The 121,896-nt window shown below is 46.5% G+C and overlaps 1 protein-coding gene across 16 annotated transcripts; it reads left to right on the forward strand.

Annotated features, from left to right (window-relative positions):
- Positions 1-4,015: 4,015 nt before the first annotated feature.
- Positions 4,016-116,751, forward strand: MVB12B (multivesicular body subunit 12B). 16 transcript variants are annotated; one of them, XM_073314858.1, is made up of 10 exons: positions 4,016-4,167; positions 17,576-17,698; positions 27,680-27,787; positions 30,770-30,866; positions 34,533-34,662; positions 34,971-35,093; positions 52,786-52,883; positions 89,384-89,439; positions 91,805-91,864; positions 100,758-106,696. In XM_073314858.1, exons 2-10 carry the CDS (start codon positions 17,588-17,590, stop codon positions 100,842-100,844), a joined length of 870 nt encoding a protein of 289 aa, XP_073170959.1. In that variant the 5' UTR covers positions 4,016-4,167; positions 17,576-17,587; the 3' UTR covers positions 100,845-106,696. The 16 variants fall into 16 exon arrangements, with proteins under 16 accessions (XP_073170959.1, XP_073170968.1, XP_073170957.1 ...); XM_073314867.1 differs by lacking the exon at positions 4,016-4,167 and adding an exon at positions 4,317-4,396; XM_073314853.1 differs by lacking the exons at positions 4,016-4,167; positions 100,758-106,696 and adding exons at positions 4,444-4,578; positions 95,118-95,289.
- The last annotated feature ends 5,145 nt before the right edge of the window (positions 116,752-121,896 follow it).

Consider the following 121,896-nt stretch of genomic DNA (forward strand, 5'->3'; position numbering starts at 1 on the left):
AGACCAAAGGTCCATTTAGCCCAGTATCCTGTCTTCTGACAGTGGATTTACTTAATGGCTGTTCTCATTTAAGTCATGTTTCAGGAACTTGTACAAAAATACGTAGTGAGCCTATTGTAGTAACAAAGTTGTTTGAGTCCTAGACACTGGAAGAAAAGGTCCTACTAACATACTGAGTAAATATAAAGCCTCTGCCTTCACAACATCAAATAACAATAACAATTAGAAATTTATCTAGCCAGTAAGATTTAAGAGTCTTGTTGAGAGGGTAGTGTGCCGTGGCTGGAATGCATACAAGGAAGATTGTTGCTGTATCTGTTTGGAATAATGATATCAGAGAAGAGAAGATGCAGTACTTGAAGAGAGAGAGAACTAGAGAAAGAACACAAGAATGGCCACACTGGGTCAGACCAAAGGTCCATCTAGCCCAGTATCCTGTCTACCGACAGTGGCCAATGCCAGGTGCCCCAGAGGGAATAACCAGAACAGGTAATCATCAAGTGATCCATCCCGTTGCCCATTCCCAGCTTCTGGCAAACAGGCTAGGGACACCATCCCTCCCCATCCTGGTTAATAGCCATTGATGGACCTATCCTCCATGAATTTATCTAGTTCTTTTTGGAACCCTGTTATAATCTTGGCCTTCACAACATCCTCTGGCAAAGAGTTCCACAGGTCGACTGTGCTTTCTGTGGAAAAATACTTCCTTTTGTTTGTTTTAAACCTGCTGCCTATTAATTTCATTTGATGACCCCTAGTTCTTATGTTATGAGAAGGAGTAAACTACACTTCCTTATTTACTTTCTCCACACCAGTCATGATTGTATAGACCTCCATCATATATCCCCTTAGTCGTCTCTTTTCCAAGATGAAAAGTCCCAGTCTTATTTCTCTCTCATCATATGGCAGCTGTTCCATACCCCTAATAAATTTTTTGCAATTTTCTGTACCTTTTTCCAATTCCAATATATCTTTTTTGAGATGGGGCGACCAGATCTGCACGCAGTATTCAAGATGTGGGCTTATCATGGATTTATATAGAGGTAATATGATACTTTGTCTTATTTTCTATCCCTTTCTTAATGATTCCCAACATTCTGGTCACTTTTTTTGATGGCCGCTGCACATTGAGTGGATGTTTTCAGAGATCTATCCACAGTGACTCCAAGATCTCTTTCTTGAGTGGGAACAGCTTATTTAGACCCCATCGTTTTATATGTATAGTTGGTATTATGTTTTCCAGTGTGCATTACTTTGCATTTATCAACATTGAATTCATCTGTCATTTTGTTCTCCAGTTTTGTGAGATCCCTTTGTAGCTCTTTGCAGTCTGCCTGGGACTTAACTATCTTGAGTAGTTTTGTATCATCTGCCAATTTTGCAACCTCACTGTTTACCTATTTTTCCAGATAATTTATGAATATGCTGAGTAGAACTGATTGCAGTACAGCCCCTTGGGGCATACTATTTACCTCTCTTCATTCTGAAAACTGACCATTTATTCCTACCCTTTGTTTCCTTTTAACCAGTTACTGGTCCTTGAAAAGACCTTCCCCCTAATCTCATGACAGCTTACGTTGCTTAAGAGCCTTTGGTGAGGGACCTTATCAAAGGCTTTCTGAAAATCTAAGTACTCTGTATCCACTGGATTACTCTTGTCCACATGTTTGTTGACCCCCCTGAAAAATTCTAGGAGATTGGTGAGGCATGATCTCCCTTTACAAAAACCATGTTGACTCTTCCCCAACAAATCATGTTCATATATGTGTCTGATAATTCTGTTCTTTACTATAATTTCAACCAGTTTGCCTGGTACTGAAGTCAGGCTTACAGGCCTGTAATTGCAGGGATCACCTCTAGAGTCCTTTTTTAAAAATTGGCGTCACATTAGCTCTTCTCCAGTCATCTAGTACAGAAGCTGATTTAAATGATAGGTTGCATACCACAGTTAGTAATTCTGCAATTTCACATTTGAGTTCCTTCAGAACTCTTGGGTGAATACCATCTGGTCTTGGTGACTTATTACAGTTTAGTTTATCAATTTGTTCCAAAACCTCCTCTAGTGACACCTCAATCTGGGACAGTTCCTCAGATTTGTCACTTAAAAAGAATGGCTCAGCCGTGGGAATCTTCCTCACATCCTCAGCCGTGAAGAATGTTACAAAGAATTCATTTAGCTTCTCCGCAATGGCCTTCTCGTCCTTGAGTGCTCCGTTAGCATCTCAATCGTCCAGTAACCCCACAGGTTGTTTAGCGGGCTTCCTGCTTCTGATGTACTTAAAACAATTTTTGCTATTACTTTTTGAATCTTTTGCTAACTGTTCTTCAAATTCTTTTTTGGTCTTCCTAAGTATATTTTTTACACTTCATTTGCCAGAGTTTGTGCTCCTTTCTATTTTCCTCACTAGGATTTAACTTCCACTTTTTAAAGGATGCCTTTTTGCCTCTCCCTGCTTCTTTTACTTTGTTTTGCCATGGTGGCACTTTTTTGGTTCTCGTACTATGTTTTTTAATTTGGGGTATATATTTGAGTCTCTATTTTGGTATCTTTAAAAAGTTTCCATGCAGCTTGCAAGAATTTCACTTTTGGCACTGTACTTTTTAATTTCTGTTTAACTAACTTCCTCATTTTTGTGTAGTTCCCCTTTCTAAAATTAAATGCTACATGGTGGGCTGCTGTGGTGTTTCTGCCCCTTCCCCCCACAGGGCTATTAAATTTAATTATATTATGGTCACTATTACCAAGCGGTTCCACTATAATCACCTCTTGGACCAGATCCCGTGACCCATACAAACGTTTTCAAAAATACCTTGGCATTATCATTGTTCAGACACTGCCATCTGTTGAGCTTTGTCTCTGGTGAACAACCACAAAGGTAATAACACTGGTAGCACAAAGGACTGGTCCCAACGCAACAGAGCGGTGGCCCGTGGTAATAAGAAGACCATGAACATTAGTTGCTCTTGCAGTATATTGTGTTTATACTGTTCACAGGAACATAATCATAATTGTCATTTCTATAGCAGCTTTCATCCAAGGATCTCAAATACTTTACACAGACTAATGAATTAAACCTCACAGGACCTCTGCAAGGTGATCTTATCTTCGCTATGTTAAAGACAGAGAACTGACCTAGACATGATCAGACACAGAAGCGGGAACAGAACCCACGAACTCTCCTGACTCCCAGCACAGCTGGAGCAGGTCAGTTATCAACCTCAGCAACCCTAAACTACATTTTGGGCTATAAAGAGCTGTTGATTGGCTGAGCTGTATGCCTGTCTGTAACAGAAACCAATCCGTTGCAAAAGTGAGGGCAGAGAAACCTATCAGCGAAAAGGAGAGGGTTATTTAGCTATTCACAAGGCAGGTTAGATATACAGAGAGGTTACAGAACTGTAATGAAAAAGAGTAATTCAAAAAGGATTTTAGAAAAGGGAACTAGCTTTCTAGGTGAGAAAAGATCAGACTATAAAGGGCCACCTGGCAGGGTGAGTTAGAGCAGACACATTATGAGCAAAATAAATCAGACGGGGGAAATCAGGATTATTTGATCATTAGCCATGTAATTAAGACTAGACTGATCAGATACAGGGGCCCAGCCGGTCACAACAGGGAAGCAGCACAATGTAATGAGCTACCTGCTCAGCCAGCCAGCGTTTCTTGGCCTTGTAAGGGGAGAGAGTATGGACAGACCTGGATGGTGGCTTCCCACTGAGGGCATCTTGCTCTTAAAATTGAGGGGGGCCAAGCCTGCCTGGATGGGCCTGTAGCTTTCTGTAGCCCCCGTACCAAGTACGGTAGTGGAACAGAAGTATCTTGTGGGCAGATTTCCATTAAGGTGGGGTCAACCGGACTGCTCCCTTCCGCACAGTTAGGCAGGAGACCTTCGCAGCATGTTGGCCTTAGAAGATGCTGCGCTTTGGATTTGCTGCACAGCTTCCTTCCAGTCTACTCTCCTGCTTCTACCAGCAGTAAACAAGCCACGCTTCAGAGAAGGGCACTTTAGCTTTCTTGCACTGAGGCGCTGTTTGAAGGATATGGGTTGTTTAGGGTCATTCAGAAAATACGTCTCTGGTAATAGCTAGCGCTATTAAAGCAGGGCTGATTGCCAGACCGATTCCCTGCTCCCCATTCAGGGGGCCGCGCCAGCAGGCTAGCCTCGGGTAAGTCGCCGTGTGGCCCGGCCGGGGCCGGGGCCGGGCCGGGCCGGGCCGGGCACAGGCCGAGCGCCGCGCCTGGAGCGGGGGCCGGGGCGCCGAGACCCGGCGGGGCGGGCGCGGGGCGGGCTCCGGCGGGCGGGGGCTCTGCGCAGCGCGGCGGCTCCGAGCCGGTGTCCGCCGGCCGCAGCTCCCGCCGGGGGGGTCCGGGCGCCGGGGGCCGCGCTCCCGCCGGGTAAGGCACCGCCGCCGCGCTGCGCTCCGGCCCGCCGCTCTCCGCCGCCCCGCTGGGCCCCGCAGGCCGCCGCCTCCCGCCGGGCCGGGCCGCGCCGGGCCGGGCCGCGCCGGGCGATGAGCAGCTGCTTCTGCCTGCGACGGGGCAGACGCGACCGGCCGCCGCCCGCCGCCCGGGCTACAGTTAAGTGTCCCCGGCCCGGCCCGCGGCCCCCGCCCCGCTCTCCGCCGGCCTCGCCCGGCCGGGGTCGCGCCGAGCTGCCCGGGGAGGGTGCGGGCGTGTCGGGGCGTCTGCTGGGCAGGGCGCGGGGCCGCTTTGTCTCGGGGGCGGCGCCCCAGGGCGGGTTTCCTGGGGGCTGGCCGCCCCCGGCCTTCCCCGGCCCGGGCAGCCTCCGCCCGGGGGCGCCGGGGCCGGGAGCCGCTCGTGTCCTCTTCCCGGCGGCGAGCTGCTGGGCTAGGGTGGGTCTGAGTCCCGGGGAGGCTGGCGGCAGCAGCCGGGCTTTGTCCTCTCCCTTCAGCCAGAACACACCCCCTGCCCCCGAAAGCGGCAACACACATTCGTCTGCTCTGGCAAACAATGGAGTGAGGAAAAGCTCCCAGGCAAGGCACGGAAGCCTCACAGGGGGCTAATCAACAACAAATGCTTCCCAGGGCGCCTTCCAGCTTTGATGTGCACCCCTGCCTTTGTGTGCACTCAGTTACAGCCACAATTGGCTGCCTAGCCTGCCTGTGCCTCTCTGACCATGATTTCCCAGTTTGCCCCTGTCCTGGCCACCATTTTTCTGGCTGCGGATTGAGAAGAAGCCCATCCACCCCCTCATTGCTCCCCTGCGAGCTGTTGGTGACCGAAGTCAGGAACTTGCAGTCCCTGGAGCCTCGCGGCACAATCCTGGATTCTGCCAACGCTTATGCATGTGCTTAATTAGATATGTGAGTTGTCCCAGGGTCTTATTTCTGGCCTTCCGAGGGACCACGCGCGCCAAGGGAGACCAACAGTGAGTTCACTGGGCTCGCCAAAGTCATGGTGAATTTCTCAGTTTGGACTGGGTGCTCTTCGGTGCTGGCGACCGGGTTCGTCGTCGCTGGGTGTGTGTTAGCATTGTGTTCTGGAGGAGACCCTCTCCGTGCAGCACCCACCGCCTGTGTAGATAAACTAAGTGATTTGATCTGCTGGGTCAGTTGCAATAGTAGCTCCAATAATCTGCGAGATGATCTAGAGCCCTGGCGACCTTGGCCTGCTGATTTGTCCGTGGGAAGTTAGTGGACTTTGTGGTGAAAGAGCAGCATGTGAGGTGAAGTGTTTTGCTACAGGTGCTCACACCTTAGTATTTCTTGATTTCCCCCTCCCCAGTTCTCAGGGGTCTCTCCCCAGCCGAGCTGATAACGTGCATTTCCTTGTCCTGGAACATGGGCTGGGCATTGGTGACCGGCAGCTTTCTTTATTCACCTCCAACTTACACAAGTCCCAGTGATGTATTTCTGCTCTGGTGTTTGGGAAGGTTCACCCAGCTTCACTCAACCTTATCATGTGTTAGGCTCTGTCTAGACTGGGATTTAAAGATGTGGGATTAGGTCAGGCCAGCGAACATGATCTAATTTACACTTTCTGAAAGGCTAAGTCTGTCCTTCCGTTGAACCTGTAAAGCTCTGTCGATCAGGGGTGCGATTTCTTTTTATTAATACAGCTATGCTTGTATAAGCCTTAGCATGGATGTAGTTACGCCAGTATAACTGTTCTTACACTCCTATAGCTAATGCCAATTCCCTGACCCCCTATAAGCACCGTTATACCAGTATAACCATGTCCACACTTGGGGCAGCTTTGCGTGTTCAGCTATACTGGCCTAACAATACCCGCAAAACCCTCTAAATGTAGACAAGGCAAATTGTACTTCAGCAGGTACCAAGGTAGTCAAGGTAAAGCTTAGATTCCCCAGTAGGTTTCAACTCAACCAAGTTAGCATGTGCTAAGCAGTGGCTCTCAACCAGAGGCATGCATACCTGGTGCAGGGGTCTTCCAGGGGGTACATCCACTCATCTAGATATTTGCCTAGTTTTACAAAAGACTACATAAAAAGCACTAGCGAAGTCAGTACAAGCTAAAATTCCATACAATGATTTGTTTCAGAGTAACAGCCGTGTTAGTCTGTATTCGCAAAAAGAAAAGGAGGACTTGTGGCACCTTAGAGACTAACCAATTTATTAGAGCATAAGCTTTCGTGAGCTACAGCTGAAGTGAGCTGTAGCTCACGAAAGCTTATGCTCTAATAAATTGGTTAGTCTCTAAGGTGCCACAAGTCCTCCTTTTCTTTATACAATGATTTGTTCATATTGCTCTATATACTGTACACTGACATATAAGTACAATATTTATATTCAAATTGATTTATAATGATATGGTAAAAACGTGTAACAGTGCGGCAGTGACACTTTTGTATTTTAATGTCTGATTTTGTAAGCAAGTAGTTTTTAAGTGAGGTGAAACTTGCGGGGTACACAGGACAAATCAGAGCCCTGAAAAGGGTACGGTAGTCTGGAGAGGTTGAGAGCCACTGTGCTAAAGTTTGGCCTTGTCTTGACTGGAGTGATAGTGTGTGTTAGATTGAGAGAGCTAACATCATCTAACAATGCATCTTTAAATCCTAGCCAAGACTGGGCCTTACCCGTCAACTTTCCTCTGGGTACAGTAGGATGTTTAAAGCTTAAAATCTGATGTAGTTCATGGGGTCATGGCACTGAACATAATGTGTCAGTTCTGGTCTCATTATGCATAGCTGTCTCCAACACCAAATCTAAGGCTTTAGCCCAGTTCCCGTGACGCAAAGGCGCTTGTCTACACACACCCTGGAACCAAAATGACTCAGAAGGAACTAGCTCGGATGGAATCCAAACCTTAGGTTACTTCAGTGCAAGTCGTCCCTGTGTGGACACTTTATTTGGATTGAGTGTCCTATTTCAATTTCCTTTGGCAATTTTTTTTTTAATGATTTAAGAGAAATTGAAATAGGGCACTGGTAATCCACAAGTGTCCACAAATGGACTTGCACTGACATAACTGCAGTGTAAGTTACAACCAATTTAATTATTTCAGTTCCTGTTCCTGGTTAGACCAGCCCAGGTTCCCATCTGTGCTGCAGACGGTAACTGCTCTGTGCAGGTAGCAGCTGTACTGAAAGCGGGGCCCTCCCTTAGCTTCAGTGTAGAGCGGACCTAACGCAAAACGATAGCTCGCTTCATGGATGACGTTTGAAACTGAAGTTGTGACTACCTGTGACCATCAAAGCTTCCACGGCATTGGAACCCAGTATCCTGGCCAAAATCTGACTGTCTGCCTAAAATCCTCCCCTGTCGTAAAACTGGCTGTGAGCTATTGAGCAGCTGCTACATCACGCCCCAAGTGTGGCTGCGTTCTGGAGGTGGGTGAAGGGATCGTGACTGTGTGTCAGTTTGTAGTGCTTTGCAATCCGCTTTGTGCTGAGAGTTGCTGTGTAAATGTAAGAGTGCTATTAATAGCTACAGCTTTTTAGAATGAACTTGCAAACAATCTTCCAATGGTATTTGAGTTGAGGCTACAGTAATGTCTCTCTCCATAGACTTTGTAGCTTTATTTCTCCTTTGGTACAGGAAGTCAGTAAGAGGTTTTAATTTTTCAGTTTAATCTTTGCTGAATGTCATTCTGCCTTTGTGGTAACAAGTTAGCATCAGAAGTGCAGCGCATGTGGTTGAAGGAGGAAACGATAAAATTGTCCTCCCTGCCATTCAGCTTTAGAGCTGTGCTGGTTTCTCATGACGTGTTGTGTATCTACCAAGTAGATGATCAGATCTGCTCCATTCTCACACAATTTGTTCTTTAAGTTGTTTGTTTTTGAATTTGTAAAACTTGGTTTTCTAGTTTACCTTAGTGTTCCATATTTTAAACTAACAGAAATTCACCATTAGAGTATGCAAGTCTGTTTGTCCTGTGCTCTAGTGTCCCTGTGCCTGTGGTCAGGGCGTATTAATGAAATAGCTTTATTGTCCATTTCAAGTATTATACGTTTAGCGTAAACCAATACAAATGAAGATGACGTACGATGAAAATAAGGTGGGAGAGAAAGGTAGGGAAGGAGAAAGGGAAAGAGTGTGTTTATAAAGATATAAACACAAGGGATTAAGATACCAGTCAGAAGGGGAGCTCTGTATATCTGTTGATCTGTGACCTAAGGGAAGTTAGCAAAGGCTGTGAAATGAAGTCTTACCGGAGAAGCTAGGATAAAAAGAACTAGACTCGGCTTTGACCTGGTTGGACAATGTAACTTGTTTCAATAATGAGCACTGTTAGCAACCCCCTCAAGGATCTTGGTTTTTTCAAGAAACTCAGAAAACTCTTTTGAAGGAATCTAAGGTACTGGAACATGTTACCTGAGAGCACGCTGCTTCTTCCAGTTGAGAGGAATATTTTTGTAGGCAGATAAAGGCTCTCAGTTAAAGTCCACAGGTCCCATGAATAGTTAGTGTCTCCTGGATTGTGTGCTCCTCAGCCCAGGTGATCAGCAGTGTTCTCTCCAAAGATGGACCCAGAGCTAAAAACCCCTAAATATTGTGTGTGCGTTTGTAGAAAGGGGTCAAAAGATCCTCGGACTCGGGATCCTATTTCAGTTTGGGTGACCTTTGCCACTGAATGCTTGTTTGATATTCATCCTTTTGAAATATTCTGTCCTGATACATCTTCTGCTATTGGCCCCCAGCCTCCCTCTCTTCACTGTTATGTTGACCACTTTTAAGGCTGAAGATATCTCTAGAATGGGACATACCAGGATCAAGCTGTGGGCTACTTTGTCCATTTTCTTTTAAAAGGCCAGCAGTCTATTGGCTCAGAGCCCAGTGCCGCAGGAAGTCCGGCCCAGCTGATTAATGTCGTGTCCACAGGTAAAACCTCTGACATCTTGACCCTTTCCTGGTTTGCAGTTGGGAAGTCCCAAGGTTGATCTCTGCTGCGTGGCCCATAGAGCACTGCCAGGTCAGCTATCTGCAGCAGGATGGAGTTGAAATGCTGGTTAGAGTCCTCTAGCCGTGACAAAGGGTAGCATGGGGGGAATGATGAGGTTTTCAGAGGTTATTGCGAGTCTCTCCTAAAGGATCAGGCTCTTCCTCTTCCACCCCCCTGCAGCTTTGGGGAGCTCTCAGAATGTGGGGCACTGTTTGGGTCACTGCTGCCCCTTAGGGTTACTGGAGAACTCACCACAAGGCAGTGGTAGGAGCATGTTTCCAGTGAAGGGATGGTCAGGCTGACTCTGAGTTGAACCCTGTGGGGAGAGAGCTCCCACTAACCAACCAGCAAGAAGCAGTTGGGCTCCTTATTATAGTGATGGATCAGGATGGCAGTGCTTGCATTTCCTGGGTGAATGTAGGTGTTTGCCCGTGCTGCATCTGCTCCGCAGTGTGGGAGCCTGACTCCTCTGTGCCATGATGACCACAAGGAAAATTAAGAGTTGGCTTATTTATAACAATGCGTGACCCTGCTCAGGGTGAGCTGCTGATGCAAATAGAGAAACCCTCCCTCCCTAGCGTGTGATGTGGAGATCTCAGGGAAGAACTTGTCTACTTCTCCCCAACCATCTGTGTGCCTCCCTCCACGCTCTCCTTTGTATGTGGAATATCTTCTCCTCCTCCAAATCCTTCCTCAAGACCTATCTCTGCTGTGATGCCGACAAGAGACTGGCCAGCAAATAATAGCCAGCTTGAAGGCCAGTCGGGGATGGTCATTCTGGACTTATTTAATCATAAAATCAGCACTATGAACAATGTCTGTCGAAAGCATATTCTCCCAGCCTTGGCCCGTTGCTTGTCGACCTAGATTTTGAGCTTTCCAAGCAGGGACGAGTCCTCCTGTGCAGTGGGTCGTGCCTAGAGTGCTGGTGCTACCGGACTGCGAGGGATGGCAAGTGAGCTCTTTGGCCGGCAAATTCCCTCTCCCCTCCTTCCCTAGTGAGCAGTGCCCACAGCAGCGATTTGAATCTGCCCTCCTAGAGCTCGGCATCTTCGGTCTCCCAGCCAACGTGGACTGGGTGTGCACAGGGCGTTTGGACTGACCTAAAGGAAGAATGTTTTCCCATTAGCTGGAAGCAATCTCTGAATTGATTTGATCTCTTCCCAAAGCGACCCTGCTCAGGATGGAGTTGGGGGGGTGGGGGCTATCCATATGGAATTATACAAACACTGAGGGTATCAAATGGGATTATAAAATGCAGCCTCCCGATCAGCTGGTTTGAGTTCTCAGCTGCAGTGTGTCTAGCCAGGACTACAGGTCAGCCTTGCACTGTTTAAAGAGAAACTCGCTGTAATAACAAGCTGTCTAATAGAAATGTTTGCGTAATCCTCCATCTTTATTCAATCCACTCTTTTATTGTTAAGGAAAAAATCACGAGTTCAGACACATGAAGGTAAAGCAAGCAAACTTCATTAATGCCCCCCAGGGAGGAATGAAGTGTAACCAATCGTGTTTGCCCAGCCAGGGTCTCCTCTGTGACCTGTTTAAAGTTCACAAAAATATTTATCTGCATTCCCAGTGGACATCCTCCCCATCCATACCCATTCCAGGCACATCCCAGGACCATCCCCAAGATGAGAAATTGCCCTAAATAGGCAACCCGCAGCCCAACAGAGCTGTCTGAATAATCCTAGTTCTTCTGTGACATGGCGCTGTAGCTATGCGCCCCTGGTAGCAGAGTACAGGACTGCAGCTAAGTCTGACCGCAGCACACGTGCTGGGAAGGGAAAGGCTCCTGCTCCATGCTCGTAGGATGTGAGCCGTGGTTTGGCAGCAGAGCTGTAGGAGCTGAGCTAGGCGCAGTGTGTGACAGCTGAACCCCGCCCCGGGGCACTAGCCGTCTGAGGGCGCAGCCCAAGGCCTCGGTGGGGTGAGGTCTGCAGAGCTGGAATGCTTCCCAGAGCAGCTGGATCTTCAGGAGGCTTGGGATGGAGGGAAGGCTGGAAGTGTAGTGCATACTGATTGGCAGCCCGTGGTGGGTCTGTGGGTGCTGTGAAAGACAGCACAAAGGCAAGGGAGCTTCTAAGATCACTCCCTTCCCTGAGGTGATCCCCTCAGCCTCATGTGAAGCCAACACATCCCTCTGGTTGTACAGCACCTTGCACGATGGAGCCCTGTTTGCGGCCAAATGCACATCTAGTCCCAGTTGGCTCAAGGAGCCAGGGCCCGAGTCTATGCAGTCCTGCTCCCAGGGGAGCAGGATTGGGCCCTTATCGTTATGCACAGGTCTAGCCCAGTCTGGCTATGCTTCCCCTGGATAATTGTTGGAGCCTGTTTGCCAGGTTACAGTGCCGTGTCCGCATTGGCTGCGTCACGGGGGAACCTGGCTAGAAGGGAATGTGTCGAGCTGGCCACACTGTGCTGCTCCACCAGGAATAGGAGTCAAGCTCTGGCCTTCCTTTGACTGTGTGCGTACATCTCCCACGCCCCCTAAGACAGTGTCACATCTGTGACTCAGCCCTGCAGCCTCCATCTCCTGCCATCTCAAAGGAGAAAGGCTTGTTTCTTTAGCTCTTAACCTCTGCTGTTACCCGTACAAAAAGGCTTTGTGTGAGCAGTGACAAAGTAAGGATTGATGCTGTTTCCTGCCCCCTGCCCACCATGCTGTGAGTCAGACACCCACAAAACAGCTTTGTGCTTTTGCTACACGGCACCTCGTTGACAAAGGCACCTTTCCCCCTTAAATTGAGGGCAGATTCGTGTCAGCCTTAATGGAATGAGAAGTGCATTTGTATTGAGCTACACCCCAGGGTACATACAGAAGCTCTTGCCTGTGTCTGTAGCTCCCTCCAGACACTGAGCACGGATCTGTGACTTGTTCTAAGGGTTGCAGACACCCACTGGGCTGGCACTTACAAGTCAGACAACGGGCTGCTAAATTCTAGGGTGACCGGTCTTGAAGGAAAACCCAGTTCACGGATGCTCTGGCAAGTGTCTGTTCAGTGCAGCATGGTCCGTACCAGTGTGGCCGCAGCACTTCCCAGTGGAGAGAAGGCCAGAGAAATACTGGTATTTAGAATCCCTGGGCATCTTTCCCACTGTGCAAAGTTCCCCAGGCATCTGGATGATTCCCCAGAATTATTTCCCCTGCAGAGTCCTCTGAGCTGCGCACCGTTCCACAGTGGTAGAGGAGGGGCAGGGACCTTTGCTGCTGCTGTTGTTTCTCTTGGGAGACACTTGGATTCTCTGACAGGGCCAGTCCGAGCAGTCAGGCAGCAGCCTCGCCGTTGAGCCAGCGTGCTCCCAGGCAGAGGGTGCTGGACGGGACTTTCATGAAGCCCGTTCCTGGGGCTATCAAGGGGGCTCCTAACTGATGGTGAGCACCCAGCCTGTGCTGTCCAAGAGTGGGTGAGTTCAAAGCCCTGTTCTCTGCTCCTCAGTCGCTGCAATGCTTTCCCCTCTGCCGGGGACCCGGCTCCTGTGGCCAGCCAGCAGAGGCAGATGCCTAGAACTGCCCCTTCCCAGCGAGGGGTGGAGCTGCAGGCCAGGTTCTTAGCAGAATGACATTGGGAGAGTTGGTGCCCGGATCCCATGACGTCCAATCCCATTTGGGTGAGTTGAGCTTTCATTGGATTCCGAGACCAGCTACACAGCGCAGGGGCTTACTAGCTTTGACTAGTCAGGTTTGGGCTGTGGGACTGCAGCCATTTGCCTTTATGCTGAGCTCTCTGTACCCTCCTTTACCCTGCTCCCACTGCTGAGCTTTGTGCCTGGCAAGCATCCTGCAATACCAAAACCACACAGCAGCATTACCTGTGCCTTTGAGGAAATGGTCCCTCCTTTACATGTGTCGGAAGCTGGAACTTCATGTTTTCTCTTAAACCGTGATCTCCTCAGGGTCCGGCAGCTGCTGGCAGTGTCCATAGCAAAATAACTCTATGTGGGGAGACTTGAGGGCTACTAATAAGCAGAAAGAAAAGGAGTACTTGTGGCACCTTAGAGACTAACCAATTTATTTGAGCATGAGCTCAAATAAATTGGTTAGTCTCTAAGGTGCCACAAGTACTCCTTTTCTTTTTGCGAATACAGACTAACACGGCTGTTCCTCTGAAACCTGTTAATAAGCAGAAGTGTATTTTTGATCCTGGGTGCAATAAAGCAACAAGTATTTTCAGCCAGTGACTGAGAGTGAAAACTAGGGAGACTACACAAATTGTTCATGAGGCACACCAGAAAAAGTTCAGCTCCACCAGAAACCATGGTTACAAGGAGCCCTGGTAATTCTGGAATTGCATGGGAAATTTGCTTCTCCTTAGATGCTCGCAGCTCACGAGGGGCTTATTTTCGATTAAAAAAAAAAATTCTGTTCATGGTTTTCACTAACTCTCATAGACTACAGCAGTCTTCCGTCTGCGCAGCTGCTTCTCACTAAACCTTTAGTTCCATGGGAACCCAAAACTGCGGTTCAGGGATAAACAGTGTCCGGGGCCAGCATCACCCTGTAATTCTTGAGATTAAAGAGCTACAGGCAGCTTGAGCTACATTTCTGTGTGAGCCAGTTAGTCAATGCTGAGGAACTTTGCTAGACACAGAAAGAAAGAAAGAAAGAAAGCCGTCTGGGATGGGGGGAAGTGGTGACCCTTCCGTGCTCTGCTCTAAAAGGGGCACTGAGACGGGCTGAGTGAAACGAGCCAGCGTAACTCAGAAGTGTGGAGAGTTCTGATGACAAACTGCATTCTGCATCTCCTGACTTCTGTGCATTTAAAATCTCAAGCTAAACGTTGTGCAAGCTTGGGGGCAGGCGAGGGGATGCAGTGGTGATGTGGCTGAACTCTTTAGTTCAGGGGTAGAGCTGGCTGGAGACTGGCGAACGTTTTCAGAAAGGTTCACAGAAATTTTCTGGGTTTTTAACACCCCTCCCCCCACCCAATTTGTCAGGTTTTGGTTTTTCGTTGAAAAGCGAGAAAGTTTCAAAAGAAATGACGTTTTTATGCAAAACTGTCCATTTTGGGAAAGGTTTCAGAGTAACAGCCGTGTTAGTCTGTATTCGCAAAAAGAAAAGGAGGACTTGTGGCACCTTAGAGACTAACCAATTTATTTGAGCATGAGCTTTCGTGAGCTACAGCTCACTTCATCGGATGCATGCCGTGGAAACTGCAGAAGACATGATATACACAGAGACCATGAAACAATACCTCCTCCCACCCCACTCTCCTGCTGGTAATAGCTTATCTAAAGTGATCATCAACCAGCAGGAGAGTGAGTTTGTGGGGGAGGGGGGGCGGAGGGTGAGAAAACCTGGATTTGTGCTGGAAATGGCCCAACTTGATGATCACTTTAGATAAGCTATTACCAGCAGGAGAGTGGGGTGGGAGGAGGTATTGTTTCATGGTCTCTGTGTATATAAAGTCTTCTGCAGTTTCCACTGAATGCATCCGATGAAGTGAGCTGTAGCTCACGAAAGCTCATGCTCAAATCAATGGGTTAGTCTCTAAGGTGCCACAAGTCCTCCTGTTCTTTTTGGGAACGTCCATCTGTGGTTAAATCGCGCATGCTGCCCCTGTGCAGTGTGACCGGGCAGGCTTTCCCCAGCTCTGTAGTGCAGTGTTCCATAACACACCAGCTCCCCTCCTTGGGGCCAGCTGTCCCTCGGAGGCGGGATGGGACTGTGGCATGGTTTGCAGCCCCGTGACTCCTGGGTTGGTGTGTGAGAGAGGCTGGGAGGTTCTGAGGAGGAGAAGCTGCTTCAGGCAACTCACATGCTCGGACAGGTAGCTGGTTTGTTAGCTGCCTAGAGGAAATGGCTTGGGCCAAGATTTTCAAAAGCTGTGATTTTTTGGACACCCATTGTGAGTCGCCACAAAGGGATGGGCGTCCATTTTCAAAGGGCGATTGCTCAGCGCTTTCTGGAAATGAGGCCTCCCCAAATCACCAGTCACTTATGAAAATCGTGGCCTTGCTGGTTTGTGGGTTTCAGAGAAAAGGTATTGTACGCTCCGTTCTTGTGAGTCTTCCAGCGGAGGACCGCCTGTCGTGATGTCCAATCCCTTATGGGGCAGCTGCTTAGGGGGCAGATGGGATAGTGTTTTCCACAAATGGAAGGAAGGAAAGACTTTTTCATCCCAGCATTCTAGCATGTCGAGTCCTGGCACTAGTCCTGAAGGCTAAGCCTGGGTTCGCCTACTGCCAGTCAGTGCTGCCACTGTGGTACCTGCCTCTGTTGTCGCATTTGGATGCAGCAATAGCTGGTGAAACGGAAACACTTAAGCAGAATAGACACCCTTCCCCTTTGCTTAGATCGTAGTCGCCATTCCGAAATCTGCTGAGGCTCTCTTTTCCTGTCGTGAACTAGGGAATATCATTATTTCTTTGAAGGACAGTGTGGATTCACCTAAGGGACGTTAACATCAATATTTGTTACATAGCAAAAGAAATTGATGGGCATCAGTAGGTCACAAAGCTATTGCGAGCAACCTGGAAGTGTGTTTATCAGTAAACGTATCTACACATCTCTATGAAGATTTACGTATTCTGTATTTTAATTCACATTATGCTGCGTCAGCACTGCACAGCATAATGCCTTCAGTTATGAATTGTCAATTGCAAAGCATTTTGGGAGGTTGCAGTGTTTTGAACCCCAAGCAACAGCATTGGGTTTGGGTTGGTTGTTGTATATAACTAAACATGAGAACATCTTTGCTGGAAGGTGCCGGCTGTGGGTGGGCTGCAGTCTCTCCATTCTCAGGGCTGCCTTCATTCTCCTGCGCTGACTGTGTGAAGCTGAGGAGTCTGTATGCGAAATAGAAGGGGAAAACGCCAGGGTTCAAAATGCAAATTCCTGTCTCCAGATTGCTAGAAGCTTGAGTTGTCTAGAGAATGAAGGGAGCTGCATCTCCGTTTCTTTGCATTTTCAAGAAACTAGAAGCAGAACTCTTCCTGACACCAATTTGGAGGCAGTTGCTTCATTGACATCGTAGACAGATGCTGACCATTGGGGTTTTGGCGGCTGGGGGTGCTACAGATATGCTGACTCGCCATGTAGCACGGTTCTGTCAGACACCAGAGTCACCTTTTATTGCCTGCACCATGACCCGGCAGTAGGAAGCGTGCACACCAGCACTCACCTCTGCCTGTTTGAGAAGCAATATGTAACCAGCCCTGAAGAGGCTGGGGTTTAATTGCTGCGAAAAAGCAACTGAATGAGGTAGCTTTTTGCACGGCTTGTCTGGCCAGCTTCCCAGCAGCAACGCTCGTTTACACAGTGCTGCCTTTTCATCGCTTGGCGTCGGGGTGGCTTCCTGGCGCATTCCTACCTGGAAGCAAGAGAGGACTTGCCTCAACCGGCTTTCTTGGCAGGATGCCACAGGCAATGGCACCGTTCCCCCAGCCTTGCCTGGACTCCGCCCCGGCTAGAATTCTGTCCCAGCCCTCTCACCTACTCCTGGGACCCGCGCGCTCCGGGTGACCTGTCCGCTGACTGCTCCCTCGGCCCCGCTCCCCTGCTACGCTTGGCACACCCCGCCCCTCGAAGTCACTCCAAACCCAGCTACGCTGTGTGCGTGCGAAAGTCTCCAGGCCATGGGCCTGTTTGCGCCTCCCTGGTGTCTCAGCTGTGTGGGACAGGCATGTCGTTCTGTGTCCCAGCTGCTGTACAGTGCCAGGTACGTAGTGAACCAGGTGCCATGTAAACCAGGTCTCTAACCTGCTCTCGCTAAGCCCTGAAGGGAGGCAGGCTCACAGTGCAATCCTCTGCTTGTCTGCTACTGAGCTGCAAGGGGGAACCTTGGAACAGAGTCATTCAAAGTAGCTTCCTTCCCTCCAGGAATGGCAGAGCCACCTGAGCCCGGTTGAATCACAGGGGTCAGTTTGCCTTTCATTGGGTGATGGGCTAAGGTTTACTTACGGGCACTCGATGGGGACCAGCCCAGGCTAAACGTCCTGGAAACAATCAAGTTAATCTCAGAAGAGGCTGTTGGCCTGAATTCCTGACTTATCAGAGAGGGCACAAATGTAAGTTCTTATCAAAAGCAAATGCCTCTTTAAAAATCCTTGAAAGCTTGAGCACTTTAAAATGCTGAAGGTGCGTGTGGCCATAGCAGGAGCTGCTCCAGCACGCAGAGAGCCCCTGCGGGCGGGCTATGCATGTGCTAGGTTTTCTGTCTAAGGGGCTGTGCTGCTGCGTAGCCCTCTGACTCTGCCTCCCTGTTTCAGGCACAGTCCATAATGCCTGAAGTCCGAGACCTTTCCGATGCCTTGCCAGACGTGCCAATGGATCCTATCACAGGAGTTGGAGTGGTTGCATCTCGGAACCGGGCACCGACAGGTTACGACGTAGTAAGTAGAGCTGATGATGCCTTGGGAATATTGTTAGTTTGTCCTTTGCTTTGCAGAGAGCAGTATCTCCTCCAGAGAATGGGCCGGCTGTTTGTGTGCTCACCTTGAAGAACGTGTTCGGGGGTTCTTTTTTTTTTTACCAGCCGCCCTCCTCCAGGTCTTGGCTTTGGAAGTATTTTAGCAATACTTTCCATGTGCAGTCATGTTAGTGCATCTCCTCCCCGCCACTGGCATGTCATGCGAAGCGCAAGACTTCTGTAATTATCTGGAGGAAGGCTTTCCAGAAACAGCTGGCCAATGTGGCATGCAAATTTAATAATCCTAGTAACACCCATCTTGAAGGGTTCCAAAGCACGGTACAGATTAAATCTATGTATAAATGAATCCCGTATCAGCTGTTTAACGTCACACCTCAACACAGTGCAACACTTCAGGCTGGAAAGCAAAGAATTCTACATCCAGCTGAAATTGCAGGGAGAACTTAGCCAGCAGAATGGAACCCTGCAAAGTGGACTTTGGTAGGAAGCTGGGCAGCTGGGAGAGGTACTTGGGTACTGCAGTGTTGAGGCCATAGAAGTATCTGCATGGCTAGACAGATGTGGGTACTTAGCAGCTGCTTAGCCCTTAGGTCGATTGGTCAAATTGCTCTGGAACCAGAACAAGAATTTTTCCTAAGGCTAGTGACCCAAACCAGTGAAAGATTCAAATGTATTAAACTTCTGTATAGCTATAAATTGCAAACATAGCTACCCCATCAGGGCAGACCAATCCATCTGTTCCCCTCCTCCTGCTCTTTCCACAGTACAGCACAATGACCAATTAGCAGGGGCCAGTTACCTGCCTGGCACCACTTGCTCCTTTTAAAGCACTGGGTTGGGGGTGAATAAAATGTAAAAGGGAAGGGAAAGGCTCAGGCAAAGTTGTTTTCCCAGAGCCAAGTGAATCCTCCTCTGAGGCAGCCCTGTGAGCGTTCTCCTCCTGTTCCAGTGTTATTTACACCAGAGTACAATAACTGGGTACCAACGAGCATCACAGCACACTGGCTGCATCTGACAGGTTACCTGGCTTGGAACAGTGGATGTAACTGATGAGCCAAAGAAATGGTAAAACGCAAGGAGACAGAGTGCGTCTGCAGTAGAGGCGTCCAGGAGGTCGTGGGGAATATTTGGTCTGTATTTGTTTGCGTGCAGCCCCTCACCATGGCCTTGACTGGCATCTCCCTCAGTGTCTGGCTGAGCTGATGGATGGTCTAGGCAGGGCCTCGCAACTTCTGCTGCTTGGTGCATAATGTATCTTGCTCCCGCTCTGTGGCAGCATCCCCTCTCTGAACCAGAGGCAAATACCCTTTCAGCCCACCCAGCAGGAGCCCTTGTGTGCCCATCCCGATAGGAGGTGAGTGAGTTATCTGCACCACCTCCCTGAGCTCCCAGGATATCCGAATTAAATATCACCTGGAGCAAGGCTAGCTGTGGGGAGGTGGAGGGGCTGGAGTGGGGCAGTTGTGGGCTCTTGGAGGTATTTGAGCCTGAGGGATTGTCACCTGCATGAGGAGTGTAATGTGCTGTGTGATTAGCCATGTGCTGCATGATTAGCCGTGTGCTGCATTCCCTGTGACTTACTGCTCAGGTTGGGCACTTATCCAGATAGTGTCTCAGTGGCTTAACGGGCCTGTCGGACACTAATGCAGAGTAGAGTAAAGGAGCTAAAAACTCCTTCCTGTGGGTTCTCCAGGTGCTGTGGGGTTGTGATTGTGTTTATGGCTGTGGGTTGCTCTCCTTTGGGGCATAGGCATGAAGCTGTCGCTCCTCGAGTTTTGTCCCTTCTCTTATGTTTAGCTGTTCTCTGACCCCAGCCCCAGACAGTGGGGAAGCAGGGCGGGCCTCCTGTCTCTGTCCCTCCTGTGTTCCCTTCCAGCCTGAGGTGTGGCAGATGAGCAATCAGACTCTGTCCACAGCTCCCAGTGAGCCCAGAGACCATGGGAAAGGGGATCCTAGGAGCTGCTGTGTCTGCATCCTCCCAGGTGGGGATCAGGCCGCCCTGCCTCTCCCTGTCTGCGCACCGTCACTTTCACAGCCGTGCTGCTCATGGCCAACGTGGAGCAGCAGAAAGTCCGGAGAAACCCCCTCAAGCCAAAGCCACGGGGCAGCGCTCCAACAAGTTTGGTGGGATGCCATCTGTGGCAAGAAGCCCCCTTGTCTGGCAAAGTGCCATTAACCCCGAAAGATGCTTGGCCCCTACAGCGATGGGGAATGATGGCGTTAAGTCTACAGGCCAAAATCTACCCCTGGCTGCCTGCACTCGCCTCCCCCAGGCATCTGTGTGTGATGCTCCTGCCCGCTGTGTCTCACGCACGTTTTTGAAGCATTGACCAATGCCGAGACACGTCTTTGCATGCCTGGAATGAGAATCCCTGGTGGATTTTCAGTGGTGCTGAGCGCTGCAGCTCCTGAGGGCAGCTTTGGGTCCACTCTAGGGTTGCCAACCCTCCTGGTTTCGCCAGGAGTCTCCCGGAATTGGGCTCTATCTCCTGGAGGCTACTGATGCCAAACCAGGAGATTTTAGGCCGCTAAAAGTCGGGCGGCAGAGCAGGGCTCAGGCAGCTCCCTACCTGCCCTGGCCCTGCATTGCTCCCAGAAGCAGCCAGCATGTCCCTGCAGCCCCTGGGGGGTAGAAGGGGCAGGAGGTCTCCATGCGCTGCCCCCGCCCCGACTCCGCAGCTCCCATTGGGCAGGAACTGCAGCCAATGGGAGTTGCCAGGGCGGTGCTTGCGGGCATGGGCAGCACATGGAGCCCACTGCCCTCCCACAGGGGTCGCAGGGACGTGCCTGCTGCTTCCAGGAGTGGCGTGGGGGCAGAGAGCCTGCCTTAGCCCTGCTGCACCGTCGCTTGGGAGCTGCCCAAGGTAAGCGCCTCCCAGCCGGAGCCTCCAACCTGCACCCAACCCTCTGCCCCAGCCCTGAGCCCCCTCCAAGAGCCTGCACCCCCTCCAGCACCCAAACTCCCTCCGAGCCCATGCCGCTCACCCCGTCTGCATCCTAACCCCCTGCGCCAGGCTTAGCCCAGAGCCCACTCCCACACTCCGAACCCCTCGGCCCCAGCCTAGAGCCCGCACCCCAACCTCCTGCCCCAGCCCGGTGAGAGTGAGTGAGTGTGGGGGAGAGCTAGTGACGGAGGGAGGGGGGATGGAGTGAGCGGGGCGGGGCCTCGGAGAAGGGGTGGGGCGGGGGGGGTTGTGTGATTAGACAGCCTAGTCCACACTGTTCTTTTGATGTGTGTGATCTGCTAGGCAACCCTGAGAGCCTGGCTGGATCAGGCCTGCCGAAGTCAAGCAGAGGTCAGGCAAGTTGTGACTGGCACCCAGATGTCAAAATGCAGACCTGGGAGCACAGTCCCCACTCCCCATCTCTGGGCCGATCTAGTGGTAGAAGTTTGGTACAGTGCCAGTCACCACTGTGTTTGGTGCCAAATAGTCTCTTCCATTGTACGCTTTTCCTTGTGACGTGTTTGAGTTTGTGCTTGGAGACTACGGCTCTGTGTCCTGCCTGCAGGGAGCCAGCTCCTCCCTCTGCCCTGTGTTGGGGCGAACACCCTTTGGTGCTCCCCTGGCGAGAGGCAGTTCCCATGGCAAAGCAGCATTGGCTCGGGCTCTCTCTGATCTCACTGCAGTGCTGGAAGGTCCATGAGGAGGGAGCCCTGCACATGATGTATGAAGTTTCCTGTTTACATTAGTCTATTTCTTCCTGCCACGGGTTTCCTGACAAGCGAATGCATGCTCACGTTCTTTCGGGCTTGAAAGAGGCTGTGAAAGGCTAATCTGGTGCTCCAGCATTAGAGATTAATTGCTGGCAGCAGTGCCTGGGCGTTTCCGTTCAGCATTTCAGTCAGTGGCATGTTAACCCCAGCTGCCTCACTCTGCACAGCACCTTATCTGGGGATCTGCATATCGCATTAACTAAGGGCTTGTCCACACGCACGTTGATGTAGACGCTGCCTACGCCAACGGGAAGGGCTCTCTGCTGGAAATCCACCTCCCCGAGCGGCGGTACTAGGTGGATGGAAGAGTTCTCCTGTCGCCGGCCCTAGCACTGTCTACATGGGGACTTAGGTCAGCTTAACTACCTGCTCAGGGGGGTGGATTTCTCACTGACCTAATTGTCTAGGATAGCCCAGCCCTAATTAAGCTTCCCACATGCCCTGTGACTGTGTGAGCATGAGACCGATCGTGGCCCAGACCGGTGAAGTCTCTGTTCCAGGCCACACAACGCTCCAGAAAACCCAGGAGAGCTTTTTCGTTGACTTCAGTGGGCCTTGGATCGGACTCCTGGTAAGTGGCTGAGCCAGGAATAGATCCCACAGGAGTCCTGCCCCCTCCGCTCGCCAGGAGACGACACGGCCACCCACTAGCGAACACGTGCACTGGGGGAGGCGGTTGCTAGGAAGGGGCCTGCCCCTGCTCTGCTTTGGAATGAGCTTCCCAGTGTTGGTGAGTGGGTTTGTGGGTGCGAAGGGCTGCGCTGGGAGAGTGGAGAGAGGGGGGAAGGCGAGGGTGGCAGGGTGACCAGGCCTGGCTTGTGCAAGGGAGCTGAGGCGATGATCTGAGAGCTCAGGCGCTCCCCTGGGACAGGAATGAACGAGACTCTCCTGGCACATACCCTGGGTCTTGGCCTGCAGCTGGTTTCAAGCACTAACACCCTGTCAGAGGTGAGCTGCTCCCAAATGCACAAAATCTCCATCTGTCGCCTACAGCCAATCACTCTCCTTGCCCTGCTGCGGGCATCATGCTGGGCGCTAGGAGGCCCTGCGTTTCTCACATGCGTGCTGGGCATTGCCATACACGGTAGCGAAGTGTTCAGGTAGGTCTACAGTGCCATTAAACACCCCGACTGGCCCAGCCCAGCTAACTCGGCTTGAGAGGATCGGGCCGTGGGGCTAGAAACGAGCATATGCATCAGGGCTTGGGCAGAAGCCCCGGCTCTGGGAGCCCCCAAGAGGGAGCATCTGTCATGTGAGTGTGACTCAAGGCAGGATGTGGGGCACATTGACCAGAAAAAACAGCGCTGGGGTCCTCTCCTTTTAGTGCTTCCCCCCGCCCCTTTTTCACCAGACATGTGGGATGCTCCTTCATGGCTCAGCTTGGGCTGGGACACGCAGAGAGGGGTGCTCTCTGCGTGGCCAGTGAGTGACTGCAGGGGGGAAGAGCTTTTGCTTGATTTTGGCAAGAAAATGAAAGAAATGGGATTTCCTGGGAAGCTGCTGGGAGGTTTAATGTGTGTGTTTTGAGAACTGCTCCTGCTCAGCTGATGGGGGTGGAGGGGTGGTCTCAGAGAGGTATGGGCAGACCAGGCAACTTCTTAAACTTCATCCCCCAAGTTTGTTCCTGAATGCAGAACCGCAACAGGCCGTTTTCCATCTCCGCTATCGCATGTCTCTCAAGCTGAGTATTGCACAGTCAGCGACTGCAGTACATTCCTCTGTACCATTGACTCTGACAGATTATTTTCCTTGGAATTTAGTTTCCTGACCCCTTTTGATTACACTCTTTATCTGCATAAGACATAAACGTGTTACAGACATTCCTTCATGGGATAGACTTACAGCAGTGTTAACCCTCTAAACTCCTTTAGACATCTGAGAGGAAGAAACAAACTAATTTTCCCTCTTCAGATCTACTCTCGAGGGATACTTAAAAGCTGTTAAAATCGGCCTACACCGAAGCTCCTTGGTGTATTTGTTGCCCCCAGGGACCCAGGTGTTTACAGATTTTAGCATTATCTATGCAGCTCATAGATATTTTTAAAGGCCTGGGAATGAACGCCCCAAAGCAAGCTAAATGTTATGCCTAAAAATTCAATTAAAATCAACCACAACAAATTCCTCTTCCTCCTCCAAAATGAGAACTAGTGAAAAATAGAGGTGTTGTCTAGGCTTGTGCTAGCAGCAAATGTTTCCTGTGTCTGTCCTTCGCACTGAAATCGCTCCATGGTGGTTGCACCTGCGATGGCCCCTGCCCAGCTGTCCTCACTGGGGACTTCTCCTGCCTGGACAGAGAAATGTGCAGCTGTTGATTCTGGCTCTGTCGTTCGGATTTCCCTCAGGCACGCTCTCTGTTTCAATCTCATGCATTTTAAAAGAACATGATTCCCCCAGAGGTTCCCTTTTCCCTGTGGGTCTGTGGAAGGAAACTCTAGCCACCTGCTTGTCTTGAATCCTCCTACAATTGCAGAGCCTGAGAGCCCAGGAAAATGACTTGGCTTTAATTCTAGTGAATTCAAAATAGCAAAAGAGACTAAAAATTCTTTCTCAAAGTGCAGAGTTTAACCTCAGGGATGGTTGTTGGATGAAGCAAATCTAAAGAGAAGGCTTTGGGGTTTGATCCTGGAGGGCATTTTCCATGGGGGAATGGGAGGACGTCTTACATTTTCTTTGTCTTTGCATTCATTCCTTTGTCTTTTCTTTTTGTTCTGTCCTGCTCATTGCGTCCCAAGAGCGCAGGAGGGAAATCCTGCCTTCTCTCCTGCTCCCTTTCAAACCTTCCACACCTCCTGTCTCTACAGCTTCTGCAGAATAAGGCCCCCTAATGTCGTCTGCCTCTCCCTTTCTGCTCCACTTCTTTTCTGGTCTCCTCTCTCCCTTTTCCTGTCCCAAGTGGTGGGCAGTTTGGGAGCTGCCTAGCTGTGAGACCCAGCATGACCGCTGGCCAAGATCTCCTGAAATCTATGGCATGACGGGCTCTGGCAGCTGCAGCCGAGTTCAGTTAGGGGATGTCTGCACCTTGGAGACTATACCGGCGTAGCAACGTCAGCATAGCCCCATAGTGTAGATGCAGTCTACACTGCCAAAGCTTGTCGGCTGGTGAAGCGATACCCGCTCACTGAACAGAGCTGTGTCAGTGGAAGCCTTCTTCCATGGACGTAGCTGTGTCTGCGCTGGTGGTTATGTGAGCTTGCGACAGCGGTCAGGAGTGCGGATTTAACTTTCCAGGGTAGATCAGGCCTTAGCGCCGCTGTGATCCTGGGGTGCTGCTGCTCGCACAGAGAGAGCCACCGTGAACGGGCACTGGTGCCTCCAGGAAAGCGCTTGTGCACAGGAGCTAAGCAAGTTCTGCAGCTGATAGCCTGGTCTTAAAGAAAGACACAAGATACGCCGGTTGTCTGGAGAGAGGCATGAGGCAGTAGGTCAGAAGGCACAAACTTAGTTTGTCAGGAGCCCACTCGACCATGATGCTAGGAATTGACCCCTTCTCCGTGTGAGCTTGTGCTACCAAACCATTGGGCTGCTCGGAGCGCACGCCTCCCGTGGCCTCTCAGGGCTGCTGCGTAGGCCCTGCAGCGTTCTTCACAGAGACCTGTTCCTTACGCAGGGAGCAGACCGGGAGTGCAACAGGCCACACCCGGCAGCCTCAGAGTCACGGCCAGGTGACCCTTGGGAGGTACTCTCTTTCTGTGGGATACTCCAGGAGGCAACCACATACCTGTCATCTGGAATAAATAACAATATGCCAGTGATTTTATTCCTTCACATAGAGAGGAGGCAGGAGAAAGTTGGCCCTGAATTCTTAGCACAGTTCACGCTGAGCCAGTAAGCAGTGCTTAGGTTTCAATGTCATATCAGTTGTGTGGTTAACCTTCACTAACGGTTCTATGAAATACAACTTCCAGAATTATTCTGCAATAGCTGCTTATTTGGCTGCTGTCCTGACACTGCTGCTTTATCCAGGCGCGAGTGAATCTTAACTCTGACCAGCCACATCACAGCGAAATGACCTGCAGATGGCAGGGTTGGTGTGCTGCACTGTGTGGATTTTTTAAGAACAAGAAAAAAACGATGCGATGCTCAGTGGCTTAGAAAGTGTTGATCTGAAGCATGGAATGAATGGGAAAGCGTCAGTCAGACGCTGCCTGCAGCAGAGCCTCACGGGAATCCTGCCTTCTGGGAAGTGGCAACTTTTTCACGTGTCCTGAAGCCCCTGGGTGCATTCAACCTGTGTGGTGCTCACCTGCGCCGATATCCCCAAGCTCTGTCGTTATGCTTCGCAAACGCCTTGCACATCAGAGTGAGCTATTTATGTGGACTGATCACGGTTCTGCTTGCAGGACGCAACTGGCCGTATCCATCTGACGATCCTAAGGACATGAGAGTGGCCAGACTGGGTCAGACCAATGGTCCATCGAGCCCAGTGTCCTGTCTGCCAACAGGGGCCAGGGCCAGGTGCCCCAGAGGGAATGAACAGAACAGGGCAGTTTGTCAAATGATCCATCCCCTGTTGTCCAGTCCCAGCTTGTGGCAATCAGGTGATTAGGGACACCCAAGTTCAAGAGAGTGCCTTTGACACAGTGCTCCCCAGTAAATACCTGGGCTGCTCCCATAGCGCTTCGTTCTGTTACCAGGCCTGTTGCTGATCGTCCTATCAGGATCTGATTATTGCTTCTGTCTTTTCTCCTGAACCACTCCTCAGGGTGGTCCATACACGTGTTCTCTGAAGAGCAGGGGTGAAAGTAACATTTAACATTTACTGGTACGGGGGCCGGACTGGGGGTCAGCGTCCCCCAGCCAGCCCATCCGCACTGCCTGGCCTGTGCCGCCCAGGGCTTGGCTGTAATTTAAAGGGACTGGGGTTCTGGCCACTGCTGCGGTAGCCGGAGCCCTGGGCCCTTTTAAATCACAGCCCTGGGGCAGCTGCTCCTTTTGCCCCCAACCTCCCCCACCATCATTGGCCCAGGGGGGGCAAAGGACAAGGACGTGAAAGTGCTGCCATGGCTGCGCTTTTAGCAGGGTCCTTTGCTACGGCAGTGTTTTAACGTCAGCTGAGTAAGGGCTGGGACCGGACCAGCCCAGCCCACTTTCACCCCCGCTGAAATGGTGGCTCTCCGTGCCTGGTTGCAGAGAGAGCCTGGACTCTTCTCTTATGTAGTAAGAGGTTGGGCTTCTGCTGTGAACAGAAATTAAATTGTGAAGATGTTTGTGTCTTTCACTATTGGAAACTTTAATTCTTTCAGAGATTCTGTGTTCAGATGCATTGAGATGGGATAGGATAGGATGAGTCGAATCCTGTGCTGATTTACACCCTGCGTTCTGTATTGTGTTGGGGGGGAGTGAGCCAGTGAAGTCTGGCCTGCTGCGTTACAACAGTTCTTGCCCTAACAGGCCTGGGACCATGGAGTAGACGCTGGATTAGAGGGGGTTGAGAGCAACTCTGAGCTGCTGGTCACCGTGGAGACAGGAGACCTATTCCATGCATGAGCTTCAGAGACACTGGTGCCACCTCTGCGTACACAGCCTTCCCTGCAGCTAAAGTGAAGGCCCTTTGAAGGGAAAGGGGGAATTTCACTCTCAGACAGGCCCAGCTAAGTCTGTGGTTAACTCTTCTGAGCGTGTGAACCAAGTGCAGCGATTCTGGTACAATTGCAGTGAGTCTTTCTGTTGGAGAAAGGTGACTGTGACCCTTGTGAACTATCACAGCTTGCAGTGCTCCTTGGAACTGATGTTCAGGGCACAAGGTGCTTTCTGAACTTGATAAAAAACATTCCACAACGGTTCACTGCTTCCACCCAGCCCCACTTGCTGGGCGTGTGAGCGTACCATTCAGGCAGGCTCCGGCCCAACTACTGGAGCTGGGGCACCTTTTGGAGGGCAATTTCCTGCATCCCTGAAATGTAGCCTTCTTTCCATGTTTGCAGATGCTGTGCCCCTTGTGATGGAATGGTACTGAGTGCTGTAATGTGCTGACTTTCCAAAGCTGCCGTTTCCTTATTAGAATAGTTTTTGTCAGGGATTCTTTAATCAGCTGACTTGCTCGAGACACTATTCTTAGAAGTTGGGGCTTTTTTATCCCTCCACTTTACTTTGTGAAATGAACTAATGAGATGCTGAGAGAATTCGGGCCAGCATTAATGAGAATAGGTACGAGGAAGATGTACTGCACATACATTAACTGTATCTTGGCTCACATGTCCTGTCTCTCCCTCTGTCTCATCTTTCCAGGTTGCACAAACAGCAGATGGCTTGGATGCTGACCTCTGGAAAGATGGCTTATTTAAATCCAAGGTCACAAGATACCTGTGCTTCACAAGATCGTTTTCGAAAGAAAATGTAAGTCCATTTGCCGAGTGACTGAACAATTTGCGACTCTGCTTGGTGCGTTCTTGTTCCTAAACTGATTCAGTTTGGGGAGCCAGGATAATTCAAGCAGGTTTTTCAGCAAGTCCAGGTGCGTCTGTAGCCAAGCTACACTGATGGGATCTTTGCTGTGCGCTCGTTCTCTTAATCAGCTGTTTGTTCATGGGGAAAGCAGCTCTCTGAAAGATTAGCACTCACCCAGGGTTTTCAGTAGCTGTGTGTGTCTGCTCTAGAATCACATTTTCCAACGTGGATAGTCAGACTTTGTTCACTGTGTGCAGGCAGCAGCTGTCTGGTGTGCCTCTCCACCGGGCAACTAAATCCAGCCAGTCTTTGTGGTTTGTGGTCTAGACTGTCACTTGGGTAAGGAGTGGTTAGTCTGGGAAAGCCCAGGATCTGATGCCTTTACTGGCTGTTTATATTTGTCAGTTGAATATAATCCTAAAAACTTTATATTTTCTGGAGGAAAAATATTAGATTTTGCTTTCCAAGTGCAGTGAGAGCACTCTATATAGGGGGTACTTCTGCTGCTCTCTGTGTTTTGAATGTCAATATTGATTCAGTTTTCAGTGTTTTTGCTGATAACAGAGAGAGAGAAAGGCAGCCCCCAGTAGCACAGTGGGATCCTGGTCCGTAACTTAGACTCTGAGGTGCTATCAAATAAATAAATATAATAATAATTAATAATAGGAGGCTGATCATGGATCTTGACTTGAAAGTCAAAGGATCCACCAATCTCCAGCCCCCGGCCTCGCTGTCAGCTCTCCAGTGTAACCGTAACCACACTGTTTTGACATGAATGACACTGGTTTCGTTGGGTGCAGTGTTGTAGCCATGTCGGTCCCAGGATATTAGAGGCACAAGGTGAGGGAGGTAGTATCTTTTGTTGGACCAACTTCTGTTGGGGAGAGGAAACAAACTTTCAAGCTCAAAATCTTGCCTCTTTCACCAACCTAAGTTGGTCTAATAGAAGATATAACCTCACCCACCTTGTCCCTGGTTTAGTTAACAGAACTAACCTAGTTAAGTCTCTGAGTTTCACTGTAGGGCTAATTTGTGATGATGTTTATTGGGAGCATCATTCTCAACTGTGTAACGAAATCTTTGAGAGAATTTCTCATTTCCCAACATGGTGACGTTTTCCATGTCTTGGTGTTTAAATGTTGGGGACAGTCGGTTCTTTAACTCTTCTACCTGAGTAAATTGTTTGCTGCACTCTTATATACACTCCATTGGATCAGCACTGACTCCAGCCATTTCAATAGCTGATAAACTTAGGCAGAAGGAAAAAACCACACTATCTGGTGTTGATGTGGCAGAAGAATCATCAGTTTTACAGACGTTGAATGTTAGTGTAAAACAGACAGACAGTAGGAATAATACAACATGAAAGATGCATTAACAAAGACCGTTTTATCCACCAGTCACTGTGCCTAGACAAAATATTAACTGACACATTCGGATTATAGAAAATCAGCACTGCTCACTTTCAGCATCACCACTGTGTAGTATTTAGATTGCAGGGTATTGCTATGGACCTGTTAAGTTTAAAACAACCTGTTCAGAAGGTATGAAGCCCCTAAACAACCTGCTCTTATTTCAAAGCCTCCCAGTTCATACACACACAGTGATCAGAAAGCAGTGGTTTGTCTGAAATATTTTGCTTGCCCAGATAAAAACTGTGTGTGGCAGTTTTCAGGAAGTAATGGTAAAATACACTGATGGGGTCTCATAGCTTAGAATGACATTTTAATTGCTTTTTGCATTTCTGTTCATAAAAGCCATGTGGCAACGAAAGAGTGTTTGTTTTCCTTCCACGTGTGAATCCAGAATATTGGCAGAACATTGGCTTTAATGGGAACTGCAAAGGAAATGAAGTCTCTAAACAATTGTGGAGGCTGTCATGCTAAATTGTTTTTTAGCTCTTCAGTCCTTGATTAATAGGACAAGGCACTGGTTCAGAATTCATATGGATTCCAAATGAAATTTATCATTCCAAATGGCGCGATCTTTTGGAGCTAGCACCATATGTGTTCAATATTAATTAGCAGAAGCATGTAATAACTTTGGCTGTGTCTACATTAGATGTCTTTCCTTAGCATTTCCCACCGTTGCAACCATATAAACATCCTGTGACTTTTGCAGCTGGACCGTGCATAGGGTTTGTAGGCTTACAGTTCACTGGGCGATGGTGATTCTCCTTTAGCTCACTGGGTAGGGACCAGGGATTTTCCAGGAGAATAGTGTGGTCTCTGTTTCCAGGGTACTAAGGGATTACAGTGATGGGTGTGACAGAAGATCCTGAATAAACAAAGGTGCCTGTAACCTCCTAGCTGATGACCCTGCTGTGTTCATACTGTGGGCTGTGTTCATACTGTGCTGTAGGCCATCAGGAGGAAAGCTACAATTTTGGCACAGGCTTTTTTCGTAAATTTAATGACCGAGAGGTTCGGGAAAACGTTGATAAGTCCCAGAAATGGAGGGCGGGGTTGGAGAGCAAGCCCACGCTGCACTCACCGCGCAGTGGGTGGCTCCTGTCCTGCAGGGCTGAGCCCGGCTCCCCACTCTAGGCCCTGTGACGTGGTGCCTGGAGTTACAGCACCACTCAGCTTTGGCCCAGCCTCACCTCCGCCAATCGAGACAGGTGAACGGGCCAAACCTGAGTGGTGCTGTGACCCCGTGTGTTAGGTGGCAACACGACCCAGTTTGGGGACTTAATCGCATGTGTTTGGCAGCCATTTTTCCAAGATTCAAATTCACGGTTTCTATCACCTCTCTGACAAAACCACAGCCTTAGGTCTGAGTTGTTAGCCTGGTACCTGCTACTCGTTCGTCAGTCGCCCTGTCTGCTAAAACACTCTCTGCTTAACAGGGAGCTTCCAGTCAAATCGGTAAGACAAGAAGAACCTGAATTATTAAGAGTGACAGTCACCTGTTTTTCTCCTCTCTCTAAAGAGCCATTTAGGCAATGTCCTGGTCGATATGAAACTGATTGATATCAAGGACACGCTTCCTGTGGGCTTCATCCCCATCCAGGAGACAGTCGATACACGTAAGTGTGTGTGCTCATAATGCCAGGATTTGTGAGCAGTGGGCTCCATGTTCACGCGTGCCCCATGCACCGCCCCAGCAAGGGCAGGCAGCATTGCTGTGTCCGCATTTTTCTGGATGGTGCCAGATGAGGAATAAATGGCGTTTTGTTGCCGTGTGAGATTGAGCTTGGGCCCGAGCTGTGCTGTGCAGAAATGTGCTGGGGGCTTTTCAGTGCAGCTGCCTTGACTGCCCACAGGAGCGTTGCACCTTCCAGCGGGGGTGGATCTTGCACGGGCAGGTGAGGCCCAAAAGGCATCTTGTGTCTGGCCAAAGGCGGTGTGGTAATGTTGATCATGAGCTGGGTGCTCAGCAGGCTCCCAGCCTTTCTGCCCCACATCTTCATCTGTTGACCACAGCGAAGCTGGGATAGAGGATTTCACCTGGGGCAGAGCACCAGGACCCTGCTGCAAACTGTCCTGGTGGCAGGTCAATGCGATGGGGTCAGGTGACCTATCTGGCAAGATAGAGCTGCTTTTAAAGACCTGGCAGAACCTCTCTTTTGGTTACCTGTTAAACAAGCTCAGCTGCTGGGAAAAGGTGAGTCTCTTCTCACACCTTCTTGTTGACTGTCTGTAATGGGCCACACTCTTACCACTTCAAAAGTTATTTCTCCTCCCTTGGTATCCTGCTGTTAATGGATTTATCTCATTAGACTGACATAACACTTGGTAAAGCAACCCACATCCCTTCATGTATTTATACCTGCTCCTGTATCTTTTACTTCATGCATCTGATGAAGTGGGTTCTAGCCCACGAAAGCTTATGCCCCTGTACATTTGTTAGTCTCTAAGGTGCCACAAAGACTCCTCCCCCCCCCCACTTCTGAGTAGTGCTGTAAAGGAACCTTTTGTGATGAGTCAAACTTAAACAGCAAAAGCTGGATTAGTCACTTAAAAAGAGCTCCTTGAATTATTCCCTGGCATGTGTCCTGGTGCATGCAGCTGTGTAATAGTCCTTATCTTGCTCGCTTTCATTAACTATTCCTAATGTGTTAGATCTCCTAGATACACAAGGGATGACACCAGGTATCTAAATGGCTGAAGGGCCACTGCCCCACCTCTCTTATCAGCCCCTCATTCCCCCTGGGGTTTTGAAGGGGAGGGTTCTCTGGGAGCAGTTGCTAAGTGTGGTATTGAGCTTTGTGTGTGGTGCTTATACTGTACACATATGACTTGATAGCACTCAGATATGAGCAAATTAGTGCCCATGCACTGGGTAGCTGGGATCCACATAAGCCTCTCTCATCAGTGCCAAGATGAATTGGAAGGAGAATGCCCAGAAAATCCTCCCTTCATTCCTGCAAGGGAAAAACAGCTTTCCAGATAAACTACGTAATCTGGGGGAGAAAAATCCACTCAGCCCCAAGCCCTCTGCACCAATTAAGCCCGACTCTTGCACCCCCTGCGTGCTACAAAAGGGGTCTGAGCCCCAGCTCTGCAAACCACTCTCAGGCCAGTGGCTGGAGCTTGTGGGAAGGGGCTGCAGTCACTCTGCCAGTGCACATACTTGCAGGTCCTTTTTGCAGAGCCCGTAATGAAATCCAGACCAGTTTGTAAATTGAAAGGGAGGGGCTCAATGTGAGGGGCTTCACAGTGAATAATTAACCTGGATCTCCAGCACATGGGGATGGTTGTTCAGTCACTGCCAGCCTGTGGTTGACTTATAGGTGTGACCAAGAAAGAAAAGATTCTGTAACCCATTACTGACTTCCCAGTGCCACTGCCCCCGAGAGCTCCGGAGCACATGTGGAGCAAGAGTAGAGCCAATCGCTTACCAAGGAAACACCATGGGGTTGTGGCTGGAGAATAACTTTAAACCAAATCACACTCATGTAATGGGTGGCTGAGGAGAGCGGGAGAGGCCTGCGTGATTCATTTACCATGTCCTGTGCAGCAGTCCATGCACTGTTTGTATAAACAAAGTGGGGCATTTCCCCGGCCTCCATGAGCACGTGTAATTAGCGGTTCTAGCTCTGACGCTGAGTTTGCTACAGATGGAGGAATTTAGCAAAGTGTGAAGAGCCTGGCAGACAAGCCAATAAAACCAGCTTTGTGATATTCTGAAGGGAAAATAACAAGTGCCTCTCATTTTGTTCAAAGTAAAATTTGTGGCTACGTGTTTCCATTTGTCGTCTCCTGGGCTAATGATACAACACACTAAATGTATTGCTCCCTGGCCATCTCAGCAAAGTTTAGAAATGTGGGAGTCAAAAGCCAGGCTTCTAAAATCCATGTTTAGACACCAAAATGAAAGTGGTCTGATTTTCAGAGTAGCGGAGCACCCACAAATACATCTGACTTGACTGGGAGCTGTGGCTAAGCTCCTTTAAAGATGTTAGCTGTGGTGTTTTGAATGGTGTGCCTTATACCCTATAGGGTCACAATCTGCACTGTCTGTACAGCGCTGGGATGCAGATTAGTATGGTGCTTCCAATGGCCAGACACTAGGAAGGAAGTGGCTTGAGATGGGTTTGGCTAGGAGTGCAGGAGGCTTGTGAAAATCCTATTTTATTAAATATTTTGCTAGGCTAGAATAGAGCTAAAGCAACTAATGAGATTCAGAGGTTATACTAAAGCGGAAGGAGTTATAAACAACAGCAAGGGCAAAGAAATGTACACTGACTTCCAGAGATTAGAAGGGCCAGCATATGGTAGCAAAATGAACCACAGCTGGGAGAGTGAGCATGCATTTCCATTAACTCAGTTCTTTAAGACTGAAGCTTCTGGTACAATTAGAGATTAGAGCTTGGCTAAACTAGGGAAATATACCCTAGTGTAGCCATACTAGGCAAATTTCCATTGCAGATACACTGCATGAACACAGAACGGGGTTATGCCAGGTCAGTTTACCCTGGTAACTTCCTGGGGTAAATTGCACCATTGCAGCGTATCTGCAGTGGGGGGTTGCACCATTACAAGAGCTACACCGGTGCAAAGAGCCCAGTGTAGATAGGGTCTTGGATGCATTTGGTTGAGGTGTTCCTGAGGAGGTCTGAGTCTGAGTGCATGAACCTCTCCTGTGCCATCCTCTGGGGTCCAGTCTCTCCTCCATCTCCACCGCTCTAGTCTCACCAGGTGACCGCGCTTTGCTGAATGCTCCCAATTTGAGCCTGGCTGTAGGGGGCACTTACAAGAATTTAATATGCACGAATGGCCATGTGAAGAAAATCTTGATCCTGGATTGACCAATGATGCGGGTGACTTTCATATGTGCTACCAAACCGTGTTCGTCACAGCAATCCCAAGAGATTGCTCTGCCGGCTGGTGTGGTGAATGCTACCATGAGACAAGTGAAGTAAATCATATGAGAGATATAGGACGTGGAAACAACAGCCTGACAAATTCTATTACAGAGGCTATAATTCTTTGTGGTATGTAGTATCTAATCTTCTCTGTAGATGATAGTGTGGAGAGAAGTACTGCTGAATAACAAATCTTGCATGCCACGCGAAAGGACTAGGGTTAGAAAATTTCCTCTCAGTCAGTGCATGGCTTTGTACACTTATTTGCTGTCCACCTCCTATTCCTGCCATAACTATCTGCATAAGATCTGAAGATGCAATAAATAACTTTTATACCCTGGTCATGCATAAAAACTAGCCTCTAATCCTGGTTTCCTTTCACAGAAGAAATAGCTTTCAGAAAGAAGAGGCTCTGCATCAAATTCATCCCTCGAGATTCTACGGAGGCTGCTATTTGTGATATCCGAATCCTGGGCAGATCTAAGCAGGCCCCTCCACAGTACACATTCATTGGGTAAGTAGCACTTCATCAAGAGTACGTTCCCATACCGCAGCATGTACCAAACCCATGCACTGTAATTTCCTACAGGAATTAAGCGGGGGTTTGCAAGTGTTAATGTTTGTGAAAAAGCTCTGAGATCATTGACGGGAATGTGCTATATAAGTTTAAGGTATTATTCTGCTTGGTGTGAGAATTAATTGATCCTATGTGGCAATTAGCCTGGTTCTTATTACACAAGATATTTCTTGGTGAAACTTTGATATCATGTGTGCATGCTGCATTTGCTAATAACATTAATGACTTCTCTGTTACTTACAAAGGGAACTTAACAATATGGGTATTTGGTACCGAATGGGCAGGGTTCCACGAAACCATGACTCCTCGCAACCCGTGACACCTTCTTCCCAAGTACCAGCTTCAACACCAGCTCCTAACCTTCCTAGGTAGGTTCTGCCACTTGTCAGTGTTTTCTATGGTTCTCTCCTGCTTGGGCATGCCATGTTGTGTATTTTAGCAGAACACTCAAACCAGTGGGACTGTGACCAGTGGGTACTGTCACTGTATAAATTATTACATGGTCCACCCTCATATGATGGGGGAATAGATGCTAGTCCCCAGAAAGCTATGCGGATATCATGCATCGATGGCATCTGGATGGAATGGGGGTGAGAAGGTAGCAAAGTTGACAGAACAACAACAAAAATGCATTCACTGTGGGCTGCCCGGTGGTCCTGTGTAGCCTGCCGGCCTGGGTCAGAGGGTAAACAGTTCCAAGCATGAAACTGCCTGTCTTTTGTGTCCTGTATACCAAAGAGCACACTGTCAATACCCAGCAAACAATAACAGTGTTGTGGAGCTTTACACAGGTGCCCTGTATCTTTGTTTTTAACTGAATATAAAGCATCTTTGGTCTCACCTGAGTGCCTAGGAGTCTCCTTTCTGGGGCAGGCCAGTGGTGTAGCTAGACTGCTACTCTCACCATCTCCCCTCCTCCCCCTCCCCCGGAAAGTGGGGCAAGGGTAGTCAGGAGCATTCATGCCCTTGGTGGATACTGCAGGCTTATTATATAAGAGTGGGGAACAATTTTTTTTCCAGTCCCCAGAATTGAAGCCTGTGGTTTGCTTTTCTTTGTCATGGCCGAACCTGTGATTTTAGGCCCCGCTGCTGCCATTCGTTGTGCACAGACCCAGCCACCCACCCTCACACAAGGAACTGCAGCAGCAGGGCCGTAGAGCCGCTGCGAAGGTCATGGGTTTGCTCTTGCAGTATATGTGAGTGTGTATTTTATATGTCATAGTAACAGGAGTATAATTATAGCTTACAATTATTTACCACATTTTCCTGCACAAAGCCCGGTGGTGTTAAACAACCCCACATGCAGAGAATGAATTGAATTATTTATATTATTGGCATTTGGTATGAAAATGCAGCATTGCACGCAATGGTGCAAGAGTTGCTCTGAACTCATAGTCCGGGCAAGCCCGATTGGGAAACGTGTTCTCTGTGGGTTTTTACATATTTGGAGTGTCAGTGTTTTGTTAGCACATTCAGTGTATTGCAAATACATAGAATCATAGAATATCAGGGTTGGAAGGGACCCCAGAAGGTCATCTAGTCCAACCCCCTGCTCAAAGCAGGACCAATTCCCAGTTAAATCATCCCAGCCAGGGCTTTGTCAAGCCTGACCTTAAAAACCTCTAAGGAAGGAGATTCTACCACCTCCCTAGGTAACGCATTCCAGTGTTTCACCACCCTCTTAGTGAAAAAGTTTTTCCTAATATCCAATCTAAACCTCCCCCACTGCAACTTGAGACCATTACTCCTCGTTCTGTCATCTGCTACCATTGAGAACAGTCTAGAGCCATCCTCTTTGGAACCCCCTTTCAGGTAGTTGAAAGCAGCTATCAAATCCCCCCTCATTCTTCTCTTCTGCAGGCTAAACAATCCCAGCTCCCTCAGCCTCTCCTCATAACTCATGTGTTCCAGTCCCCTAATCATTTTTGTTGCCCTTCGCTGGACTCTCTCCAATTTATCCACATCCTTCTTGAAGTGTGGGGCCCAAAACTGGACACAGTACTCCAGATGAGGCCTCACCAATGTCGAATAGAGGGGAACGATCACATCCCTCGATCTGCTCGCTATGCCCCTACTTATACATCCCAAAATGCCATTGGCCTTCTTGGCAACAAGGGCACACTGCTGACTCATATCCAGCTTCTCGTCCACTGTCACCCCTAGGTCCTTTTCTGCAGAACTGCTGCCTAGCCATTCGGTCCCTAGTCTGTAGCTGTGCATTGGGTTCTTCCGTCCTAAGTGCAGGACCCTGCACTTATCCTTATTGAACCTCATCAGATTCCTTTTGGCCCAATCTTCCAATTGGTCTAGGTCCTTCTGTATCCTATCCCTCCCCTCCAGCGTATCTACCACTCCTCCCAGTTTAGTATCATCTGCAAATTTGCTGAGAGTGCAATCCACACCATCCTCCAGATCATTTATGAAGATATTGAATAAAACCGGCCCCAGGACCGACCCCTGGGGCACTCCACTTGATACCGGCTGCCAACTAGACATGGAGCCATTGATCACTACCCGTTGAGCCCGACAATTTAGCCAGCTTTCTACCCACCTTATGGTGCATTCATCCAGCCCATACTTCCTTAACTTGCTGACAAGAATACTATGGGAGACCGTGTCAAAAGCTTTGCTAAAGTCAAGAAACAATACATCCACTGCTTTCCCTTCATCCACAGAACCAGTAATCTCATCATAAAAGGCGATTAGATTAGTCAGGCATGACCTTCCCTTGGTGAATCCATGCTGGCTGTTCCTGATCACTTTCCTCTCATGCAAGTGCTTCAGGATTGATTCTTTGAGGACCTGCTCCATGATTTTTCCAGGGACTGAGGTGAGGCTGACTGGCCTGTAGTTCCCAGGATCTTCCTTCTTCCCTTTTTTAAAGATTGGCACTACATTAGCCTTTTTCCAGTCATCCGGGACTTCCCCGGTTCGCCACGAGTTTTCAAAGATAATGGCCAGTGGCTCTGCAATCACAGCCGCCAATTCCTTCAGCACTCTTGGATGCAACTCGTCCGGCCCCATGGACTTGTGCACGTCCAGCTTTTCTAAATAGTCCCTAACCGCCTCTATCTCCACAGAGGGCTGGCCATCTCTTCCGCATTTTGTGATGCCCAGCGCAGCAGTCTGGGAGCTGACCTTGTTAGTGAAAACAGAGGCAAAAAAAGCATTGAGCACATTAGCTTTTTCCACATCCTCTGTCACTAGGTTGCCTCCCTCATTCAGTAAGGGGCCCACACATTCCTTGGCTTTCTTCTTGTTGCCAACATACCTGAAGAAACCCTTCTTGTTACTCTTGACATCTCTGGCTAGCTGCAGCTCCAGGTGCGATTTGGCCCTCCTGATAACATTCCTACATGCCCGAGCAATATTTTTATACTCTTCCCTGGTCATATGTCCAACCTTCCACTTCTTGTAAGCTTCTTTTTTATGTTTAAGATCCGCTAGGATTTCACCATTAAGCCAAGTTGGTCGCCTGCCATATTTACTATTCTTTCGACTCATCGGGATGGTTTGTCCCTGTAACCTCAACAGGGATTCCTTGAAATACAGCCAGCTCTCCTGGACTCCTTTCCCCTTCAAGTTAGTCCCCCAGGGGATCCTGGCCATCCGTTCCCTGAGGGAGTCGAAGTCTGCTTTCCTGAAGTCCAGGGTCCGTATCCTGCTGCTTACCTTTGTTCCCTGCGTCAGGATCCTGAACTCAACCAACTCATGGTCACTGCCTCCCAGATTCCCATCCACTTTTGCTTCCCCCACTAATTCTACCCGGTTTGTGAGCAGCAGGTCAAGAAAAGCACCCCCCCTAGTTGGCTCCTCTAGCACTTGCGCCATCTAGCAGATTAAAGGAAATTCTTGGGATTTATATTTCTGAGGAGATTGGTAGGTGGGAATTCCATGGAGACTGTAAATTGTCCAAAGTTCCGTGTATTGTTTGGCTAGAAGATGCTAGCCATATCCTTGGTTATTTTGCTTTTCTGTGCGTTTTAAAGAGTGGCAGTCTTAAAATTGCCTGAAAAAGGCTTCTAATGGGGCTACGTGGTAACTTTATCCTGGTTAAGGCCGGTATCTGGGTACAGGCATGCCCATGACCCTAAGTGTGCTTATAACCTAGTGTATTGTGGGGACTTCTCAACCATCTTCTGTGGCTTATTTTTGACAAGTCACTTCACTGAAAAGTTGTGCTAGATCTCTTCTCCTGTGCTGTCTGGGAGGAGTCCTTGCTGCAGATCCCAACTTGCACCCATGCACCATTCAGAGCCGTCAGGTCACGCCTCAGAGCAGGGATATCAGAAATAAGATAAGAAACAGGAGTCCTGCTGGAGTTCTCAGATTGTTTTATCTGGAACCATTGTATTGTTTCAAAATTGCACTAGGCACAAGCTGCATAAATAACAAAGACCCTGCGAGATCAAAGCAAGACATCTTGTCTTTACAGTAGATGTCTTCATTTTCTGTCTGTGAGAAACATGCAGACAAATTTCCATGGTTAAGAGAAAAATTATCTTAGCAAGAGAATGTCAGTGGCTGTCCTTAATCACGAAGTGTGGAAGGGTCACTTTATTGCTGAGCAGGGAGGGCTGCAGAATAGCTCCAGAGCTGTTGGGAACAGGGCCAGAATTGGAGCTCAGAGCATCAGCGACAGTCTGAAAAGAAGTGTTTACAAGGCTTATAGATTTTATAACCTCTTGTTGTGCAGTTTATGGGTTACAATGGCTGCAAGGAAATTGGATCAGTTTTGTTTTACTCACCAAATAAAACAAATGTCAAAATAGTCAATATAAAATGTATTCTAATTTGGCTGAGTTAAAACAGCCAGTATGCGGTGGAATAATTGAATGTTACATTAATGCCTCCTAGTAAAAACCACCTGTCTGTAGCTGGCCCTACTCTCATGCACCATGTATGATTTACAGGTAACTTTTACACCAGAATAAAAACAGCCCAATCATTCAAGGCATCTATTCATGTCTGAGTTTTTTTTACATTGATTATTTATTATCCAATATATTTTTTAGAAATAGAAATGTATATAAAGATGGTCCTTGCAAACATTTCTTATTAGAGGAAACATATGTTACTTGAATGGCTGTTTTAACACTTTATCAACAGGGTAGTAATTTATTCAAGCTTAATGTCCATGGAAGATTGTAGTCATGAGTAACTTTTTATTTTAACATGACCACAGAGATAAGAGAACACACTTGCAGCCAGTTTGCCATTTTATTCCATCTGGGCATATTCCAACTGTAGCTGCAAAAGTCTGTTCTGAATGACCGTGAACGCCGAGATAGAATCACTGAACAGCACAGTACACAACTAGTACTATTGAGCTGTTAGGTTGGTCAGATATTTGAAAGGATTCTCTTCAGTTTCTGGCTCGTTTTTATAAAATACCTTTTAAATCAGGGCAATATGCAGCGAGTCCTCAGTGCTTCGGAATGCTTGCTAACACTGTAGGTATGTACAGATAGACAACAGAACACTCCAGTAATTTACTGCAGAGCTGAGTCTTTCCATATGGGAGGGCTTCTTAATATGTCAGTTTTCATTTCTGTGCCGGGCAGGTTCAGCAGACTGGCTAATTATTGATTCTAGTGATGCTGGCGTGTCATAATTCCATCACACATGCTTTGTGGCTCTGGGAGAGGTTCCACTCGGCATCTTACTGTGGATCAGCATTGCTACTTCGTCCATCTGAGGTTCTGTTCAGGCCGTTCACACTCAGTCCCGCATCAGGACTTCCCTCTCCTCTCCTGTTAAAGTGGGAGGGGGTTAAGGACTCACTGGACTCTGTTGCACTAGGGTTTGCTAGTTCGTTGGGAACTTGGAACTCCATCTCCAGTTCTGTCCCGATATTGAATGAACAAAAGCTTTTTCTAAATCGTCTGCTCTTGAATGTCCTCAGATAGAGGTGGCCAGTGACTTGAGAATGTGGGCTTCACACTATGCTTGTGCGTGCCCTTTTGAGAGAGAGAGAGAGAAGAAATCTGTACCAAAATACATTAGTCTCTGTCTTCTCATGCGCTTGTATTTAGTGCCTGGCTGACAGCATCCTGGGTTTCTCAAAAAGTGACGCCTGCAGTGGAAGCAAACCTATGCGCTCTTCTTTAAGGACCTCCCTGTTCGCTAGCATGCTTGAAGCATCCAGGATACACCCCTCTTCCTACTATGGGGTAATACACCATTGATTCCAATGGAGCATCTATTCAGAACTGCAGAGCAGAAAGAGGCAAAGGGTTGAGCACAATTCCTCGTGCCAGCACGGAGGGGGAAGGATTGCATGTTTCCTCTTGCGGGGATGTTCGTGTCGCTTTGGCTCTCTCTTGTCCTTGGTATTCCCCATTACAAGTGTCTGGGCTTCTGGTCTCTTAGACCAAGGCCCACGTATGCCAGTGAGGCTGAGACGTTGCGCTGTGGAGTGCGACCTGATGAGCTGTCCTTGTGCATTGTAGGATGATGCGGTATTAAGTCACCCCAGGGTTTTTCTCCCTGTATTCTGTGCTGTGGGCAGTGTGGAGAAATCCACCTGCAGTTTCTCATCCAAGAGGCGAGTGTTAAAAATCCATTCCATTGACTTTGAGTCGCCTATAACAGGAATGTTGCACATGGAGCTTTAAACTGCTTTCCTAGGTGTGTTTGCTGTGCAGTTTCCTAGCACTCAGCAAATAAAAGCAGCTTTGTCGAGAGGGTTGTTGTGAGTAACTTCACTTGTATAAGTTAGTGCTAACACAGCACAGTGATCGCTGCACCTTAGGGCACTTGGAGTGGGGGTTCCTGAAAGCAGGTGCTAATGATAAATATTTCAGCCTTGCCTTCTGAGGACGTCCACTTAGTTGCTGTGTGTGAATGGCATGGGGATCACTGGGCACTGCCGTGTGTGCCAGAGACTGGCAGAGTCACAAGTTTGGTGTTTAGGGAATGAGCACTGGCAAAAGTTTTTAATTACAAGTTCGCCCCAGCCTGTAGTTCCGCATAGCAACTGTGTATGAGTTCAGCTTTCTGCCCTGCTCTCGTGCTCTCATTAAATCTAACCTCTGCTTTTCTGGGGGGAGCTCTGACTTCCTGCCAGCACAGGCAGAGCTCCCCTAAAGCCATCTCGCTTGCTGAGGCCTGTGTATCGGCGGCTGTCACAGCCATTATGTTCCCTCAGCGTGTGTGGCTTCTTGGTTAGCAAGTGCCTTCCAAGTTCCTTCCCAAGATGCTGCTGGAGCCTCCACCACAGTCATTCAAACAGTCTTCTAACAATTTGTCAGCTTCCAGCAAGATGTCACTCAGTGCTGCTGAAGTGTGTTTTACAATGACAGACATAATTGCACTTAACTTTTTGCATGGATGTTATCAATCTGTGGCAGATACTTTGGGAAATGGAACACTTTGATTGCAGAAGATGTGTCACACGCGTTTAATCTTACTCTCAGCGAGACCGCGATTCAGTCACAACTTTTGCATGTTGCTGTCAGGTTTTGAGAATGTAGATCTGCGCTGACCCTGAGAATTGTTCAGTCATTCCGATTGCAGGGCTGTCATCTGAAAGGTTAATGGCTTACTAGGGGAAAGGAGAATTGTGCTGCAATCATCTTGTATTCAGATCATGCTTCACCACTGCTGGGCTCACAGAGCATTCAGGCCAAAAGGGCTCTAAGCCCTCCATCCACCTTCAGAGCTTACCCTCTCCACCTCCTAGGCAGTTTGGCCTGGGGTATCTGGAACACTTGTTTCGTCTCCTCTTGAATTAAAAACGAGCGAGGGACTGGTGTGGAGAGATGGAGCCTTTCGCTTCTAGGTCCCTGGTGCAAATTTAGCCCAGTCACTCCTTGGCAGAAGCTTGTTAGCAGGGGGCCTGTCTGGTCCTGGTGGACAGATTACAGAAACCACCAGCAGAGGTCCCCTGCGTAGGCCGCTTCAGCCGAGAGGCCATGGATCAACTGGGTCGTGAAGGCTAAATTTTCTTCTTGGGGTGGGGTGTACAGCACAATGAAGGGTAATGGAGATGGGGCGGGGCGTGCACTGCTGCTAACCTGCAGTTTCTGTTCTGCCAATAAAGGACTTCAGTCCATGGGGCTGCTCTCACCAGTGAATGGTGAGTGTGCAAGTTCCCTGGGAAAATCCTGGAGGTTTTATACCTAGTGCTGTTGTAGGGGGCGAGTGGGCTGGAATGCCAGAACACAAGCTATTGTAACAGCTAATTAATCAGAGACCTGTAGTAATGCCGATGAAATGAACGTTATAACTTCCTAGCAATGGGTTTGCAGCCTCCTCCAGCCTGCATGCCTTTTCCTCTTTGCTTGGACTACAGACTCAGTCTGTGCCCTTGAGTGCTTCATGCTGTAATGACATACAGAGCTGGTGTGGATGTTCTACCCGGAGAGCTCTGTCTGGTTTTGGTAAGAGAGTGGCAAGTATTTGATGTCAATTCTTGGAACAGGAGCAGCATGTGTGAATTTTCTGCCCTTGCTACTTTTATATTTTGAATAGTTGAGTTTTGCTCATATTCCCCTGAACATACCTGAGTTTGTGACCAGGATTGCAAAGATTTCCGGCATTGGGGTCTGATTTTTAATTGTTTTGTTTTATTGATGGCATTTTAATTGTGTGGCATGTAGCTTGAAAGGTGATTAACATTTGGCTTTCTGTAGGGACATTATAGTATACAGGATGGGAGTCAATAACACGCTTCCAGTGGATGTGGTGCATCGGAGCACTAAACTCAGGGTAATACTGAGCCAGTCTCTCTGGCGCGAAGACGAATTGAGTGGAAGAGGAAAGCCTTTCACTGTTCCTAGTCTTTTTTTAAAAGTATCAACACAAATTATTTACAGGTAGCAATATCTGAATCTCTTTCATGCACTTCAAACCCATTCTCTGAGCTTATATAGCTTGTCAAACATGAGCTCGTATATCCTTTGAGCCAAAGGTTCAAATCACATTTATTGTGACAATACGGGGGAACATACTTAGTCTTTTATTAACTGACTTATTCTAAAAATATGTCAAGTTGAGAATGGGTCCAAAAGCCATCGAGCAGGTGAGCTCAGTTTGGATTTGTTGGAAGACAAAGACCTGCAGGGTTGGTGAGATGAGAACGCGAGAGACTGTACACTTCCAGGAGGAAGCATTTTCCACAGCCCCACTTGGTGGCACAGTAGGAAGTGCATTGTAAAGAAGCACATCCGTGATAGGTGTGCCCCCCATTGCGTAAGAAATGTGTTGAGAACAGTTTGCATGAGCAGAGGATGGGAAGGCAGGTTGGCATACGGTCATTTTAGGGATTGTTTCCTGTTAAAGGTTTGTTATGAAACTTGAATTAACCCTGCATGACTTGCCTCCGGCTCTGCCACATGAAGTGCAAAAATGGGTTAAAGTCCAGTATGTTTCAGTGGTAGATGGTGATTAGGAAGAAATGTTGAAACAGTCTGAGCAGTTCCTAGCCCCAAGAATCCCCCAAAGCAGCTGAGAAAGAAAGACATTAACTGCAGTTAAGAGAAGTTTGATTTAGTCAGCTCGTTTTGAGGGTGGCAGGAGAAATATTCGGGACTATGCAGACTGAAGAAGCTTCAGTCTTCTCAGTATTGTTTTTCTTTAGAGAACGCTCTTCCTAAAGGCACTCTCCCACTGTGGTGTCATTTGGGATCATTGAATACGACTTGTAGTATTCATGCAAAGGAGCTGTGTGCTTAGTTGTTAAATAAGCCCTTTTGGGGAATTGGGAGTTTGTTTCTAAAACTGCAGCGGTGTCCGCTGGTTAATGTAATCTCTGCCACTGTGGATCTAATTGTTCTTTCACCCTGAAGTACGTGAGGGTATGTTCAGGGAGGAGCTGTTTCCATCAATCACTTTCACCATTTTTACTTTTCTCCAAAACATTTCTAGAGTTTATTGGTTTTAGACTCTCATTAGTGACTGTTTAAAGGCCTGGCAGTGCTCTTCCTGGAGGTGCCTGTGTGTGATTTCTTGGGGAAATGGCCTTGTAAATGTTGGGTATTTGTTTAAAAGGCTTTGTGGGAATGAGGCTGCTGTTTCTAGTGATTTGGGGCCTGATCCTACAATGCCCATTGAAGTCAGTGGAAATCTTTGCATTGACATCAATGGCTTTGGATCAGGCCCATATTCTCCTCTTCAAACAGACTCATGGTGTATTTTGCAAACAGAAGCGTTTAGTTCTGAGAGAGGCTTGTGAATTTGGGCTTTGTTATTTTATGACTGATTTGATAGTATTTAAATCTTCACTATGGAAGCTTATGGTGCATAATTTGATCTTTTGAGTATTTCTGCGGTTTGCTCCTTTCTGCCCCCATCCCTGAACCCAATTTCATTTTCCATAGAGTTGAAAACTACTAATTCTAGAGACGAAGGCTGTGGAAAGCTGTGCACACTTCCCATTGCAGCCTCCAGAGACACCAGACTGTACATCTAACTAACACAACAACTTCCTGAGCCCTTCGTATTTACAGTCTGAGGTCTAAGCGCTTTCATGCAGTCCTCAACTTACAGTACTTGAATGGGCTCCAGCTCAGACTTTCAAGTTGGGTAAATTAAATGCAGAGGGTTGGTGGGATTTGTTTTTTCTTCTCCCTGTTTGGCAGCTGTTATATTCTGCTTTTTTAAATGTTTCTGATCATAAACAAATCCTCCAAATAGAGCAAGCTGTAAGAGCTACACTCTGCAGTGAGCCCAAATCTTTGGATTGTGGTTTTCGTACACTAAACCAGGCACTCCCTGTTATGACTGTCTATTTGTGTTCCATTTATTCCTGTTACAAGTGATTATTTTAGCTTGAGGAAAATAATCGTGACTCTAGTGTCCCATGTACGCAGCGTACGAGTGTGAGCAGAAGCGAAGTCATGCTGAATAAAGGTGCATTGTGCCGACACTCTGGGCATGTGCCTCTCCCCCTTGCCCAGCTCTGAGAGAGTGGTAGGTAAATCTACAATTCAGTGGGAAGAATCACTCACTCCCTTTTTTGCACACTCATGCAGAGGGGCGGCTCTAAATCTGAGTCTGGCATCCCCAACGCTCAGTGATTTTTTGAGAAATAGGATATTTTGGCAGTTTGGAATGAGATGAAATACTTACAGGGCCCATATGTTGCTTGTTTTAGGCAAAGGGTCAGTGAGGTTTTAGAAAGTATTTAAATATTTGGGTTTATGTGATTGTCTGGAATGAAAGCCGTTCCCTAGATAATTCTCCACCTTCCAGTCTTTGTTTCTCACTGCAGCTCTTTCACCTGTGAGGTAGGTGTTGTAGCATTGCAATGCTCATGTGCAAGAAGAGTGAAGGGCTGTGAATAAATATCATAGATGTGGGTTTTGGATACGGTGGAAATCTGCTTTCATGTTTTCTTCAAACTGTAACCTGAGATGCCTATCCTGAGAAGCGAGCACTTGCTTAAGGAATCCTTTGACTTCTAGCCACGTGGCATCGACACGTAACTCTTTCCCAGTCCATACGCTGGGCTTGAAACTATTATCTTGTGGGTGGGTTTTTAGCTTTGGTAGCCAAGTGCACAATGACAGTGTCCTGCATTGCGAATGAGGTGAGAACTTCTGGTAACAGTCATTGAATGTGGAAGATGATGCAGTTTTATTTGGCAGTATTTCTGTGTGGCTCTACAAATTTTGCATCACAGGTCCTTATGTGCATATAAAATAAATGATGGAAGTGCAAACGGCACCCCAAAGCACAGCACTGCTCCTCGTTAGTGTTACACAACATGGGTTTGGTTTACTAAACGGCATGAGTCAGAGCTCTGTGTCTTGACTGACTTCTATACCACGTTGCACCTGAGCTGATTGGAAGTTAAAGTCACCACTGTTTATACTGGTGTCCATTGTGATACTTTGGAGTGAATTCTGAAGCTTCCTTGGCTCTCTGGCATTTCCCCTCACAATCCTTTGTTACTTTTTATAAGTATTTGCTCCCTAACTTCAGGAGCAATTTATCACCTTTCTGCAGACAGTCATTAATAACTGTTGTTTGGAACTGTTGGGCATCCCTTGGCCTGTTTGTTGGAGTGCCTCCAAAATACGCATCCGAAAACTGGCCATAATATGTGCATTACACATACCTCTCTCTTGACGGGCTCTGGCGACTTCGCCTGTCACGTGCCATTTTTGTTGCTGCCGTTTGTTGAATTGTTCCATGAGTTTAATGAGTAAAAGAGCATCTGAAGTAGAGATTGGTTAAAGCAAACCAGCACTGAATTGTTGTTGTTGTTTGTTGTTTGATACCACCATGGATTGTTCTGGAATTGTCAATATTTAATTTTTTGAGAAAATGTTTTTCCAGAATATGTGTATTTTAGTGCCCATGTTAAATCAATCTGCTTTCATTTGCCAGTGTTCAAGAGAATTGTTTTGAAAGCCTGATTTCCAGTCTCAATGGAGTAGGCGTTCCTTACTCTCCAAAGTCCATTTTGTCACTTTATAATATGGAGGGGGACGACTTTTGGGAGTGTGTGGGGGGGTGTGGAGATGCTGAAGAAAAATAATTGGCATTCGTGTATGTTAATGTGAGTTGTTGTTCCTTAATAGGAGAGATTCCACTAACGTACTAATAATTACTGTTAATATCTTTCAGTGGAAACTTTCAGAGTAAACGAGCAATGGCTGAAACAGTATTTAATGGCATGCTGCTGGCACGATAAGAATGCAAATAAGCGTTATTAGCCTAATGATTTTGCTGTCGCCATGGCTGTGCAGCAACACTGTTGTGAATATGTCATGCAGCACTCGTGAATTGGGAAAGTGTGTCAAAACACAAGTTCAATTAGTTTGCTCTAATTGTGGCTCTAGAGAGTTAGTAACTATATCACTCCTCATTAAAAGAGATTTTCTTCTATGGATTAATGTAACATACAAAGGAAAGTTTCAGAATTCCAGAGAGGAGCTGGCTTCTGCAAAGAGGGAGGACGTAGGCTGTACAGGCTCTGTAGCCCTGACTGCGCCCTGCACTGTGACCTGAGCCTGGGTGGGAGTGAGGAGCCCTGAGACGCTGGTGCAAAGAGCAGGTTTGAAAGCCTCTGAGATCTCTCTCCCCACACAGGGGGGAGAGAGACAGAACAAGGGCAATGAAGGGTCAGGAATCCCAGGCCCTTCCCTCGGGACACTGGTTCTGCTGGCTAAGCATGATTTGCACCCTGCTGAGCCCCTGGGTGTGTCTGCTCCCGGCACAGACTCCCGCCAGCTCCGTTCGGGCCAGCGTGCTAACCATACCAGGCTATGGCCAGGCCAGTGGCGTGGGCTAGCCACCCAGGTCCAAGGCCACCTGACTCCCTAGCTCCAAGCTCAGGTGGCTAGCCCAAGCTGCTGCCACCCCGCGTGGGGAGTCATGCCTCCCAGCTGCAGTGTAGGTGTCTCTTACGGGCCCTGCCAGGAAGGGTGAGCCGAGAGCAGGCATAGTCCGACGCTTGCTACACAGCAGCCGCTGGTGCTGAGAGTGGCTGTCCCCGCACCTGTGTCCGAGAGCAGTGGTCCGAGCTCCTGTCGCGTTTGATAGGCCGGCCTGAGAGTGTCCAGCTGGCTCTGCGTCCTTGCCCTGAGCAAGAGTCGCAGCGCTGGCTCCATTGGCAAGCCTGTGGCTGTGTTCTCCAGACCGGGCACCGCTGCTGAGCACCAGCATTACCACAATCTGTCTCCCACCCACCGGTCCCCTGCCGGGACATCTCTGCTCCCGGCCTCAAGGGAGTGTGAAGCCAGGGTGGGGTCTCTCTGACTCATCCCTGGTGGCAACTGCTGCAAGAAACTCCTTCTCTTGCCCCCAGTGTTTATCCATTTATCTCCTGCTAGCACCTACTTGCCATGGCCTGGGCATCTGCCAAGAGTGGGCTCCCTACTCCCTTTGCCGAAGGGCATTTAACAATCATAGCAGCACAAACCCAATTGTGCATTACAAGGGAGCCCATGTCCTTAGTCAGGCTGTGCACAAAAGAAACTCTCAATATCTAAATAAAAGTCCAAGCCCTCTAGATTAACATGAATGGAGTTCAAGAAACCGCCTTCTGTCTGGCGTCTCCGAATAGGACCCACAGTATGTTAAGTGCCCACAGAGCTTTCCTTCTGTATTTCTGATAAAGGGATTATGCCCAATTCCTGTTCTGCTGTCTGAACGTGCTCTTCCTTCACAGGAGTGGGGTGCAAGTTCTTCAGCTCACAGGTGAGCAGATGCTAATGGGTTAAAGTCTAATTGTTTAAATCTTCTAGGCTTTCCTCCCAGTTCTGTGATAATTTGATGAAGAACTTCACCCTAATTAAATATTCAAATGAGGAATAAGTGTCAATATGGCTTCCCATTGCCTGGAATGATGATTAATTGTATTCAAAACTCTAGTGGCCACTGTAATCTAAACCAAACCGTTGTTCTTGATTATTTCTGCAACACATTTGCCATGTTTTTGTTTTAAAATTTAAACTAGTAATTGATTTGCCATATGCCACAGAGCTGCACATGCTTTCGCGATACGTGTTTAGGAACTTGGGGAGTTTGTAATTGGGATTTTCTTGCTTTTTTCGATGGCAGTCTATTTTTTTTCCTTCTACAATGCAAAACGATTTGGCTTTCACAACCCATAAGGAAAATTCATTATGCAATCAAGTTAGTAGGTATGAGTTATATTGATCCTGGCCAAATGTTTGCATTAATTTAAAATAAATTAGACTGTGTTTCCCTTCTCCCCCCCCGCCCCCTCCCGCCACCCCATGTCACATTTTTTTAAATTAGAATTTAAAGTTCTGATCTTGCACTAGAAATGGCACCAGCTCCTGTCCTGTGGTCTGGAAACTCAATTTCCTCCTTGGAGAGGCCCTTAAATCCAATCCCTGCACCATGTTTTATTCTAAATGACGAAATCCCATTTGGCTATCAGAAAGAATGGATGTTCACAAAAGAGCTGAGTGAAGAAGGGAGAGAGAATCCAAAAACATTTGTATTTATTTGAAAACCTCCTCCTATTTGACAGTGCCCATTATTCAGTATTATTAAATGAATACTCCACTAACATTTGAGGTGCCATCACTGCACATGGACATGTGAAAAGAAAGTTATGGGCTTGAATGCTCACCAAAAGCAAGTTTCAAATTGTAGGTTCAGTTTTAATATTCATAATTTATTCATCATAGGTGTGGCTGAGTGCTCTAGGTTCAGAGTTTAATTTTGATGTGTTTAAGATTAAGAATAAACTGGAGATGGTGCTGAGATACGAGCCAAGAGCTGGATATGTGCTTCTCTACTGCCATGCTCAAGTGTATGTGGGCTGAGTCTGTTTGAGTCAGAGCAATTCATTTTAATTACGCTGGTGGAATGTATACACCATCTTAGCATATGGCACTTATGAACCTGGTGCTTGGTGTGAATTGCCAGGAAATGGTGGTGATAGTCAGGTACTTTGTTCATTGGGTACGTCCCAACCCAAGGATTGAATTAAATTCTTATCTGAAGGTTCTTAGGTATGTAGAAGGTTACGGTCTCAACAACTTCATAATTTGCTTTCACAATGGGTACTATGAATTATTCTGATAAACCCATCATTTTTAGCCCGGTTGGTTGCTAAGATATGCATGTCCTGACTCTGGAGCGTGGGCTGGCTCTGTCTTCTTTTGAGGTCTTTTTGCTGAAGAGTAATCTCCCCATGGAAAAGATCCAGCATCTCTGTCGACAGACGTTGTTAATCTCTGGTGACGTCCATGCGCTCTGTACTCTGGATTTCATCAGGCTACAGTAAGCCTTTAAATTGTGTTGCTCAGAGATGTGCCCTTTGGAGTTCTGACTTATTTTCTCCCTGTGAATCTCCCATTGGGGTTACTGTGTATGCATGCGGAAGAAGAGAACAGACCCCCAACATAAGCAAGAGACATTCAGTTGTCCCTCACTGTTAATTGTCTGGGTGGCTCATCAGTAAATTCCTGGACAATTTCATTCAAAACTCAAGGGAAAGTGCATAACGCATAGAAGTGGTGTAACTGGGCTGGGGCTGCTACTGGCAAAAAGCCCCACATGGTCAGAGTTTTCAATAGAAAACTGTTGGCTAAATTTGAAAATGTTTTCACATGGCCTTTTTGGTTATTTGTTTTAATGTTTACTTGGAAATAGGTTTGGAAGTACACATTAATTCAAAGCAATGTTATCCCAGAGGGTCACAACCATTATCGTTGTTTTTAAAGCTGTTTCTCTGGTTTGTAGGAGTGTGTCCTGTTTTTAAAGGTAGCTTTTTTCCAACAAATATCTAATAAATAAAAATTCCTTGGCCTGAAAAACAGGCCAGACATTCTCTGCTGGAGAGTACATGATGCATTCCCTCCCCCCCCCCCCCCCCAAAATATGGTATTTGTGTGGGGAAAGCACTACCTTGTTTTCTGGCAAATGGGCACTGCAAAGTATCTTCCCTTGTTTATGTAGCTTTTAAATGTATGAAATGGACAGCTGCTGCCTCTTCCCTTCATGCTAGACTAAGTCTTTGCTGTGAAGAGAGAAGCATCTTCATTACATGTGGCAACTGGGTCCAGAAGATTAATGATAACATTTAATAAAAATTCACACAGACCTAGAATCAGCAGTAGAAAATATAGATTTAAATTAAAAAGGAAAAGCTTGAATCTCCCATCAAAGCGTATAAATCTATAGCTAGCAAATATCATCTCCTAATAAAATGTATTCTGTAACTGAAGGGCTTTGGATGAAGCTGTCTCTCTAGTTTAGTTTAGTGACCACATTAATTGAATCAAGTATGAAGACTGGTTTAGGGGACAAAATAAAATTTTCTTCTGCGTTCACTTAGACATATCAGGTGGCAGGAGAAATTGTGACCTTCTCTTCCTATCCACCTGAAGTATAGTAAATTGGAGAGTTGGTCAGTTCGCCATTAATAGAGGCGGCCTGGATGGTAAATAGGATCCAGCACAGGATTATGAAGCAGATGTCATGGGGCCATGATTCCCTGCCTGGTTTCTTGAACAGGGAGTGCAAGGAGCATGGAACCTAAAAACTTACCCTCACTGGTTAGTGGCTGTCAGGTTGGAGGTTTAGGTTTTTTTCTCTGTTGCCAAACAGCTTGTGTGAATAATCACACCCCCAGACTCCAAATTTTGAAAATCAACTGCTTGCAAATGACCACAAGACAGAACTTGCATTTCTGGCCCTGGTACCTACTAGTACTGGGATTCCCTGAGCATCACTTCCAGCTCCTAGCCTGTGGCTGACGGGGATTCTGGGAAGCTTGCCTGCATTCTCTAGCCCACTCTCTACACCATTCCCTACAGCATGTGCGATTTTCTTTTAATAGTTCATAAATGCTGAGCTATTGAAATGGCCCTGACTTCATTTCTGCAGGCTTGTTTTATTTACAGCATGTGCTGAAGTTAAGGCTTAATTAAAGTTTTTTAACTAAGTGGGCGGGAGGGAGCCTTGTGTTGCTGCCCCTACCAGCCGCGGACTGTGTTGCTGGCGACCACGTGCAGCTCTGTGGAGCGTTTTCCTGGGGCAGGGTTTAGTTGGTTTCTCAAGGGCAGTATGGAAAGGGTGAGATGGAAAATACTGGGCCTCTCCGAGTGTGGGGCAGGAGGAAACCACCTCGTACATTTGGGTTCTGTTTGGAGCAATCGAGCCTGAGTTGCTGAGGGGAGGATGCAGTGGGCTGTCAAGTTCAAAAAACATCTGCCCAGGGATTGTATTTGTGGATGTAGCAAGGTCACAGGGCTTTATCTTACAGAGAAATCCAGACCCACAGTTGTAATAGACATCCACTGACTGCTTGAAAGATACACATTTAGCTCCTTCAGTGCCTGCCTGCAGACTGTTAGTACTGCATCATGGGGACACTTCTATAAGTCAAGGGAATGCTCATGAAAAACTGACACCTGCCCCATACCGCTCCATGCTGCTCTCAGGGGCGGGTGGGTGGGTGGGTCACCAACTCTGTCACTTTCCTGTGATTTGGGCCCACTCTGCCTTTTGCTCGCAGTTTACCACTTGAGCTCACAGGAATTATCATCAGGTTAAGGAATGGGGTGATAACAGCATCTTCTCCTGCTCTGTAATAATGTCATCTCCATTCCCCCCTCTCTTCACCAGGCACATATCTCTGACGCTTCCCGCGAGCTTTCGAGGCAAAAGTAACAACTCCCGACTCGACTTTGAACACCAGCACTCAAATTTATACGCCATATCAGGTAAGCTAGTGTATGCAGTGATGACTCTCTCTTATACTATGCTCTGTCAGCTTAATCAGAAAGTATAACCAAATAGAGCAGTCCTGGCTGCATAAAAAGGAAAGAGGTGTGGGATCCATGCACTGGACTTCCAAGATTTCTGTCACTCAAGCATCAAAAACATGTGGGATGCGAATTAGTTCCAGAGGATGTTCAGGCACAACTGTTAGGAACAGTGAGTGCCATTGTTCACTGGAAACAGTGGAGCCCGGTGGGAGTATGGGTGCTAGGAGTGGGATTTCTAGGTAGTTTTTGTCAGTCTAACACCTCTACGTATCTTTCTTCCTCTCCCCTTTGCCCTGATCCTTAGCTTGCCTCCCCTTATTTACCTCATAAAACCCACAGCTTCTTTCCATGCTTACAGGACACTTCTTTCAGTGTGATAAGCCCGGTTTCCGCATAGACACTGCTCCGGTTTCTTCCCACCCCCACCCAAAAAACAAACAAACCCACCACATACATAGTGAAAATAAAATAACCGAACTCCTGCACACTCAGTGTGTCGTGTGCAGGCACAGCATAAATTACCTCACCTCCTCTGGGATAAATCAAAAACTAGACACTCTTTGGTTTTAAGGGGGTTGTTACTTTTAGAACCTCTCTAGCTTTTTTTCCGGGTGGGGGGCATACTCCTATTTCCCTCCATTATCTGCAAATTCCAGAGTGGCCTTAATCTCACTCTCTTCAGGAGCACTGGGGCCTTTCATGCTCTTTCCCCAGACGTCTTGGATACTGGAAGAGAGAGACACCAGAATCCCGTGCACGAACCACATATGTGATATGAGCACACGTTGACTCTTTATTCAGAAAATGGCACTATGTGCCATCTGGGGCAGGCCTACGCATACTAGAGCTGGTCAAAAGTCTCCAAATTTCAATGTGGAAAAAATGTCAATGAATATTTTTCCTGATTTTTTTTTTCCCCTCATACTAGCTCTAGTATGCATGTAAATGAAAGAACAACTAAATACATATGTAAATACCATGAGCAGGAACGAGACCATGCATGTGTATAAATGAAAATAACCAGCCAGCGCAGAATATTTCGGTCCCTGCACATGATCCCGTGTCGGTACTGGACCTAAAGCTCGGCCCATGCTGACACCTATGCAAACCCATTTCAGGAGGACTTTTGTCTACAGATTCTTTATTTCTGTGGTGATGGTTGGGCCAGAAAGAACACAAAAACAGCCATACTGGGTCAGACCATTGGTCCATCCAGCCCGGCATCCTGTCTTCTGACAGTGGCCAGTGCCAGATGGTTCAGAGGGAACAAACAGAGCAGGCAATCATTGAGTGATCCAGCCCCTGTCATCCAGTCCCAGCTTCTGGCAGTTGGAGGTTTAGGGACACCTAGAGCATGGGGTTGCATCTCTGACCATCTTGGCTAATAGCCATTGATGGACCTATCCTCCATGAACTTCTCTAATTCATTTTTGAGCCCCTTTATACCTTTGCCCTGGCAACCCATCTTGACACTCAGATACAAGGCTGGAATTGCCTGGCTGCAGCTAGGAGGTTGTGAGGGGAGTTTTTATAAATATAAAATCTCACAGAGCCAGTCACTGTGGAGCCAAGAGCAGTGTAGTCTGGAAGCCATTTGTAGTCCACAGCAATAATAAATGTAGTGGTCCTACAAACTTCTGAATAATGTTACGTATTATGTGCCAAGATGGCATTCTTTATGTTAACTACCTACATACAGGGTGTGTGTGTGTGTGGGGGGGGTGTGCACACGCGCGCGCACACACAAAAAAATCATATCCTGCACTAACCGCTACGGTTCAGAATAATATCAGACTTAAATGATTTTCTCAAGTGCTTTTCCCTAGACTAATTTCAGGCCTTTAAAACTGTTGTGGTAGCCTTGGTGAAAAGCGAATTAGCCTTAGTGTTCCCTTAGTTGTGTCACTTTCACAAAAGGAAGAAAATATCTGGCTTTAAAATTTATTGTGCCAAAATCTGGCCAGGAAATTGGTTGCCTCACTAGATTATGGTGGATTTACAGGTCTGATTGGGACCCCAGGAAAACCAGCCATGAATTCAGTGGGTGTAAGATAGAGTATATTGTGCTTGCGCATCGTAAGGGAGGAAAAGGTGGCAAACCTGTGCCATCCACAGGATCTTTCTGTTAATGGTGAGTGACACTTCTAACACAGGAACATGGCATTAATTCATGTACCATCATCAAACGGTTATTTAAAAGATAATCTCCTGCTAAAACTGCAGCTTCAGATTCCTGAATGTATGGAATATAACAATGGCATAATTCATGTCAGGACTGGTTTTTCTCATTACTCTTTTGCCCTAATAGATTTGGCTCTGTAAGGGAAAGCATGTTCTTGTGCTCACATCACACCGGTCTAGAGGGAGGAAGGGAAGGTCATGAGTTCTCACTTACTGACACCTCATGAGCCCAACAGGCGCCCGCAGGCGGAGAAGCAATATTTCTGCCTGAAAGCTGCTGGAGAGACCCCTTGGTCGTAGGAATTCCTGGGGACTGCTGCTTCCGGCAGCAGAACGAGCATGGAAAGATGACCTATTTTATACAGACCCTGAATATTTCACCAGATGTTTACAGGCAAAGTGCAAAACAAGCCTATAAAACCAGGCAAAGCAATAGGCTTCAGTGTTTGCACAAATTTCAATCAAAGTATGTAACTTTTTTTTCTGCCTGCCAGTCCTCCTCCAGGCCTATTGTAATACAAGCTGCGGTGCTTCTGTTTGTTGTAATGGCTATTGCAGCTGTGAACGTTTCCACAGAAAAGGTCTAGTGATGTGAAACCTCCTGTGCGTTGACAGGCGTCTTGGTGTGCCGTCTGACCGTCGCTGCCTGTTCGGCAGCCTTGATTAGGTGCTGTCTGTGACCATTCCCTCTGAGTGCTTCACATTACAAAGGCACATTTAGCATCCGGACACAGTGGTAGCCATTCAAAAATGTCCTGTTCTGTCTATGTAATTTGCAGTCAGTCAGTTTTATCTACAGTACAGCGTTAGTCTCTTGCTACAGGGCTATGGTAACAGGAAACTTACGAATGTACACACCTGATTACTCTGCTGGGGTCTAGATTTGCACAGGTAGGATACTGATTGTGACATGCTGCGGGTCTTGTACTTGCTTCTTGCAGTTTAAGAGCTTGTGTCTAAGGAGAGACCGCAGTAGATACTGGCAGTGAAGCAGAATCCTTCAAAGGAGAATGGCTAGAACTGTTGGGTGGGAATCAAAATAGACTGAAAGTCAAGGCTGGCTGCTACTCTAGAAAGTGTCGGGGAGGGTGTTACGGAGCCTGGATGTTTTATTGGGCCAGGTCAGCGTTGGATTAGAAGGAAATACTGTGTCCCCGGCTGCTTATTGGGGGTTCTGCAAATGTAGCCCCCCGCTTCGGTGCTGTTTCCACATGCTGGTAGCTGCTGTATGCCAGGCTCTCCCTGGATCTCAGTTCTATTGAGGAGCAGAGCATTATGCTGCGGTATTTGAGAAGATCATACACCTTTCACTGGGAGTCTGAGTCCTCACCAGTCGCTAACTTCGTAGCATTCCCGACCTGCACACATGTGAGCCTGACTCCCTGTTTCTTTTCAGTTGGTTAAAGGTAATTCTGTTTACAGGTAGCTGCATTGTTCTTTCAAGCCTCTTAGGACTAGCAGAAATGTAGCTATCTGAACAATTTAGTGGGTCTAAATATTGCTTTGCTAAGCAGTCAGTGGGACAGTGGCAGATAGGCATCTGTGAAATCTGCTCCCTCTCTAACTACCTATTAGCTCCAAAATGCCCTTTGAAAGGGACAATAACCAGGCTTTTCCCTGAACCACAGAGCCAAGGAAATTCTGAATTAGCCACATTCTGTATTCTCCCAGTGCAGGGTTCTGTCATTAGCTTGTGATATTCCCAGACCTAAAACTTCATTCAGGATGATTATCAGTAAATGAAGGATTTAAAAAAGAAAAAAAAACACTTGCAAGAAAGTTGTAATGAGCAAAGACACCACCACTAAAAGCCAGGAAAGTCTGATTGCTTTCTGTCATAGTGTCATGGTTTTCCTTTAGCATAATCCCAGACTGATTTTACCTTTCTGTCCCTTGCAGCCCTGAGCGACACATTTGTGTTGATGATTTGTCATTTCCAGGCAGTCAGTTATTTAAAAATGCCTAGTTTATAAAGGGTTAGGGATTTACTAAGAACCTCCCAAGTGTGGCTTTGCCTGCTGCATCATGATTGTTACCTAAAATATATAACGATGGCTAGCAGAGTGGTGGAAGGGAGATGCAATGTCCTTCTTTAACAGGTTAAGCCAGTCTCTAACCACTAAAGCTTCCTTTGCAGAGTCTAGTGCTGGCCGCTGTGGGAGACCATGTACTGGGCCAGATGGTCCTTGGGACTAATCCAGTCTGCAGTCTCTGTATTGCTATCCAATAATTGGACATTTGCACCTCTGAAAGCTTGCTTACTGCATCTTTCTTAATGAGCAGTTACTCAGGTGAAAGCCTGGAGCCGCAGTGTGGTACAGTGAGCCTTTGCTGCCTTGGCAGTTCCAGTTCGTGTGGCATTAGCAGTGACTCCGGAAAGTTGACTAGGAACTGCTGTGGGAAAGTCAGATTGCCTAGAGAGAAATCCTTCAGGAGGATGGAGCCAGGGTGGAGGCTCCCTGATTGGTTGGGCTGTACTTTTGTTTTCCAGCCCCCTGTAGAGGCCAGCTTACATGGGACACTGCTGATTTCTGTAAGCTCCCATTAGCAGTGGTACAGAAGTGATAGGTGGCTAATGCTGCGGATGGAGAGGCGCTGGCTCTGTCTGGCGCTCACTGAAATGGCTGTTGTTCTTATTGCACAATTCTGACATCCTAGGAAAGCAAAAGCAATTCCAAATAATTAATGATTTTTGAATATCTGCTTCCCTGCCATTGCAATTTTAATTTAGTCCTCATTTAAATAGCAGATGGGCAGTTAATCAATTTCATAATATGTATAATTATCTCCATCACCCATATTAAAAATTTCAGACAATTGGTATAGATTTTTTTTTAAAGGAGGGTGGAAGGGAATCTGTGTATGTTACACCAAGGAGGGTAAAAAAGAGCACACGTAGTGCGTATTCTGAACGTACAGAGCTAGGCCCTGCCCTCAGATGGTGTAAGTTGGCATGACAACATTGGACCTGGCCATTATCTCTGTAATAGTTAAATGACTCCAGATCTGTAATTAAGGTGAAAATAGAGCTGAAAGTTGGTTGGTTGGTTGGTTGATCTTTGGACATTTTCACTCTCAGCAATTAAATGCTGGGTGACAGAAAAAAAAAAAGATTCTTGATTGCAAGTTAGAGCAATAAATTAATCTTCAAGATTTGCTGTATATAGAAAAATACAACCCCAAATCTGTAATGCTGCTCGGGGTTTCCCTGCACAGAGCTCTGGTGCAGGATCAGGGCCTCTGTCTGGAATCACTTTATTCTTTTTCACACACAAGATGTTTTCTCCCCACCTTGTCACACCCCAGGACTGGAGCACCCATCTTTAGAGCCAGGATTATATATGACTGGATCTGCAAAGGGTCTCCTGTGCTGTTGGGAGCATGGCACCAAACAGTGGATTGAGTTTTATTATACGTTTTCAAATGACCATGCATTAGGACAGGGAATGCCTCATTCCAGACAGATCCATCGACAATGCTGCTCAGTATTTTACAACATAGTCCTTTTTCATAGCCTTCAATTTAATTAAGATGTTGTTGTGACTACATATTGCCTTCATTTCAGACCTCAGCATCCCTGAGCATATTGCTTTGGCTTATCAAAGCTACAAGGACAGAGAGAGAGAGCCCTCTCATGCAGCCACAGATAATAGCTTACAGGGAAAATTCCTGAATGAGGTGAAAAATTATTTATAATAATGGTGCTCAAATAAGTCACTTTAAGGGTATATAAATTTTTATGATAGTGTACAAACAGCCATAGCTCGCCTTGTCTCACCATCTATCCCTGCGAAGAATGAGAACAACATCTAGCATAAAGAAAAATATAATAAGAAAACTAAGAAATGAATGGGCAGGGCTGAAGGATTGATCGCCCTGCATATTTGTATATCCTGATGTAAAAGGTGCTGCTGACAGGTGGCCAGGTTTTCTCTGTATAAAACCATGTGTGTGCTGTCAGGGCCGTGCAAGCAGCCTTGTTTCGATTGATGAATTGCCTGCTTTCTTGATTAAACCTTCCGTCACTTAAGAAACAAAGAGCCTGTGTTTGGATGGCAGAGTGGGACATGTCACAAAAATCTGTCTGCTTTACCTTTGTGCAGATGTTGGGCACAGACTGTAACATGTATTATTAAAATGAATGTGGCATTTACTGTGCATTATTTCTTTCCTGGGAGAAAGGACCTGTAAATTATATGCTAATAATAAGCTTTAACCCTTTCAGAAAGTAAGAGATTTAAGAGTGCAAATATTCCTGCAGTCCTCGCTAATTGGATGTGCTTTAATACCACTGTAGCTATCTCACTGAAGTTAATAAACAGGGTGTTTCAGGCCAATATGCTGATGCCCCTTGGGGTTCTTGCCTCCAATAAGTTTTCTGCTGTGTAAGTGCCACTGAAACATAAACCTTTTGAATTACAAGATACTCCATCGAAAGCCCTCTTCAAGTTCTGCTTAGAGATGGAAGACATCTGCCTGCTCAAAGAGAGGCCTGCGGTGGGGCAGGTTAGAGTCAGCCATGCATAGGACACACAGCGCTATCTGTTTTAGGAGCTTGGCACCCCGCTGCACAAATTGCACCAGCTTTTTAAAAACTCCTACCATTTCAGCCCCTCAGGAGCAGAGGTGGGCATGGGAGTGTGGCAGTGTTTTGTGCCACTAGCCAATGGCTGACCTGGCAAAGCCATAGTCTGTCAGTTATTTGTGATTTCTGAAAAATAATTTGTGGTATATTTGGGCAGTTCAACAGGACACGTGTAATCATAGCTAGAGATCTCTCTGCTAATCCAGCCATGGCAAAGTCACCTCTGGTGAAAGTGACTGTGTAGGATTATCATTTATATTTTATGTGAAATTCCTCTGTAGGCAACTTCTGAATCACATTTCACACAAGCTCAGTTTGTACAAAATCCTGTGTCATGCACCCAGATGGAAATATATTTATATATGTTTATACATCATCCTGTGCCACACACCAGATGGATCTTTATTAAGCAGTGCTTGTAGCTTTTGGGGTTTGAACACCTGCTGTCATGGTGTCCATATAAAGACAGTATTATGCAAAATGTGGTGGACTCTCGTAGACTTTAAGGTCAGAAGGGACTATTATGATCTTCTAGTCTGACCTGCACAACGCAGGCCACGGAATCTCACCCACCAGCTCCTGTAACAAACCGCTAACTTATGTCTGAGCTATTGAAGTCCTCAAATCATGGTTTACAGACTTCAAGGTGCAGAGAATCCTCCAGCAAGTGACCCGTGCCCCACACTCCAGAGGAAGGTGAAAAATCCCCAGGGCCTCTGCCAATCTGCCCTGGGGGAAAATTCCTTCCTGACTCTAAATATGGCGATCAGCTAAACCCTGCACAGGAGCCATCAGAATGTGCATACCATGTAGCCAAAGTCCCTTTGAGTGAATTTGTGAAGGCCATAAACTTATAGATATCACTGCAACTGATTTTATCTCAGCCAAAACTCTAGTTTCAGTGAGTGAAATCCTGCTCTTGTGCATTTTTTTTATTTAGAAGAAATCTTCAGGTACCATGCTGCTGATGCATCCGATGAAGTGAGCTGTAGCTCACGAAAGCTTATGCTCAAATAAATGGGTTAGTCTCTAAGGTGCCACAAGTCCTCCATCTCTTTTTGCTGATACAGACTAACACGGCTGCTACTCTGAAGCATGCTGATGATGATTCGCCTTGGCCACAGCTGAGTTTGTTGCTCTTGAAGGATAAAATATGAGAACTGCTGGTTGTGGAAAGGCAGCAGAAGACAGGTAAAGAGCACTTTGATACATTGTTGGTCAGATAACTTCTAAAGAGCACTTGCCAGCTGTCCGCCCTAAAGAAATAAAATATTTTGGTGCGTGTCCTTTAAAACTGATTAGGTGGATGTCATTGTGGCAGCCATGCGGACGGAGTCTGTGGTGGTGTTAGTCCATCACACAGGATCCAGAAGTGCATTGCCTGCTGTCAGTAGCAGTAAGGGAAGAAATTACTAAATAAACCTTTTTAAGAAAAAATAGGGTTAAGAAATTGACATCATTGCTAAATTCTACATTTGCAGAAGGGTTTGATTTAGTTACAGATCGTCTAGAAATCCACATCCCTGGAGCCAGCATTAAAAGTATTTGGTAAGAGTGCTATTTTTAGTAATTTGATTTATCACTATATCCTTCCGAGTTCTGAAGTGCTGGGAGTTCATAACGAATCTTGATACCACTTCTTTGTTGCCTAGACCAAAACTTACACTTCAGAATGTTTTATGCAGTTAGAGCATAATACCTGCATGTGAAGTGGGTTGCAACTAAGTACCAGTCAAATATATTTCCTTATTTTATTCTGAACCCCACTTTTATTTCATTCCGGCTGTAATCCTGGATTTAGTTGCAGTATTCTGAAAATGCCCATTTCTGTTCTTGAATACTTACAGGTTTTTTGTTTTCTTTGTTTGGGGATTTTTTGGGGTGCCGGGAGGGTGTGGGGAGGGGAGTTAACTGAAGATGAAGGTCTCAACCAGCTTAATGTAAAGGACAGGTGGTTTGTAGGTCAGAGTTGAGATGGAATAGATCTGTCACATCCCTGAAAAGAGGCTAATTATTCTACAGATTTGTTTTACAGTTGTCTATAAGAAAACGAATGACACAAGCTCTAGCAGAGCTGAAATCCTTTGTTAGGCAGAGAACTGTTTTCTGCATGCCTGACTTGTTTTATAGCATCCAAGACCTAGTGAGCTCCCGGTAAAGTAACATTCACTATTGGAAGGAAGCAGCTGCACTTGCCATTTTTTGCCCTGTGCATCACCTGTAGGTGACCCATTTGGAAGGAGCCAAGAAATGGAGCAGTGCCGGGGGGGGGGGGGGGAGGGTTTTCCAGTCTATGCTACACCTGGTTTCTGTAGTGCTCACACACAATCACTTGTGGGATGTCTGGTTTCTCTGACTAAAATACAACATCTGAGAGGATAGTAAACACTCGCTAGCACCAGATTCAACTGGCAAGACCGAGTGATGGTCACTAAAAGCCTGACAAATCCAAAAGGGAGCTTGTCCCGGCAGCTCTGGGAGATGAGATATTGGCACTCCCCTCGTGGCTAGCTTTGGTGCTATGACGCCTTTGGTTACGGCATCATCTGGATTCTTGAGACATCATACATGGTTGAGAAGGAGAGCAGAGCAAATTCTGCAAAAAAATGTCCATAAATCTTAGTTCCGAAAAGGGCCTGGAGTTCCGTGACAGTCGTGAGTGACATTTTTGTTTGCAAAAATATCCTCATAATTCCACATGGGCCCTCTCTGGGATTGATTATGGACCAATAAGCCGTCCAATCACGTAGCAGAAACAACTCTGACTGTGTCACTTAGGTAACTGCTCACCTTGCACAATTAGCAACTTACTGATAGCAAATTGTCAAAACAACCATCTAAGCAGACCGCAGGCCAGCAGCCCATGGGGTGACACATGTTCACACAAAGCATTCGCCAAGTCACTTCACGTGCCAAATGCATTGAAATTTGTAGGGCTGGAGTCTCCAATCTACTAAGACCTGTTTGCACAGCACATGGTGGCCTTAAAGCAGCCAGAGATACCACAGGGGAAAGGTCCTCATTATAACGGAAATCTGTGCTGGAGGAGAACTGGTAGAGTTAGCATAGACCTTTGTCCCTGGGGTCAGGGCAGAAAGGGGCACGGCAGGGGCAGGGAGGAGCTGAGCTCTGCTATGCCTGATCATCTGCAGGAATAAGGGACTTTGCACCAGCACTGTGAGTTAGAGGAGGCACCTGCTGCCCTAGTGTACGCCAAGACTGAGCAGGCCTGAATCTGGGAGCTGCAGCTTGCTCCCTTCAGCTGCCCCTTGTTCTGCACTCAGATGTAGAGGAGAACCAGGTCCTTAGTCTGCTCATAGCTAATTTAGAAACAGACCAAGGGGCTAACTTTGCCCAGTTTGCTGTGAATTGCACCCCCAGCTCTGCTGAGGATAGAGGGGAGCCAGTGAAGAGCTAACCCAGGTCTTCCAGCCTCCATCTCTCTCTGACTGTCCTTAGCCAGGGCAGGCTGGTGGTCTCACTTTGGCATCATGAGGAAGCCCACACCCCACTCACTAACCAGAGTCAGATTCTGGAGCAAGAGCTACAGTTATCTGAGCGTTGTCTTCCGGGTGTTTGCAGTAGGAAAAGTTTGGAAGCTTCAATTCAGTGCTGTGGAGGGAAGAACATAAGATCAGACGTAGGTATAAGTGATAATCCCAACACAGCTCTATAACTGCGAGTGCCGGAGACAGCAAAGACATCGGAAACTCATCGTATTTATGATCTGGGGAACCATCAAAGCAAATGGATTCCTGAGATAAATGCCAACTTCCTTTCCTGGCTAGATAATGGAGATCCTGGCAATGGGTAACTATGAATTCCCTCTGCCAGGTGTGCTGCAGTTTATCGGGTTCTGGGAACACTTCAGGCATCAGTGGAACGTATGCTCCGAAGGAAAGAACAACCTTGGCATTGGCACAGGAATCAGTCGGGCTCTAAGTGTTCAAAACTTCTTTTAAATCCAGTGATCTTTGAGAGAAAGTGCTCAGATACTCCCGTGATGGGTAGCCTCTTAAAAACTTGGTGGATAGATGGATGAATAGCTGCCCCCCTTTCTCTTCAGGAGGCATTTGGAATGGAAATAAAGCATACAGGTCTAGAGGCATACAGGTCTGGAGTCCCTGCACAATAAAGTCACTGCCAGAGGCTGGGTTTTATTCTGCTCCTCACACTAGTCTGCTCCCACATGCCTTCATCTATTGCAAACAATTTGACTTCCCACAGCCCATCTCTGTACCACTGCTCTGGGTCTGGCATGTGCCTTTTCCTCCTGAAACACCTCTGAAAGGGTTTGCCATCCCATTGCCACAGACCCTGATCTGAATTTCATAGCCCGGTCCGTTTGTAGAATCAAATTCCCTATAAACAGTTCAGCGTGTGATGGCTTTGCTCTCTGTCAGTGCCTACTTTGGAATTGTGATTGGCTCAGAGGATTCAGAAGCTCGCTGTCTACGCCACATAAAAAAACCCTTCTTTTTAATTGGTTTTCCAGATTTAGAAAGAGAGGAAAATTAAATATTTCCTTACATTTCAGCACGCCATGCTTTTTTCCTTTTATAAAACGTCAGGTTATCCATGCCACAGTACGGCCATGTCTCCTCGATATACATTTGCTTAAGGTATAGTATCTTTTGTCTGCATGTAATGAGGACAGACGTTTTAATCAGAGGTTAGTCATTTATTTTTGCAAACTATTGTTTTGATTCATCATTTTTGCAGATAATTAAATGGTTCACTTGGCACAGTGTGTCCGCTGTATTAAAACAGGTAATTTTGAAAAAAGAAAGATGCTGGGGTTTTGGATCACTGCACAAGAATTGCTTTTATCTTCATCATTGAACATAGTTTCTGGTTGTTTTGCATTACCCTCTTATGTTCAAGTGTTTTAGTGGACTCCACTCTCTAGAGGCGAGGCCCTGTGCTGCATTTTGACATCCCAGCTTTTGAACTCAATGCATCTCTCCAAGAAGAGAAGCAGAACCAAATTTAAATTTGTGACACTGAATTTTAATCAGCGAGGTCCATAATAACAGACCAGTTGTGACATTAGCTGAATGGCTTGGGCTCTGCATTGAAACCCCACTGGGCCAAGATTCAAGTCAGCCTCTGCTTTTGCCCTATTGCAATTTCCACCCTTTTGGCTAGAGAGAGTCCTGGACAATCTTCAGGAGTGTAAAAGGTTCCATTTATTGCCAACAATTGGTGGAGGGAGGCTGAGGTCTTGTGTAAAAGGCAGCACATGCATATTTCAAAAAGTAAAATCTTATTTATTTAGACAAAGTATAGACATGTATTTACTAGAAAATATGAGAGAGAGAGTGTGTGTACTTCTAAAATCAGTTCTCCTATTGTGTATGGTTTTCTGTCTGCTTGCTGATGTGCAGTAATGTTTTGTGTCCTCCTTTCACAAAAAGTAAGCAACACTCTAATCAGGTCATTGACCAGCTGGTGAATGGTGGAGCTCCAAGGTCTGCTATTAACAATATTATTTTTCAAACATGTAGATTTTCTGGTTAATTCAGTGATAAAGCTGTTTTTTATGTCAAACAGGTAAACTTTGGAGGTTCATTTTTCCTAAGTTATGCAAAACTGTAAAAGCCTTCACTACAGCCCTGCTCCCTGTATGCCTCTCTCCAGAGCTAAGTCTCGGCTAATGCACCAAGTCACAGCTTTGGTGAGAGTGCACAGCTACACTCCCAATGTCTCTATCCATTTTTCCAGTGCTTATAATGTCTTCAAGGGATTGCCTGCTTCTCTCTCTCTGTCCAGGGATTTATCTTGATCCAGTCCTAGGCAGTGTCTGAGCCTGTGGGCTCATAAATACTGACACACAGAAATAATGATAAGCTCCCTGTTCCTCCCAAGGTTGCGGGTTTATAAGGTTTGGTTTGCAGGAAAGCTAACTTGGAAAGGTGGGATTTTCATTAAGTTCCGAAGGTGATGAGGTCCTTGGTCATTCTTGTATCTGGAGTCGAACGCCAGTTCCTGCACTCGCATAAGCCTACCTCCGTTGACCAACAGTGCAGTTTTTCCAGTGCATCATAGTTATAATGAGACAAGTAATGACCATGGAGGCAACTCGGACCCAGCCCATGGAGGGCTCTGGTTGTTAGGACAGAGACCTTGAACTGGACTCTGCAGTCAGTGGGGAGCCAGCGTACCAGCGTGATGTGCTCACTGCTACTCATATCGCTATGCAGACAGGCTGCTGCATCTTGTACTGGTTGCTGGAGGAGTGAAGCCTTCAAGAGGAGCTGCAGTGTATTTGTTTTGCTTGTATGAGTACCATAGTTTAATTTTTTTTAATCAAAAGCTGTTGTGTAGTTTGGATATTTAAACAGTTATTAACCGAATGACAATTAACAGATTGCATAGACAGATTTTCTTTTGAAAACCTCTGAAATTGAGTACGGTTTGCAAAACTATCACAGCATAGTAATGACAATGAATTTTGATTTCCCGGAACTGATATTAGACTCCTTATTAAACTATGTGCATCTGCTTTTAATTTACTCCAAATAATTGGAAAATGCAATGAAGCTTTCCAATTAAAGCACGGCTTTATGCTGTTTAATAATACCCCCATAATATTATAGCTTATGAAGTGACAGGTGAGTTGGTGTATGAATAAAACATAAAGGCAGCAATAAGGGACAGAAAACTGGAGACAGTTGTTGGGGATTTTAAATGCTGGATGTAATTTGCATATATTAATCTCTTCTTTTCAGCCTTATCAGGCGTTCTTCAGTATTTGAAGTTAAAATAGCGTTGACAGGCGGGAGTACGCTTAGTTTTTTCAAGGATTTATTACTTGTATAATTTCTGATCTTTAATAAGCAGATATGACTGATCCTCATAGTTCTATAGAAATCAGTTAATTGTTCCAGATGGCGTGTACTGATTATGCAAAATTACTTTTCACACCATTTTTTTTTTGGTGATAGTTTGGAGTAAAATTAAATTTTTTATAGCCTTCTTATCATGCTGTTTTACAGTGGTTTTTGCACAGAAGTTGAATTTAATCTACTATATTACATTGACCAGCACAGTTACTCTAATGGAGCATTTTGTGATTTGAAGAAGAATAATAGAACACATTGCTCATTGTTCGTTACTGTGCTGCTAATAAAAAGGAGTTCCAGTGTAGAGAACCAGGCTGTTGTTTATGAAGAATGCATAATTCACACAGTTAAAAATGCAAACTTATTACATGGAGATGTTTTCTCTCCTTTGGATAAAAGATCTGGGCAGAACAAATGAAAATAGCCTTGTTGCTACAGATTTCACCTAATAAATGAGGATTTTTTTTTTAATGACTGGTGCAGTTAAATTGGGGGGGGGGTTGTTAGGAGAAGCAGTCATCCGAGTGGCATGCACTGAGCCCTACTGAGAGGTGTCAATGGTGGCGTTTTCGCTGATTAACGTAATCTGGATCACTCAATGGCATAATTTCATAATTGAAAAGCATTTATAAAGGTTGTTGGGTTTCATTTATCTAATTGAAAGCTGTTTATACAGAATAAACCACACACACAAACCCCCCTTGCTAAGAAGGTTATTGTGATTCATTTTGAATGTTGACTAAACTGTCAGATTATCATGAAGAGCACGGCACTGGTTTCCCGTCAGCATTTGAGATACCAGCATACGCAGCAGGATTGCTGCCAGGCACCCTGGTCTGCCTTTCCCTTTGGCCAGCTCTTCCAGGAGCGGCGTGGATGGGAGCAGGGCAGCAGCCTTCCCCCACACAGCCTGCTGGTAATGCAGGTGGCTGTCACCTCCCTGTGGAAGTTGGACAGTGCCTAGGGAGGTGCTGTTTACCTTTACAGCCCTGTCATCTGTCTAAAGTATCAAGTAGCGCAGTAGTTGTTCCAAAGCACACGGTTCTCATTCATACTCCGTCATCTGCTGTAGTAGGTTTGTCAGAGAATAATGCCAGAGTCTGTGTAACTTTCTTGTTATTTTTCATTATTTGTCCTACGCCCACAGGCAGGACATGAGCCTTTTCTTTTGGTGGCTCTGATCACTGTGTTTTATACGAATCCCATTGACATCGGTGGGCGGTAGCTGGTTTTTCTCTCCATTTGACAAGTTTTAGGGTGGTTGGTTGGTTGTTTTTATTTTGTTTTAATTCTCATGCCTTCTGCCGAAACAAACAGCCAATGTTCTCTCCGCTCTGAGCCAGTCTGCTTGTTCACTTCCGGTGTGGGCCAGCAGTGGGCGCAAACAGCACTGGTTTTTTGTGTGGCCTGAAAATAACTCTGCTTTTTATTACACAGGCCAAATTTGGGCATAAAATCCTTCATGGTCACCTTTTCAAAATTTATAAAGAGGCTGAAGGTATATTCTGGTTGGATTTAATTAATCTTACTAATCTTTGAAAAGTAAAACAGCAAACGTTTTTAAAATGTAGATTATAGAATTTAATTTCCCAATTAAATTAGAAAATCAGGGGTACAGGAAATGGTCTTTAAAAGAGTGCTTATTTTTAACTCACTAAAGACAAGTAATTAACTCAGCCATTAAAAGGCTTAAAATTTCACTTGTCTCCCCTGCAACTGGAAAATTGTTTTGTATATAGCTATTATATATCGGATTAATGGTATAAATCAGAAATGATTAGAAAATATTTGTTCTAATGAAGTAATAATTTGATAGTAATGCTTTTCATCAGCATAGCTTAAGGCTACATTGAGTGGACAGACTTTATGTGAATTCTCTAATTTTAATCTTTAAAATGCTATCTAATGTCTCATTAAGACTTGCATATAATGTATCTTAAGTACAGTCATTAAATATAGTTTAGGGAGATTTATGTGCAGATATTGCTTAAAGATGTTTTAATAGGCCCATTTACTCTGATGATATTAATGATCTCTTAACACATATTAAGCTTCGAAAACTAGAGGTATGACTCTCAGAGTGAACAAAACAACTTAGAATCTGTAAATGGATTGGATATCCAAGAACATTGTTTTTGTTGGTTATTTGTAATCGATTCCTGAAATACTCTCTTGAATCTGTTAACTCTTTCAGGATCTGGCAGTGGTCTCACTTTTTTTAAAGGTGCTTCTGTAAATTTCCACGTATTCCTATGGTGTACGTTACACAGGCCTCGGCAAGGTCATTCAGATCCTCTTATCAGATGTTGTATTTCCCGGACATGTTAGGAGTTAGCAGAGATGATTCTTTCTCATATAATTACATATGACATAGGGGACCACACTTTCTCACCTCCCTCTATGAATGTCTTGCACCTGCTGTAAACGAACTGTAAAACATTACACACATTTGTTCAGCTCATAGCAACAAGAGTATATTTATAGAACTAAATTAATTACTTTAAAAAACAGACCAACACAAGACCATTTTCTAAAAAATTCTAAGCCTTTGATCATTTAAAGTTTGGATGCAAAAATTATGTATAAGTAACAAAATCTGTTCATTTCAATAATGTCACTTTATTTCCAACCCTCAGAGTTATTGCAAACAAAATTCTCTTGTTTCAGTTGCTAAACTCTCCTATTTTAAAAAAAAACCCTTCCGAGTTCAGAGACTTTTATAATTACTAAATTGGTTTGTTAGAAGAAGATAATAGCAAATTTCTTCTTTTCATAATTGGACATTTCTTCCCTGTGGGCTAATGTATGCACAGCCCTTGCATACACAATAAGCTATGCATTTGAAAAGCCATAACTAGCTAATAAGTGCTCTAGTGTCATCAGAGAGTAATGGTTTGCTGATTAGCATAATTAATGACAAATGGTGGTGTGGAATTGGTGGATTGGTTTAGCGGATGATGAATGTATCGCAGCCCAGGTTGGATCCTGCCAAGTAGGCTTTGCTAGCTGTCAGCCCTTCTGTTCTTACGCAGGTAGACCTCATTAGTCACCGTGCGAGGGTGCCAGCTTATTTTCATTGCTGTTTTGAGCACAGAAAACTTAATAATACATGCAACTGCGGTGTCCCTGTTTTCTTTAAGCATTTTCTCAAAATCTGTTCTTCCTACCTAGACAAAAGCTCATTCTTTAATTCTTTGACAATGAAACAGGCAGAATCCTATTCAGACTCCCCATTGGTGCCAGGGGGTTCTGGGAGGTGTTCTAGCAAAGCACCACTAGGTATCAGTGTTGCTTTTGCAACAGAGAGATGAATTGCTGCATCTGTCTGAAATATTTTTGTGGGCTGTGGGCTGTAAATGTTCCTTTTCCTTTGAGGGTAGGAAAGATGCAATAGGCAGCCATCCATGCTATGAGACGGGCGCGTTTATCTCTGACTTGATTAATCAAGGTTGATTTGCATTCACAAATGAGACTGATAAAAATGAAGTTACCTTTTCACCTTTAGTGGGGTGGGGAGGATTTCTGAGGTGTCTTTCCTTTAAGTAATAAGCAACTCCTTTACCAATAAGGATGAAAATCCTTAATTTGCATTAGCAAAAAGGGCTAATTATTATATAGATAATTAGCATCTGGAAATGAGGATTATCTTAATTACAAAGCACAATTTCCCTAATAGATACAAAACTGTAAGTTTGATCTGTGTGAAGACCGGTGACTATTATTATGTAATTAGTAATCATATTAATGGTGCGTAGTATTTAGATATAATTTGCATATGCAAATGAGATTTACCTGATAGAAATATGTGGCCTTTCTAATGACTCAGACACTTAAAAATTAAAATACTTTCAGAACTCCAACGTCTGATTTGCAGTTTGCTTTTACTTTAGGTGACTCTCCCTCCGTGAGGAAATGTTAGCACTGGATAGCATGGGTGCTTGTGTGGGGCCAGAGGGCCCAAGATGAAGGAGGATGACATCACCCCCAGGGAGCCAATGTGTTCACATCCCAACTCTGGGTAGCTCCCAGCATTGATTTTTATTTGATCTTTGAAAATCCACCCACCTACCTCCAAAGTCATGTGTCCCCTCAGCCCCCTCTGCCGCCGCTCTGCCTCGGGAGCCCCTTGTACATCAGAGATGTGGCACGGCCTTGCTGACTTCTTCTCTCTCCTGAGGTGCAGACGGTGTTCTTCGGGGCACTTGTCAAGGGGTTTCCTCCAGTGGGTACTTTCTACCCTCAGGACTGATGCACATGCTCCTGGACCAGGTGTCCGGTGCTCATGGCCATGCCTGCTCTGTCAGTGTGAAAGGTGCTGCTTGCATTTCCTGTGCAGTGCTGTTTATTCACACAACTGTAACTTTGGCTCTAATGGGACAGGACTTACACGCAGACTTTTGGGGGGAATATTATTATAGTCATTCTTTCCAAATGCTGAGAGTGGAGACATTCACAGAGACACTTCGTAACTGTAAACTGTTTTTAATGGTTATAGAAATTTGAATATGAATGAAGCTGCTTGGTGGGTGGGGTCGGTATTCTGAAGTCTATTATCCAGAGTGCTTTGTCAGTTCACAGCTGCTTCATGGGCATGTGGATCTCCAGGTTCTGGAAAAAACTGTCTGAGGTAAGCCTGCTTGTCCGAGTCTGACCTGTCTCCACTTTTAGCCTCTAGGCCTTTTATGACATTTTGGTTGCATTCAGATTATACAGGCTCTAACCCCATCATATGGGTTAGGCCCAGCACCTCGATTGGTGCTTCCTTCCTTGGCTTGCAGGAACCCAGAACCTGCAGGATAGGTGCTCTGTTCTCCCAGGCCTTTCCTTTCCTGGCGTAAGGGAGGGGTTGGAATGGCACCATTCTGGCCACCACAACAGGCTTTTACTTTAGCATCTCGCTTTGTGAGCCTCATTGGATGTCTCTTGCTCCCTGGTAAAGCCTGGGTGTTTAATAGACGAAGTGTGCCTATTCTTGTTGTGACTTGTTGTTTTTACTGCACCCATAAGTGTGTTGGGCGCTTTACAGAGCAATTAGAAAGACTAAGTCTCTGCCATGACTGGCTCCCCAGGGGATTTTTAGATAGGATGCTATGGGTGAGTTGCCCACAGGAGGCCAGGGGAGAAGTGAGGAAGGCCAAAGGGCATAGCAACACAGCCCACATGCTGTTTGGCTTGTGCACACAGGGACAGTCAGGAGAGCGAAGGCAAATCAGCTGACGGTAAAAAGTCAATGTGCGTAAGTGAAAGCTCATTAGCCCCGGTGTGGATGCTCTTGTTCAGGAGTGAAGTGTCCTTAGTTTGCTGTAATTTAATCCTTCTTGGGAGGATAAAGTTAAAGCAATCTGAGGGCTCTCTACTCCTGAATGAGAGTATCCACAGGGAGGGGGTTGATGTGCTTTGAGTTTTGGCTTCACGCTTTTTAATTGATTTGCCTTAACTTTTCTGTCTGTCTCCACGCAGAGGCAACCTTAGTGCTGAAGATGGGCAGATGACAACATGTAAATAAATAAAACTCCTGCTCTCCTGGGAAGGGGGTCTGGGTCTCCCTGCTGCATGGCAGTCCAGGCCTGTGCTAGTCCAGGAATGTGTCTGGACAGGTGCAATCAGCACAGAGATATGGGAAGCACCCCGGTCTTGCTCTGATAACGTCACAGACCAGCTTGCTTTTTAGCAGGATGCTTCCCACCAAGGGATCATTTAATCCTCAGTGCTGCTCTGGGAGAAACAGGTTTGGCTTTTCCTCCCGTTCACGTTTGCGGAAGGCCTGCCTCTATTTTGTCTGGCTCACTGTAGCATGATACTTCCAGGCGGCAGCCACTCAGTCTTCTTCCACAAGTTTGCGATACCATAAACACCAAACAGCACATACACTTCAGAAGATGAAATCCTCCAAAATAAAGCCCTACCGAAACAAAACGCTATGCTACACTGCACGCACAGCTCTCCCCTGGGGAGAGGATCTGAGAATGAACCACATGTAATGGCCGTAAGTCACTTCACTGAATGCCTGGCTAGAAGGGGCTGTTCTACTGTGTGAAGAGAGTGGTATAAGACCCTCTATAAAACAGAACAGTGGCCACTGTTAATACTTTGCCTTGTTTCATCTCATCGTACAAATTCATCCCTTGTTTAATGAGACACTTCAAAGGCAAGTTCCAAGCACTTCATTATGAGCTTTGGATCATGCAGCATCTCCCTGGAAGAAGTACATTGAGCAAGGCACTCCATGATCCTGTGTCTGTCGGAGCAAAGGAAAAGCCAAGCCCACGCAGCAGCAGGATACTATCACACAATGCAGCATGTTCCCTAAATGTGCCTAAGTTCTAACCTAGGGGCTGAAAACAATTCAAATGCAAAAGCCAGGAGCTCTGTAAGAAAGCAGCTGTTACTGATCAAGGTAAAGGCTCATCAGAAAGAGAGGTGTTTGTCACCTCAAATCGTGAAACGCTACTGCTATTCTGGGCACTGCTTGATATTGTTTTTTCAGGTGTCAGACCAAGTTGTACGTGCCTGCAGCTCTATGTGCCTATGATACAGACAGATATTTACATGTTTAATGAGTTCCAAGGAGTCTCTGTCTCATTACATTTAGAGCTAATGGTAATTGAAAAATGCCTATTCTCTCCTTCAGCTCAAAGCCCAATGTATCAGAAGTGGAGGAAAATGCACAGCTTCATACCGCTTTGGGAGAGGCTCACTTAGCCCTCAAAGACACCATTTCTCTCTCCATCTCTCAGACTCTGCAAGCGTCCAGTACCGCTAGCCTCTTTTGTACCTGCTCTGGTGTCATTAATTAACGGTTGTTGCCAGGAAGTGGCACTTCCCCAGGTGAGATCATTGAAGTTCAGTATTTGAGGAAGACTTCTAAAGAAGGTTTTATTAAAAAATAATAAAATCAATATCTTAGTTTGTAAACACTTGCAATTTGAAGGGCACATTTGAAGTGTCTCTGCTTCCTGCAGATGCTGGTGCAGCCACAGCTGGGAGGGGTTGCTTAGCTGTCCCCATTCTGCACTTGACATTTTTATTTTTTAACAAAATCAAAGCCAGGTGTATTTTTAAAAAAAGTTTTGTTTGCTGGATCTCTCAGCACGGAAGTTCCCATGTTGCAGCAAGTTAGTGGCAAAACCCAGCAAAGATGTAGAGAAATTCTAAGGATTGAGTTCAAATTAACAAAAGGAATTTTAATAATTTTAATAATGCAGTCCAGTAGGGACAAAACACCCGTCTTCTGCTTTTAATTAATGTTGTTCCAAGTAAAACAGAGACCTTCCAATGCTATCTCTATACTGAGCCTTCTTTCCAAAACCGTGAACACATCCATTCATCACAGTTACTAGTGTGGGCATGGGGTGAGCTAGCAACGTCCACTAGTCTGAAGCATCTCCAGTTTACTGTTTCTGACTGGACAAGAGCTTGCCAAGTAGGCCTCAGCCCTTGTGTGGCTGTCGCTTGTTAGTCACGGCGTGAGTTGTCTGCTCATATTCTCTGTTGTTCCTAATGTGAAGGACACGCACACCAATAGGTTTCTGGCTTCCGGAATTAGAAATTACAGAAAGTATGCTTTATATCTCATGTGAAGATAAGGATTCTCTTTCCTCCTCCTGAGGTTATAGTCTAAGGGGATTCCTTTAAAAGTGCCACTAATCTTGGCCCAAGATTGTTCCTCTTCTGGGGCGCAGCAAGTGCCTTGTTAGAATGGTCTCAGAGAGGGAAGAGTCCGATTGGGGCTCATTTTAATTTGGGGAACTGTTACAAACCAGAAAACCCACTGCAGGCTTGCCGCGCTCCTGACTCAAAACCCATTTTAGATCACACTCTGCCACAGTGGCAGAGCAGGCAGTTCTCCGGTGAACTGGAAAGAGGAAATGCCATGCCTGGGGCTTGCAAAAGGTTCAGTGCTTTAATTTGTATGTGCATTAGGCAGGTTTTGAAATGGTGTAGGCAAAAGCGATGCCAGGGACATCAAATAGCTGAGTGTGGGAGTAAGAGAATGAACAGGCTGAGCTCAGTAGCACGGCGCTAAACTTTCAGATCTCGCTGCCTGGTGCACAAGGGCAGCCTACCCAGCAGTGCCCTGGGGCAGATGGTCTGTGAGTGTATTCAGTATTAAGATTAAAGGAGAGAATAACAAGCAAGTGCATGTGTTTATCCTATGGCTGGGGTGACTGGAGTCTTTCGCATCCTTGTACCGAGCCCACGTTGCTCTAACAAGAGAGGCCTGGCCACCTTCTTTAGTGAGGGGGGATCCAAGCATGCAACACTCACTGTCTGAGAACACTCCTCTTCCTCCCCAGGACCTGCAAACTGCTTCATTTCATGCCTTCTCCCCCATCTCAGATTGCCAGCTTGCCCCCAGCTGAGCAGGCTGGTGCTCTGATGCAGAGATTCTTAACCTGTAGTGATCCAACCCTTTCTGAATGCTCGCCTGTCTCGGTGGGTTAGAACAGAAGGTCTGGATTTGACCGTCTTCTTTCTATCGCTCACGTTCTGGGGCCAGGCTGTCTGGTCTACTGAGGCCACATTGTGCCATGCACAACTACTTGAAATAGCCAGTGGGGAATTCCCCTTGCATGGGCAAGCTCTCTGCCCATGGAGGGCTGTGCCACCCCAGCATAAAGGGAGGGAGGCCAGGTCAGGGGAGCTCCAGAGGCAGGACATAAGCAGGACAGGAGAGGGATTTGTGGAGCTCACTTCACCCACCCCCCCCCCCCGATCCTTCCCTGTCCATTGTGAACCTTGTGCCAGGGTATTGCCCCTGCTGCTCTAACCTCCACTGGGGCCAGAGGACCAGCAAGCTCTGGGGCCAGGACATCAGTAACTCAGCCTTGCCTTGCATATCTCCAGAACAAAAAGGAACCCAGGTGTCCCGGGAGAAAACCTCACATTCCCTTTCACAGCTCACCAGAACCCCCTGTTCTCCTCACCATGCGAAGCACAGTGCTGTCCTTGTTCTCTTAGTACAGGTCATGGGCTCCTCCCCTCCCAAAATGCTCCTGGTGGTCGGGGGCTGCTTTCACTTGCTCTCATTAGGCCATTTGACTAATGACTGGAGGAGTCTACTGAGCTGTTCGGGGACTGATGGACTCTCGCTAGTCCTCTTCCAGCAGCCTGTGAAGGCAGCCTCTGTTGAAATGGCACAGATGGCCGGCCCGAACGGCAAAGTAAACTACAATATGTCTTGGAGACATTGTCAGGCTGCAGCTTATTTGTCATGTCATGGAAGCCTATTGGGTTAGGGAGTAACTTTGTCTTTCCCCCGTCTCCTGGTCTGAGAAATTATTTACAGTATGTCTGCTCTGTTGGCTGGGAGAGAAGCTGGAGACAGGCCACAATAAACAGGGGTCAGTTTCTTAACATGTAGGGACTTTTCTTTGTTTTAAAAAAAAAAAAAGCTGAAGGTGGGGGGTGGGGAGGTGTTTCAGCCCATCCATCAACGAACACAGCCTCTGGCAATGACAGGCGAATTTATTGGGAGAGGGTTGGGCCAGATTTTTGGTGGAGGTTGCTGCTCTTTTGCTCTAGTTAGCGATGTGCAAATGTGCAATTGGAATGAGCCACATTCTCCATCCTGTGCACACATGTGTTACTTTTCAGGCTTGATGTTCGGACCACTATGGACAGAAATTCAAAGGTAGGGGGCTTCTCTGTACAGGATGGAAAATGTGGCTCATTCCAAAATACTCCTGTGATCTTTGCAACCCATTGCAGGCTAGTGTAAAGTGTTTTTCCACATTTATGAATAATTTCCTTCTGTATTGAGATCACATGACATTTTGCCCATTGTTTACCTTGGTGTGCAGCAGAATCTCCCATGTGTTTAGTAAAGCATTGTTCATAAAAAGGATAACATTCTGCTAAAAATGAGATTCTGAGCAGGAGGTAGAAATGCACTGATGAGAACCAAAGCTTTGGGTATGTTGGAAGTCAAATAAAGTGTCAGACTTAGCAATAAAACACTTTATTCCAAAAGACAAGGATTATAGAGAAGTTTTATAGAAATCAATGGAAATTTTAACCTCTTCCTCAATTCTTGAGTAATTCTTTGGGATTTAATAGATTATCATGTCTCTGCTATTGAATCCTCTAGGATGGCTTGAAAAGAAAGCTCTTAGTATTTGTGTTACCATAGGGCATAAGAGCCAGGTCATGGACCAGGACCTGTTTGTCACAGGTGCTGTACAGACACAAAACAAAGAGATAGTCCCTGCCCCAAGGTGCTTATCATCCAGAGAAGATTCTTTTCCATTAAATTCTAATGGTTTTCCAAAGTAGTTTCTGTAGAACCCTATTGGCTTTGTCCCTGTTGCATTCTCCAGGAATGCTGCAGAAGGAAAGCGTTCCCATCAGTCTTGTCATACACCTTTCTCGACAGACAATACTCACTTGGCAAAGTGGAGCAATATTGCTGAGTCCTGCAGCCTTTTAAATGACGAAAAGCTACAGGGCAGTGGGTAAGAACGAGCCAAAGCATAAAGTACAAGTGTGCCCCAATCCATGCTGTGAGGGGCTTCCGCCCACCAACTGCAAAACCTCATGTGCTCATAGAAAAAAACAAAACATTTTCTAAAATTGTGAGTGATGGCCAGATCTACGGGGTGGCCCCTGCTCCTTTTCCCCTGCCCTGCACAGCCTGTTGTTCTTACTGCTGCTAAAACATTGCTTTGGCAGGGGGCCTGATCCTACCTGTTACTGAATGACCCCAGCTCCCTGGAGTCCAGTTGCAATTGAGAGGACTCGTGGCCCTGCAGGATTCAGAGGGCACTGGAGAGGAAGGACAGGACATTTCTGTTTCTTAGAGAAACATAATGCTGTGCAAGGATAATTATCAAGCAGCAGAAATGCAGAGGATGAAAGACACACTGAATACAGTGAAGCTTCCTTAGCAAGATGAGCATGGGCGGTGTTGTGACACCCTGTTACCCCGAGCCTGCTCATAAGGGTCACTAGCGCTCCAGGCACATTACTTCCAGACAGTGGGTCTGTGCCATTCACCTGAGAGCAGAACTTGGCCCTTTAGAGCTCCTGCCTTCTCCAACTCCCCTTTGGCATTCACACTGCTAACTTCACTTTCAACTCCAGCTAGTAACGCAGGCTACTTGGTCTCCTTCCAGTAGCAGTGCCAATAACCGCCACTGCTGGAATGGTGTGCGCGAAAATTAACAGGGCACAACTGGCATCAGGTGGAGGGATTACTCCGGGCACGGCTTTGGCGTGTCCTTGCTTGTCAGACTCTTCCACCTCTAGCAGAAGCGAGGTTTCACACACACAGTTCTATCCTAGCATGTTTCTGTAGGCAGCCGACCTGTTCTACACTGGAAACATCACTTCTCCTCCTCCTCTGAGTCCCCAGCAGGTCTGTCCCATAGACTGTGAGCTCCTTGTAAAGCACTGAGCCCATTGTCATTACCCCATAATTAATAATCATAATTACAGAGAGTATATATCTTCTAAAGGGAAAACCATCTGCATGTTCACAGCAGATTTATCAGGAGGTGGCACTTGTCCCTGAATCCTGCACACGCCCCACATACGCCGTTGCTGTTGGTTGCCCATAGAATAGACACCAAGGTTGAGATTTGCAAAGGACCCTCAGGGAGTTAGGTGTTTGGCTCACATTTGAATTGCAGTGGGATTTGAGTACATAGTGCCCTTCGCTCCCATTGAAAATCCAAGCCTCAGACAACTCATGGCCAAGTTTCCATATTAATAGGATTGATTATTTATATGACAGGAGCACCAAGAGATGCCAGCCAAAATCTGGACCACATTGTGCTGGGCACTGCACAAACATATTAAGTCCTTACCCCAAAGTCCTTACCCAATACGTTGAGTTTACGGTCTTTGACCGTATCGGATACAGTATCCTTTAGCATTTGTCCAAGGTATCTGCAAATGCAGCATCGTGTCTTTTTGTAATATATTCATTTAATTTCACGCTGGATAGTGATCCCTTTGTGTGGGGAGCTGCCAGATTTGAACTCCTGAGTTGCCCGCGTCCTGTGCCAATCATTAACTTGTTCCCACGTAGTCCCAAATTCTCAGGGGAACCAGTGAAGACATTATTTCCCTCTGTTAGCTGTTCAGCTGAAAATGATGTGGTCTTTAGCCAGGTGAGCTTTGCCATTTTTATGAGACTGTTTGAAGCTATTTTCTGAGATCCTCATCTTCGTGAAACACAAACCCTGCACAGTGCTTTCGGAGCTGGAGAGAGGCTTGCGGACTGTTATGCTGTTGCAGGAAGCTGGTTGTAGAAGCTAAGGTAACTTAAGTGTTAAAAGTGGCAGCAATATATTCAGTGTTGTTGGTTTTTTAAATTGAATTTAATGGTTAATTTTCACACAATCAGGAGGGACGTTTTTGTAGGTTTTTAATATCAGCTGTTGAAAATTCCTGTATAAAAGTTTGTGAAAAGAAAGCAATAAAAGAAATTCAAAGCTATCAAATCCTGGGGTGAGAATTTCAGTGCAGAAGTGGCTGTTGTTTCCTTGGGACTCTAGGGACGTAAACTCCTCCGTGGCTGCATCTCCCTCCACAGTGGTGTGAAGGATTAGTGCTCACTGCAGTGTGCACACTGAACCCTCCAAGCACTAAAGCAGCTATTCATCTATACCCAGGAGCTAAATATGACAATGTTAGCATTTTTCATTTCCCTGACGTTACCATTAATAAAGCAATGATCCAAAAGAAGCTTTGCTGAGTCTGTTCTTTATGCTTCCATCACTCACGACTAGATAATTTCACACAGGATCGTTTTTAAATTAAACGACGATAAAAGCGCTCTGCTGCTCTGTGTTCACTAGTTCATAGAAGTCTATCAAGTCATTAACGTGTCATGACAAACTGCTAGATGGCTACAAGAGTAATTAATTATTTGCATAAATAACAGGTTGAACTTGGTGCTGTGAACCACAATGACATATGTATCATATTGAGGGTATCTCAGTACCTTTCACAGAGGGGGCATAAAAAGAGTTAAAACTTAAAATATTTGAAATCATATGTTCATCATTTTTTAAATGGTCAAAAGCTTGGCTTGAGTTTTGATGCTCTTTGTTATAAAGTTCGTTATTAATGGACATTTTAAGAATGCATCTGATCATTGGAGGTTTCAGTGAACAATTATACAGATTTCTATCATCACTATTAATCGCCACATATTTTTCAAGATAATAAGAGCAATTATTATTTAGATTCCTCTTGTATGTGCACATTGTAGAAAAGAACAAGTGCTTATTATAGTGAGTAGTGTAGTGAACTCCAGTCTTAAATTCTTTGTCATCTAGAAACTCATTGTTAGCTGATGCTGCCTATGAAAGTTCGTCAGCCTGGTTAAATTAGGGTAGCATTGGCAGATCTGATTATTTAAATCTGGTAGCTTTGCTAAAAATATTGTTATTCTAGGAAGATGAATTACTAATTTGACAACTGAGATTTAGTTGGAATCTACAACATTAGGAAGAAGGCAGCATCTACCGTACAGCAAGCAAAGAAGGGTGACAGTGGGGGGTGAGGTTTTTCATATTAGAGAGAATTTCTAAGTGAACTAACAAGTTGTATTTATAGGATATAGTTTTGTGACATGCCCTTTAAAGGTTAATATTAAATCTTAGTAATTTACAACAAATTGCACTTGAGGACGTATCAGATCCGTTAAAAATGAATTCACTATTCTGCAGTTCTACATCAAATGAGATTGTCATTTTGCCCTAGCTTCTGTCATCTGCTACTTCCTTCTGGGGGAATTCTCTGGGAAATTCGGTCCATCACATTTTGTGTTTTGTAGGAGTGGGATTCTCACTTCCAGCTCCCTGTTCTTCCTGTATCCAATTCCAGTGAATGAGCTAATTGAATGTGACTCTTGGGGAGGAGCTACACCTGGGAGATAATAAACAGTTGAAAACATTTTTCTTTCTGAAATTCCTGTTTGCTTTTTCAGTTTTAATCTGAGAAGGGTGCAGGCACCTCACTGGTCTGATACAGATGCCATAGACATAGTTACACAGAAGGAAGAAAACAACTATCCTTTGTTTCCCTCCCTGCATTTCAAATTCTCTGTTTTCCAATACCGTGATACTGTTTCTTTTCTCAAGCTGGTTTCACACATGGAGTGGCTCCTGATTTGCACTGTTATGCAAAGGATAAAATTGGGTTTCTTGGATTTAGAGTTTCTAGTGACTTTTGTTTCAGAAGGAAAACCCTTAGCCTTAGATTATTCCCATCCATTTCTCATAGGAAGAGATACTGTACTGATGCCTGTCAGATCTACCTAGGCAAAGACTAGGCAACGCAGGGAAATGGTGTCTTGATACAGAATATGTGTCACTGCTAGGTCATAGAATCATAGAAGTGTAGGCCTGGAAGAGACCTTGAGAAGTCATCGAGTCCAGCGCCTCGACTGAGACAAGACCAAGTAAACCTAGACCATTCCTGACAGGCATTTGTCCAGCCTGTTCTTTAAAACCTCTAGTGACAGGGTCACTGGTTCCAATCCATGTCTGGTCAGTAATAACCAAAAGTCATTGCTCTTACACAACTGTTTGGAAGCCTGCCATATATGAAAAGCGTTGGTCTCTCTCCAGTGCAGGGGAGCCACATGCCATCGGTGAACTAGCCATGGCATGGTGACGATTTCAGCTTAAATAGGAAGGCATGAATTGTCCAGGGACAGTGAGTGAACTTGTTGCTGGCACACTCAGAGGTGGGGTGTGTCGGGGTCGGGGATTGTACTAACTGCTGGGATCTTTTGAGGACGAAGAGACTATTCCAGTCACTTTATATGTGGGTTTGGGCAGGGTTATTGTTTAGATACAATCTCAAAATACATTTCAAATCTACATGATTACTATGAACTTCACACAGTTATGGAAAAGCCCTACAGAATTTAATACAGAATGATAATCTTTCTGTGGGACTTCTGCATCACCCTGAGGAATTTAATGGGAAAGGGTATCCGTACTGTAGCTTTCTATAGGATAGTTTTAAAAACCCATAGAAAGAACGCCATTCTCTGTTAAATATTGCAGATCTTTAGAATTGATTTTTGGCAGATCCCTATTGATTTCTTGCCTGTTTAAATTCTGTAGCACTCTCCCAAAAGAGACAGGTATATAACTAAGCCATGATTCCTCAACAAGTGTTGGCTGAGAATCGCTTGAACCCGGAAGGTTTGCAAAGTCAGTCACTGCCTTAGTATGAGTTTACTAGATCCTTGGACAACTCTGGGAGCTTTCCTTGGGAGCTTTCTACATGTACGTAGCACCCAGTGATGGGAGGAGGAACAGAGTAGTGTACGGGTGAGAGGGTGACGCCAACAGGCATCATCTGTAGGAATAAAAGTTTCTGGTTTTGGTTTCTGGGAACTGTGGCTTAGTTGTTTCTCCTATTCAGTCTGCCCATAGATTGGTCACTGATTATTTAGTCTTTCAAGACCGAGCACGCTGGGTGAGTGTTTGTCTTGGTTTCTCAAAGACGTCACCTCGGATATGGGAGCGGTCTTTCTCGGTGGCCGTGTCAAATACCAGATGTGTTCCATGCCCCGAGGGAACAGTTCAGGCCACTCTGTTTCTCCTGCAACCAGCCCAAGGGAAAGAAAATGTGATGGAATTAACTGGCTGCACAGGCCCTGGAACTGCAGTTGTTAGAGAGCTTCTGGCACCTCCTGAAAAATGTGGGAAATGTTTTATTCTGCCAAGGGAGACCCTGTTTTCTCTAGTTCTTTCCCTTGGGGGCTATTCCTAGGGACACTCTCATACAAACCAGGGTTCTCCTTTTGTGTAGAGGTTATCTGATTTGCTGGTTCCCTCTACCAAGTAGTCACACTCCTCACGGCTATTTACAATACGTGTGATGCTATGCTATAGATCAGGTGACAGATCTCAAAGGCCCTAATTTTGCAGCTATGCAGCTGGACCCTGGTGGGTCCCAGCCACACAGATACAGGATTTGTGTCTTAATATTTAATCTCTCAGCTAATAACTTTAATTGATATTTTGGAATGTTTTAGTGCAGAGACTTTATTGATGAGTCTTTTACATTATTATTATTTATTATTATTATTTCTGCTTACTTACCATATAAAATAGATGGTCTCTCTCTCCCTTTGTCATCAGTTGTGGATGACACTAAGCTGGTGGGAGAGGTAGATACGCTGGAGGGTAGGGATAGAGTCCAGAGTGACCTAGACAAATGGGAGGAGTGGGCTAAAAGAAATATGATGAGGTTCAACAAGGACAAGTGCAGAGTCCTGCACTTAGGACGGAAGAATCCCATGCACCGCTACAGACTGGGGACTGACTGGCTAAGCGGCAGTTCTGCAGAAAAGGACCTAGGGGTGACAGTGGACAAGAAGCTGGATATGAGTCAACAGTGTGCCCTTGTTGCCAAGAAAGCTAATGGCATATTGGGCTGCATTAGTAGGAGCAGTGCCAGCTGATCGAGGGAAGTGATTCATAGAATCATAGACTATCAGGGTTGGAAGGGACCTCAGGAAGTCATCTAGTCCAACCCCCTGCTCAAAGCAGGACCAATCCCCAATTTTTGCCCCAGATCCCTAAATGACCCCCTCAAGGATTGAACTCGCAACCCTGGGTTTAGCAGGCCAATGCGCAAACCACTGAGCTATCCGTCCCCCCACTATTCCCCTCTGGTGAGGCCACTGGAGTACTGCGTTCAGTTTTGTGCCCCCCACTACGGAAAGGATGTGAACAAATTGGAGAGAGTCCAGCAGAGGGCAACAAAAATTATTAGGGAGCTTAGGGACACGACTTATGAGGCGAGGCTGCGGGAACTGGGCTTATATAGTCTGCAGAAGAGAAGAGTGAGGGGGGATTTGATAGCAGCCTTCAACGACCTGAAGGGGGGTTCCAAAGAGGATGGTGCTAGGGTGTTCTCAGTGGTGGCTGATGACAGAACAAGGAGCAATGGTCTCAAGTTGCAGTGTGGGAGGTCTAGGTTGGATATTAGGAAACACTATTTCATTAGGAGGGTGGTGAAGCACTGGAATGCGTTACCTAGGGAGGTGGTGGAATCACTGTCCTTAGAAGTTTTTAAGGCCCGGTTTGACAAAGCCCTGGCTGGGATGATTTGGTTGGGGTTGGTCCTGCTTTGAGCAAGGGGTTGGACTAGATGACCTCCTGAGGTCTCTTCCAACCCTGATCTTCTATGATTCTTTGTATACTTGCCATTTATTTGTCCCCAGAATGGCTGCATTCCGATGGCCACTTTCAAAAGTTGTTAGCAACTCCCAGGCCAAGCCCTGCAACGTTGGCTTTCGTTCTGCCAGAGCTTGCTCAAATGTTCCTTATAGACAAACTGTGCTACAGTCGACTGTATCCAGCAACACCGTGAAGGGACAAAACAGAGGGATGCTGGAGGATGGACAAGGAAACTCTTTCGAAAGCTAAAAGCTGGTGATTCACCATAAGAAGGCGACCCTAGGCTGGATGGTGTAAGCATTATTCACAATGGGAGGGTTCCATGATCTAACTTCCAAGTATTTATAGCCTTTATAAGGGATTCAGTTTAAAAACAAAGGAAACACCATGACCCTGCACATTGGCTAACGGCATTTAAATCACTCTAACAGGCAAAGCTTTTCAGATACCTAGATGCTCCTACATATTTTTCAGGGCTGCGTTAAGCTGGGAATGGAACAGCTAAAAAGTCAAGTAATTAGAAAAATGAAGGTTCCCAACAGCAACATAATCTCAGCCCCATTGCACCCGGTTTGACAAAGGCCCGGTTTGACAAAGCCCTGGCTGGGATGATTTAGTTGGGGTTGGTCCTGCTTTGAGCAAGGGGTTGGACTAGATGACCTCCTGAGGTCTCTTCCAACCCTGATCTTCTATGATTCTTTGTATACTTGCCATTTATTTGTCCCCAGAATGGCTGCATTCCGATGGCCACTTTCAAAAGTTGTTAGCAACTCCCAGGCCAAGCCCTGCAACGTTTGCTTTCGTTCTGCCAGAGCTTGCTCAAATGTTCCTTAGGAGAGCCATACCTTCTTTGTACAATGCCATCTCCAAGGTGGTGATGATTTTCCTTGGTAGTCTTGGGGTGTGAAGAAGTAGAAGTAGAAATGCACAAAAATAAGCTCTATTTTAGGTCTGTCTTGTATGGGAAATATTACAATTATCCAAGAGACTTAGATGTTAATTCATTCTTAAGGTTTTGCTGCCACTTATAATTTGTTAGCTCTTCCCTTCTATTGTCTGAGTTAAAATGAACCCTTCAGCAGATGGCTGGCTGGTAACTGACTCTCTGGAGTTGATATCTGACGTTCTTTTAGGGGAACATCGACAACAGCCAGCCGAGGAGGAATGGAAGACGTGGGTCAATCCTGTCAGAATAGACAGTGCCCTCTCAGACTACAAATGTAACAAAGGAAAATACTAATCTTTAACAAGAATTGTGAAGAACTTTGCTATAGGGAGGACCATCCGCAGCACTGCCTGTGCACATTTTAAAAACCTGCACCCGGGCAACACAAAACAGGACTGAAATTCCAAAGGTCAAGTTCCCACGACGACTGTTAACTTGGATACCTTGAGGGAGATTCAGACTCTCCCAAGGCCTATGCCTCACAGAAGCCCCATCTTTTGCGCTAGGGGAGAATTTCACTCATGTGCATGTACTGTATATTAAGCAACCTTTTAACAGAAGAAGCAATACACAAAACTTCTGTACGTCCTGTGTGCAATGGGGCTGAGATTATGTTGCTGTTGGGAACCTTCATTTTTCTAATTACTTGACTTTTTAGCTGTTCCATTCCCAGCTTAACGCAGCCCTGAAAAATATGTAGGAGCATCTAGGTATCTGAAAAGCTTTGCCTGTTAGAGTGATTTAAATGCCGTTAGCCAATGTGCAGGGTCATGGTGTTTCCTTTGTTTTTAAACTGAATCCCTTATAAAGGCTATAAATACTTGGAAGTTAGATCATGGAACCCTCCCATTGTGAATAATGCTTACACCATCCAGCCTAGGGTCGCCTTCTTATGGTGAATCACCAGCTTTTAGCTTTCGAAAGAGTTTCCTTGTCCATCCTCCAGCATCCCTCTGTTTTGTCCCTTCACGGTGTTGCTGGATACAGTCGACTGTAGCACAGTTTGTCTATAAGGAACATTTGAGCAAGCTCTGGCAGAACGAAAGCCAACGTTGCAGGGCTTGGCCTGGGAGTTGCTAACAACTTTTGAAAGTGGCCATCGGAATGCAGACCCTTCGCTCTGCTCTGTTCTAATCACAGACTGCCAAGAGCTCTAGAAAAGCACCAGGAAAAGAGAATCAAAGGTTGTAGATTATGATTATTTTCAGCGCAGTGTTGGAGCAGGGGACATCGAATTAAAAGCCTCCTTCTGATTTCATTTTACTTCATTTTGAAATGAACGGGCTGCTAGTAAATCACAGTTCAGTATCGTCTCCCGCTGCACTTTGAGTGAATCGCACCCGTGGCCAAGTACCGATACGCTGCACCTCTCAAGCCGATAGTCGCTGCAGCACTGGTCATGAAACTGTTTCCTTGTCTTTGTTCTGCTCAGTCATCGTGTTGCAACGACATCCTCATATGGAATTAACATCCACATTGATTAAACCTGCCCCCTCCCTTGTGAGTTACCAGAAACTTCACTTTAGTGCTAATGGTGATTTGGAAAAAAAACGCTTGAGGGCTGGATTCTGCCACCCACACTTGCACTAACATCGAATTGGGCAAAGGAGCGCCACTGACGTCCTTGTAGCTACTCACAGAGTGTGGCCTTATTCAGCCGGAGCAATTGGGGTAGAGTCTGGCCCTACGTGGCAATGGGTCCCAGCGTGATGGTGCGCCATGTCTCCTGATTGCCTGTTCCATGGAAACAAGACTGAAACCACCAAACCTCCAGCTGCCAAGTTCTAGGAGACTGGCTGGCATGCTGGGCTAGCTGAGGGTTACTAGGGGACAGTGTGCTGTAGAAAAGGGAGGGAGGCTTCGGTAAGTGGGGGTGACTCTTGCATTCAGTGACTCCATTCTGCCCCACACCCAGATTCTGGCTGCCTCCCCATCTCCCTGCAGTCCCTTGTGCTTTGTTGTTAATGATTATTTCGGTTGCAGTATTGCCCAGGATGTGCCGGGGGAAATGCTTGGGGGAAATCCTTGCCCACAGAATGTAAATGTGAGCATTCATTGAACATGACTCGATATTGTGGTGGGATCAAATATCCCCATATCAAACATGCTTTAGCCATCTGGATTCAGATTCCTGCAAGGAAATTTGGGCTTTTGTCCCCAAAATTGCTACAAACGCTCACAAAACTGGGCTTGGAAAAAGTGCTTCTAAAAACCCCATCATTTTAAATCTCTCTCACATGGTGTCTCATGTTGGAACAGTTGTGGTCCCACTGCGCTTTGTGTACTGATGTTCAACCTACAGAAATCAACAGGTGGGGGCAGGGTGCAGGACTCTTCAGATCAGTGGTGACGCCCATTGGAGCATTTTCTTTGGCAGGCAACAGAATAGTTCAGGTGTGAAGTCAGGGTAAAAGATACCAGCTGAAACCCCTTCGTTTTGTTAGGAGAGATTCCCACACAGACACTGGTTGGAGAGCAGCCTACTTCCAGCTGGGCCCCAGTCCTGTTCCAAACAATGTGCATTCTGTGGACTGGCCCCACACTCTCCAAACCACTGACCCTTGTGTCAAACACAGGTATGGGGCTGGTAGGAAAAAAACACTTTACTTTCTCCCCCTTCCCTTCCCCTAGTCTAGGACTGGTGGAGGGACAGGCAATGACAGCTTAGTGCATTATTTGTTTAAACTCTCCTGAATCAGTAAGTATTTCAAATCCTCAACTTCTAGTGCCTGCCTATAAAAAGAACAGCTGAATGAGCTCATTGTTTTCTGATTTTTCCCTTTAATGTATTTTACAAACAGCCTAGTGACGGGCCTGACACGCTGATTCCTATGTATGCTGCTTTCACTTTGGGATTACAGCATTAATAACATACTTCCATGCATCATGCCATTTTTAAGCATGATCGTTATGATAAAGGGCATATACTTAATTACAGGCCTGCTTAATTACAGCTCTGTTGAAGCTCGTTTGTTTAGGAGAATGCTAATTGCGCTACTGAGCCTTTGGCACATCCTTCCTTTCATCTGCTGGGTTTCTCTGTACTGTGTATCAGCATTTTTTTAACGACAGTCTCAAAGACTAAGGGAGCCTACTGATGCTTTTCTGTGGCTGTTTTGCTGTGTTAGAGGAACAAACAGACGAGTGTTGGGTTATTTCTTTAACTTATTTAACAAAATCCATTGTCTGGCTGACCAAGGCATCTCTGTGCCCCTGTAAGAAGAGCTGCCAGTCTCCCAGGTTTGAGAACTTGCTTGGCTCTGTGGCACCGTTTCTCCTCTGTATGTTTTGGTGGTTATAACACCGCGGCTGTGTGTTGCTGCCACACAGCACCCTGCCTCCATCTGAGTTGGTTTGTCAAAGAACAATTATATAAAGTGCATGTAAAATTTTAAATGTATGAAAATCTTCCTACAGCCAACACCTGAACTCGCCCATGTTGGCTGATGTTAGGCACGCAAACCAAAGAGTTGCGAGAATCCTGGGCATTTCAAATGAGAGCCCAAGAAACACTGCCCTGGGTCTGATGCTTTTCGGACTGTTTGGAGTTAGGGTAGAGGCCACTGCAAGCATTAGACTTGTTTTGGGGACATGGTCATGTCTTCTTTTTCTCAGAGCTGAAATGGAAAGGGGCTGGAAGGATTGAAGCAAATAAGCAGCGTGGATAAATTATAAAGCCTATTCAAGACTCAGTGTGCTGGCTTGGAAATGTGCCTCTTTCAGAATTTTATGGGAATTGCTGAGAGATGCAGGTTCCAAAAATAAACTAGCTCACCTGGGCTACGGTGCCTTTCAGAGCTCTCTTTGAGGGTTGCAAAGGCAGTGACAGTACAATGAAGATTCTTATCCTGGTTTAAAAGAGAAGACAACCCAAAGCATATTCAAAACCCGCTGCCTATTCCTAAGGTTGTCCTGCAACCAAGAGAGCCAGGGCAGTGTGACTCAAGGCTGCCCACTGCACAGCTACCCCACTCCCGGTGTCTTGGATACTCTGATTTCATGGGCACCTGCTTCCAGTGGATTGTGTGTTTAGTGTATTATATTTGCATTTGGTTATTTGCTGTCTAGTGTTTTCATCAGTAGTAGATTGGCAAGGGAAGGTCATTTATCCTGATGGACTGGGAGACTCCATTTCATCTCTAGGGTCAGGATTTTTTTTTAAAGGATTGCAAACACGTTTCTCCAAACCTCCCCCGTAAGTCTGCCTGAGGGGTGTTTAGTGCCTGGTGTTCTAGGGGGCAAAAAACATCTTGTCCTCTGAACCAAACATTTGATTTTTCTCTCACTAGGAAAACGTACTACATCATGAGGGTTCTTTTTTTATGTAGCAGTTTATATGCAAACTATTATTACACAGTAAGTGGCAAGTGGAAGTCTGTCCTTTTAAGCCGGCTGCATTTGTTTTGGGCTCCAGACGCTGTCCTGCTTGAGAGGCTGGTTCTGTATTCAGTCCACTGAAGTTGGGAGCAGATTCATAGAACACAGTCTATGAAATTGTGCCAATGGCCAGAATGATATTGGATGTTATCATGAATATACCTGACTGCCCCCCTGTGCTTTGAACTGGCAGTACAATTGGGAGAGCTAGCAGAGAGGTCTGCCCTGAGTGATTTGCACCCTGTTACGTTATTGCCAAATGTCGATGTGATCCATACGTGGTGTCTTTCTGGAAACGCAGTAAGTTATTGGACATCAGAATATTGATGCAAGATTTCAACTCTCTGTTCATCTGTATTTTTCAGCCATGGATGGAGTGCCTTTTATGATCTCAGATAAGTTTGCCTGCGCTCCTGAAGGGGTAAGTTACTGCCGTCGTTCTCTAGGGTAAAGCTCGCCCGCATGTGGAGGGCACTCACAAGGCACAGGCACCAGTTAAGTTTGTGGAACATAACTGGTGCATAGTCCTGGCGCTGCCCCTGCACAAGGGTGAATTTCACCAGAGCGACTGTAGATGCACCTGAGGATACTTTCCTTTGACGTGTGGGTGGCTGTTCAGATTGTTTCACCAAATCATTTCTAAAAGTAAATTCCTCTATTAGCTGAACCCTCGATCGCTGCCAGATAGAGGAGATCATGAGTAAATTCCTGGCTGCGTTGAGACTGTCTGTATATGTTTATAAAAAAAAAAAAAAAAAGAGCAAATACCTGATTTTCCAAGTCTATCTTTTGTCCCTTCCCTGCATAGAGGTGGCCCTGTTCCTTCAGATCCCAGAAATTGAGTGCAATGCTAATGACACTGTGGCTACTGCAGACGCTCCCTGGGAGTTAGAGATATTGCAGGGTTCTTTTCATCCCTGTTCTTCATAACTCCGCAGAGAGCCATGCCAAGCTGCGGTGAGACCTTGCACAAGTGTGGTATGAGGCTGGTAAGGCACCTTCAAGCCCTCCCCAGGAGCAAAGGTGGCAGGGCTGCCATCGCCCATGAATACTTGATCGAACCAGCACGTTACTGTAATTTGTGTTTAAAAATGAGGGGTTTTCAGTTCTTTGGTGGGAGCCCTGGACGTTCCATTGTGGGTCTGGCCTGTTGCTGCTGAGCCAAAGTAAAATTGTTCCCAGCCTGCATCCACATCTTTGTTAGAACCAGCAGCTCAGCTTTCCCAGGACCTGACATGCTGGTCGCGGGGTCATAGAAATATTGCTCTGGGACTGCACTTACAGCTGAGAGTCCTGGGCGGTGCCTCCATTCCAATGAAACACAATATGCATCACTTACATCTTTCTGGAAGCTGCTTAATCTTGAAAAATGCTTGTGATTTTGCACGTGGAGTGCAAGTAACTTTAGCTGACCCAAGGTAGCTTGGTTGCCATGGCTACGCTGGCAGGATTCCAGTTTCTGTGGAGAGAGGCTGTGCTGTCCTGTTTACCAATTCCAGCCTAGAAAGTTGAGCGAGGTTGTTATGTCCTAATGATACAACAGCTGGACCTCCGCTGGGGTCCAGGCAATAGAAACGTGGCTAGAAAAACGTTTTTAGTATTCATGTTTCCCTCTGGTTTGAGAGATTATATATACCAAAGTGTGGCAAGTGCAGCAGCAAGGCGAGGTTGCATTTCCATGTGCAGGATGCTGTCAGCTGAATTCTGAAGTGAACGTCGTGCTGGTGGTGAATTCAGGGTCTGCACTGACAGCCCTGTTGATTCGGCACCGGCAGTGACCGTGTTAACTTCTCACGCTGCCCTGCACTGCGGTTTCTAAACTCTGACCTGTGTCTGTTTCTGAAGGGAGAGGGCTCATGTCCTGTTCAGTCCAGAGTGTATCTGCTGCGATGGTCAGCAGGTGCTGGTTAGTTCCTAATGTGCTGGTGTGTTTTGTGAACACCTGTCCATAGGAATGGATTTCCTGGAGAGTCCCAAATAAGTGCCATTTAAGGACTTTGGAGTACTGCTTGCCTGGTACTAATTTAAGACTGTAATCTAGAGCTGAAAAGCTCCACATTCCATTACAGTTCCCGTAATCCAGCCAGTACCTCAAACAATATCTCTTTAAAAATCAATGAACACGAAATTATAACTGAAAACACGGAACTGTCTTCTGTGTCTTGTTCTTCATGTCCTGCATCTGGTGTTGCATCTTTTTTGTTTTGTTTTGTGATTATAGAAACTCCAGGTAAAATGTGATGGTTTTGCAGCCACTGCTGTCTGGAAAGGATTGTGTGTACGTTGTTCATCCCTTCCACTCACGCTCCCAGAGAACTGGGATCCCCTGCTGCTAGGAGAAATGCAGAGAGCGATTAGGCCATGCTAATCCTTCCTTAAGATTCCCGTGACACCATTGCCACCAGATGGTCAGCGTGGTCAGGCTTTTCCACAACTAATGCCTCTCCTGCTTATGTCCCCACTGCCATCTAAAATCCAGGGTGTGTTACACACAGTGGTGCAATAGCCGTTGTCAGGAAGACAGCGAAGGATTTACCAGTTTAAAATGACCCTGTCCAGAATGGCAAATAATCCTGGTTAGTTATAAGCAAGCATTGCAATCACTGCCCATAGTCCACCTGCCTCTATGTTGGTGTGGTGTACTGGGGGAAAGGGTTTCACACACATTTATAGCTGGTGCCTCTGACTCTCCAGTGACAGAATGTATCTGCTGAATTATTCTGAAAACTAAATAGCATGTTTCCCGGGTCTTTGGGGTGTTTTGTTTTGTTTTTTTGTTTTTTTAGATGCAGCAAGTTGATCTCTTGGGCATCACAATCAAATCCCTGGCAGAAATTGAAAAGGAGGTAAGTGGCTCTGTGGGACTCTGAGCACAGGCACAGCCAAATCTGTGCTCGCGTAGCTGTAAGGTTCCCTCCCTTATGGAAAGAGTTTAGCTCGCTTTGCCAGGTCACTGCTGGTGGGTAAAATCAACATTAAGTTAAGCCAAACAGTAAACTCAAAATTACAAATGCCTTTTGTGATTTGTGCCAGAAGAAGCTTTAAGTGTTGAATCTAACAGCAAAATCTGCACCCTCCATTTAATTCCAGATGTCTCTTTTGTTTAACCTTTCTTTCTCGCTTATTAACAAACTACGTGTTTCCCCAAACAGGGCACTGTTTGTGTGAGATTGCCTCTTCCATTTCAGGAAGCAATTGAACTCAGTTAAGCAGTGTCAGGTAAACTGCTTCATAATTTTTCAGTTTGATGGTGAACGTAACTTGTCACCAGGAACAAATAGGCTGAGATTTTAGAGACTGTGAACCCTCAAAAGAGAGAGAGGATCAAACCAGAGTGGTGTCCACCTCTGGTTTTGTGTAATTGCTGTTTTCCTAAGGCAGTGTTTTAGTGTGCACATGCGCTGTACCGCAGGATGGTAAGCCGTCAGCTGTTCAGAGGCAGCTTCCCTTTGAGAGGAATATTTGTCTTAAAAATGGAGCTGGTCGAACCATGTTCCTTTGGGATTCCCTTTTTGTGTTATCAGCTAACAGGTTCCTGTGCTGAAGGATGGCCGGAGTGAGGGCAAAGTGAATCAATGTGGCACAGCAAAATTTCTGAACCTATCGTAGCCAACGCAGAAACACAGCTGACTAATCCTTTTGTCTTTGATTTGTAATATGTCATAAAAATGAAAGGAGTGTCACATGCAGATTATAGGTGACTTTACAACAAAACACAGTGGTTTATTACTCAAGTATTTTTATGGGAAGTTAGGAATTCTCATATTTATTTCCATAATAAGGAAGACTCTATTTATAAGCTAACAAATCTTCAGGAACAAGTTATTCAGATTTAAGGTGAATCCAGATTGTGAATAATTCCTTGCCCTGACACATAATAGGGTTTATCAGCCAGGCGAGCTGGCTGTGGAATATCTCAGAGTATCCCACGCGTCATTTCCCCCATGGAAATGTGTATCAGTGACAAGCCAGCTCAAATCCTAGAGCCTTGCTGTTCTGTACCATCAGTCACCTGCTCCTCCGGGGCACTTGCATACAGATAGCATATAAGATAATAGGTTAATGCGTTTATTTTCCCTTTCTTACTGAGAAATGGCAGAGTGAGGGTATAGAGTAGTTTCCTGTCTGAGGGCATACATGGGGTATCTCTGGTGCACCGGGTCTGGTGCACAGGGTTTCACTGCATACCCTGAGTGAAAAGCAGAACAGCATCTAATTGTGTATCACAAAGACCACAGAAGGAAGGCCAGCTTGGTCCATGCAAAGCCTGACTAGTGTCGGGTGCTGCTGCTCCACCCGACGTGAACCTGACCTGTTAGCATCTGTTGCTAGGATCAGCACTGAGCACCAATGTTTTAGTTGGTAGGTTTTGTCTATCTTGCTAGAGTGGCAGATTAAGAAGATGTTAGATTTCAAAGTCAAGGTTTGAAGCCCAGCACCATGTGCAAGATCTTGGATGCGGGAGAGCCCTCCAGACATGGAAGCACTGCTCCAAAGAGTCATGGATTAAGAAGCCTTTTCAGTGTGCCACCCCCCAACCAGCTTATATGAGGGAACATGAGTGTCACTCTCATTTTGTGCTGCAGTGAAAGGGAGCCTTCCATCCCAACATCCCCTTCTCCCATCACAGGCCACATGTGTTTCAGAGTAATGAAAAGTTTAATTATGCAGCCCGTATTCCTTGATGAAGCATCTTGTCTGCATACAAAGAGATGTGCATATAAATATTGTGAATTTCTGTGTAGCTTTATTTCCCTTGCAAGCAATAGCTCCATTACAGCAAACCTGCTGGATTTCCAACCGCAGTAAGAGCATTTTCCCTGGAGCTGCATGCCACACAGAAATATTCCCAAAGAATTCCAGGAATGATTATTCATTTTATATAGTGGAATATGCCAACTGTACCAGCCGTTCTCCAGGCTGTGATAACAGCCTTCTCCTTTACATGAACAAACCAAACTTTCAGCTTTTTGGGGGCTAGAGACTCCCACCTGGATGAAGATGCCGTTGTGCTGGGCGTTGTAGAGACAGTCCCTGCCACAAGGAGTTTACACTCTAAATAGAGAAGACAAACCAAAGGGTGGGAGGGTCGCCTGCCAAAGAGAGGAGGAGCAACTTGTCCAAGGTCAGCCAGCAGGTCAGTGGCAAAGCCAGGGGTGGATCCAAATCTCCTGACACCCAGGAGAGTGTCCTAGTCACCAGAGCACAGTTTACTTCTTTTGTGGGGGCATTTATACATTCGGAAAAGACCCTGCTGTTCCCGCCTTCAGGTCCAGGAAGGGATTTTGTGCTTGTTTGTCATGCACCGCATGTGCCCCTGCATAGCGAGACCTGTGTAATGCATTGGTAACGAAATCCCCAGAAGGCGATGGTCTCAAGAAGTTAAACCATCTTCTGTACAGGTCAGAGTGACACCTACGGCCAGTGAAGAGGGCCCTCAACCCCGTTCACACCCAGAACACCACAGACCGTAGAGAGCAATTTATCAGACGGCTCAATATTGCCTTAAACCTCCATGCTGTAACATCGTTAACAATAAAGTGTGACCATTGGGCTCCCAGCTCTTTTCAGCGCAAACATTCGACAGAATACACCACTCAGTTTTAACTTGGCATTTAGCTAAAAGTCTAGTGAGAGTCTAATTAGTAAAGTGAACATCTAATATTAATCATTCTCTTAAAATTGACAAGGAAGGCAGTTTATTTAACCACTTAATTGCTACAGTTTTTCATAGGCTGCTCTTTGCAAACATTTTAATGAAGAAGTTGTAAATCTACAAGAGTTTAAAATCTTAATTTTATACAGAAATATTTTTCCTTGTTCTCCTGTTTGTAGTCAATTCTCCAGAGTGTAGTCACATGAAATGTTCTTTAAATGAACATATTTGCTAACTGGCATGATTTCAGTTTTTAAAACATTGGTTCCAGCAATTAGGCATTTTTTTCTGTTCCCAAATGACTAGAGAAATTCGTCTTGATTATAATTGCTCTTAGCCACGCATATCTAATTTGTGTCTTTTTAAGTGTTAATTAGTAAACAGTTTGAGCTGACATCTTTATGTGTTTGTGTATTGAAAAATGAGGCTTATTGCTTATTTAGCTTGGGGCTGATAGTGCTGGCTGTGACATCACGACATTGAGGTAAAATTAATGAAGACATGTTTGCCGATTAAAAAGCTTTCGTGGAGAAGACAACTTCTTGACACATCCTCCCTTGCACAGATTCCATATGCACCTGGGAGCTGCGTGCCATAGATCACTTTCTTTATAAGGTGAATAAGGCAGGAGTTCCTTATGGTTTTGGCACCTAAATACCCATTTCTCAGTTGCCAAGGCAGCAAATTTCCTTAGCCCCATATTGTCTGTGTTCACTTTTCTTTTTTTCAACTGCCTTTTGTAAAGGTTAACTTTAAAGAATCGCAGGTTTTGTCACAAAGTAATTTGTGGTCATGTAGCTCCATCTAGTGATGTAACATTTTATTGCAGCTAGAAAATAACTTAGCTTGCCACTTCTGTGATCAGCAGTAAATATTTATAAGATGGTGGCACCCAAAAATTCCTGTTGGAACTGGAGCCCAATAGTGCTGGATATGATACAAGCATAGAAAAGAGACCATCCCTACCTGAAGCCTACATGATTATTTCTTTATCTAAAGGACACCAGATGCTACCCAGAAGAAGAGTCCCTGCCTAGAAGAGCTTACAGTCCAGATGAAAATAAGTTACTGTACAGAATCAGTCATCTAGATGTGATGGCAAAAATGTGTTTTCATTTGTGTGGCTTTAGGTGTCAGAGAAACAGGGTGATCTAGTGGGCAGAACACTGGACTGGGAGTCCGGGGACCTGGGTTCTAGTCCTGACTTTGTTCCTGGCCTGATGAGTGGCCGTGGGCCAGTCATGTCCCCTCTCTGTGCCCGGTTTCCTGTCTGTAAAATGGGGATAATGACACCGCCCTCTTACATTCAGTGCTACGAGATCCCCTGATAGAAGCGCCTTTGTCAGAGGTAGGGCGGTGTGATATTCAAGGTCTAGAAAACATGACCTATGAGGAAAGATTAAAAAGGGGAAGGCTGAGAGGGGACATAAGTTTTTAGGTACACAAAAGGTTGTTACAAGGAGAGAGAAAAATTGTTCTGAATAACCTCTGTGAACAGGACAAGAAGCAATGGGCTTAAATTGCAACAAGGGAGGTTTAGGTTGGACATTAGGAAAAGCTTCCTAACTGCCAGGGTGGTTAAGCACTGGAATAAATTGCCTAGGGAGGTTGTGGAATCTCCGGCATTGGAGATTTTTAAGCACAGGTTAGAGAAACACCTGTCAGGGATGGTCTAGATAATACTTAGTCCTGCCAAGAGTGCAGGGGACTGGACTAGATGACCTCTTGAGCCCGTCCTATGATTCTGTTCTGCCCTCAGAGGTGGCTTTAGCATGGCGAAGGCTGTTCGCACTCAGACCCTTCCAGCACCGGCCCTAGGCCAGTGGAGCCACGGGGTGCTCCTGAGCTCTGCTGCACGCTGCATGATTTAACAGAAATCACTGATTTGCCGGGGAGTCCATGCCCAGCGTGTGGGCCCATACGTCCCAGGCTCCAGCCAGCTGAGCCCCTGGGCTTCAGAGCTCCTGCACACAGGCATTGTCCTCCCATGTCGGTCCTCGGCTGGCTCGGCTCCCTGTGCCTGGAGGCGCTGACCCTGGGCAGTGCAGCTGCTAGCTCGTTGGCAAGGCCGGTGATGGCATCGTTGCCAAGGGGATGTTAACTGCCCCCCTCTCCAGCAGCACGGGCCCATACTGGTGTACAAGAGACCTCTCTAGATTGGGCAGGCCATGGACAAGCAGGGGAGGAGATTTGAGTATCCCTTGCCTTTTGACCCATGACCAGTGTCCTTTTAGCACCAGGCCCTGAGCTGGTAGCTCTAGATAGAAAGAGCCATCTCCATCCCTTCCCCCATGCTAGGAACACCTGCCTCTCCAACAAGTACAACTAGAAATGAGTCTAGGTACCTATGGATCCTCCCTGTCCCTTCGCCCCCTTAGCAGGCCCCCAGTGTCTCCAGGGTGGGTCCTCCCCCCAGTGGCTTGGAGAGCGGGGTACTTGTGGCCGGTTGCCCCAGTTCTGAGCACTCCTTGTCAGTGGGGTCTCTGCCAAGAGGGCAGGCCGTATATCTGCCTTTATGACCCATGAGTGAGGGCCAAGAGGAAGGGGCATGGAGTCATCCCGTGGGATTGATGCAGTGGGTTCAGTAGAGCTGGGCCAGTCCCCAGCTCTGTGCATGCCCAGCTGTACAAACCCGGGAACGCCCCCACCCACACGGCGATAAGCAGCACGACTGAGCTCTGAGACCGTGGACTAGACAAACCAAGCCCTTCACGCAGCATGAGCATAGGTCGAGAGCGAACCCTGTGCTTAGGTGCTTTCCCGAATGGGCCCGTCCTGCTGTCCGCATGTTCACGAACGACCCGTTGTGTGTGTAAAGGCGAGTGGCTCCCCTGCACAGACACCACAGGGATGTCGATGCAGGGCTGCAGTTAGAACTGGGCAGCTGTCCCCACCCAGCGTCCAGGCAGAGCTGCTTCCACGCACATTTTAATTTGCTTCATATGAGTTTGGCCCTTTCGTGCTGGCTTCCTCCAGATATCCCAGTGAAGGAGTCGATTGGCTCGAGTGCCTGTGGAAACAGCCCTACGCTGAATGGTTGGGTTTTATCCTGACAGGGCCTGTGTGCTCGGCACTGTACAGACGCAGGGCAAGAGACGGTTCCTTTGGTGGGTTCAGACTGGAAAGCTGGTTTTTAGATGGATGCTAATCCCACTGGGGGACAGAAGCCCAGTGTGAGCTCTGTCCTGTCACGGGGAGGAGCCATGCACACGCGAGATACAAAGAACTAGCTGCAGACAGTACCTGGCAAATACTTGGACTGAGGGGAAATTCCCATGTGAGCATAAACTGGCTGACAGTGTGTGACCAAAGAGGGTCTAACTCATTCGGCTTGCACCATGCGCTGTGGGTTACTGGCTGAGTACTGCTGGCAGCCGGACACCGGGGAGAAGTAGTGTTGTGGGTATGAAGGTTTAGGGCCTTTCCCAAGTTTAGCCCCTCTGCTGGATCATGCTGTGAGTCTCCTGCCCTCAGATACGCATCCTGCCCGTCATGAGGCACGTGCACAGGGCTGGTTCATTACCAGAGGCTGGGCCCATCACGTTTTCCAGGCCCCATCACCACAGCACCGTGTCCCACACTGGTTCCACGTCTGCGTTTGCCAGAGGCGAGGCCAGCAGCCCATGGACCCAGTGCATTGTCTTCCCGGGGGGGTGCTGCCGGCACAGCCCTCCCAGAGTCACTCAGAGGGGCTGTCTCAGGGAAGGGGGAGCCGCTGTCCATGCAGGCTCCCTGCTGTCGTTCTGAGCTGGGGGCCTGAAAGGCATAATCCGACCGGAAACGTGCCCAGAACCAGGCGTGAGGAACTGAGCTGCAGTTTTGTGGTTTCAGTGACCGTTATCCCTGCGTGTCCTGAGGGGCTGTGGTGCTTCCTGAGCTGAGCTCACCCTCCAGTGTCGCAGCAGGAAGAAGACCTTTAAAGAGTGGGGTAAAAGCCACTTTTAACTGCCAGACCTCAATCGACCATGTCAGTGCCCTCCGCTCTGCTCCAAGGCTGTTACTAGCCAGGGCGAAGGGCTTTCGCTGGCATGCTGGTGAACTAGCTGTGTGCTTCGCATGTGACCGTCACATGTACTAGCCAGGGCCGAGGTTATTTTACTGAGCAGTGATAGTGAGAGTTCAGTTTAAATGATTCAGTATTTCCTCCTTCAATATGTTTCTTGGCCGCAGTAGAGGGACTGCTTAAGCTGTGTAACTAGGTGCCTGGGGCAAAGGGGGGTGTTTGCTCTGGACTAGGAGGTCTGGAATGGCTTCTTCATCATCCGCCTGTTCGGTTACTTTGGAGACGAGGGTATGAACGACCCTAGTGACCAGAGCTAGGGCCAGGGGAACGGAGTTGGGACTCCCGGGTTCTAGTCCTAACTGCCAGTAGGGTAAGTCATTTAATCACGGTGTGCTGTGTTTTTCCTGTGTGTCCAGCTGGCATGATCGTTCTTAAGCCACTTAACTAATTGTAATTGCCTGGGGATCCTGGGCTGAAAGATGCCACAGAACAGCAAAATATTTCAGTGTTGATGAGAGAGCACGTGCTCAGTGGATTGGATTGGAAGTGTCTGAGCCACGATTTGCCACAAGATGGCTCTGCTACCATGCACTTACAGCTCTTCTCAGTGAAAACCTCCAAGCACTAATGGTCAGGCCTAGGGCATTTCCTGGGGATTAATGCTGGCTGGGAGGAGCTGATGGCCAGAGGTTCACTGGAGGATCCCAGTCAGCCATAAATCCTCAGGAAAAGCCCTGGGCTGTGGCTGTTATTGCTGTTCGAAGATGGATTTCTGGCAGGGAAGCGCAGTGTCCTTTGGTCTGTGCAGGCAGGGCATCTCTGGAGTCAAGTGCCCCGGAGACAAGCCAGCCGGCCAGGCCGAATCCTGCTGACAGTCACACTGGGTGTCGGATCGAATCACTGCCCCGGAAAGGCCTCTGGAGCTGACGTTAGAAAGCGGCTCTTTGCGGGATAGCCTGAGTTCTGCCGCGCCCAGCTGAGGTCGGTCCTGTTCTCAGGGAAATCGATGGCAAAGCTCTCCAGGGCCCCCCTGCCCAGAAGTGTGCTGGCTTCATGTGAGGTTTGATTTTCCACATGGACACTCTTTTGTTCCGGCTTAAATCCGGTTTATTTCTGTTTATTGTAAATCGATTAGGAACAAGTTTAAACTAAACTGAAATAATGAAACAAGAGCATCTACTTGCATCATGGTGAAACAAGAGCATCTACTTGCAGGGTTGCACCATCTAACTAAACCAGTTTAATTAAACTGATGCAAGTTTGTGTACCCACTCCCTGAGAGGAGAAATATTTCTCCCAGCTGCTTCATGTGATAGATAATATGTTCCAATTTATCTCAGCACAAGGAGCTACTTAATCTGGAGGAAGGAATTCCCTGCATTCCCACTTACAGTGTTCCTGCTGGTTCCACTGGCCACACCAGCATCACTCTGGGAGCTTGGCTATGGACCAGTGCTTGGAAATGCTAAAGAGCATTTGTTCCCACTAACTGAGAGTTGCTTTTCCATTTATTCCTTAGCACAGATCTGGATTATAATTCAACACTTTAAACAAAAATGAGTTTTTGGAGGAAAAGCGAAAGAATCAGCAGGGCTTGGGGGACACCCCTGCTTTCTCTCCATGAATGTTGTGCAACGTATTGAGCTGGCAGCAGATAGCATTGCCACAGACTTAAAGGGCTGGTTTGTGGTGGAAGGGGCAGCAAGTGTGACCCTTTGCAGCATCCTATAGTGGCCTCCTCTGGCCAGTGCACTGGGCAGCACTGGTGGGAGCAGGGCTGTCGGCAGGCTGGGGAGAGCTCTGTGCAAGAACGCAGAGGGGCTTGTGGGCGTGCATGGAGACAAGGGGCACGTTGCTCACCCAGGTACAATGTGTTGCTCTGCCTTAACAGCTCTGAGTGCTGCGCCAGGGAGCAGGGCGTGCCCCATTTTGCCCTCCACCGGGTGGCGAGAAGGCTGGGTCTGAGACCAGAGCTTGCATGCTGCTCTCTGCATCTAGTGCTAGTGATGCAGCTTTAGCCTGCTCCCTCGCATCGTCGTCACTCCTGTGTTGGTCTCTCTCTCTTTGTTTTGCTCTCTAGTATGACTACAGCTTCAGGACAGAGCAAAGCGCTGCTGCCCGGCTGCCCCCCAGCCCCACTAGATGTCAGCAGATGCCACAGTCCTGAGGAGCGAGGGAGGCCGGCTCCCCGGAGATGCGGCGCATGCGCCCAGATACTACTGATGGGAGGCGAGCCCTGATGAGCAGTGTCACTGGAACCCTTCTCGGCAGACAGGACACTTTTCTAATGACTTGCCTTCCTTCCTGCGCTCTCCCTGATCATTTTGTACATGTTGTTTCTGAGGTTTGGACTGTGTTAACCCTTTCTGCCAGGCACCCTCACCCCTTAGCCCTGCTGGGACAATTCCTGGTCAGGAGTCCCTTAGTTAGAGCCTGGCAGATGGCTTCCGCAGTTCTCCCTGCTTTATAGCACCTGCTGCAGCATGCTCACTTCCATACAGATCTGAAGTGAAATGTTGCACGCCATGAACCCAGCTCATGGGAATCTGGAGAGATTCCTAGCAATGAGCCCTGCTAGGGATAGAGCATTTGGGGAAATGAGACTAAAGATACAGCCAGTTAGTCAACAAATCACAAAATGCACCAGCTTAAATTGGGAACTGAGGTGCAGCGGGATAAACTGCCCCAGCTGCCCTGCTCAGTACAGCAGCGTTCTCTGGTTTGTGCAAGGTCACAAAACCATCAGGTCAGCAGTCCAGGGGTGTCCTTTGATTAGCAAGCTAACCCTGAGTTATGGTAAACCCTTCATCTGCTTCTCCAAGTCAAGACTGCCCTCAGCTCACTTGTGGCCAGGATACACCTGAGACCTTAATGGTTTTTGTTACTTTCAGCTCATGTAGCCAGGGTCGCTCGCTCAGTTCCACTTAGGGCTCTCTCCCAAGTCGCTGGCAAAGTGCAGTAGCTCAAAGAGCACAGGGATCTCAGTGGCACCTCTCCCTGGCACAAAGAGGCTGCATGTCCATTGCCTGGAAGTAGAGGATCGTGGCAAATGTTGCATAGCTCTCTCTGGCCTATGGAGAGCCAGCGAGACCTCTGCAAGGCCATCCTGACTTCTCCCAGCCACCTGAAAGCTTTGCCATGGCTTTGGCATAAAGCGGCACTGGAACCTGCCAGTTACTTTGGCAGTTGTCAAACATTTGCCCCTGCTGGCTGCTAAAAGGAAAGAGATTTGTGCACCCCGTCCCTGCACACTGCTGCACTCAGGGAGGGAAATGCTAAAACCTGACCATGTCGGACAAGGCTGAGATAGTTCCACTGGGCAAGTGCATGATGCATTAAACCCTGACCTCAGCATGCTTATAAGTGGTGTCCCTGACTCACTCCTGAGTCAAACGCATGTCTTGGTGAAGTCTGTTGCTGTAATAAGTTCTTTAGAAGCATTCATCTTAGCTCTGTGCTGCTTTTCAAGTCTGCTGTGGAACAAAACTACGTTACAGCAGCGAAATGGCATTTTTTAAAAGTAAGTGTTAAAGTGTGCATCTTCTTGTATTGTAGAAGACAGGTTGTCTAACCCTATTAAAATGCAATTGCCATAGTAACAAATACTGGTATTGTAGCTCTGGGTTTGGGTTATTCGGACCCGCTTTGCACTGCTTTTGACTTTCCTGAGTTCTCTAGTCTAACAGAGTGTTGACTAATAGTAGGTTTTGTACTGTTGGTTTGTGTATTTTGTATTTGTACATATGTAAAATATTTCTTGTCCAATGATCCATTTCTGGTTTCAAAGCACTGTACCGTGTTGCTGGGGGGAAATAGGTGCAAAACACCATAGCATTCTGGGTAGAACCTGATTCCAGGTCTCTGCTTTGACTCTCCAGACCAGTCGCTCTTTTACTAACTGCCTCTTAGAGACCAGCTCTATTGCTGGAAGAATGGGAGTATATGGTTATAAAAGGGTCAGGTCTGAGCACAAGAATTGAGGCCTGTAATATTTGGCATCAGCTGGTATAGGCCTGGGTGACTCCCAGAAGGTGCTCCTTTCTTTTAGGGTTCCAAAGTGGCTTTTAGTTCTTATTTTCTGCTGCAGGAAAGCAAAGCCAGCCTTTACTGCCAAGCTTTACAGAGGCTAGATTGATGGTGCTGACATCAACCAATGAACATATCACGGAAGCTAGCGCAGTCAGCCTGGTCATTCTGCTCAGGTTCACTTGAAGTTCAAATTCACTCCACGCTGTAGTCATTTGTCCATCCCATCCATCTCTCTTGTGTTTTCTGCCTTTCAGCTGTCTGTAATTTGTCCTGTAGTTCATTGTAGATCAATTTGTAGCTCCCTCCTTGGCTGAGGGCAGCTTTGTGGACATAGTAACAGGTAGATCAAGGTTTTCTGCAACATTGGTCCTAGCGTAAGGATGAAAGTTAGTGTCACAGAGCTGCCCCTCCCCACACACTGAAGCTGGAGAATTGGGAGCTTGTGATTTAACACCAGGGTAGCTAGTGCGTGGTCCAGAGTTATGCCATGTAGATCTACCAGATGAAGGTGGAGTGTCTCCCGTGGGAGCTGACATCTCAATGGACAGCTTCTCCTCATTCCAGGAGAGGCCAGACCCAGCTGCTCCGTTGTAGACACATTTCAGTGGGCAGCACAGGCTGCTGAGAACAGGCCAGTGGCCCCGTTGGTTGGATAGAGCTTGGGTACTCCTGCTCTAAATCAGAGCTAAGCCAATATCTGTGGTTCTCAAACACCGATCCATCCTGGGGGCCACCGATCATATTCTTGGCACCCTGAGGAATGTCTGTCAGAGGCTGCCGCATTCGGCTCAGCAGACTGAGCTGTGGAAACCATCCAGCTCTGGTGCAGCTCAAATGTTGGGACAGCTTTTTAAAACCGATCTGGAGCTTTGCCTTCTTATTTGTGGGAGTAGCTTAAAGTGCATCAGTAGCTCTTCGCTCTCGGAAACTAGAGTCGATGCTATAAGCTCCTTCGCAACAGTGACAGTGCATTTTCCCTCAGCACCTTCTGAGAGACCATACACCCAGCTTTACCTGCACGACACATGCCAAACACTGGATCGCTCCAGGTGTTGACAGGCTGTCTACCTGGGACAAGGATTTGTTCAGTGTAGGCTTCCTCCTCCCCGCCCTCTCCCAGTCCTTGCAGAGCTGTTTCAGGGATGCCTCTGCAAAGGAAAGCTGAAAATGAACACTTGACCTTCACATTTGTGCTTTTGCAGTTTGCCAGTGACACATCAGAGATTTTCTGTGCCATAGGCTGGGCCAGCACAGCTGCAGACCTGCACAAGTGTGTAGGGCAAGTGGGGTTTGTTGGGTCAGGATCCATGGACGGTTGGTCAGAACCTCTTGTGCATTCTCAGGCCTGCTCGAATGGCTGTGAGTATTTCCTTAGACAAGAGGACTGAGAGTGCAATGCAGGGAACAGTCTAAGCAGATTGACAGTAGTGCAAGTGATTTCCTTTGGAACTCATGAGCTATGGGGCACTTTCCCCCCTCTGTCTCTGCAGGCATCACATCAGTATTTCAATAGGCAGGTTTAATTACTGAACAGTAATTTTCTTATTCAAAATAACTCCATGCAGGGCTGGCCCTGGTTCCTAGTGGTTGCTGCTCTCCACTGGCAAGTGGATTTCCCATTACGTGTTTTACTCCCCACGCAAGGTGTGAGTTCTCCAGCATTGGCCCGCACAGTCCCAGAGGAGGGAGTGTGTCCGCTGCTCTGCACTGAGCCCTGAGATTGAGGTAGGAGTGGCTGCAGAGGGGTCATGATCAGGCCTCCTTGACAGAGGGTATGGGGGTGAGTGGATGTAAAACAGAAGGGCTGGTTCCTCCTACCTGTAATGAGTGTGTCTTGGTCAGCCCACATCTGTCCCCAGAGCAAGCTGAGGAGTGTGCAGCATCCACTTGGAAGAAGAAGAAATTACTTTGCCAAATAATCATGAAATCTCCTGACACTGCTCATGAGATGGTGTTGGGAAAGTCAGGGCTTGCTTACAGTCAGATGAATTATTAACAGTGATGCACTGCCCTGGGATTTCCCAGGGTGATGATCCCCTAGCAAAGGCCAGAACTGCAGTAATATGTGCCGGTAGCTCCTGGGCCAGTCAGGTAACTAGATTGTGAAATCCCATGTAGTAGTAATAGAGAGGGAAGGATTTATTCCCCGTGATGTAGCCTGTGAACATTGTGATAAATGCCAGTGTGGTTAATTAGCTGATACGTTCCCTCATCACATAGCCATATTCATGTGGGATGAGACCGTTCCTAACCCTCCTTCCATTGCTGCGTCACTTGCCCGGAGTTCACTCTGACCAGGTGCTTTGTAGGGACAGTCCGTTGTGACCCCGCTGTGCTAGTTAGAGATCAGTATTCTGTGGTGCTGAGTTTATTTGGGTTTTTCACCAGTCTTCTAATTTCTCAAAACCAAAACTGTCAAAGACAGAAGAGGCCGAGCTGGTCTCAGTGGACTCGGGCACAGCACTTCACAGTTTTTAGGCTTGTTAGCGGAGCCTCGGAGATCCCATGACCCGCCACCACCCCTGTATCTCCAAAGGGGTGTGTAGCGTGAGAGAGGTAGGGTTGGGGGTGGCTGGCAAAAGCCATTTCTCAGCCGCTTTCCCCCAAGCAACCTTTGTCTCCCTCTGCCTTTCCTCCCTTCTGCCCCACGCTCCCCTCACCTTTCCTTCTTCCCAGGCCTCACCTGGCCTGCACCTTCACACTCCACTTTTTGTGAATTAAATTTCCATACAAATTGCTTAAGGAACTGGATATTCTGCTGATCCCAAGTGGCAGCACCCCATGGAAGGGGAGCTGTGGCCTGTTTTGTCCATCCCACATATCTGCTCGCCTCAGTCATGGGGCGTGCTTTTCACCAGCATTCAGCAGCAAGATCCTGTCTGCCGGGCTCAGCGTGGGCCAGGGGCAGCCATCTTGCTAGGAAGCAACATAATGGATGGGAGCCAGGGATAGAGACGGCTTAGAACTGAGCTCCAAGCTTTTCTACGATGGGGTTAAACCATCTGAAGAACAGCAGTGAGGTTTGGTATTTAAAATGATTTTTTTTTATAACTTCAAAGCCATTGTTGAATCTAATAGAACTAGATTTGTGGCCCCTTTCCCTGAGCTCCCAAGAGCTGAGAGCAAACAGCTCCATAAGATGGCTGCCTCCTGCACTCGGCTTTACCCTTTTTTAGAAAAGTGCAACGGCCTTGGAGTGAGAGGAGCTTTGCTGGTGGATTCTCACCTCCTGGAGCTGAGCAGAATAACTCCAGCTTTCCACAGGATGAGACAGGCCTTGTCCCTGACACTGACTCCTACAGGATTTATGGTCCCCATTATGAGTTTCACATTATGCATTTAGGGCAGAATCGACCCTTTGCTGAGGGCCAGCAGTAGGCCTACATGTCCTCCAAATAGCTTAAGTGGGACATAAGTGGTGCCTAAGTCTTCTCTGGATCTTCTGCATAGGGCTGAATTCCGCCCATCACAAAGGGTTTGTTCATATCATTGCATTAACTATTACCTCAGCCTTTGAGCCTTAAAGAACTACTTTAAGGTAAAGCTCTCTCTGCGGCAATGAAGAGAGAGGATAACAAGACACACTTCAGCACTGGTAATTCTGAGCCATAAAAGTCAGACATGGTTGTCAATAGAGGAAGTGCAGTGCTGCTCAGTTTTGTCTGTTCATTTGGTACAGGGAAACCAAACTGGTTGAAGCTTTCCGGGTTGTTTGTTGTGAAACGAATTCCTAACAGCAACAATTTTAACTGTCGTGTCATAGAAATGGAAAAGAAAAACCTTTTATGCAGTTGTGAAACGTTTTTAAGATGCTGCATTTTTGTTGGGCTATTGGAAGTGAATTTACTGTGCATTAATCCGAAGAATGTTCTGACTTTTTATATTTATTTTAGATCACCCTCCTGTATTTTACGAAGGGAAGTTTCATTGTGTGATAACGTAGTCTGTATTCTTAATATAATTTGCTAAATAAAAGTTTGTTTTAACTGGTTCGCTCTCCCTGATGTTTTGTTTTTTTTTAAAATATGAAGTTTAAGAAACTTAACACACCCTTAGAATCAGAGGTGCGTGTGGCACGACTCTGGCCTGGAAGAACCAACCTGAAGCGTGAGAAGGCGTCATCAAGCTCCATGAAGATCCAGTGACCGTCAGCCTGCTGCAGAGGTAGGACACAGAACCATCTGTGGTATATTGATTTCAGTGATGAGGACATCTTAGGCCATCTGAACTGAACGTAGCTCCTCTTTCCCACTCCAAAAAGCTGTCAGATAATAAAGACTTTAGGTCACAAATGATTTGAGTGCATTTGGGCCAGTGCCCTAAAAGTGAGAGGCTCCTAGTGCTGCAGCTGCTGGCAGTTGGCCTCTTCTAACTATCAAGGTGGACAGGTTGAGCCAAACCACTTCTCTGCCTCCACTCCATCGGTCTCATCGCTCTTCACATCAGAGTCCAGATCTGAATGCTCTGAAAATAGTTGAGAGAAACCAAGGAGAGCAGTGAAGTGAATTTACACTTACTCTGAACTGAACCACTGTGTAAATTCCTTGGCACTGCTCCATGGAGTTGCCTTTATCATTTCTTGATGAGATTCAAGATGGGTTGATAAAGGCAGTAGTGTTGATGTAAAATACTTCTGTAAGGCATTGAAACCACACAACATTTTGATAAACCAGAATTATACCAAATCAACATGGCACCTTATAAGTAGGGCCCTACCAAATTCATGGCTGTGAAAAACGCGTCACAGACCGTGAAATCTGGTCTTCCCCAGTGAAATCTGGTCTTTTGTGTGCTTTTACCCTAGACGATACAGATATCACGGGAGAGACCAGTGTTTCTCAAACTGGGGGTCCCAACTCAAAAGGGCACTGCGGGGGTGGGGGGGGGGGGTTGCAAGGTTATTGTAGGGGGGTCAGGGTATTGCCATTCTTTCTTCTGTGCTGCTGCTGGGGCATCACCGGCAGAGCTGGGCCCTCAGCCAGCAGCCGCCGCTCTCCGGCTGCTGAGCTCTACACTGATAGCAGCCGACAACTACTGCTACCAGTTACTCCTTGAGCTCGATGGCAGAGGCTTGTGCTGTGGATCTAAAGGTCCCCACCCCGCTGACGACCCATGTGGGGTCAGTATGGTTCTGCAGGATGGAATTTCTCGGTTTTTTTCAATTTGCTTTTTTTTTTAAACCTTAGAAATTGCACCCCAAAAAACTGTCAAAGTTGAAAAATCAAACACTCAAAAGTTGGGAAAAGTCAGAGTTTAGGGATTCTGTGGAAAAACAGTGAATCACGTGAATCTTCTACATATTTCCTGTCACTGGGCATGTCCCAGATGTATTTAGCTGTGACTGTGTTGGGTGAGTATTTCCAGTGCATAGTCTCTTCATTAATTACAAAGTTTAGCGACCTCAAAGTCCTTGTAATTAAAAACTGTATTATAAAGAAAAGGAGCACTTGTGGCACCTTAGAGACTAACCAATTTATTTGAGCATGAGCTTTCGTGAGCTACTGCTCACTTCATCGGATGACGAAATGAAGTGAGCTGTAGCTCACGAAAGCTCATGCTCAAATAAATTGGTTAGTCTCTAAGGTGCCACAAGTACTCCTTTTCTTTTTGCGAATACAGACTAACACGGCTGTTACTCTGAAACCTGTATTATAAAGCATACCCAAAAGGGGGCCAAATTAAGGTTGCACAGGCAAGCTTAAAAGTTTTCCAAACTTTTCAGGGCTTGGCTTTGCAATCGAAACAATCTTCTAACGCAGCGTCTCTGTCACTGTGGGTGTGGGTATGTTATGCATCCCTCGCTCCTGTACTGAAACCCTTCGTTGTATCCAGAGCTCCAGGATTATCATAGAATCATAGAATAACAGGGTTGGAAGGGACCTCAGGAGGTCATCTAGTCTAACCCCCTGCTCAAAAGCAGGACCCATCCCCAATTAAATCATCCCAGCCAGGGCTTTGTCAAGCCTGACCTTAAAAACTTCTAAGGAAGGAAATTCCACCACCTCCCTAGGCAACGCATTCCAGTGTTTCACCACCCTCCTAGTGAAAAAGTTTTTCCTAATATCCAACCTAAATCTCCCCCACTGCAACTTGAGACCATTACTCCTTGTCCTGTCCTCTTCCACCACTGAGAATAGTCTTGAACCATCCTCTTTGGAACCACCTCTCAAGTAGTTGAAAGCAGCTATCAAATCCCCCCTCATTCTTCTCTTCTGCAGACTAAACAATCCCAGTTCCCTCAGCCTCTCCTCATAAGTCGTGTTCCAGACCCCTAATCATTTTTGTTGCCCTTCGCTGGACTCTTTCCGATTTATCCACATCCTTCTTGTAGTGTGGGGCCCAAAACTGGACACAGTACTCCAGATGAGGCCTCACCAATGTCGAATAGAGGGCGTCCCTCAATCTGCTGGCTATGCCCCTACTTATACATCCCAAAATCCCATTGGCCTTCTTGGCAACAAGGGCACACTGCTGACTCATATCCAGCTTCTCGTCCACTGTCACTCCTAGGTCCTTTTCCGCAGAACTGCTGCCTAGCCATTCGGTCCCTAGTCTGTAGCTGTGCATTGGGTTCTTCCGTCCTAAGTGCAGGACCCTGCACTTATCCTTATTGAACCTCATCAGATTTCTTTTGGCCCAATCCTCCAATTTGTCTAGGTCCCTCTGTATCCTATCCCTGCCCTCCAGCGTATCTACCACTCCTCCCAGTTTAGTATCATCCGCAAATTTGCTGAGAGTGCAATCCACACCATCCTCCAGATCATTTATCGATTAGCGCTAATGCAGTTCACAGTGATGTGTCCCCTTGGGGAAGCCTCGCAGTGCCAAAGATTTCTACTGGCTGAAGTGGCATGATGCATCATGCTCAGTATGGAGCGTGTTCGATAGGAACATAAATTAAAGGACTAGGGAGCACTCTGTGCATCTTGGGGTGGGCTGGCTTGTCACCGTTCCAGAAAGCTCAGTCAACAAGAATTTGCTAAGTCCAAACTTTAAACCTCCCTCCAGTTCCCTGGTCACTGCTTCCTCTCCGCACACAGTGACTTGGCAGCATTGCGGCTTTTCCTCACCCAAATGGCCACCCACAGAGCCACTCTCTGTTCCCGCATTTCCTGTTTGAAACTGGACAGACACGGTGAATCCAGGCTGCATGTGGCTCCAGGTTGGTCCCTGCCAAAATGTGAGAGCTCTCTCAGGCCAAGAGCTGCTCTAATCAGCTCACAGTTCCAAAGCCTTTTTACAAATGTTATAAACTGGAATTCTGCAGAGTCTTATAATTAACTCTGAACTACAGCCCCGCTCTGAGTTATGGGCAGTACCCGGCTCCTACAGTTCACTGCTTCCGCTTCACAGAGCTGGGCTGCACTTTGCTTGTTGACTACCCTGGTGAAAAATGTTTTAATTGCACCAGAGGGATATTGCTGGGACTGGCACTGAGCGAAGAGAGGCGGGGACATTTCCTAATGTGAGATCTGTTTGACGGTTGGCTCCTAAAGGGTGTGGGGAGAAGCCCCATTGCTGAGCCAGGGTTGGAACAAAGCCTTGAAAGAAATCCATGGTATGGAACAGCCCTGCCTTGCTTGGGGAGGGAGAGAGGGGTGCTAACATCTTTTATCTCAAATTGGGATTATCAGATTTCATCCTATGTTTTCCCAAGGAAGCGTAATGGAATAAGCTGCTCCAGAGCTTCCACGGCACTGGTAGATCAGCTGGGCTGCCTGGCAAGTGTAACTTTACAGCTTGACGTGTCTCCGTGGCTGGAGAAGGAACTTCAGGTCCTGGCTGACCTCCCTCTGGAAGGCGATGGCGGGGTCACGCAATGTTTGGCCTGAACACAGTGCCTGAGCTGGGACCAATGCGGGGATGTGGCTGGCACGTCACAGCCAAGGGCCACTGGAGCCTGTCCCCGAAGGGGTCCCAGGCAGTGACACCCGTCAATAGCTATGGTAACGCCTGCCCAGAACTTGGTGCTTACGCCCGGTCCCTTGCCCTGAGGAACTGGGAGCTCTACGGAGACGACGTGCCCAGGTCACAGAGGGAGGGAGAGCCCCGTGTCACTCCAGTAACTCCAGAAGGTCTCTCCCCAGGTGCCAGCAGCTTGGCAGTGCGAATTGCAGGTGGCAGTCTCCCAGAGCGGGGGGGGCCCAGCTGCGTGGGGTGGAGGCTTTATGCGCGGGGCACTGCGTGTGCATCGTCTTCGTGAACTACAAGGAGTAACAGCCACACGCTGGCTACGCTCTCCCCTGCCTGGGAGGAGATCTCCCTCACCAGTGGCATATCGCTCTCCACGGAGTCCTTTCACCCAGTGCTGGGACGGCACAGGGGAGTTGTCTGGATTGGGACCAGTGTTGTGGGGGGATAATGAACGTCCGCAGGGCTCTCAGAACAAGTGGAACCTTCCCCGTGGCACGTGCGGGTGGTGAGCTCCAGAACCCAGCCTGGGAAATGTGCCAGGGCTGCTTCAGCAGGCTCAGGGTGACCTGCCAGTGTCGAGCTTTGGCCGGCCGTTTCCATCTGGGCTCTGAGCTGGAGTAAATGTTTACAGTTTGCACTGGCGCTGCAGAGCAAGTGAACAGCCGGGAGGCTGACAGTAGAGAGTCCCTGAGATGCATCACAGGCTTAATCCCTCCCCTTTCACAGCTACAGCCCACCTGATGGGTATCAGTTATATTGGCCATAACAGGAACATGTCTGTGCATGGGCAGCAGCAAACCTCCAACCTCGGGGGACTGGAGAGACAGGCTGCCCCAGAATCAGAGCAAGAATATTTTCAAGACACGCCAAATAAAGAGGTTTGCCTTTCATGCTAGAGATTGACTTCTAAATTGTACCCAACCTGACACAGTAAATTGTGACCTTTGGCTTCTTCTTTCACCCCACTCCTCTTGCTAACTCAAATATTTAGTCATCTTTGAATTCAATCAGATGAATACCTGACTCTCTGAGATTCTCTGCAGGCATATGTTTTATAACCTCCCTTTTCAAATCAGCACCATTTCCCCAACCAAAAAATAAGAAACTTCATCTTAGAATTGCCGTGGCACCTGCTGAATGGGAGGAGGTGGTGGGTTGGATGTAAAGCAGAATTAGCCCATCCCACGCTTCCATGATTGAGCTCTTCCCCTATTGTCCGTATGATGCTTTTAAACCTGAGACCTTTTTTAGGAAGAGTGCTGTGCTCAGGTAATGACTGAGAATATCAAAGCACCTCTGGGTAATTTGCTCTTGCTACTTTAAGTGGCCAGGCTCTATAGCCCTTCAAAGTGTGAGGTTCTGCATTTCTGGGCAATACAAATACAATGTTCTTATCAGAACGACAGTGTCAGAGAATCATGCAGTAATGTCTCCAAAGGCCAGGGGGCAAGTTACTTCCATTCAAAGTCTTATTTGTATTTGCACGCACGTACAGGATGCAATACCCCAGACTTTACCAAAATCTCTGTTCTCCTGGCTTCTCCTAGTCTCCTGCTGCTCTTCTCATTTCCCAATAGAGTTCATCAAAAATGTTGCCATTTTTGTTGAAACGTCCAAAAAGGGGAAGTTTTTTTCAACCCAAAACTCTCTGCCTTTCCCAAGTAACTGATTCCCAGTACTTCCCCCCCGAAACAATTTCAGCCCCGAGGCTCTGTTCTGAAATTACTGTTGTCATTGGGTTCATTTCTGGGAGGCAGGTACCTACAGTGGGAACCAACCCCACATGGTTAGGAACTGCACGTCTGTTCCATGGGAGCAGGAGACACCTTGGAAGGATGGTACTTCCTTCGTCCTTCGCTTAACAGAGTGAGATGGTAGAAAAGCTTTGAGTGGCTGTGTTCTGATGTGAGGTCACACACTTCCCATAGTGATGGGGGTTTGTGCAACACTCATCAGGCTGTAACTGTTGAAAGGAAGGTGCTTTCCTGTCTGCTGCAAACATAACCTGCCGGGGATGATAAACCCCAGGGCAAGGGCTGCAGAGCCCTGCCTGCCATGCTGCTCTCTGCCGGCAGCAAACATACAGAGTTCTGAATGAAGTTGTCTTTTGTTATAAAAACATAAGCCATTTTGCTCCATAAATCTCTGCGCATTGAATCATCTTCTCCCCTTCAGCTGCTATTCTCTGTTTGATGTTTCAATTACTCCTCCTCAATTCCTTCCTTCGTAGACAAACTACAGACTTTAAAACTCCACCCTGCGGGATTTATTGAAGCAGAATGCAGAGCTCAGTTGCTGGGTGAGAGGCGTGATTTCCCCTGGAGCTATCAGGGAAGATTCAGTCTGTGGCTGCCTAAGGGGGTTGGACAGGAGGGAAATGGCTGAACTCAGTTCACATTCCACTCCTGGTGGATCTGGAACTTGGCAATCCTCATACTAGCTGCCAGGGAAAAAAAACACAGGCATGCATGCAAAATACCACAACTTGCTATGCACTTAATGACACAAAACCGAAATGCTCTGAGTTTCCATCATCAATAGATATAATGAATTGAAGATTGCATTCAAATGAACTAGTTATCTTCCACATTGCCACCAGTATTTAAAAATACTTGTTTGCATTCTCCTTGCACAGACCTGTACCTGGAGCAAGTGTTACAAAGTAAGACTTGAGCTGGCTTCTTTTGAGTTGTCTATGGTTCTACAGTTTGTTTTCTAAGGAAATGTAATAAATGAATTTGAACATTGAAGGCAGACTTCTGCTCTGTTTAATACTCAAACCACCGAGAGCTGCAATTTGTCTTCAAAAATGTCACTGCCTGGCAAATTTTAACCCCAAAACAGTCTTTGTTTTGTAAAAAAAAAAAAGAAAGCAGGGAACTACATGCATGAAAGTTAGAGAGAAAGCCAGCCAAAGGACTCTAGAAGCCTGGACACACACTTTGGGGATTTGATTGCTTGGTTGGTTTTGTTTTTCACTATTGTTTGTTTTTCCTATAGTATTAAAAATTAACTTGCATTGGGAATTTTTTCAGATATTTTCCTTTTTAACACGTATCTCTGAAATGATTGATAAGCCACCTAACTGATTGTCATGGCCCTGGAGAGGGAAACATCTTATGCAGTTTAATATAAAACCCTCTCACTTCTCAGTTAATAAGTGTTGAAAGAAGCATAAATAGAAATAACACAGGATTTCCATGACTAACAAGATGACCACATCAGTGAATGTTGTTTGGGGTTACAAATGACTCAGCTTTTGCCTCCCTAGGGTAAGATGTTTTATTCCATTGCAAGAGAGGCTGCCAACAGTACTTTGAAGGTCTGACAAACTCAATATAACTTGTGTTCAAAACTAGGAAATGTTTGAATGCACAGTTAAAAAAAATAAAATAAAAAACTTTTAAACTCTACTCCATGTGTGCAGATTTCTTAAAGATAAAGGAGCCCACAGCTTTACCCGACTATTGCTGACTCTCTTCTTTTCAAAAGCCTTTTCAGATGTTTTCACTTTTGTGCTTGCTTTGTTGAAAGATGTAAAAATTTAAGACAACCACAAAGTAAACATTTCAAAACTTTCTATTTTGAAAATTAGTGACATTTTCAAAATCCCTTGAATTCCATTTTCAGAAATGAAGATAATTTTTTAAATTTAGTTGACAAATCATGCAGGTAGATTTTTTTGTTTGTTAATAGCCTTTCTTTTATTTTCAAAGAAAATAGATTTATTATTGAATAGAAACACTAGATAAGTAGATGTCTTTTTCAAAATAAAGCAGGTTTTCTTTATTAGAGTGAAATAGTAATGAACTCATCTGCTTCCAATATTTATAAAGAGTAGAGAAGGCCATTAATTCTACTGGTTGTGAATAAAACCATCTGTGATTTCTTTCCATTTGATGTGTTTTGGTTTTAATATACATTTTTCACAAATAAGTGCAGGGTTTTTTTGTGAAAATGTCACATTCAGAATCTCATAAAGAAAGAACGCAAAGAGGGGGAAACGAAATGTTTTGTTAGCTAAGTAATTTCTCACCTTGCATACAGAATAAAATCCATGCCAACTTTAACACATTAGGCGACAGAATTACACGTTCAACTCTAATGCAATCCATGACATGTTACAAGGCAAATAGAGTATGTTTTGAAGTTTGTTTTCCTTTGGGAATTATACAGTACGTTTAACCTAATCTGTCCTGACACTTGAATTATAACATTATGAGCTTCTTCAGAGAAGCATAACAGTAGATGCCTCCTTTAAAAGCAAAGCAGAAGTTAATAAAATGGGCTAGATGTCAGGGAAAAAAGTCTAATCAAATCATGGTGTAATTCTCTAGAGAACACAGGTTCAAGTTATTTTTTTTTCCACCAGAAATCTTGGAAGTCTAGTGACATACTTCTTCCCAAGGTGAAATTTGACCTCTAGAATTTTGCTTGATTAAACCAAAAACTGTGAGAATACCCCAAATGGGACCACTTTGTAGTTTGACTTATGAGTGTTGGATCTAAATTAAAATGAGTATTCATCCAGCTGCTCTGCCAGACGTCATTTTACACACTTCCCACCAACCTGCACTGTGGAGCCTGTACTGTATTGTAGTTGTCCTTGTTGTCATGCTGAATAACTGGTCATGGTGCAGGTTTCTCACTCTCTCACACACACACACACAATAATGCGCAGGTAATGGAATGTCCCTCAGGAAACTTTGCTGAGATGTGGTGATGGCTAAAAAACAAAGCCAAGGTAATTTTCTTAGCACAACTTTAATGACTCTTTTGGCATGCCCACTTTAAATGCTGGATGTTCTGCAACGAGTGAAGCAAAGATCCTTGAACTATAGGATTATACTATAGGGGCCTGATCCAATGTCCATTGATTTTAATGGGATTCTGGATCAGGCCCTCATATTTTAATCCAAACCCATCATGACCATTTGGAGAGACTTAAAACAAATATGTTGCACAAAAGGGTAAAATGTCTCAGCTGATGCGCTCTGCAGCAAAGCAAATGATGGAACTGTGCCAGATTAATTAGTCCCAATGATACATCAAGCAGAAATTCTGCGAAAGGCTATTGCAGCCTGGTCGGGGGAGCAGAGGGTGCTCAAGCCATTAGTGGGAAGGTCTGAGTCCGTGCTCAGTGCCATAAGCCCAGGGAACTCTCACTAAAACAAAGCTGCCCCTTAATAGGCCATTTCACAAACAAGCTCACTGTTTCCAGCACACTCTACATGCGTTTTATGTAGACCACCTGTTTGTTAATGTGACCTCCTTTGGTTCTAAACAGTGATAGATCAGACAGGATTTGTTGAGACCCATGACATGATCTATAGGCTTCAGCTTTACTACAGCTGAAGCTAAAGTTATTTATGCCTATTAGCAGTCCGGTTATCATGGGAAAGCAAAGAGGGCTCTCAGGGCAACTTGCATGTACATTAAGTAGGACCAGATAACTTTTGTGCATGTGGTATTAGGCCTAAGAGATTGTACTGATGATGATACTATAGTGATGATACTATACCTCACTTAGAAATTACCATTGTCATTAAGTGACTAACACGATGCACGTAACCCCATATGCAAAACCCTTCTTATTTAGTTTTTCTCTCCCTCTCTGTTATAACTAGGACTTCAACTTCCACAAGTCCAGAGGTCCTGCTCAGAATGGTGTTACCCAAGACAGATCTGCAGGTCTCCTTCCCAATGGATGCCCAGAGTCTTCCATTTCATACTCCCTTATTCCCATCTCCCCAGCCCCTCTCAGAAATCCCTCTGACCTGGGCAAATCATGAGCTGGAAGCTCAGAGGGGTCAGCCCTGTGGAATTTCCCTCATCCCCGTGACCCTTTCTGCCATGCCCAAAGGGATCTTACAGCCCATTAAAGGGTTCACTGACACATGTTTCTGACAGACAATGGCTTTTGGATTAACTGGAAATTCTCAGGGAAACATTTCCATTGTCCTCAGTTATTTTGGGAATTCTTATTGAAAAAAAGGAAGAAAACAAAAAGAAAGGGGCAACCTTTCTCTGTGTCTGTTACTGTCCTGTACTGGGGGTTCTGGCTGAGTCACTGCTTGTGCACTATGCTGTTTCCTGGAGCTTTGGTTACACATATTATTACACAGCTTTTATGTTTTCAGCTTTGTTTACTCTTGAGTCATCTTCTCTTTACCTTTGCCAAAGCTCACAGTGTAAGCAAGAACTACTGTGTGGCTTAGGTAAGAGGAAATGCCTTTAGATGGTATTTTGAATATTATAACATTATTTTGCTAGACTTATTTGTCTCCTGCTATTGTGGGCTGTAAGAGCAACTGTTAAAAGCAAGTGTCTGTGATGAAGTTTAAACCTAACCCATCCCAGTGTCTCTGGTCCCAGAGGTAGGGCTTTCAGAATGCTGTCTCTAGCAAGTACTGGTGAGCCCACTAACAACATAGGATTTAAGAAAACAGAAAGAAAACTTGAATTGTAAAAAAATGGCATATTTTTAGTTAGTTCCCAACATGTTCTATTTATTGCACATAAAACAATGTACATGGCTCGTGCAGAACCTTATGTGAAGGACAGGCTGTTGCTGTCTATGACACATTAGACATCTAGAGTGTCCTATCAGACAAGCTAAAGAAAGCAAGCAGTTCGCTATATGGGCGTAGAAGTATCTCCAACTGAAGTCTTTAATTGCAATAGGATGTAGCAGTTTGTGGAGCTGGCAACTTTCCTGCTGTGGACTGGAGGAACATCAAGCCGCTGCCAATGGATTTTCTTCTGGTTTCTGCAGCAGGAGGCCTGCACTTTTCTGTGGCTGCCTGAGTTCTGGACTTTTCATGAGAAAATTACATCAACACACATGCACAAAGGAAAGAAAGAAAACAGGCCTTACTCGTTCAGTATTGAATAGCAGACTGATAAAAAAGGCCTCACTCAATTTGCTCATATTTTATTTTTTAACTTAGTTGTGGTCCAGAATTGAAGGGGAGATGCCTGTCCAGGCAATGGGGCTCAGTCTGGCTGTCCGGTAGCCAGTTGATACATTTGTTAGGGGTAGCTAGTTGTATGTGCCTAGGCATATGCCCAGGGTGAATGAAATGATATTAGTGAGGGAGGCTACATTACGTGTTTGTTAAAATTCAGAACAATGGTAGCCAAATAGCAGCAGCATAATTCTACTGCTTAGTACCAACTGCGTCTAGAAACGCAGTCCTGTACCCTTTGGAAATGGGCACTTCATAAATACACCTGGTTTACTCACATACCTAAGCGGCTGGCTCACACCCAAAGGGAAAACACTGAGTGGAAGGACAGGCAATGAAATTTGATGGCTGCTGTGGGAGAGTTTGTGTCTCCTCCCTAGAAAACCTCTGCTGCATGCATCACACATCTGCTACTTCTCATGCCGAGTCTCTGACATATTATATTTGCACATTCTGGCCCTGTTATTGTAATAGGTGCCAATGAAAAAACATTCAGCAATTCACTGTCCATGAGAGAGAGCTGGAAATGACACTGGGAAAATGTGTGTGTGCGCATTTCAAGCAGTGAGGGCAGAGTCAGATACACATAGGGTGCGGGCAATAAACCCAAAGATCCAACATGACTAATTAATTCCCCCTTTCAAATTTTATGTCTCAGGTTGAAGAGTAAAATATGGGTGTCACAGTGGGGCTGGCCTTTTAAGGGAGTTGAGCCCAGCCTCACCTGTGATGGATCAGCTGCCTCGCAGCTGAGACAGATCAGCTAGTGATCTGGTGCTATCAAAGCCAGCAAGTAGGGCTGTGGGCTGCATGGAGCTGGAAGGGTTCTGTTGGAGAACAGTGCTTGAGGGAAAGGGGGTTGGTGTCTGGGGCAGGCCTTGGAGCAGAGTGACTCCCAGGCAAAAGGTCTCTAGGAGGATTGGAAAAGAGCTTCCAGGATGCTTCTGGGTCAGGGCTTGGGGAAGAGCACAGTCTGTGGCTGACCCGCAGGCAGGGAGTCTGGAGTGTGGAAATCTGTAGGGCATCAATAGGCCCCTGTTGAAGACCCTGGATTAGGGGGAAGGGGTGATCGATGTAGGATTTGTGTTACCAGGTTTATGCAGAAGAAATAAAGCTGAAGCCCTGAGAAAAAAGGCCTTGCCCAGTCTCTGGGTGTGGTGGCAGGGCTTTCTGGGCTGGGGGAGCAGGCCTGTAGCTGACAACAGATTAGTGGGAAAATTGACTTGTGTGTGTGGAGCTTAGTTGAGGTCAATGAGCACAAACACAGCTGCTCCCTGGAACAATCAAGGACATTCTGATAGGTACACAACACCCTGCTCATGCACACGAGCAGTTTCCCTGCTAACTAATGCCTCGCACACGAGGTACTGTGTGCTCCTTGGAAGCTGCCAGTTAGAGCCTTTTGTTTCGAAAGTATAATCTGGGTCCATGTTACACAGGACACGAACTCTCCCAGATTGTGGAACTGAACAAATTTAAATTGTATCATCAGGTGGGGGTGGGACTAACTATGCCCATGTTAGTTTCATTTTCACCTTCAAATGTAAAACCTTCGGTGCAGGCTGCTGCGTTAGGTAGGTGTCAAAGTCCATGTCTGAGAGCAGAGCACTCGATGCTTGTTGACCACCCAAGGTTGCGGGAACACTGTGCTTGGATTGTGCAAGCAACTGTACTAGAGTCACTGAAGCTGATGGCATGTCAGGCTGTCACGGGCCGCGCACGAGGTACCTGCGAAGGCCAGAATGTCTACCATGAAGGAGCTGATCCTGGTATACAGAGTGCGTCCCTGACAAATGACGTGTTGCATGACATTTGCTTTATTCCCAAGTTGGATGCATCTTATAAACATTTCCCATGATCATTGTGTATGTCTTCTGTTTGGGGGTAAGCTGCTGCATCCCTGACGGCAGCAGGACATGAAGCTATCGAAGCTAATGAGCTATTCAATCTTTGCAGGCCATCCCTCTGCCAAAACACGACTGTCCCACTTGGCTAGAGTCAGCCAAGAATTACTCTTTATAAAGTACAAGCAGCCTATAATTACTAATTGCTATTTATCGCGGTAGCACCCGAAGGCCTCGGCCAGGATCCATTTGGCAGGCTGCATGCTACAGAAAGGCATGACAAGCGAGTGCAAGCAACAACAGGGGACAGGGAGGGACGTCAAGGGAGGAAATGGGATGCTCATACAGACGTATGGTCACCAGTTCACCAACCTGGGCTGGTCTGAATTATTCCCTATTTTATTAGAATAGCCACTGCCTGTTTCTACTTTTATTTTGAACCGCTGTCTGTATTTGCGTGTCCTCCACGGACACCTTCCATCACCAGAATCTAAACTCCTAGCACTGGGAACAACCTATGAAGAGATACAAGAGAATGGAATTGGCTGCTGGCGGGAATTTTCTTAGAGTAAAACTTTCTGTGATTTTGGCTTGTCTTACCAATAGGGAGCATCATATTCAAAAGCTCCCTTAATCATAGAATCATAGAATATCAGGGTTGGAAGGGACCTCAGGAAGTCATCTAGTCTAACCCCCTGCTCAAAAGCAGGACCCATCCCCAATTAAATCATCCCAGCCAGGGCTTTGTCAAGCCTGACCTTAAAAACTTCTAAGGAAGGAGATTCCACCACCTCCCTAGGTAACGCATTCCAGTGTTTCACCACCCTCCTAGTGAAAAAGTTTTTCCTAATATCCAACCTAAACCTCCCCCACTGCAACTTGAGACCATTACTCCTTGTCCTGTCCTCTTCCATCACTCAGAATAGTCTAGAACCATCCTCTCTGGAACCACCTCTCAGGTAGTTGAAAGCAGCTATCAAATCCCCCTTCATTCTTCTCTTCCGCAGACTAAACAATCCCAGTTCCCTCAGCCTCTCCTCATAAGTCATGTGTTCCAGACCCCTAATCATTTTTGTTGCCCTTCGCTGGACTCTTTCCAATTTATCCACATCCTTCTTGAAGTGTGGGGCCCAAAACTGGACACAGTACTCCAGATGAGGCCTCACCAATGTCGAATAGAGGGGGATGATCACGTCCCTCGATCTGTTGGCTATGCCCCTACTTATACATCCCAAAATCCCATTGGCCTTCTTGGCAACAAGGGCACACTGCTGACTCATATCCAGCTTCTCGTCCACTGTCACTCCTAGGTCCTTTTCCGCAGAACTGCTGCCTAGCCATTCGGTCCCTAGTCTGTAGCTGTGCATTGGGTTCTTCCGTCCTAAGTGCAGGACCCTGCACTTATCCTTATTGAACCCATCAGATTTCTTTTGGCCCAATCCCCCAATTTGTCTAGGTCCCTCTGTATCCTATCCCTGCCCTCCAGCGTATCTACCACTCCTCCCAGTTTAGTATCATCCGCAAATTTGCTGAGGGTGCAATCCACACCTTCCTCCAGATCATTTATGAAGACATTGAACAAAACCGGCCCTAGGACCGACCCTTGGGGCACTCCACTTGACACCGGCTGCCAACTAGACATGGAGCCATTGATCACTACCTGTTGAGCCCGACAATCTAGCCAACTTTCTACCCACCTTATAGTGCATTCATCCAGCCCGTACTTCCTTAACTTGCTGACAAGAATACTGTGGGAGACAGTGTCAAAAGCTTTGCTAAAGTCAAGATACAATACATCCACTGCTTTCCCTTCATCCACAGAACCAGTAATCTCATCACAGAAGGCGATTAGATTAGTCAGGCATGACCTTCCCTTGGTGAATCCATGCTGACTGTTCCTGATCACTTTCCTCTCATGTAAGTGCTTCAGGATTGATTCTTTGAGGACCTGCTCCATGATTTTTCCAGGGACTGAGGTGAGGCTGACTGGCCTGTAGTTCCCAGGATCCTCCTTCTTCCCTTTTTTAAAGATTGGCACTACATTAGCCTTTTTCCAGTCATCCGGGACTTCCCCCGTTCGCCACAAGTTTTCAAAGATAATGGTCAATGGCTCTGCAATCACAGCCGCCAGTTCCTTTAACACTCTCAGATGCAACTCGTCCGGCCCCATGGACTTGTGCACGTCCAGCTTTTCTAAATAGTCCCTAACCACCTCTTTCTCCACAGAGGGCTGGCCATCTATTCCCCATGTTGTGATGCCCAGCGCAGCAGTCTGGGAGCTGACCTTGTTCATGAAGACAGAGGCAAAAAAAGCATTGAGTACATTAGCTTTTTCTACATCCTCTGTCACTAGGTTGCCTCCCTCATTCATTAAGGGGCCCACACTTTCCTTGGCTTTCTTCTTGTTGCCAACATACCTGAAGAAACCCTTCTTGTTACTCTTGACATCTCTGGCTAGCTGCAG

This window comes from Lepidochelys kempii, chromosome 16 (genome assembly GCF_965140265.1).
Source record: "Lepidochelys kempii isolate rLepKem1 chromosome 16, rLepKem1.hap2, whole genome shotgun sequence".
Classification (NCBI taxonomy): domain Eukaryota; kingdom Metazoa; phylum Chordata; order Testudines; family Cheloniidae; genus Lepidochelys; species Lepidochelys kempii.

Excerpts from the sequence above, each read along its gene's own strand:
- MVB12B (XM_073314851.1), top strand. The coding sequence starts at position 4,513 with ATGAGCAGCTGCTTCTGCCTGCGACGGGGCAGACGCGACCGGCCGCCG. Across the intron at positions 27,788-30,769 it reads GATCGTTTTCGAAAGAAAAT|AGCCATTTAGGCAATGTCCT; the intron begins GTAAGTCCATTT and ends CTCTCTCTAAAG. Across the intron at positions 89,440-91,804 it reads TTGCCTGCGCTCCTGAAGGG|ATGCAGCAAGTTGATCTCTT; the intron begins GTAAGTTACTGC and ends TTGTTTTTTTAG.